Genomic DNA, 144179 nt, shown 5'->3' with positions numbered 1-144179 from the left:
TTAGTTGCATTATGAGAAGGGCGCTCTGAGCAGCTCCGGATTTCGACTAGATCAGTCCCTCACCTTGCAATTTTAAATTATCTAATTACTGTTAACAGCCACAATGTCAACAGAATGGTAATGTTGCATCACTTTCACTATTGCTGCGATGTTTAAAGTAAATATAATCTGGTGAACATTGCCATAGCAGTTCCCAATTTCGTACGATCTAAACAGTAAAAGAAACATTCTTGAACAAACTTAAGGAGTCCCCTCTTATTTTCTGTAATATTTATCACCCTTCCTTCGTTGGCTAACAGGCTGCCAAATGACTACAGATGGCTGACATCTCCATACGTGCTGTATAAAAGCGACATCTAATCTGAAGTGTCGCCTCAGTAGTTTCTTTCTTTCCCGTGTCTCACTAACCTGAAATGATGTGTACAACGAAACATCGGCCAAAGTTGTATATTACCCTTTTTTATTCACTTGATGACTAGTTTCAGGCCGAAATTAGTTATTGAATGAATAAAACAATGAAATTTGCAACTGCTGAGTAACAGAATTTGCTGCCCCACGGTTATTCCAGCATGCTGGAAGTTCCTGGGATGATCTGATGATGTGCTAATTCTCTTCCGCTACCGTACGATTCTATGTGTTATTTACCCTATTATGAACTTTTTATTCTTAAATTGATTTTGGAATGTGATAGTACTTAAAAATTAAGGCCGCCGATAGCCAACCGGTGCTGGGGAGGCACAGGATTGACAACCAACAGAAAGTGGATAGGAAAAAAGGAAGGTTAAGATTTAGTGTTATGTACGGGAATTAAGGCCATTAGAAATGGAATACCTGAAATGTATGCGAATATGGACTCCCAGCAACTGTAGAATGGAATGATGACGGAGAAACTTTGTATCTTTGTGCTGGGTCAGGACTCGACCCCGGATTTCCCGCTCATCGCGAGTGGTCACCTTACTATTAGGCTATCCGAGTGCGAGCCGCAGCGAGAAGCCAAACTTCCATATGTCGTCAACTATGTGTCTACAACCTGAACTCTTACATCCATTATGTATATTCCCGTATAGCAGAGACATTTTACTTGAAAGTCGCCTGCCCGATGTCGGCGGATAAATACTATACTGCAGTGCCAGTGTTATTCCGAGTTACTATGTTGAGTTCCTTTGGACATGCATGCACGCTACCTATTGCTCCATGGTTCTTTATCGTGGGCACGAAAAACTCGTGCATTGTCATGTGATCAGTACAGTGCAAAAGACATTAATATCTAGTCTCTCTTCTCTTAGCCACAAATCTTTTAACAAGAAACGATTTGCATCGGAAAGATGCGAAACCATAAAATAATATTTCCTTCTGATGAAGGTTGTTAGAGATAAAGAAGTCGTGGACTGTTTGTTAAAAAATTATTGTCTTGCATCGACACTTTAACGAAGACTTCAAAGATCACGAGTGTTTTGAGTGTGTAGCCCGGACCAGCAGCTTACGAATAGCCATGAATAAACGTGTTTTCTATTAATTAAAGCTTAGCTGACATGTACTTGCTCACTAATCTAACTTGCTTACACTATGAACGTACTGAGGCTCGCACTACAAAGAAATTTTGACACTAATTTCATACCTCATTCTTCAATCAGAAGTTAAACATCGCAAAGTAGCTATTCCATATTATACGTGTCGCAGGCACAAATCACCTTCCACCCCCCCCCCCCCCCCAAAAAAAAGACCAAAAGCGCTGTACAAAACACCGATGTAAAATATATAGGATGTTTCAAAATGATCTAGATACTTTAAAGTGTTTGCGAAATATGATTGTGTTGAGGTTAGACGCCATATGATTACATCTATGTAACTTAAGAAGTTCTTTGTGTCATGTTCACAAATGTCAATACGTGAACCGTTAATCACACGGTTCACGTCCAGTCTACAGTCCAATTTGGCCTAAACTCTCCCCAAAGTGTTCACATCGATGTGAGTCACAGCTGCTGTTGTAACCGCGACCGAACGGTCGCAGGGTTGCCGAGAACAAAAGCGCGGCGGGACCAAACGGGAGCGGCATCCGAACAAACAAAACGAACAGAAAAGGACGGACGACCGAGCAAGACCCTACGAACAACAACACGCAAGAAGCAACGGGGCCACAAGCGAAAAACTTCACGAATCCACAACGTCCACTCGTACACGGAAACAAAGTAATGTAAACACGCTGTCTGTAGGCGAGATGTCGATATACTCACGAAAATATCAGACTGACTCGCTGAGCTTTTTTTTTTCCCTTTTTTGTTAATTCATGCCTCAGATGAGGCGGCCCGGCAGCGGCCTACATACGCCGCTCTTCGGCCAATAGACACAATAGATAGTCATAGAAGACAGAGAAACGTAAAAATCATGGTAATACATGATGAACATTTCACAATATATTAGAAGTCGTTCGACAGAAGGCACTGTACACAACGGGTGTCACCAGTTGAACAGACAAAGACATCCAATTCGAGACGCAAACGTAGGAGAACACCGATGAAAACACTGTAGCACACAACGGAGAAACAGTGATGCACAGAAACACTGGTGACAATCATCAGCGAAGCACTCAGAAACACACTGATGAAGTGGGCGGGGGGGGGGGGGGGGGGTGGCCTGCCTCCTGGTGGAAGGGAGAGGTAGGAGGGCGGGAAGGAGGGGGTGGAGACAGTGGGAGAAAGAAGAGAGAGAGGGGGGAGGAGAGAGGGGAGGGGTGGTGGAAGTGGGAGACGTGAGAGAGAGGAGGAGGAAAAGGGAGGTGAGGAGGGAGGGAGTGAGCCCTAGGGGAAAAACGGGGGGAATGAGAGAGGAGAGCCAGAGTTGGTAGGAGATAGACGGAACAACATCATCATCAGGGGGGGGGGGGGGGGGGGGAGTTGGCGGAAGCCACCTTGGGAGGGTGGCAAGGGTATGGAGAGTGTGAAGATGGAGAGCAGGTGGGATGCGAGAATACTGATGTGGCAGCAGCCTGGGATGGGTGAGGCTGGGAGAGACAAGCAGGTGTGGGGGATCGAGCTTGTGGGAGGTGTAAAGGATCCATATCTGTTGCAGGAAAGGGAGAAACTGCAGGAAGGGAATCAAGTCATATAGGATCCGTGTGGGGAATGGGAGATAGAAGCGATAGGTGAGGCGAAGGGCATGGCATTCAAGGATTTGGAGGGGCTTATAGTAGGTGGGGGGGGGGGGGGGGCGGAAATCCAGGTGGGACGGTGTAACGCTGGAAATGCATATCCTCCTATTTCCATCTATTGTACTATTATTTTTTTTCCTTGTTTTGTTACCTCAAGATATGACATTTCTGTCTCTTTATATATTGTAATTGTTTTACTGTTTGTATATATATATTTATGCACTTATGTCGATGTATAATTGGTTTGTTTCGTAAATATTATTTGTATTTTTACGCTGGGTCTTGCCTAGGGAAAACTGCTATCGAACGATTACATCGATGGGTCGTGTGAAGAATTAAAGTGTGTAGGATCTTTGGTAGTGTGAACTCTGCCGCGTGGAGCGCGGGCAGAGGGGGTCGGGCTGGGGTAGCGAGTGGAGCAGGTGCGTTGTGAGAAGCTCCCGCGAGTTGCCGCGCTTTCGGGGTTTGGCAGCTTGTAATTGCGCTCGGCTTGCGATGATAGTTTCTGACATGGTGTCGCGGACGGGAAGCATTAGCTGGCGCACATCAAGAGCCCGTTTCGTCTGGTGACCGTGTCGAGAAGAAGGCGCGCCAACATCCAGCTTCTGCAACAGCGACGGCCGACAATGAGTGACTGTCGCCACATCCTCGATCGACGGCTTCAAACCTTCAATCAACCAACAAGGAAGACGAAGCACGTAAAGTTTTAGAACTGTATGGCAGACCTCAGCTTTTCAAATTGTTCCATTTGCCTCGCAAAACTACAGCAACTTAGCATGAACCTTTGTTGCTCATTGTCCCAATTGCATTACCAAGCAGGGTCCCTTCCTTTTCCGAAATCAACCCGAGTGTCGCTGAAATTCAGATGCCAGCATTAAAGTACAATAATTCCATTTCAGTGCTTTAATTTCAAAGTTCAGTTAAAGTATTCATAGCTGGCCACAATATTTAGATTTACGCAAGCACAAATTAAGAGTGCGAGTTTAGTTACCGTATTTTAGCTTACCTGTGACTGCAGCTCAGCTTGGTACGTACTAAATCTTACTATTGTTAATTGTTCAGAATCATTTAATTCAAGTTCAAAGCTAAATCTCTTATTTCTAAATTGCGTAGATTCAAGTAGCTTTTGAAATGATTGTTGAGGTAGTCCAAGACTAACCGTATTTTACTGAATTTCGATGTGCTTAAGAAAGAAAGCTTCTTATTAATTTCAGTCACTAAATTAACTTTCAGTTTTCCGGTTTTATTAATTCCTTTGCTAAATTAAGTCAGAGTGCAGCGAAAGTTATTACTTCTGACAAACTTTCAGTTTTCACACTACACGTGTCAACCTTCAGTTGCCACGCTTCTAGTGCTAATTACATGTGTAATTACCTTTCTTTTTCAGTTACTATAGTAATTGTCCTTAGGACTGGCGACTGTAATTTCCCCCAAATCTCAAATATCTAATTACCGCTAGTTAATTGTTAACGTAACGGCCGCACATTTACTTTCTTCATTAACTTTACCCCTTTTCAAAATTAATTTCCACCAGTTTCATTTGCATTTTTCCTTTCATTTAGATGTAACGCTTTCCTCCCTCTTTACCGACAGATTAACTTCGGTGACGATTGCTTTTTCCCAAATTTCCATTAGGTACACGCGGTTTAATTTTTCACTGTCATTAAGGTCGATAAGTGAGGGGGAGGTTACACGTGGCGACCTGGTGACAGGACAATCTTCAGTTTTGAGGTTGTTCTGGACACGAATTTTGTATGGTGCAAATCTCGTAACAAAGTACTGGTTACGAACAGGTCTTTACGTCAGCGACATTAAGTAGTGGGAGTAAATCTAATTATATTTGAGATTTGGCATTTATATTGAAAGTTATTAAAATGAGTGAAGGCAACAATTGCCAAAATTTGGTAGACTTTGATACGGAACAATCGGTCGAACAGTGGGAAACGCGCACCGCGGTACCCATTGTTCAGGGGCAGGCGGCGAGCATGAAAGACGCGACCGCCGAAACGCAACAAAGAGCAGAAATGGAATTCCAAACTTTAGAAAATGTTTCGGAATCGGAAGTGAAAATCAAATCTGAATCCCTTTATGACGAATACGGGGGGACAATTAAAGAGGAAGCCGCTACGGAAGTAAAACCGGTAGTTTCCGGGAATTTAACTGATTTATTGAATGTTTTGATTAACGAAATCAAGAGTCAATCGGCCAAGCAAGAAGCTCAGGCTGCCAAGCAAGAAGCTCAGGCTGCCAAGCAAGAAGCTCAGGCTGCCAAACAAGAAGCTCAGGCTGCCAAGCAAGAAGCTCGGGCAGCCAAGCAAGAAGCTCAGTCTGAAAAATTTGAACGGATGCTAGACAATCAGAACAAAGCTATTAACGTTGTTATCAACATTGTTGGAGTTGTTAACACAAAAGTTGATAAAATCAAAGAAGATATTGTTGTAATTAATACCGAAATCGGTAATCTTAAACAGGAAATGATAGGCGTTCAGGCGGAAATTGCGAGCATAAATACTCGTTTTAATTCCGAAATTAGCAGAATCGAGAAAAGTGTAGGAGAATCAGTTGCTCCGATCATCGAGAATAAGGTGACGGAACAAAGTCAATTAGTGAAAAAAGAGGATCAAAAGAAGGTGGAAACATTAAAGGCTTTAGTATCCGAAGTAGATACCAAAGTGACGAAGCAGGCTAATATCTGCGAAGAGAAAAAAAGGGAAGTAGAAACGCTTGCGACAACCACATGCCAAGTAATTACGAGAGTGTCGGAATTAGAAAAGAAACTTGACGAAAGACAGAGCTATGTGCCAATCTATGCACATAGTTCGGAATTATTGACGAAAGAGGAGTGGTTCGACCCCTTGAAAAAAGGCGGTATACACGCGACGGATTTCATTAAGAATTGTGAAAGGGTTTTACCCAGTTCATGGACTAATGAGAGAAAAATTAATGCGATTATTGATGTGTTAGCTGGTGATGCCAAGCGTTGGGGCTTAAACCTCAACATTACGAATCTGACTTTTGACGAATTTAAAAATTTGTTTCTGGCTGAATACTGGTCAGAGCAAAAACAGCAAAGTGTCTGGCGCGAATTTGTCGTATCGAGGCCTTTCGACGCGAATTCGCGCGGTTCGATGAAGGAGTTTTGTGAGGGCTGGATCCGCAAGTTGGAATACTTGCGTGATCGCCGCACGGAATCCGAAATAGTCTGGGAACTCTACATGAAGCTTCCAGATGATACAAAACGCTACGTAGGAAGCAATTACAGGACAATCAATGATTTCCTGGAAAGAGTGGAGGACGAGGACAATTGGCGCAATAATCGCGACAGTGGCAGAGGCCGTGGTAACAACCACGGGTACCACAGCAACCACAACAACGATAACCATGGGAATAATGCATACCGCAACCATGGCAGCAATAACAATAATGGTTCGGACCGTAATAACAATCGGTACAATGCAAATAATAACAGGAATGACGGAAACCAGTATCATACTAACGTGATACGGGCTTCACAGAATAGTAATAACGCCAGAGGGTGTGATCAGCCGCCTCAGCAGCATCCGGGGAGCGTATCTGCTGGGACGAGACAGGGAAACCATTAGCCGCGCCGGTGAGGGGCCGACCGGGCGTGGAGAAATTTTGGCGGCCCAATAACAGAAGAAAACCCAGGTGTCGTCGTTATGAAAATTCCGTGTGGAATAATCAACGGCGGGAGAGTGTGCCAGTGTTAGGAGAAAGGAGTGCGCCCACAAGTAGTAGATCAGCTGTATACACGGCAGTAGAAAATACATTCACTGTCAGTGAGAACAATTTAAGTAGTGTTCCGGAAATCGATTATAAAGTGGCAGCTGTAATACCCACAGCGGAACTGGAGATTGAGTTTAAGAATGATTCGCAATTGTTGAGAGAAGATCAGATGTCGGATAACACGTCCGTCATTGAGCGAGGGGATGCAGAGAGGGATGAGGTCTGGTTAAGGCAGTTCGGTCGCTTATACGACGAACTAAGAGACTATAGGGGCCTGTACGGGAGAAGTGTTTATAGGAAGCGCGAGCAGGAGTTGCCGCGTCTCGTCCCACAGGAAATTACACTCCTGGAAATTGAAATAAGAACACCGTGAATTCATTGTCCCAGGAAGGGGAAACTTTATTGACACATTCCTGGGGTCAGATACATCACATGATCACACTGACAGAACCACAGGCACATAGACACAGGCAACAGAGCATGCACAATGTCGGCACTAGTACAGTGTATATCCACCTTTCGCAGCAATGCAGGCTGCTATTCTCCCATGGAGACGATCGTAGAGATGCTGGATGTAGTCCTGTGGAACGGCTTGCCATGCCATTTCCACCTGGCGCCTCAGTTGGACCAGCGTTCGTGCTGGACGTGCAGACCGCGTGAGAGGACGCTTCATCCAGTCCCAAACATGCTCAATGGGGGACAGATCCGGAGATCTTGCTGGCCAGGGTAGCTGACTTACACCTTCTAGAGCACGTTGGGTGGCACGGGATACATGCGGACGTGCATTGTCCTGTTGGAACAGCAAGTTCCCTTGCCGGTCTAGGAATGGTAGAACGATGGGTTCGATGACGGTTTGGATGTACCGTGCACTATTCAGTGTCCCCTCGACGATCACCAGTGGTGTACGGCCAGTGTAGGAGATCGCTCCCCACACCATGATGCCGGGTGTTGGCCCTGTGTGCCTCGGTCGTATGCAGTCCTGATTGTGGCGCTCACCTGCACGGCGCCAAACACGCATACGACCATCATTGGCACCAAGGCAGAAGCGACTCTCATCGCTGAAGACGACACGTCTCCATTCGTCCCTCCATTCACACCTGTCGCGACACCACTGGAGGCGGGCTGCACGATGTTGGGGCGTGAGCGGAAGACAGCCTAGCGGTGTGCGGGACCGTAGCCCAGCTTCATGGAGACGGTTGCGAATGGTCGTCGCCGATACCCCAGGAGCAACAGTGTCCCTAATTTGCTGGGAAGTGGCGGTGCGGTCCCCTACGGCACTGCGTAGGATCCTACGGTCTTGGCGTGCATCCGTGCGTCGCTGCGGTCCGGTCCCAGGTCGACGGGCACGTGCACCTTCCGCCGACCACTGGCGACAACATCGATGTACTGTGGAGACCTCACGCCCCACGTGTTGAGCAATTCGGCGGTACGTCCACCCGGCCTCCCGCATGTCCACTATACGCCCTCGCTCAAAGTCCGTCAACTGCACATACGGTTCACGTCCACGCTGTCGCGGCATGCTACCAGTGTTAAAGACTGCGATGGAGCTCCGTATGCCACGGCAAACTGGCTGACACTGACGGCGGCGGTGCACAAATGCTGCGCAGCTAGCGCCATTCGACGGCCAACACCGCGGTTCCTGGTGTGTCCGCTGTGCCGTGCGTGTGATCATTGCTTGTACAGCCCTCTCGCAGTGTCCAGAGCAAGTATGGTGGGTCTGACACACCGGTGTCAATGCGTTCTTTTTTCCATTTCCAGGAGTGTAGTATTTGTGAAGTGATAGAAAGGTCTGGCCCTAACCGGCAGACTTTACTAGAAATAGTTGATGTTAATGGGGAGCACGAGCGAGATTCGTCGTGTTTTGTTCCGCAGGAGTTAGATGTTGAAGTAGTAGCGGAAAGTTCTGGCCCTAACCGGCAGACCTTGCCGAAAGTTGTAGTAGTAGAAGTAGCCGACCCATCCGACGCAAACCTCCAGTTTAAACATTGCGAGAGTATTAAGGAGAAAGATTGCGAAAATTTTAGTGATAGCCGGACACGATTGGTAGAAAAGCACATAGATTACAGCGTATATGAGGTAAGAGCTGACATTATACGGTCAGACGGTAGGAGTGTGGGTTGCGCAGATCCAGAGGAAGTAATTGCAGATACTACTGGGCACATTTCTCCAGGTAGATTGGCAGATGAGATCAGTCTGACTAAAGAGGAATCAACGAAGGAGACAATTAGTGAATTGATAGCAAAGCAACACTCACTAGTTGACAAGTTACAGGAAAAGGTTTCGGTATTGGAGGCGAAGCTACAGACTAAGCCTCAGGACAAACGTGTTGAAATTATAACTGTATGTGAACAGAGGCTGAAAAAGCCGCCAGATAAGCCGAATTTAGGGTCAAAGCCGGATGGTTTTTTCTGGAATGACCTGGATATAGACGAGGATTTACTGTGGGAAAATAAAGAAACAGTCGAGGACAGGTGTAGACAGATAGTAGTGTCTGTTAATATGCACGACCTACAACTAAACGTGTTGATTGACACCGGTGCAGAATTGAGTGCTGTATCTGGGAAAATATTTCAGTTACTGAAAGACAGACCCGGCATCGTAGTTATGCCAGTAACAGGAGTGAAAATTATCGGTGCTACTGGGAAGGCCAGTAAACCGGTCACAAAACAGATTTTTGTCAACTTCGAGATATGTGGGGCACGATTTGAACAAGAGTTCGTCGTCGTGCCAGACTTAACTACGGAAGTAATTATCGGGTTAGATTGGCTATTAAAGTACCGTACAGTGATTAATTGCGAAAGCAAAACTTTGACATGTACGTCACAACTTAAAACAATAGCAGTTAGCTTTGACGAGGCAGGAGACGGCGTGCATAGACAATACCAGCCTGTACACATTGTTAACTGGCCGGATGACATTGACGCAGGAATGAGTTTGAACTGCCGTAACGTGAGGAATTTCGGCATTGACAAAAGTGTAGAAAGTGAATTGGAAGAGATAATCAAATTCCCTCCACGGATTGACGTTAGTATTGGTGTGAAAAAAGATCGTTTGCGAGAAGTAATGAACCTAAAAGTCGATGCTGGCATACGTCGTATTGACGCTAAAGCGCGTTTTGCTAAGTTTGCAGTCGGAGATTTAGTACTTGTAAAAGCTCATGAGAAATCGAGCGAGATAGACCATGAAATCTCTAAATTTAAGTTTGTTTATAATGGACCATATAAAGTCATTGGTATACCTCACACAAATGCTTATTGCTTAGAGTATCCAAGCTCTGGAAAACTATTAGGTATACGGAACATTGTAGACTTGAAATTGTACCGACCTAGGATCGATTAATACCACACATTGGGTAATTTATACAGTATGTAAAATAGAGTGTAAGATTTAACGATTTGCTAGATTGCCATGCTTTTGACTGACCAAGGTCATTAAAGAAGTTGTAATTATTAAGTAATTAATTATGATTAATCAATTTAATTTTAATCAGTTTAATCATGATCTAATCAACTGAAAAAACCAAGCTGCTAGTTTAAGTTTTCAGCTGAGTCACAGTAGATTAAGGAATGTAAATATGATTTTGTAACTTGCTGTAAGATTTAATGAATGTGTGTTTTATTAGTCATTGCCGATGTACTTACACGCTGTTTTAAGTTTCAGGCTAGTACATGCGTGTGATGATGGACAGTGTTGAGTTATCCACTGTGATAGTATTAAGGGACTCCTTGAGATTACTCGGGAGTGAGTTTTTCCTAAAGATACAGTGAAACGGACGTTCTGGAAGTGCCGTTACAAGGGCGAGTGAGATCAAGCGTGCCGCACAGGCGGGCGCAACAATACTGGCAAGGCGGAGCCGCTGTCGGCTCTTGTGCCGCTGTCGGCTCTTGTGCCGCTGTCGGCATTCTTTGTACTTGCGGGTACGGAAGGCGGAATTGTTTTTCTTCCTGGACAGCGGAAAGAATTCTGCTGTTAATATTTATGTTTTTGTCGATCTGCTGTACATTATTTTCTTGTTTAGCGTTAAATAGATTCTCGTGACGAGAATATTAATTATGAAAAGGTTATATAAAATGTGTAGTCTATTTAATTATTTATTTGCGTATTTTGATCTACCTGTTTTTATTACCATGCACTCTAATCAATTTTGCAAATAGTATTCCATTTCTCATAGTGTTACGAATTTTAATGATTTTGGAATAGCTAAACCATTTTCTATATTTTCTATGAATTTTAATATGTTGTCAACCTGTTTTATTTTGTGCAAGATGACAGAGTGGAATAAGATTAGGAGTGTCTCCACTCAATTATTATGGTCTAAAAATTGATTTATGGTTAATTAGACGAATGCTAAATTTTGTTTATGTTTTGAGCATATGCATTTCCGCTGTTTCTTTTTTGGGACATTTTCTGAGTCTGTTTACGTTACACGAACATCCTCAGACAATGTGGGGCATGTGTAACGCCGGAAATGCATATCCTCCTATTTCCATCTATTGTACTATTATTTTTTTTCCTTGTTTTGTTACCTCAAGATATGACATTTCTGTCTCTTTATATATTGTAATTGTTTTACTGTTTGTATATATATATTTATGCACTTATGTCGATGTATAATTGGTTTGTTTCGTAAATATTATTTGTATTTTTACGCTGGGTCTTGCCTAGGGAAAACTGCTATCGAACAATTACATCGATGGGTCGTGTGAAGAATCAAAGTGTGTAGGATCTTTGGTAGTGTGAACTCTGCCGCGTGGAGCGCGGGCAGAGGGGGTCGGGCTGGGGTAGCGAGTGGAGCAGGTGTGTTGTGAGAAGCTCCCGCGAGTTGCCGCGCTTTCGGGGTTTGGCAGCTTGTAATTGCGCTCGGCTTGCGATGATAGTTTCTGACATGGTGTCGCGGACGGGAAGCATTAGCTGGCGCACATCAAGAGCCCGTTTCGTCTGGTGACCGTGTCGAGAAGAAGGCGCGCCAACATCCAGCTTCTGCAACAGCGACGGCCGACAATGAGTGACTGTCGATACATCCTCGATCGACGGCTTCAAACCTTCAATCAACCAACAAGGAAGACGAAGCACGTAAAGTTTTAGAACTGTATGGCAGACCTCAGCTTTTCAAATTGTTCCATTTGCCTCGCAAAATTACAGCAACTTAGCATGAACCTTTGTTGCTCATTGTCCCAATTGCATTACCAAGCAGGGTCCCTTCCTTTTCCGAAATCAACCCGAGTGTCGCTGAAATTCAGATGACAGCATTAAAGTACAATAATTCCATTTCAGTGCTTTAATTTCAAAGTTCAGTTAAAGTATTCATAGCTGGCCACAATATTTAGATTTACGCAAGCACAAATTAAGAGTGCGAGTTTAGTTACCGTATTTTAGCTTACCTGTGACTGCAGCTCAGCTTGGTACTGGAAGCCAGTGGACAAGACCACACTATAGAGTCTGGCCAGGGTGGAGAGGAAGGAGGTGAAGGCTTCACGGAGGTGATGGTAGGTAACACAGTCGTGACCAGGAGCGGTATTGCATTTTGTGCGTAGTGTAGCTATGACATCTTGTGTGGTGATTGAGGTGTTGAGTTCAGTGTGTGGAATGTTGTCCAAGTACTGGAAGTCAGGAACGAGTGGAGGGACAGGGGTGTCAGTTCGATCACAGACATCAGGGAAGAGGGTGTAATCGAACTGGGGATCATCAGGGATGGTAAAGATATTGGGTAGGTAGGAAGCAAAATGGTTGGCCTTACTAAGGTTATCAGCAAAGGGGTGGTCATCAAGAAGGCGAGGATAGTAGGCGGGGTGTGTGTGTTTAGACCCGGTAAGGCGGTGGAACGCTGACCAGTACTTAGATGAGTTAATAGGCAGGGTAGCATAAAGCGGGTGCATGTCTATCGCCAGTCCCGGCATTTCTTGGCCGCGGGCAACTTTCGTATGTGTTGCTGGAGTTGCTGGTGGCGTTGTAGTCAGTTCCGTGAAGGAATGCACGGTATAGACGGCAGGATTCACAAAGGAGGACGATGGCCTGTGGGGGTAAGGAGGGGCCATGCAGGTTGATGGCGACGGTACAGATGTGTGCGTCCACAGCCTCAGACAAGGTCTGCTGGAGAAAGGAGGTAGCACAGGTAACGTCATCAGGGTGGTGGTAGGCGAGGTTGTGTCTGTCGATCTGGTTAGAGAGGGTATCCCGGTAGGCATTCCAGTTGGCACGGGAATAGTCATGAACATATTTTGGGGGAGGGTCGATGCGAGGCTCTGGGCAGGGGCGGCGACCATCTGATATGGTGAGGAGGACAGGGAGATGGTCACTGCCAATAGGGTCGAGGACGTCCACCCTGATGCGGCCAAGGAGGTTAGGGGAGGCCAGGATAACATCAGGAGTGGTATTTGATTCGGGGTAGGTGTGTTGGGGAAGGGGAAGGAAGCACCTTCGAGGGTGGTGAGGAACTGATGCCACTGTCATAGCTGGGCGGCGGAACAACTATGGATGTTGAGGTCAGCTGCAATCATGTATGAGGAGAAGGAATGGTCGATGTGGGAAAGGAAGTCGAAGAGAATAGGGGTCGAGGGGCGAACATAGATGGTGGTGCAGGTAATGGTAAGGCTGGACAAGAAGATACTTAGGATCAGGTGTTCCGTCAGGTTGGGAAGGAGGGGTTGGACCAGAACAGGGATCTGACGGTGGTGGCCGATGGCTATCGCGCCACGCGCTATCAGGAGGGGATTATCAGAGCTGTGAAGGAAGTAGGGCGACATGTGTACGGTATGTTGGGGCTGGAGCAAGGTTTCGTTCAGGAGGAAGGCATCCACATGGTGGGTCATGAGGGTATGCATAAGGAGGTTCTTGTTAACGGGAAGGGAGCAGATGTTGTTGAACAAGATACGGTGCTGTCGCGCCATGGTGGGGTTTAAACGAGGGTGTCAAGATGGGACAAGATAAAGTGGGTTCGGTTGTGGGAGTAGGTGGCGAAGGCGTTGAGGTGAAAGACGGAACGGGCAGCTAGGGAGATCTGTTGGAGGGTATGGGGGCGTTGAAGGGGGTGGATATTTTGAAGGATGGTGGTTACGAATCTGATGATATCCTTGGCAGTGGGGAGGGGGTGAAGGGTGTTACCAGGAGGGCTGGGATCATCATTGGGATGGACATGTACAGTGAGTTCGTGAGAGACGGGAGGGGGCTGGGCCTTCCATTTTTGGGAGTAGGTGGAGTGTGGAAGGCTACAGGCGTTGCAGGTGGGGGGGCGATTCGAGGTTAGAATACTGCCAGAGGAAATGCGCCTGTTTGCAGTGAGAGCAGATGGGGGCTTTGCGACACTCAGATCTGTGGTGCGCATTGTACTGGAGGCACCTCTGGCAGCAAACGGACTGGGGAGGGGAATGGGAAGGGTCGACTTTGTAGTGGCAGTTGTACAACAGAGTGCCCGCTTTAAGGAGACCCAGTCGATAGAGCGGGTGGACTCAGAGAAGACCTACATGAGGAAGGTGGGGCCAGCAGAATTATGGATGCAGCAGGCTGCATGGATGTCAAGGTGGGGATGGGCATTAAGCTCCACTAACACCTCCTCCTCCATGACCACCAGGCCAAGCCAAGTGATCATGGCTGTGAGGGTCAGCAGGCGGTGTAGGGGTTGGGGTTGCTGGGAGGATGAGAAGGCTGGAGCAGGGGTGAGGGAGGCATTGGGGCCAAAGTGGATGCAAGGGATTTTGACCAGAATATCAGTATGGAGGGTGGGGCACGGAGAGGAGATAAGGACAGAGTCCCTACAAGGGGTGAGGAGGGAGATAAGGGCATCAGGGTAGAACTTCCAGAGAAGCATGGTGAGGTAACGGGCTTTCAGGAGGGACGGGTCAGGATTGGAGAGGACGTAGCGGTAGGTAAAGGTAGGGGAGGAGGCTGAGGGGAGGATGGGAGGCAAGGTGGCCGGAGGTGTGACATCCATGGCATCAAGGGGGAGGAGGAAGAGGCTGTGATTTTTTAGGGTTGAAAGAGGCGGGGGCGACACTTGCGCGTTTGACTGCAGCGGAGGGGTGAGAGGAGGTTTGGGGGACAGGAGCAACTGGGAAATCGCGGGAGGAGCCAGGTCTCAGTGGTGGTGTGACGGTGGCGTGAGCTGTGGCCCCTCGAGCGACCACCCTTGCGGGGGCCGCAGAAGCTGATGTAGTGGGGGGGGGGGGGGGGGAGGGGGGAAGAGGAGGAAAGGGATCAGAAGAGGGCGAAAGGGTTTGCTGAGCTGGAGCAGGAGCAGGAGACCGAGCAAAGAAGGGCATAGGGATTGCATGGGTGAGGAGGGGGGGGGGATGTATTGGGGAGGGGGCGACTGTGTGCACCAAGTAATGGTGGTGGCGGCGGCAGATGGGGAGGTGTACACTACTGCAGTTGTAGTGGCGGTGGTGGTGGGGGTAGTCATGGTAAGGGTTACAAGGTAAAACAGAACAGGAGAAACGGAACAAAAATGGACGAATACAGTGACGAATCACACACGATGAGAAAGACGAAGATGAAGATGAGGACACTGGCCGTGGCCAAATCCCCACTCTGCTACCGCCGACGGTAGGGTGGCTGCAGGAGGAATATCCCCTGCCAGGGGCGGCGATGGGCTGGACCGCAGCTGCTGCTACTGCTGCTGGCGCTGCCTGTAGCTGCCGCTGCTGTTGCTGCTGCAGCAGCTGCTTGGCTGTCTGGCTGGCTAGGTCTGGCTGGAGCCTGCGAGGGCGATGCTGGAACCTGCTGGCAGTGCTAGAACCTGCCGGAGTGGCTGGAACTGGCTGACCCTTCTGGAACTGCTGCTGCTGCTGGACAGGCTCCGTCGACTTCTGCTGCGTTAGCTGAAAATCGTAGTGCTTCGGCAATTGTGGCAACAATCCTCGAAGGGCGGCACTCGACACGAGTTCCGCCAAAGATGCTCGTTGAGCGAGAGGCAGGCGCTTAAATACATGATAGGGTATGTCGCTATTGGCCGCTGGGACCACATGCTCCACCGTGGCGCCCCCACATAATACACGGGCTAGGAACACAGGCAGCCGCGGCTGACGGCAGGACAGCTGCAGAGCCCTCTAGTGGTAATCGAGGTCCATGCCAGCTGGCGCGGATTCGAAACCCGCCGCGCTCAGTATGACTGACTGATCTGGCTTTATAATATCAACCAAAATGGTCTTACTGTGCTGCTACTGTGCGAACGACTGAAAGCAAGGAAACTATAGCCGTAATTATTGAAACAGTTAAGGGAAAAGAAAATTTAAATGTGTTGCGGGACTGGAATTCGATAGTAGGAAAAGGAAAACAGAATAAAATCAGGTGAATATGAGCTGGAACAAAGGAATGAAAGACGTAGCCACCTGGCAGAATTTTACACAGAGCATAGTTGAATCATTGCTAACACTTGATTTAACAATCATAAAAGAAGGTTGTATATGTGGAAGAGACCTGGAGACACGGGAAGGTTTAATTTTGATTACATAATGGTAAGAAAAAGATTTCTGATCCAGATTTTAAATTGTAACACATTTCCAGAGGCAGATGTGGACTCTGGCCACAATTTATTGGTTATGAACTATAGGTCAAAACTGAAGAAACTGAAAAGTAGAAAATCATGGATATGGGACCTGAGTAAGTTGAGAAAACCAGAAGTAGTCAAGAGTTTCAGAGAGAGCATTAGGCAACAACTGAATGATTTGGGGGAAATAGATACACTGAAAGACGAATGGCTACCTTTGAGAGACAGTGAAGGTAGCAGAGGATCAAATAGGTATAAAGACAAGGCCTAGTAGAAATCCTTGGATATCACAGGAAATATTAAATTTAGTTGATAGACGGAGAAAATATAAAAATCCAGCAAATGAAGCAGGCAAAATTGGAAATAAATATAAAAAAAAGATAGACAGGAAGTGTAAAATGGCTAAGCAGGAATGGCAAGATGGCAAATGTAAGGATTTAGAAGCATATATCATTAGAGGAAGATTGATACGAACAGAAAAATTATAGGCTTTTGGAGAAAAGAGATGCAGCTATATGATTAGCAAGAGCTCAAATGGAAAACCAGTACTAAGAGAAGAAGTGAAAGCTGAAAGGAGGAAGGAGCATATAGAAGGTCTTTTTTTAAAATGGAGATGAACTTGAGGGCAATATTATAAAGAGGAAGAGGACGTAGATGAAGATGAGGTGGGAGATACGATACTGCGAGAAGAATCTGATAGAGCACTGAAAGCCCTAAATCGAAACAAGGCTCTTGGAGCAGACGACGTGCCATCAGAACTACTGATATTTTTGGACGAGCCAGCCATGACAAAACTAGTGCTGACAGGTGTGAATATTACCGAACTATCTGTTTAATAACTCATGTTTGGTAAATGTTTTTGTTGTGGACTGGTTTAATGCATCTCTCGATGCAAATCTATCTTGTGCAAGCTTCTTCATCTCCCAGTACCTACTGCAACCTACATCCTTCTGAATCTGTTTAGTGTATTCATCTCTTGGTCTCCCTCTACGATTTTTACCCTCCACACTGCCCTCCAATACTAAATTGGTGATCCCCTGATGCCTCAGAATATGCCCTACCAACCGATCCCTTCTTCTACTCAAGTTGTGCCACAAATTTCTATTCTCCGTAATTCTGTTCACTACCTCCTCATTAGTTCTGTGATCTACCCATCTAATCTTCAGCATTCTTCTGTAGCACCACTTTTGAAAGCTTCTATTCTCTTCTTGTCTAAACTATTTATCGCTCACTTTTCACTTCCATACATGGCTACGCTGCATATAAATACTTTCAGAAACGACTTCCTGACACTTAAATCTATACTCGATGTTAACAAATTTCTCTTCTTCAGAAACGCTTTCCTTGCCATTGCCAGTCTACATTTTATATCCTCTCTACTTCGACCATCGTGAGTTATTTTGCTCCTCAAATAGCAAAATTCATTTACTACTCTAAGCGTCTCATTTCCTAATCTAATTCCCGCAGCATCACCCGACTTAATTCGACTACATTCCATGATCCTCGGTTTGCTTTTGTTGATGTTCATCTTATATCCTCCTTTCAAGACACTGTCCATCCCATTCAGCTGATCGTCCAGGCCCTTTGCTGTCTCTGACAGAATTACAATGTCATCGGTGAACCTCAAAGTTTTTATTTCTTCTCCAAGGATTTTAATTCCTGCTCCGAATTTTTCTTTTGTTTCCTTTACTGCTTGCTCCGTATGTAGATTGAATAACATCGGAGATAGGCTACAGCCCTGTCACAATCCCTTCCCAACCACTGCTTCCTTTTCATGCCTTTCGACTCTTATTACTGCCATCTGGTTTCTGTATGAATTGCAAATAGCCTTTCGCTCCCTGTAATTTACCCCTGCCACCTTCAGAATATGAAAGAGAGTATCCCAATCAACATTGTCAAAAGCTTTCTCTAAGTCTACAGATGCTAGAAACTTAGGCTTTCCTTTCCTTAATCTATTCTCTAAGATAAGTCGTAGGGTCAGTATTGCCTCACGCGTTCCAACATTTCTACGGAATCCAAACTGATCTTCCCCGAGGTCGGCTTCTACCAGTTTTTCCATTCGTCTGTAAAGAATTCGTGTTAGTATTTTGCAGCCGTGGCTTATTAAACTGATAGTTCGGTAATTTTCACATCTGTCAACACCTGAATTCTTTGGTATTGGAATTATTATATTCTTCTTGAAGTCTGAGGGTATTTCGCCTGTCTCATACATCTTGCTCACCAGATGGTAGAATTTTGTCAGGGCTGGCTCTCCCAAGGCTATCAGTAGCTCTAATGGAATGTTGTCTATTCCCGGAGCCTTTCAGTGCTCTGTCAAACTCTGCACGCAATATCATATCTCCTATTTCATCTTCATCTACGTCCTCTTCCATTTCCATAATACTGTCCTCAAGTACATCACCCTTGTATAAACCCTCTATATTCTCCTTACACCCTTCTGCTTTCCCTTCTTTGCTTAGAACTGTGTTTCCATCTGAGCTCTTGATATTCATGCAAGTGGTTCTCTTTTCTTCAAAGGTCTCTTTAAGTTTCCTGTAGGCAGTATCTATCTTACTCCTAGTGATACATGCTTCTACATCCTTTCATTTGTCCCCTATCCATCCCTGCTTAGCCATTTTGCACTTCCTGTCGATCTCATTTTTGAGACGTTTGTATTCCTATTTGCCTGTTTTATTTACTGCATTTTTGTATTTTCTCCTTTCATCAATTAAATTCAATATCTCTTCTGTTACCCAAGGATTTCTATTAACCCTCATCTTTTTACCTACTTGATCCTCTGCTGCTTTCCCTAGTTCATCTCTCAAAGCTACCCATTCTTCTTCTACTGTATTTATTTCCTCCATTCTTGTCAATCGTTCCCTAATGCTCTCCTTGAAACTCTCTACAACCTCTGGTTCTTTCAATTGATCCAGGTCCCATCTCATTAAATTGCTACCTTTTTGTAGTTTCTTCAGTTTTAAAATAAAGTAAATACTAACACGAATGCCTCATAGAATAATAGAAAAACTGGTAGAAACCAACCTCAGGGAGATCATTTTGGATTCCGGAGAAATGTATGAACACACGAGGCAATACTGAGCCTACGACTTCTCATAGAAGATACGTTAAGGAAAGGCAAACCTACGTTTATAGCATTTGTATACTTAGAGAAACCTTTTGACAATACTAACTGGAATACACTCTTTGAAACTCTAAGGGTAGTAGGGGTAAAATACAGAGAGCGCAAGGTTGTACATCACTTGTACAAAAACCAGACAGCGGATATAAGAGTCGAGGGTATGAATGTGAAGTAGCTGCTGAGGAGGGAATTAGATGGAATTGTAGCTTGCCCCGATGTTATTCGACCTGTGTATCGAGAAAGCAGTAATGGAAACAAAATAATTGAAGTAGGAATTATAGTTCAGGGAGAAGAAAAGGACTTCGAAGAGCAGTTGAACAGAATGTACAGTCTCGTGAAAGCAGGAAGTAAGATCTCAACAAAAGCAAAAGAAAGATAATGGAATGTAGCAGAATTAAATCGGTTGATGCTGAGGTAATTATATCAGGAAACAGGACTCTAAAAGTAATGGATTAGTTGTGCCATTTGGGCAGCAAAACGACTAATGGTGACCAAAGTAAGGAGGATATAGAATGTAGATTGGCAGTGTCAAGAAAAGCGTTTCTGAAGAGGAGAAATTTGTTAACATAGAATATAGATTTAACCGTTAGGAAGTCCTTTCTGAAGATATTTGTGTGGAGGGTAGCCATGTATGAAAGTGAAACATGGACGATAAACAGTAACGAAGAGAAACCTTTGAAATGTGGTATTACGGAAGAATGCTGAAGATTAGATGGGTAGATCGCATAACTAATAGCAGGTACCGAACAGAACTGAGGAGAAAAGGAATTTGTGGCACAACTTGACAAAAAGAAGGAATTGGTTGACAGGATACATTCTGAGACATGAAGGGAAGTGTGGTGGCTAGAAATTGTAATGGAAGACCAAGAGATCAACACAGAAAGCAGATTCAGAAGGATGTAGGTTGCAGTAGTTATTTGGGGATGAAGATCCTTGCACAGGATAGAGTTACATGGACAGCTGCATCAAACCAGTCTTCGGAGTGAAGACCACAATAGGAACTCTTGTTATGATTGCTAAAATTCAGGCTTCCACATCAAATTAAATATGGGTGTGGCAGACAGTTGTATTGGGAAGACAAGGGTTAGAGACAGAAAAGACTACAAAGGCACCCATTCAAGGGTGGACCAGACAGGCAAACCACATACACGAACCATCCCATCCACGGCTGTGACCTGTTTGGCTGTGAGTGTCAACCGGCGACTGGTGGCTATCTGACGGATTCTACCTGTCTTCGGTAACTGCATGTTTCGTTTATGTCTACCAAACATGGTTTGTATTATACTAGCTGAGAAACCTGGCACTGCCCAGGTGCTTATTTTTTCCAATCTTCTATTAGTGCATCTCCTCCTCTTCCATCTCCCTAACCATCTACTTTTCCCCCCTCTCTCTGTCCATCTCCTCTTGCCCCCTCTTTCCATCCATCTCCTCCTTCCACTCTCCCTATCCACCTCCTCCTCCTCCCCACTCACTCAGCCCAACCCCTCTCTCTTTATCCATCTCTCTTCCTTCCTGACTTTTTATCGAAAATTTTCGTAACTCCCTGTCTATCTGAGTTGTGGCTATTGGCAGTGTTTTCTAATTTTTATTTATCTCCTTCCAAGACATAAATGTTCTGTTTTGATTGTGTTAATGAGTGATCGTTCGTTTGCCAAACCTCTTCCGTATTTTCCATCAATTCTTACGTTTTTCAGGATTGGGTGGCCAAACTTCTACTTCCGGTTTCCGTTTGCTGTGTTGTTCTTGTCTCTGTGGATCATAATTTCCTCTTAATTATTCGCGCCTTGGTCTCGCCAGTTGCTGTTTCTGACATCGTGACCCCTTTCAAAGTACCCCTGAGCGTTGGCATTTTGATTCCTAAACACATATCCACCACTGTATGAGTGTCCATTACCGTTCCTATTTCGGAACCAATTATTCTGGTTCTCGTTTCTATGCCAGTTACCTCCATTATGCCACTGTCCTGGTCTGTTAAATTGCCTGAAATTATTGGTATTATGGTTACGATTATTATTATTGGAATATTCGTTCCTAGTCCTCTCCTTTTGCTGTGCCCTCTCCTTTCTTTTTTCTTTCGCCTTGTCTTCTTTAAACATGAAATCAAGTTCCCTTAAAAGACCTCTTTGAATTCTTCGGTATTTTCATTTTATCCTACTGTTGCCGGTAACTTCATTCTACATAGACGTATCAGCTCTCCGTTACTGTATGGTTTGTCTAGGCATTGATTCTTTTTGTCCATTGTGTCAAAGAAATTTGCCACGCTTTTCTCCCCTGAGTTTTCATGTGGTGTCATGTAAAGTAACTCGTATTTAGTTTTGTTTTGCGTCTCCTTAGACCAATATCTTTCGAGAAATGCTGTTCTGAACTGTAGGTAAGACGTTCAGGTAGCAGCGATCTTTTGCATCACGTCCGCTACTGTTCCTGACATGTGTGCATAAATGAAGTCAAGTTTGTGAGCCACGCTCCAATGGTTTGGAAAGCCTACTTGGAACTGATCGACTAATGTGCGTGCATGCAAGCTACCGCCTTCTTCCTTGAAATGTTAAAATTTTCTAACTGTTAGGAAGTGGTCTGTATCATATCTACTCATAAATCCGGTTTGTGGCTGATTCGTGGACTCAAATAATCTGCCACTGCTTGTGTCATCTTGCCTATTCTCTGGTAATCTGCTGCCTGTCTGCATATGCTCAGTTTCCTGCCCCATAATAGCATCATATCGTAACATGGGTGAACAAAGGTGTTGTTCGCTTGTCTCTACTCTCGTCATTCGCGGTACTGTACCTGTGCTACTGTTATATTGTGTCACTGGATTTACTGGTTCCGTCGCCTGTCTTTCTATTGGTATCGGATGACTGTATGTGTCCTGTTTTTCTAGATACTGTGCCTGGTTCTGTGGTATGTCATGTATTACTTTGATCGGGGCTTTCTGTTTCGATTTCTGCGCGAGTGTTACGTCTGGTCTTGGTTCTACTTGAACTTTCTTAGACGGCCCGTGTTCATGTACTGAATTAATGCTTGACGTATCAGTTGTTTCGCTACAGGTGTAATCGGTATTGATCTTTTCTTCGATATTTTGTATCAACTCTGTTCGAAGCTTTTCAAACTGATCTTTGTTAAGTTCTATCTTATTGATCCGCTGATCATATTTTTTCAGTGCAACTTTTGCGACCTTGCTTTGAACTGCTTGCTCTTCCGAAATTTGTATTGCTGTTCGACTGGCTTTTTCTGTAAAACGTTCCACCTTTTTGCCAACGTTTACAATGTCCAATTGGACCTTGTCCACGTCAGTGTGTAATTGCTGCTGACTTTGTGTTAGTACCTGAATTCTTTCTCTAGATTCTTTCGCGTCTTTGTTTATCTGTGTGATCTGACTATCAATTCTAGCGATCCCTTCTTCCGTCTGGATTTTAACCTGTTGAATCTGTGCCATTATCTCTTGTCTCAAATTCTGATTATCCTGTTTCAATTGGTGATGCTGTTTCGTCATCTGTGTATTAATATCCTGATTCTGTTTCGTCATCTGTATATTCTGTTTCGTTATACTATCGTTCACTTTTTGTAACATCTCCATGATCGCGTCCTGTCCTGTAACACTGCCTTCTGCTGAACTGTGTGTTCTCGTTCTATTGTTTTCTACTCGGACAGTTACGTCGTTTACTGGGCGATGCTGTGGCGTTTCTAAGTTTGATAACTGCAACAATCCGTGCTGTTTTCCCTTCTCCCTGTGTTGTTGTGTTGAGGACTAGTTGCGTATGTCATTGAACCATTACGTGGCGCAAACAACTTCGCCCACTGCCCCTTCTGTTGTGTATGTCTTGCGTTTGCAGGTACAGTTGTGTCTGTTACGCTGCCCCTTCGCGGCGCCCACAACTCCACAAAATTCGATGCCTCTTGCTGAGGCGTGTTTAGAATGTGTACAAGAGGTTCGACGTATTCTAAATGTCCCCCTCTTCCTCCCTGTCTACTTCTATTTGAACTTTGAATAACTGCCGGTTCATTGACTGAATTGACGCGTATTCTGTCTCTGAATATGCGGCAAACGAAAGAGTTTCCTGAGCTCGTTTCGCTGGTAACTTTTGCCATTTCCTGCATGGGCTGTCTATTTCTGGCTCAGAATGTGCCCTACACGGAATTTCGTATTCTGGAAATTCGATGTTCTCGTCTCTTCGATTCCCATCTGATCTAACTGAGCCTGCTGATTCTGCACCTCACCAACTGTCCTATTCTCTGATTCACCGTCTGCCCTATTTTCACTTTCACCGTCTGTCCTATTCTCAACAAACTCATTTAGGCCGGCCGCTGGTGGCCGAGCGGTTCTGGCGCTACAGTCTGGAACCGCGCGACCGCTACGGTCGCAGGTTCGAATCCTGCCTCGGGCATGGATGTGTGTGTTGTCCTTAGGTTAGTTAGGTTTAAGTAGTTCTAAGTTCTAGGGGACTTATGACCTCAGCAGTTGAGTCCCATAGTGCTCAGAGCCATTTGAACCATTTTTGAAACTCATTTATTTGCTGTTTATCTGATCGATTTTCCCCATCTTGTTTACCTGCTTTCTATCACGCATCCTTCCGGCTTTTGCTCTAGTTAACATGGAAGTTCTTTCATCACACCACAACCCTATCTACAAAACTATACGACCACTTACCAGTTGGTTGAACCAACAACAAAAACAACGTCGTGACTTCTCGGCTAATGTTCTGTCTGCTCTGCTACAGTCTCCAATCTCCACCTGTGCGCTTGCAAAGGGTTAAAAATGTTACTTCTTAATTCTAACTTATTTGATACTGTGTCACTCTGCGTCTCTGCATCACTCAGCATCTGTGTCTATCACCTGAAACTCCTATGCCCCAACAGCTACTCAAAAATCGTAAAAATCCAAAATTGTCCAACACAATAACACGAGACCTTGTCCCTACAATTCTACATTCCTCGCTACTTGTATCTATTCTAATCCCTAATCTTTGCAAATAACTCCTTAATACATGAAAGAAATTTTTTTTTCAAAGAGATAATGCTGCGGCCTGCCATACCTAACTATCATATGTCACCTATTCCGACACTTTTCTATCTTGGTAATGTACCTATTTTACCTATCCTGGCAGTTTTACCTATCCTGGCAAGGTCGCCATTTTCTGTGTGTGTGTGGGTTTTATTTTGTCAAGTTGCACAATGGGTTGATCCAACAAGTACCCTTTGGCTCCTGCAAGAAACAATTTCCACCTCACACTACTACAGAAGTCAGACAGACACTCCTAATGTACCAACAAGAACAGCTTGAAAAACATTCAGCAAAAAATATTTTCTGGAGTCGTCCACTGTAAGGAAAAGACACAAAAATATTCTATATTCTTACATAATTAGCGCATTGCTTGGGTACGGGAGTATTGCTAGTTAGTGTAAGAAAAACATTAAACGAACGAAAAATATTATTTATTACAAAAATTCTGAGGAAATCAAGTGAAACTTTTTCTTATAGAATAATAATAAATTTCCAGGTTCTTTTCGGAACAGTAGATTGCCTCTTATTGATAGGAATGCTATTATTTTTCAAAGTATGGAAAGGTTCTTTTCTCCCTTTTCTTTAAGAATATTATTTACTCGGGAGAATGACTGAGAGCCACGCCTACACAACTTGGATAACTTTTCTAGGTACGGTGAAGGCTGTCGTGTGAGAAACGTAGTGGAGTGTACTGTTAGGGAGGAAAGATGGGGCTCACATACACTGTAGCGCACAATATCGTGAGCTGCGATGACTGCTGCCAGTGTCGCTCGCTGCTGACCAATAACACAACTGTCTCTTTCTATCTGGATTGACCTTCGCCAACCAAATTCTCCCTACACTTTGATGAAGTCAAGGACTCCTATCTGCCCCTAGTCTAACTATTGGCGTGGTACACTGGTCAGATAAACAGGCTACCACGATGCCACTCAGTACTCGGTCACAGGCGTTTAACTAGTACTCTGTCCGTGTTGACACTGCACAATAAGTGTGGCGGCCAACACAGTGAACAACGCTTAATCGCGAGTGACTCAATATAGAGTGTCACTCCGATTCGCTAACGACAGGGGTGCTCTCCCAGTGAAGTACTGAGTAGAGACTTCGTTCCTCGCTCTTCACGTACATGTACGAGCATACTCGCTCTCGTTACCTGTTCCCGCTCCAAGAGTGACAACGGAACGGCCCCTCTTCCTGGAAAAGTTACAAGGATATATCATTCGCTGCCTTCCGTTACTCCTCTGACTCTTTGCGTCAGAAATATTCCACCAATCAGCGTTGATCTTTTAAATGGGAGAATGACGTTTCGTTTAAGGCGACCAATGCACAAATCTGTAGCATCTCCATTAGGCGTATACTGTCCTCCTGTGAGAACTCCGTAACTACGCAGTCAGTCCGTGAAAAGATGCGTCTTCTGGGCGCTCCCACACAATGTAGCGGAATTTGCTTTTAAGTCGAACACAGGGATCGTTATCCCTTCGCTCCGGCAAAAGCTGTCTTCTCTCTGGGCGGTCGCTTCAGCCGAAGTAGGTATGTAGTTGACCCATCCCTCTGAAGGGACAGTCTTCCCAGCGGGTTGGTTTTCTCTTTAGAACTAAAATTCCTGTGGTCGTCATGTTGTGTACGCCAGCCTTGACTTTTTTCAACATCGGTGTGCACTTACGATTTACTTATTAGATTTGCATATTGCTTACATGAATTCATACAAAATTGACTCTACCTTAGTGAGTTTGTGTTCGAATGAAGCGTCTTGATGTGCAGAGTACGATTGTGAGGACGGAATATGTAAGAAATGAAGGTCAAGAGACCACGCCACCTTACAACTTAAGGTAATCAATTTATGATTTTGAGTCCAGGAAAGTCATTCCAAGTGGAAATTGCAAGTAATCTCGTCCTCCACGTTGCGATTTATATGACGTAGCTACCACTGGGGAAATAAATGGGAAACTGATGCTATAGCTCTTCCCCTAACTCGGGGGTAAAGTGATCGCCTGCCAGACGAAGGCTGCGTTGGTTCACTTTCCGTCTCACTGAAGGGCATATTTTTAGCCATTCTGTTACAGAGCTACAAGCAGCCACATCGCAAATCAGTAAGGAAATCTTAAGAAATCTTTTTTATCGATTATCGTCTTGCTACTTCCAGTACCTCACGTGTAATAGCGAGAAACTTAAGATAATGCACAATGAATAATGCCTCTTTCCATTTCTGCCGACGTATTTTTTTGTATTTGTGAATACACAGTTTTATTTACGAAATTCCACAGTTCCATACTGCTTGAATATGATACGGGGCAGCTAGTAAACAAAGACCGTTTCTAAACCCAAAGTGAGTAATAACTTACTAATTCATGCTGATGTAGGCATGCTCGTGTTATACACTCCTGGAAATGGAAAAAAGAACACATTGACACCGGTGTATCAGACCCACCATACTTGCTCCGGGCACTGCGGGGAGGGCTGTACAAGCAATGATCACACGCACGGCACAGCGGACACACCAGGAACCGCGGTGTTGGCCGTCGAATGGCGCTAGCTGCGCAGCATTTGTGCACCGCCGCCGTCAGTGTCAGCCAGTTTGCCGTGGCATACGGAGCTCCATCGCAGTCTTTAACACTGGTAGCATGCCGCGACAGCGTGGACGTGAACCGTATGTGCAGTTGACGGACTTTGAGCGAGGGCGTATAGTGGGCATGCGGGAGGCCGGGTGGACGTACCGCCGAATTGCTCAACACGTGGGGCGTGAGGTCTCCACAGTACATCGATGTTGTCGCCAGTGGTCGGCGGAAGGTGCACGTGCCCGTCGACCTGGGACCGGACCGCAGCGACGCACGGATGCACGCCAAGACCGTAGGATCCTACGCAGTGCCGTAGGGGACCGCACCGCCACTTCTCAGCAAATTAGGGACACTGTTGCTCCTAGGGTATCGGCGAGGACCATTCGCAACCGTCTCCATGAAGCTGGGCTACGGTCCCGCACACCGTTAGGCCGTCTTCCGCTCACGCCCCAACATCGTGCAGCCCGCCTCCAGTGGTGTCGCGACAGGCGTGAATGGAGGGACGAATGGAGACGTGTCGTCTTCAGCGATGAGAGTCGCTTCTGCCTTGGTGCCAATGATGGTCGTATGCGTGTTTGGCGCCGTGCAGGTGAGCGCCACAATCAGGACTGCATACGACCGAGGCACACAGGGCCAACACCCAGCATCATGGTGTGGGGAGCGATCTCCTACACTGGCCGTACACCACTGGTGATCGTCGAGGGGACACTGAATAGTGCACGGTACATCCAAACCGTCATCGAACCCATCGTTCTACCATTCCTAGACCGGCAAGGGAACTTGCTGTTCCAACAGGACAATGCACGTCCGCATGTATCCCGTGCCACCCAACGTGCTCTAGAAGGTGTAAGTCAACTACCCTGGCCAGCAAGATCTCCGGATCTGTCCCCCATTGAGCATGTTTGGGACTGGATGAAGCGTCGTCTCACGCGGTCTGCACGTCCAGCACGAACGCTGGTCCAACTGAGGCGCCAGGTGGAAATGGCATGGCAAGCCGTTCCACAGGACTACATCCAGCATCTCTACGATCGTCTCCATGGGAGAATAGCAGCCTGCATTGCTGCGAAAGGTGGATATACACTGTACTAGTGCCGACATTGTGCATGCTCTGTTGCCTGTGTCTATGTGCCTGTGGTTCTGTCAGTGTGATCATGTGATGTATCTGACCCCAGGAATGTGTCAATAAAGTTTCCCCTTCCTGGGACAATGAATTCACGGTGTTCTTATTTCGATTTCCAGGAGTGTAGATACTTCTTGTTTTATTAAAATAGACTTTCGTCATAAGATTATCGTAGTAATTTCCATTTCATTTGTATTAGAACAGTGCATATTTTAATACTGTCTTCCATTAATTTACTGACCATATCAGTAAACATTAATCACTCACCAACAATATATTCTCTCACATTATCTAAAATAGCCTAACAATGCTAAGGTAGTTTACCGATTCCACACCTGTAAAAACCTACTGGTTCTGAGTTAAAGACTTCGTCAAACCAAGTTTGAAATGCATTTTCGTCTGGAAAGGAATATTCTTGGCGGTTGTTCGATAAGGAGCGGGAAAGATAAACATTTGAGGGCATAATATCAGAATAGCTCCCCTCTACCGACATGCCTGCAAAGTTTCTATCATCCGGCAGATAATCATTCGCAATAGCAGCAGATTCTGGCATTCTAGTTTTGTAAGCAGTTTGATCATTATTGCCTGTTCCATGCAATTCCACACCGAACTATAACTCAAGTCGTGTCTACTTTATAATTGGAGGTTATGAAGTATGAAATAACACAGGACTTGAGATAACACCCATTTTTAAACACGCAATCATGATGATAATAATAAAAACAGTCAAGATTCCACGAGAATAGATAAAGCCGACTTGTATTAGTTTCATAAGCAGAATCGGTGTATTCAGAATGAGATTGTCACTCCGCAGCGCAGTGTGCGCTGATCTGAAACTTCCTGGCAGATTAAAACTGTGTGCTGGACCGAGACTCGAACTCGGAACATTTGCCTTTCGCGGGCAGGTGCTCTATCATCTTTTTTTTTAATTATCAGATTGACTTGGTATTTTCATGAAAATCAGATAACCATAGTCAAATCATCATTTAATATCAGCTGCAAAAGAAAATCAACAAATTATTTCAAGCACAATCAATTATTAAATTCTGAATGGGAAGACTAACCCATTATGCCACCCTTCTTGTCAATTCTTTTTTTTTTTTACATTTGGAAGAGAAAAAGTGACAGAAAAGCTACAAGGGAGGGGACTCAAGCTCGGGAAGAAACAGGGATCACAGGAGAGCTTAACCAACACCCTGACGGTTAAACATAAGAAAAAGCATATTCGCAAAAAGCGTTCGGTATCGTGGCTACCGCTGACATTTCCAATGCGCAATTGTCAGATAGTGGTGAAAAACGCGGGGATCTGGGTCATTCCCGCCTTCAACGACATAGTGAACATAGTAACCCAAGAGCCAGACAATCGTGTTCGTTTTCGTCTGAGGAAAAATGGAGATGTCCGGATGTAGGAGAATGTCGTCTGGGAAAGCGGTTCCAGGCCCTCGAGTAAGGAAAGCTAATTGACGGCGGATCCAGAGCCAGGGATCCCGTCCGCAAGCAACAAGCCTGTGAAGTAAGGTGCCAGTTTGATGACATTCCTCACACTGATCAGTCGGACGAATGCCAAAACGAACCAGACGATCACCAGTAGGTGTCAGACGGTGAATGACCTTATACCACGTTGAAGCTATCTCCATCGGCAGTATAGGAAGACTAAGATGAGACCAGACCGTTTTCCAAGACGTTGACGGGGAAGCAAGTTCAACAAAAGAAGGGGGACATGGTGCACTCCAACGGGATGATAGCATGTTGGTATTAATATGCGTCATAGACAGTATAGCAGCACCTAGGATACCGATAATTAGAAAGTATTCACTAATGTGCCGCAGTTTAGGATTAATCCGTCCAACATCGACAGGAGGGGTCAGACAGACAGACCGGAGGCGGGAAAGTAAACGAGAGTTAACTGAATGCGGAGCCCGCGTACAGGTTAAAACATTGCGGCGGGCAAATAAGATGGATGTCTCCATTTTGATATCGGAAAGACCCAATCCTCCACGCTTTCGAGATCTGGCCACTACTTCATACCGGACACGAAAGATATGGCGGCGCCATAGGAATCGACCAGACACCTGTTTCAGTCTGCGGGCCATCATCGCGGGAAGCGGGAAGACCTGCCCAACGTAATATACTTTACTGTAGACATTGGTTTCTAAAACCCGTACCTTGTGAAGGAGGCTAAGGGAACGGCGTTCATGTTGGAGGATCGTCCCGTGAACACGCCTAGTAACCTCACGCCAATTTAGTGTCCCCATTTTGATCGGATTGCGATTCACTAAGATCCCTAAGGTCTTATGGCAATTGACGACCGTCGCCCAAAGAATGACGACATGATCGAAGCCTCTCAACGATAGGAACGTGCATTTACGATCATTAATGCGAGCACCAGCAAGACGACAAAATGAATCCAAGGTATCCTTAAGCCTCGGCATGTCCTCGACATGTCGTACTAAAACCATGACGTCATCGGCGTATGCATGGACCGAAAAAAGTTCCCCCAATATAGTCCAGCCACGCAACTGCATGGCGAGGCGGAAAAGTAAGGGATATAAGAACAAGACAAAAACGGACATGGATAAGGGGATTCCCTGGGATAAAGCCCGTCTGATCGATATCCGGGGAGGGGGGGCGTAGGGCGACTGTTCACAATCACCTAGACACAGATACCGGTAAATAGGCGAAAGGCGAGTTAGCGAGTTAAGACCTGTCGAGCATCATCATTAAAGCCGACAGCGGCGAGCACTCTCGTTAAAAAATCATGGCTGACACGATCAAACGCTTTTTGGAAATCAAGAAAAAGCAAAGCCCCTGGGATATTAGCAGCAGCCGTCACCGAAATTACATCGCGACATTCGAGAACAGAAGTCAGTATCGTGCGTCCAGGCACACAGCTATGGTGGGCGGCAATAATGGTATCGAGCAGCTTAGAGAGAGGGATGTTAATTGCTCGAGCATCAATTTTTTAATCGAAGTTAAGGAAATAGGACGGAGGGAATCAATCGGAGGTCGACCTGTGGATTTCGGGAGTAGAACCAGTTTACCTTCCTGAAAAGGAGCAGGAAGTGAGACTCACCGCATCACTTCATTTACCATTGATGATAAGATGTCACCAATGAGTGGCCAAAATTGAACAAAAAACTCCTTAGGAATACCGTCTAATCCAGGCGACTTGCGGGACTGAGATCCTGTAACACCATCATATATATCATTCTTGTGAAAGGGACGCAGAAAGGCGTCATTTATTTGAGGAGTGACGACAAGATGCAGCAAAGATGTAAAGTCATCGAGAGAGTTTTCAGCAGGGACACGGGTATCGTAAAGATCAGTAAAATAGGTGTAAATAAAGTCGGAAATGTCACGGTGAGAGGTGAACATGCGGTTGTGAGGGAGGCAAGGCACACACGTTTCCTGCGCTCCCGTAAACGGACTAGATGGTATAGTGACGTCAATGCGTCTTCTAAAAGGGACTTGGTTGAGACCTCGTCCGCAGTCCCTCCATTTGCATGCGTTTGAGCTGCAGCAATTTGGCTTCGATGCGCTGTATTTCAGTAACCCGTAGCGAAGCATGCGTAGCACTATCGTACAGTTGACGTAAGACTGAGTAGTAAAATTCTTGCGTTAGTCGATCATCTGCCACCTTCGCAGCTCCAAAACGCATGAGAGCCTTACGGATTTTTGGTTTAACATGCAGTGTCCACCATACCACAGTAGACGAGTACCGGTCCATACTACGAGAACAACGAACCCATACGTCCACCAGGACGACACCAAGTGAGGTATCTTGAAGATACGCTATATTGAACATCCAGGGAGAACGAAACAATTTTACCGGTTGCCGCTCGTAATTAAACGTGACGGCTACGGCGCAGTGATCAGTAAAACAGGCTGGTATCACATCAACGTCCAGAAGTTGGCCTCACAAGGAATCGGAAAGGTAAAAGCGATCGAGGCGACTGCTAGATGTGGGAGTAAAGTACGTATGTCGCACAAGTGTAGGACAGCGAGAAACCCACACGTCACGCAGGCGCAAGGAGCGCACCAGGTCGTCGAGTTCTTTACTGAAATTGAAATTAGGAGACTGATCCACCGGCCGTAGAACACAATTGAAGCCCCCACCTAAGGTAATTTTTGTGGGGATTTCCGAAGCAGGTAAATGATTTCTTCTTTATATAAACTCGAACGTGCGGTATTACGACCTATGCAAGAAAGGGCATAAAGAAGGAGTAAACTAAGATCAGAAAACGTTCACCCGATCCCCCTTCCACTGTCGAGTACTTCGAAATCCATCAACGGAATGCCTTCCCTATAAAACGAGGCAGTGCCCGTAGGAAGTTCGGAAGCTACATTTAAAAAGGTTGAGAACCCAGGAATGGAAAACTGGTCGAATAAGACTTCCTGTAAAAAAAAACATTTGTCCCAGAGTGATATATAAACTGTCGCAAAGCGGCGAGCCGAAGCTCAGAACATATTCTATTGATATTCAGAGTAAGAAATGTGCATGGAACTTCAACCCAGAAAGAAGAACAAAGAACGGTAGAGATCCGTCAGTTGACGGAGCAATATACAAGTAACCAAACCAGAATCAATCGCCGAACCAGAGAGAGAAGAACTACGAAACAGAAGCCTCATCTTCCCACTGCTTTTACTCGTCCGTGACGCGGTTCTCTGTGGCCTTTTACGGATTCTACTGCGGCTCCGCCGGCCGCTGTGACCGAGAGGTTCTAGGCTCTTCAGTTCGGATCCGCGCGACTGCTACGGTCACAGGTTCGAATCCTGCCTCGGGCGTGGATGTGTGTGATGCCCTTAGGTTTAAGTAGTTCTAAGTTCTATGGGACTGATGACCTCATATGTTAAGTCCCATAGTGCTCAGAGCCATTTGAACCATTTGATGCCTAAGGGGGGGGGGGGGGGGGGGGGGGTTGGGCGAGCCCACAGGTATTAAATACGTTTACTGACGAAAAATTACAACTTTCAAAATGGTTTATGTATTTTAACTAAGTCATCGGTTTATAACTGTTCTTCATTGTTATAAATATTGGATTGAGTAAATAAAAAATTGACATATTACAATACAAAATACAGATGTGTTCATATACAATAGACTACTCTGAGTCCTCAACTTCAAGGCAACAGACACACTTCACAATTTTTCTGGATGTGTGTTACACACATGTTTATGGCGCTGTCCACAATACTGTCTTGGTTTACATAGATTGTTGTACTTCTGCTTCTTTGTTTTAGCTTCTCTTACACAAATATGGCACCGACCTTTCCCTGCAGGAGGCTGACGTGCTTCTGTTGTCACTTCTTTGAGTTTCTTTTGTAGAATAGTCTCCATTGATTGAACAATTTGGTTACATAACCCTCTTGCATTGGCACTTCTTTCTTCTACCTGCAATTTCACTAGTTCCATTCCAGCTTGCAGAAGATAAAGTTTCCGTTTGTTGTGTTTCTTTTCATTCCATCTTGGATGATCCTGGATGAATATGGTGGTTGCATTGATAGCACAAATGTCGACGAAAGAGTAAAATACAGATAGGGGCCATCTCTTTGTTGCCCTCTTGCAGGTGTACATATGCGCCATTTGATCAATGGTATCAATTCCACCTTTAGTGGAATTGTAATATGCATTTATCTCGGTTTTATTCTTCTCTCCTGCAAGAGTGCCTTTATCTTGGTGCATTGTTGACAACATCAGTAAGTTTTTACTAGGTTTCGTTTTTGCTATGTAGGGCACTTCAAAGTTACTGGAGACCTACCTGTTGATAGCTCTGTGAACAAGAACATTGATGAATATAGCTCTCGATCTGACGTGTTCTTCACTATGTCTGGAATATGCTTCCTGTTTGACTGGAGAGTTCCTACTGTAGCAACTTTGTAATCTTGGTATAACTCTTCCGCCAAATTCACCGATGTGTAGTATCGGTCTGTAGTAATATTTCGACCAGTATTTTTCACAGGTGCTACCAGACGTTTGATGACAGATGCTGAACCTCGTTCTTCTTTCGACAAATTCTGAACATTACCTGCATACGGTTCCATATTCAAGACGTATCTGTCAACTGCATCGGACATCATGCGTATAAGGATGCCATACTTGCCCGGTTTATCCTTCATAAATACTTTGAAGGGACAGCGCCCTCTAAACAAGCTGAGCATCTCATCAATGGTGAGGTGGACCCCTGGTTTATACAGTAGTGGAAACCTATCATTCACTTTGTTGAAAACATCACGGATTGCTGTGAACTTGTCTGCTTCTGGCGGGTACTTTTGTTATCAAACATTGCAATAAGTTCCTTGAAACGATCTCTTGCCAGTGACCCTTGTAAACTGGCCGACCCATTAGGTCTGACCAAAGATCGTGTACACTGACAGAATTGTCCTTATCTTCCCCCATAAGTATCAGGATTCCTATAAAGGCATACAATTCTTTCTCATTAGTCAAAGTAACATTTCGCTTAACTGCCTCTGCATTTGAATGTTTTACTATAACATCCATGATGTCAGCCGTAAGGAGTAACTTCAAGGCTTCTCCAGGTGAATGGCAAACACCAGCTGGAGTTACTCCTGCCTGCTCTCTTACTATGTTAGCAACAGATCTCTGAGGAATTCTGGGCTGTGTGGTTACGTACCTTCTTCCAGACTTGGTCACTGCCTGATGGTCACTGCCTGAAGCTACGCTACCTTCATCTTCTCTAACATCCACATCACTTTCCCGATCTGAATCATAGTCCATAACACCATCCTCACATTCACCTTCACTCCCCGAGACAGAATCTTCATTTAAAATTTCATTCAGAACTCTTTCTAAAGACGAGTCACGTATTCTTTTAGTCATTTCTAAGTCTGGGTGTGAACAGTAGGGAACTGCACTAACTCATTGCGAGTTTACAAGATAAATAACAGCTGACTGACATCAACAATCACTTCCTGTGAAAGTAAACCGATTGTTGTGAATATCAAGAATACCAACCAACAAGAAACTAACTTGCATTGTTGTAGATATGAGAAATACGAAATCCTACTAAGGGTAATTTTCTACAGCATGGAATCCTAAGGGAGGGGGGGGGGGATGTTGTTGGACCCATAATAAGTTTACTTATGTTTTCTTTCAAAGCAGGAATTTTCTATAAAATATATTGACACTAACGTTTCATAAAATAGCCGACAAACAATAACTCAGAGGGAATATGTAGTATGAAAGTTACTTGGGCAAAAGCAGGGGACATAAAAAAATTGTGGGTTCAACGAACCCCCCCCCCCCTTAGGCGTCATAGGGTTAAGTCCCATAGCGCTCAGAGCCATTTGAACCATACTGCGGCTCCGCGGCGCCATCGCTGCCGCATTCGGTGGCGTGGGAACATCATGCAGGTATTCCGTTTCAGATTGCGAGAGGGAGAGGCCTCTACATCCCACTCGTCCGCAGTCATGGGTTCACGGAGGGACGGTTGGTGAATAACAACGGGATCCACTGGCTCTTGAGAATCAATCAGTTGATTCATGGGAGAAGGCTGTGACCCAGAGGGGCCGACGGAAGTCGCAGAAGGGGGATGGGAAACAGAGTCGACAGGAGAAGTGTCCGAGAGACCCGGAGAAGACACGTGGGAACCGGAAGCAGGTTTCTTCACGGGCGTCTCCGAAGGGGCGGCCTCGACAACAGGAACAACGCCAGATAAGGTGTCAGGGATCTTCTGCACACGCGTGAAAGCACCTGTGGCGTCCTCATCCACGATTTCAGACTGAGAAAGGGGCTCCTTTACTGGAGGCCCATCGGAAGGGCGAGCCAATAGGGAAGGTTCATCTGCGCATCATGCTGTGTTCGGCGAAGCTTGTTGTGAGAAATCATGGCTGGCACATCGGAATTAGCGGCATAAACATCCCTGCGCAAGGACAGCGGGGGAAAATCACGGGCGTTGTCGGTTAACGGATCTCAGCAACAGGGAGCAATTCAGTCTGAGATCCCTGCGGCAGAAGATCAGCTAAAGCCAATTTTTTACGCTGTTAGTGTGTGGGTTTTAATACCACGACACGGCGCGGACAATTAGTACGGAAATGATCGGTTTCATTACAATCATCACATGTTCCTTCTTGGCCACTGTACGTAATGTGGACCCTATAACCACATACCTATAGAAGAGAAGGAATATGTTTTTTGACCACCATTTCCTCCGACCGAATACCACGATACACCTGTAAGCGGTGCTGAGCAGACCAGCGTTCCTTTCGAATATGGCGTATTTCCCCATAAGGAAGCAATGCGGGCCTCAGAAAACAGTCCTCTACCTCGGGCGGAAGGTTAAACACCCGGACATTCTTACACAGTATATCACTTCTGCATTTGCCAAGTGAACCATACTAGTGGAACCATCACGGTGCGCAAGGGTACCTGAGAACCGTGATGAGAAAGTATCCTATCAACCTGGAGCAGGTCAAGAAACTTAACAAAAAACACATATAATTCGATGTCAAAATATGCAGTACGCACCTGATCAGTAGTGACTTTAATTGTATCGACTAACCAGTCAAGTATCTCCAATGAACCGGGCACGACGTGACGCGTGGATTTGTGGAAGGTGAAGCAGACGGTACCTGTACGCGGAATTTTCGTGGGACCCATGATGGACAACACGGCGCGACACGACGCCGCGACAAGAAGGGCCGCACGAACACCAAACACTACCCGACAACCAACGATGCGAGGCGCACGGAGACCAACACGACACTAAACTGACACGAGGAAAACACGCAGCGCTGCGGTAGAGGCGGAACTAATAGCACAACATAGTCACCCGACGCGCGAAGAGGGAATGATCTGAGCTACCCAAGCACGACTCACGACCCGTCCTCACAGCTTCGATTCTGTAAGTACCTCGTCTCCTACCTTCCAGACTTTACAGAAGGTCTTCTGCGAACCTTGCAGAACTAGCACTCCTGGAAGAAAGGATACTGCAGAGATATGGCTTAGCCACAGCCTGGGGGATGTTTCCAGAGTGAGATTATCACTCTGCAGCGAAGTGTGCGGTGATATGAAACTTCCCGGCAGATTAAAACTGTGTGCCGGACCGAGACTCGCACTCGGGACCTTTGCCTTTCGCGGGCAGGTGCTCTACCATCTGAGCTACCCAAGAACGACCCACGACCCATTCTCACAGCTTGCAGAGTCGGTGTAGTTTTGAGAGAATTATCTTCTGTGTGGCTGGTCCCGGCGGAGGTTCGAGTCCTCCCTCGGGCATGGGTGTGTGTGTTTGTCCTTAGGATAATTTAGGTTAAGTAGTGTGTAAGCTTAGGGACTGATGACCTTAGCAGTTAAGTCCCATAAGATTTCACACATATTTGAACTTTGTTTTTCTCTTCCGATACATCGAAAACAAAACAAAGACCGTCTGTGTGTTGACATCGAACATATTATGTGTACATATACTGCTCCATCAGAGCAAGTGGCCAGTGGTTGAAGTCATTGCACAGACCTGCATAAAGTTTCATCGAATGTACTGGAGGAAGACCATATCCAACAAAACATCAATCACAAGAGAAGGTTCTTGTGTTGTTCTTTCTTAAGCAGTTTTATACATTGTTTTTTAAGCTGTAACACATCCAAGTCCTGTCTGACTACAGCTTTATACACCACCATACACTTTGTTTCTGTACCATGACTTTGAGGTGTATGTCACATGCTAAACCAACATTAACACGTTTCTATCTACTAGCTCTCACAGAAAGCTGAACATCGCATGGTGTAAACTATGTAGCTCCCACAACACACAGGATTATAGAAATAAAATACAGATGCGATGTTTCTCATTGACAAAAATGTGGAAGACATCGCAACATATGAAAACTGGCAGAGTTTTCGATATTGTAGAGTGTTTTCAAACAGCTGTCCGAAGGTGATGACTTGATAGGGTAGCAGATGTCTCAGTGTGCCGTTTCAAAGAGCATTGCTTCCTCATTTTGCACTCATGTACGTGATTACTGTTCCTGTGTGGAGGTGTTGTTCACAACACGTGTGAGGTAGTAGAGATAAAAAGAGGTACTGTTATATTATTGGGGAAAAACAAATGTGGAGGGCATCACAGCATATGGAAATAGGACAAGTCTGCAGCATTGAGGGATGCTTCCAAACAAATGTCTGTAGTTAATGACCTCTACATTTGCTCCCATACTCCACAGTGACAAGGAGCAGACATCCAGTGTTCCGCCAAGGCTCTCTCCACCTCAATCAAGTGGTGTGAGTCAATCATTATATGGTAATCAACAGTGCACCAGTGGATGGTTGGTATGGGAAAGACACCATTGATATGGGACAATGTACTGTAATACTCACTGCAGTTAATAGCGTGATCAGTTTTAGCAATTTTACCAGTTGTTCCGTAATTTCAGCGCCAGCCAATGACACAACAGAATGCTTCCCAATTTCTGTATCATCGCTAAATTACCTCTCCACTACTTTGCAAGTATCATATACTAGATTACGAATGCAGACAGATGACTGTGCAGTATGTCCACCCGCTCATATCCACCAAAGTATACCAGACAGCATCCTATACAGATGCAATTAGGTTATTTTCATATTTCCAGCACTTCGATCATAGTGCAGAATTTACGATTATGACTGACCATCTTTCCCTGTGTGGTTCGAATCCTGCCTCGGGCATGGGTGTGTGGCATGTCCTTAGGTTAGTTAGGTTTAAGTAGTTCTAAGGGGACTTATGACCTAAGATGTTGAGTCCCATAGTGCTCAGAGCCATTTGAACCATTTTTTTTTTCCTGTGTGGATGGGCATCACCGAGTATTCTCGCATTTGTAGGATAAAGTCAGTGATTGACAGATACATCATCCTTGACCAGTCCCTCCTATAACACGGTCGCCAATTGAATCTGCAACTTTCCAGAAGTATGAGAGTCCTGTACCTATTACATGCCATGTCTCGTGAAGGAACAGAGCAAGCTGTGTCCATAACTGCTGTTCATTGAAGACTGTTCCGCACCTGTCTTAAAAATGGCTCTGAACATTATGGGACTCAACTTCTGAGGTCATCAGTCCCCCAGAACTTAGAACTACTTAAACCTAACTAACCTAAGGACAACACACACATCCATGCCCGAGGCAGACACATGTCTTACCCACAGCATCTATCCAAATGCACAAGATCTCTCCAGATGCATGCATGTCTAGGAGGGTAGCACCAATTATCAGTGTATAGTAGATATGAAAGTGTTGCAGTGGTATAACAGAAGGTAAAGATGAAACGTGTGATGGAGCTCCAGACGGATGGAGTTCGAACCATTTCACGTAAATCAGCTGTGCTATCAATTCTGAAGTATTATTCCACTGTCTGGCGTCAGTACCAGGAAGATACCGGCATGAGAGAAATGATCATAGAACATAAACACACAGTTCTATGGCTACCTGGTTCTGCACCTAAATGTGCTATATTGTTGAAGCCACATGGTTTCTAAAGTATTAATAGTGCAGAATGCAACGCTCTTTATACTATAATGCAGGGCATATTTGTCCAACATGACACACAAGCACCCTACAAGTTTCCTTCCCCAGTGACTATGGTGAGAAACTATAAAATGATAAAACTACTTCCTTTTACACTATTCTGGTATCCTACGAAAGCATCATCAGTGTATATCCCTGGCTCCAGCTGCTTATAAACCAACTAGAATAAAGCCAGGAGACTGCTGTTCTGTCTCTCAGGAAGTTAATGGAGTTTATACGTTTTTTAAACTCGGAACATATGTTACCTCAATCACACTTCCCGCATCAGTTGTACTTGTTATTTGTAGTAGTAAAGGTTTTGACGGATGCAGCTATGTCTCACTAGGAAATAACAGGAGGAAAAAGCGATATGAATATTTTCGATAGTTGATACGTTGATTTCCCACCCAACCTCCGCTGCAAGAAAATGCATGCAAAGAAATGGCCACTTCTTACGAGGGAGAAAGCACCACGGTAAGTAGCCAAAGGAGATGTAACAGTCTTATTGCTGTTTACAGCAGCATCACCACGGCTCTGGTACCATTCCTCTTGCACAAAGAAGTCCTGGTCTGATATTAGGTAATCTTGCTGATGTATAGGATAATATAGCAGTTTCGTCCTAATACCACCCTCCTCACACTATTCAAGGCGATGCATGTAGCATCGGTCCACTACCCTACAGAAAACTCTCGGGAACGGCTAAAGTCTGATAAACACATCGCTTCTTCTCCTTATTGCGTAAGAAATAACACACTGCCTTGCGAGAACCAACCATAATTCGGTAATGTCTATACTCAACTGCATGTGTGAAACACAGTTATGGATTGGGATACATATGTTTCGCCTGCTTTAATATAGCCCTCTGTGAAATACTTACATCGCCTTCTTTGAAGTGTGTTACGAAAACCAACGTAGTTTACAGGCGAAGGGGGAGAGTTAAGACTGAATGCAGACAGAGCATATTTTTAAGCTTTTCTTGGTCTTGAGTGTCCAGGTGTCACCAAGCCTCCTCAGTTCCCCGCATTTCATGGTACTTTTTCTCTAATGTTATGTATTCTCAGTGAATTTACGTAATTTTGCTAGTTTTTCGCAATTTTACATATTTTGTCGTCGTTCTCTCAATTTTTCGTATTTCCTGTCAATTTGTCATAATTATACCGGGTTTTCCTCGATTTTTACCAATTTTATGTCAGTTTTCATGTTTTTTCCCTAGTTTTCCGTATGTATGTGGTCACATGTATTGTTTGATTTTATATGAGGATATTTGCTTGTCCTATAAACCAGCCTGCTAAAAAATCCTAAGAATTTCCCTGTTCCCAATGATCCACATGCAGACATTTTGGACAGGAAGATTATGAAAAGTATATTAACACTCGTTTCGTACCTAGATGTGGTTCACCGAGTGGTGCAGATTGGAAACTCTAGTCTGGAAACAAATACGTGTACTGTTAAGACATTTTGGAGAACTTGCCTGCAAATTCATGTAGTGATGCACTTGAGGAAACTCAAAGTCTGGCACAGTTCTATACGTTCATTTGACTTCCACTCTACCGTGTAGAGATTTGCAACAGGAAGTTGACATGTGTACAGAGTTGATTTCAGCTACTGGTTCAAATGGCTCTGAGCACTATGGGACTTAACTTCTGAGGTCATCAGTCCCGTAGAACTTAGAACTATTTAAACCTAACTAACCTAAGGACATCACACACATTCATGCCCGAGGCAGGATTCGAACCTGCGACCGTAGCGGTCGCGCGGTCCAGACTGTAGCGCCTAGAACCGCTCGGCCACTCCGGGCGGCGATTTCTGTTGCTACTCTTGTAAGTGGGCCGTTTATGTTTTCTTATTGGCAAAGTTACGTAGCGCTCTATATGAAAATGACTGGCTGTGCTGTGTGCAGCCTGTGGCTAGTTTGCATTGTTGTCTGCCATTGTAGTGTTAGGCAGCTGACTGTGAACAACGCGTAGCGCTGCGCAGTTGGAGGTGAGCCGCCAGCAGTGGTGGATGTGCGGAGAGAGATGGCGGAGTTTTGAAATTTGTCATGAACTGCTATATTTATATATGATGATATCAAGGTAAATACATTGTTTGTTCTCTATTAATATCTTTCATTTGCTAACTATCCCTATCAGTAGTTAGTGCCTTCCATAGTTTGAATCTTTTATTTAGCTGGCAGTAGTGGCGCTCGCTGTATTGCAGTAGCTTGAGTAGCGAAGATTTTTGTGAGGTAAGTGATTTGTGAAAGGTATAGTTTAATGTTAGTCAGGGCCATTCTTTTGTAGGGAATTTTGAAAGTCAGATTGCGTTGCGCTAACAAAATATTGTGTGTCAGTTTAAGCACAGTCCTGTATAATTGTTCAAAGGGGACGTTTCATATGTCGACCCTTAGCCGAGGATACCTCACTGGAATCTTCTGATTTTCTCTTGTAGTTTGTGTAATTAGTGTAGCTATTGTTTATTGATAGCGCGTAATCATAGAGAGAATTTCCTTTGTAGTTGTAGTTTTTTCATTGTTGTACAGTAAAACAGTTGTGGCATGCATGTAGATTTGCACCAAGTATTTCGCAGCTGCGCTGGCAATTAAGTAGACTTTATTTCCATTGCTATGTTATTTTATTTTGCTCTTCAAATTGCGCTTTTCTGTGTTATCGTGTGAAATATTGTGACAATTATGGCGTGTGAAAAACGTAATACTAGGCTCCAAAGTAAACTGAGAAATGACAGTGAAGACGAAAGCAGTGTGTTAGCGCCGCAGAGTAATGAATTAACTAATGTTCAAAGTAGTAATTTGGTAATTGCGCATAGGGAAATGGAGCGGGCGGCAAACAATGGTGTAGACAGTGAAACAGGTAGTGAACAGGGAAGCGTTATCGATCGATTGGTCGGCAACAGCTCGCCTCAGGAATCGGGAATGACAGAACACTATATTGCAAATACTGCAGACTCAGGTTTTGGGTTCTCACCGTTTTCTCAAATGAGTCAAGACACATTTTCCGCTTGTCAAAATGTGAATGTTGCCGGTGCAACTTCACTGCCGAAAAGCACTGAGGAACATGTTTCAGACACCAGTGCATTGTTATTACAATTAATGCAACAGATGGGACAAAAGTTTGAAAAGTTAGACACACTGGAACAAAATCAGAGACAAACACAACAACAGCTTCAAAAGTTAGACTCATTGGAACAAACTCTTGAACAAACGCGTGAAGATTTAACTACTGAGTTACATAACATTGAATCGAAATGTCAAAAAGTCTGTAATGACGTAAAAACACAAATTTGTGAGCATTTTCAACCTATTTTTTCGCGGCATGAAAATGCATTACAGAATCACGAAGCAGCCATAAAAAAACTGCAAATTATTGTTCATGAAAATCATGAGACCTTGCAAGCTAAATTTGACTCAGTTGCATCTACCGATTCGGTTACGCAACTTGCAAAAACTCAGGAAAACTTAAAGGACACAGTAGATACTCTGAAACTTGGTTCAGAAAAACACACTGAAGAAATAAGTACACTATCGGAGAAAGTAGCCGAACTTTCGGATCAGGTCACTAACTTATCTACAAAGGTAGATGATGATCTGAATGGCACAAGACCCGTAGCCTTCACTGACACAGAAGAGTATGAACAAATAAGAAAATTCAAACAAAATCAAATTAATACACAACACCAAAGAGAAATCCGGGAAGTACAAGATCAGCTGACACAGGTAATACAAGAATTACGTATTTCAGAGGACACTCGCGCTCCAACACGGGAAGAGGGACTTAGAAACACGGAAAAGCCGCAAAATAATAACACAGGGCATTTCGGAAGTTATGAAAGAAATTGGCAATGTGCACCAAATTTTGAGATGGAACCGCCGAAGCGACGTAACAATGACCGACATGCGACTCGCCGACATGATGATTTTGACTATAAGCTGTTCATTACTACACGTAAATTCAAAACATTTAAGAATTCTGGCAACGACATTCATCCACAAGCATGGCTCCATCAATTCTCTCATTGTTTTCCTCCCAACTGGTCATTAGAGCACAGATTAGAATTTATGTGTGGCTACTTAGAGAATGAACCAGCTGTAAGAATGCGATCGGTCATTCACGATTGCCACAGTGAAGGAGAATTTTACCATGCCTTCCTCTCAGCATATTGGTCTCAAGCCACACAAGACCGAGTAAAACATGGTATCATAATGATGAAACATTTCGAACAATCTGAATTCTCCAGTCTTGTGAAATATTTTGAAGACATGTTGCACAAGAATCAGTACCTGTCAAACCCATACAGCCCCTCAGAACTCATCCGCATTTGCTTAATCAAATTACCTGAACATTTACGACATATTATTTTGGCAGGACGTTGCAAAGACGACATTGAAGCTTTTCAGGGACTGTTACAAGAACTGGAAATTGATACAGACAGTCGCGGGATGAGAAAACAGGAAAACAATCACTACAGGTCACATCCATCACAATTCCGTGACGACAGAAACAATAACTGGACACGACAAGGCTATTCTCACAACACAAATCGTGACCAAAACAGACACCACCCGTATGACAACCACTGGCAGAGTAATAGTTACAGAGAAAGATCGCACTTCCATAGAAATGAATATGACAGTGACAATCATAGAAACAGACAATTTGGCAACCAGAACTATTATTATCACAGGAGACAGAATAACTTTAGACGCAACGGTCCAGCGCGCAGTTACGATTCAGGGAGAAATTCTCCACCACGTGACCGACAAGAAAGAAACTATGGAATCTACCGACATGACGAAAGACGATATGATCGTAACGACAGACCTGAATTGCATCAGAACTGGCGGGATTCAAACAGAGCAGGGCACTTTCGACAACGTGAATTTGTAGAAGCTAGGTGTGCTAATCCCAATAACGACGCGCGCCAACAAAGAGACAGACAATGACTCGCGCCGCAGGCACCCACGTGCGCCGGCTGGCTCAGAGAAAAATAACATAGAAGCTAACCTTGAGAAAAATTCCAGTATTCTTTACCGACGTATACTGCATGATAATTGCGTTCAAGCTGAAACTCTGAGTACTTTGAAGAGTAAAAGATTGTACCACATTTCACATGTAAAACCGTTTATTGAAAGATAATCTGCTTTTTAACTTTGTCTTTGCCATAAAACTTTTCACTTCACATTTCTAGTATGCTTTGTCAGACTTAAGAAACTGTTAACATGCAACAATGTTTGAAGTTAAATATCCAGTCTAGAACCTAGGGAACATTTTTAAACAGAAATTACGAATGCATTGTTATAGTGAACAGACGACACAGTGTTGTATTTGTACATTCTTGCTTGTTAGTTGCACGATTACGTAACGACTATCAGGCTTACATACTTAGGACACATACTGGTACTGCTAATGAGATTTTAATGCAACATTTTGGTTTACTTGAAAATACATTCTGGGTTTAATGTACTTTCTGTGAGATACCAGACGATACAGTGGTTAGTTTAAGTGACAACTACACGGTTTTATCACGACGCTTCTAATGAGTGACAATTTACAATGTTGCTTTTGTAGTGTTTCTGTTTTATTTCTGCACAGTTTTTCTGTTTTATTCTGCAAAGTAAAACATGTTTTAGTAGTAACTTTTGTGGTATAGCTACAATGAGACAGCCTCTTTCGTAGCACAACAATACGTTACAGCACAGTACGTTCTTCACCACAACAATAAGCGTAATAACTAAGATATCTATACGCAAAGCATTTCACTTTTGTTTATCATGAGGTAAGTACATCGACTTCTGCAGAACTCAGCTTTCGGAGGACGATAAGTACGACACTTCCACAGAATTATCTTACAGCAAGACGCACATTTAGCGCTACAGGACACGCATTTGAGTGATTAATTTTGTACTTAAAACATTTATTTTTAAAGATATTTGAAGTACAATGATACAAAGGTTTTCAGTGATACATTTCATTTCATTGCTGTAATCTGTAACACCTGAGGGTATAATTACATTAATCCTCAGGGGGGTACACGCTTACTTTGTGTACCATGTGTTTGGCAACCACAAGGAACCCTAGCTAATATGGTATTTGCTTATACAACTTTACACATCGGTACCATATTTCTCTAACACACAAATTACCCAGCTATCTGATCATTTAACTGAGAGATAAACATTTTTTTTACTACATCAGTGACAGATGTTTACGTAATTACACAGTTGGATAACTTCACACTTATGAAATTGTAATTTGTCTGTACTTTGTGAAATGCTCATATTTTTCGGAACCATTGTGATACTATAAGAGCTTTGAATGATGTATTTGGTAAGGGAGCATGAATTTTAAAGTACGTTTGAGGTAGATGACACTATTGAAATGAGCAGAGAATTTTTTTTAGGTTTTGAAATTATTGCAGAAAGCTACGACGTTTTTGAGATTTGACTGAGGTGTTATGATGTTATTATTACGACGACGATGTGTACTATGCTGTTGAGATATGTTTATGATCAATAAGATGATGCTACCGTATATGAGGAATAAGAAGTATGTTGGAAACCAAGAATCGTACTTTAAGAGTTATGAAATGTGCGTAAATTCGTGACTGTATCACAATGCTGACGAATATTTTATTTGGACACTTATATTTATAGGATTTTCTTTCTACAGATTTGCAACGCTAATTCTTGACCTGTGATATATTTTTATGTGAGACTGTCACTGTAGCGGAAACTGTTGTCGTAAATATTTCCGTAAGAAAGTTAAGTGACCACCTGCACGTAATGCGACGCCGGCACCCACCTGGGCGACAGCTGCCCGAAAAAAAAAAAAAAAAAAGCCATTAGCCTTTCAGAGGCGCAGGTGGAGAAAAAAAAAAAGGAGAGACCATTAACCTCGCTATTGACATTCCTTTGTGGAAAGCATCACAAATAAGACACGCTCATTACTTGGAAACATGATTATATTGTGGAGCGCCTACTTTCTGCTACTTACTGAAATGCTTATGAATTGATGGGAAATATTCGTACATCTGCACACCTGATTATGACAAGTGTCTTTCTACGAGAGTTGAGAGCTACTGACTTATGAAATGTCACATGACTATTGAATGATATTTGTATGCTTTGGTTTGCGTAATTGTTTATTTCATTCGATACCTGTTTTACAGCTGTGTTACAGCATTAGTTTTATAAAATAAACTTAGATGCATTTGCTAATGTGAACACTTTCTGTCAACAGATCTATTAAATGATAATTTTGTAATCCACATTCTTTAAAAAAAGGAGCACTTGGAAAGGAAAGAACAATAAGAAGGGACTAGTAACAGTAACTGGACACATAATTTTCTTTTCAAGTAGATGGTAATATTTTTTTTACAATCAGTTGTTGTGGTGCACCACTTTAATTACTTAGACATTAAGAAGTGATTATACATTTCCCTTATCTGCATTGTTATCTTTAGTGTACTATTTTTTCTGCTTGAGCTATGTCATGTTTAGATATAAGCTGCTGTTTGCCAGGCATAGTGCTACTGAACTTTAATTTGTGTTACTCTGCTAAGCCAGATTTATTTTTTTGTTTGCTGCACAGTGCCCTATATTAGTTGTAATATTGCAATTGCTTTGGCATTTGTATTTTTGTCATTGATGTTTGTGTTAATTGTTTTGTGCTGCTGCATTGCCTCGTCCCTTAGTTTAGCATCTGAGCTCAGTAGATTTAAGTTAGCTTAAGAGGGGGTAGACTATAGAAGAGAATGAGTTGCGATGAATTGGAAGAAATGCATTGAGAATCTATACGAAAAACGTACAGAAAGCAGGTATAGGTAGGATTTTCTTGGAAATAAATAATGAGGTAAGAAATATGTGAAATAAATACAGAAAGCATGCTTGGATAGGATTTTTTTGGTGGAAGCAAAGGTTGAAATAAGACGAAAGACCTATGGAATGAAGTTTTGGGTTGGACTGCAGTACCAAATGTTACACTGAAAACAAACCTTGTCCTTTCCTTTTGTATTATCCCACTATATGTTTGTGTACCCTTGTGTATTTGTTTTCTTCCTGTCTCTGTGTAGTTTCATAGAATTTTTTCTTCTTTTAATATTAAGCTACATTCACTATGATGAGGAATACTGTTATCCTCAAATATAATTGGCATTAATAATATGTTATTTACTTTGTAAAGATGTTAGACATTATTAATTCCGTTCTGTTTAATGCTCATGTGTGAAGTTGATGTTTCAAAAGTTATTGTGATCTTTTATGTATGTACTCATGTCATAATTCCTGTGACACTGATGTATATGTTTATTTCTATTCTTTTGTAAAGCCCCTATTACTACAAATGTTATCTGTATTATTATGTTTTTAATGATGTATTTTGTACCTTTGTAATTGTATTCTTATGTTATAAAATTGTAATTGACACCAGTTCATCATATTATTAACTTGTAAGTTACATTTCACTGCACACATTTCTGTTGGTCATAGTATATGGACAATATGTGAGAAGTTGGGACTGTTAGTGTTTGAACGTGTGTTACTAATTCAGCAAGGGACTGGATAACAGCATTGCTGGTTCTAAGGACAATTCCAAAAACTTTGTGAGTGCACAAGTGGTGGTTTATGGACTTGCTATATTCTCCGCAAGACTCTTCGATAGTGAATGTGTACCTGCACAATCGCAACAGATGGCTGCTGGCCATCTCTACAAGGACTACAGTGGGTCTGCACCTCTGGTGGCCCACCAATACCATTATTTCTACAAGGACTGCAGTGGGTCTGCACCTCTGGCGGCCCACCAATACCACAATCTCTACCAGGACTCCAGTGGGTCTGCTCTGTGATGACCTACCTACCAATCTTCTTCAAACTGTCGAATGACTCTGCTGTGGGTTTGCTCTGTTGTGGCCCATTACCTGTCTGCATGTCGAGTCAGCACTGTCTTTCCGTTGGAAGGACAACACTACTTCTTCAAGACTGCATGGAAATCCACTACTTCTGTGTGCATTTTCTTTTACTGCTCAGACTTTGAGAAAAACTCTGCATTTTCACTGTGATGAACAATCTGGACTGTCTTTATGGACTGTGAGAAAATTTTAGCTTTTGACCAGCATTGTATAAATAAGTGTGTGCATTTGATATCTTTGTTATTGTAATTATGAAAAAAATTTTCAAATCATTATTGGCCACTGCCCAAAAATATTTTGTAAAATTTTTTGTGGGGAGCATGGGGGCTATGTAAGTGGGCCGTTTATGTTTTCTTATTGGCAAAGTTACGTAGCGCTCTATATGAAAATGACTGGCTGTGCTGTGTGCAGCCTGTGGCTAGTTTGCATTGTTGTCTGCCATTGTAGTGTTAGGCAGCTGGCTGTGAACAACGCGTAGCGTTGCGCAGTTGGAGGTGAGCCGCCAGCAGTGGTGGATGTGCGGAGAGAGATGGCGGAGTTTTGAAATTTGTCATGAACTGCTATATTTATATATGATGATATCAAGGTAAATACATTGTTTGTTCTCTATTAATATCTTTCATTTGCTAACTATCCCTATCAGTAGTTAGTGCCTTCCATAGTTTGAATCTTTTATTTAGCTGGCAGTAGTGGCGCTCGCTGTATTGCAGTAGCTTGAGTAGCGAAGATTTTTGTGAGGTAAGTGATTTGTGAAAGGTATAGTTTAATGTTAGTCAGGGCCATTCTTTTGTAGGGAATTTTGAAAGTCAGATTGCGTTGCGCTAACAAAATATTGTGTGTCAGTTTAAGCACAGTCCTGTATAATTGTTCAAAGGGGACGTTTCATATGTCGACCCTTAGCCGAGGATACCTCACTGGAATCTTCTGATTTTCTCTTGTAGTTTGTGTAATTAGTGTAGCTATTGTTTATTGATAGCGCGTAATCATAGAGAGAATTTCCTTTGTAGTTGTAGTTTTTTCATTGTTGTACAGTAAAACAGTTGTGGCATGCATGTAGATTTGCACCAAGTATTTCGCAGCTGCGCTGGCAATTAAGTAGACTTTATTTCCATTGCTATGTTATTTTATTTTGCTCTTCAAATTGCGCTTTTCTGTGTTATCGTGTGAAATATTGTGACAATTATGGCGTGTGAAAAACGTAATACTAGGCTCCAAAGTAAACTGAGAAATGACAGTGAAGACGAAAGCAGTGTGTTAGCGCCGCAGAGTAATGAATTAACTAATGTTCAAAGTAGTAATTTGGTAATTGCGCATAGGGAAATGGAGCGGGCGGCAAACAATGGTGTAGACAGTGAAACAGGTAGTGAACAGGGAAGCGTTATCGATCGATTGGTCGGCAACAGCTCGCCTCAGGAATCGGGAATGACAGAACACTATATTGCAAATACTGCAGACTCAGGTTTTGGGTTCTCACCGTTTTCTCAAATGAGTCAAGACACATTTTCCGCTTGTCAAAATGTGAATGTTGCCGGTGCAACTTCACTGCCGAAAAGCACTGAGGAACATGTTTCAGACACCAGTGCATTGTTATTACAATTAATGCAACAGATGGGACAAAAGCTTGAAAAGTTAGACACACTGGAACAAAATCAGAAACAAACACAGCAACAGCTTCAAAAGTTAGACTCATTGGAACAAACTCTTGAACAAACGCGTGAAGATTTAACTACTGAGTTACATAACATTGAATCGAAATGTCAAAAAGTCTGTAATGACGTAAAAACACAAATTTGTGAGCATTTTCAACCTATTTTTTCGCGGCATGAAAATGCATTACAGAATCACGAAGCAGCCATAAAAGAACTGCAAATTATTGTTCATGAAAATCATGAGACCTTGCAAGCTAAATTTGACTCAGTTGCATCTACCGATTCGGTTACGCAACTCTGATACGACCCCACAAACCTGTCAGGACGTCTATAGACTTAGCTTTCGGGTACTTTTTATCCTAGTAGTAAGTTGTTTATTAGTTGACAGTGTGTCGACTGCGCTTAGCATCCTGGAACGTGAGAGTTTCCCTTCTCCGTATGTAAAGAGTGCTCATCGAAAGCAAAGTAATTTATTGACGAACAGTTAGCAAGTTCTACTTTCGAACTGCAACCGTCCGCTGCTGACACCTCTACGCACATACATATGGAGACTATGCATGCATACCACCGATCGAGAAGTCTCGATTTCAACTTGTACGTTATTTTCGACAGTGCTACAGCTCCGCAAATAGCGAAAAACTCTTCGCAAAACGATTCTGTAGCGAATGTAAGCACATTTAATGTCGTCCTGCTAAGGAGCATGACATCTTTGCTTCAAGTTATATTATCGATATTTCGTAACAATATTGTCTGGATTCTCCAGTAATAACAACAAACCAAGGCATTCTGCTCTCGCTACCACAACTGCTTTTATACTTTTAAAGGTCCACAGTGCTGGCACATGATCATCCTAGGTCAGCTATTTTATGTGTTGTATTGGCCTCTATTACCTAGGTTGCAGGATGATTGTCGAGCAATGCAGGGGGAGCCATCTGTTGCGAACTCTGACGTCAAGAGGCGATAGATACAGTTCACAGCTGATTGGTTCTAGGTAATACACTTATTAAACTCCTCTCTCTCTCTCCAACAAATGGTTCAAATGGCTCTGAGCACTATGGGACTTAACATCTATGGTCATCAGTCCCCTAGAACTTAGAACTACTTAAACCTAACTAACCTAAGGACAGCACACAACATCCAGTCATCACGAGGCAGAGAAAATCCCTGACCCCGCCGGGAATCGAAACCGGGAACCCGGGCGCGCGGGAAGTGAGAACGCTACCGCACGACCACGAGCTGCGGACGGAAGTCTCTCCAACACCAGCAGCTCTTCAATTGAACACAATTTCTGCCAAAAAATGAAAATAGTGCCTTCCGCTCCAGCCTTTTTCCACCAGCTTGTAGGTGAAGGACAAAGTATGAGTACATCTGCCACTAGTTTCGAGTCGTGCTGTGAATTTTTTTCCCAGCAGGATAACACTAGTTGTATGGCACCGTCAATTTTCGAGCTGTATTGCCATTTTAGGCACTCCTTGTGTAGTGCTGTGCGTATAGTTGTGTAATTAGACGGGATCTTTATGTTTAATTGCGTAATTAGGACTGATCTTTGGTTCTGTTTCAAAACCAAAATAAATAAAGTACACTAACGTAACCCTCCTCTCCTGGATCTGGACAGTTTCCATGGCACTGCCATTTTTAATTTCCCTCCAATTCCTAGGTGAGGGGGGGGGGGGGGGGGCGGGGACGTCAGCACAGCCCTGGGACAAAGAAATTCCCACCAAAATTCTGAATTCCCACGAAAAGTAAATTCCCACCAATGGGGTAGTTGGGGCAGAGAGAGGCAGGGGTGGGGAGGGGGAGGCGGCAGGGACCAGTGCCAGGGGAGGAAAACGTATCACTCATCCGCGTGTGGAGGTGGAGGTGGGGGTTAATTAATTGATCGATTTAATTAATTTTCATATCAATTTGATATCAAAGTTGCGATCGGAACTCCGTTACCCTACTATTCCTGTAAACCTATGTGGCTCCAGCCTGTGGAGTCCGTATAGACCAAGACAGAGAAGATTTTTGAGGAATCGTCGGTTCCAATCCCATCCATGACATGGACGATTTTGTCTTGAGTTCATATTCGTCTATGCGTTGCCGTGTTTGTCCCTGAACAAAAATTTGTGAAATAGTTCTTAAGGAACTGATAACTGTACTACCGCTAAATAGTTGCCACGTAAATGCTGGGTATCTAAAAACTCATAAATATGCCAAATATGTGACATACATGGACGGTAAGTCAATTCCTCTGCATATTGAAGATGTTTGCTGATCCTTTGAAGCTGTAGCAAGGCTTACATTGGAGGACAGGCCCTGTGGTCGAAGGAAATTTCTTCAAACTCATTCGGCATCATCAGGATGATAAAAGAGATGAATCAATATCGGATCAATATGCGTGTCTGATGTAAATATTAACACCTTTGACAACACCTTGGTTACAGCCTTTCATCCATCATATGCACCACAAGTAAAACACAATTAAGCAGACATCAACGGTTCAAGTTGAATACAGGTAATAAGTAATGACATTCAGCGTGGTATTCGTTTGCTTAGCTATGTTTATTTATCATGTTTATTACGAGCAATTAGGGTTCCGCTTTTGTTTAGAGGCCTCCCACGACTTCTTCCACTACTCTGTGTCCCGTACTACTTTTGCCATGATGGTGCATCACAAGATTGCAGCTCATCTCGCCATCGTCTTCCTCTTCTCGTTGTTGCTTTTTGGGGCACTTAGTCTGTTGTTAATATAATCGCGGGGCATCCATACGACGTGCTGTGCCCCACATGTCGCGCTCAAGACATTAACCTTGAATGACGAAAACCTGAATATTATTGTACACCCCTTAAAGATTTGGAGACTTTTTTGCCATAGAAAAGTTTGTGGAATTGCATTTCACGACGTCGACATTGTGCTGGATCGTACACAGCTATGGTAATGAAAAGTGAAATAACAGTTCGGCACAAGTGACGGATGAGATTTGGTGGTATATAATTGAGCATTGTGATGCAATATTTTGCTTAAGTTCAAATGGTTCAAATGGCTCTGAGCACTATGGGACTCAACTGCTGTGGTCATTAGTCCCCTAGAACTTAGAACTACTTAAACCTAACTAACCTAAGGACATTACACACATCCATGCCCGAGGCAGGATTCGAACCTGCGACCGTAGCAGTCGCACGGTTCCTGACTGCGCGCCTAAAACCGCGAGACCACCGCGGCCGGCTATTTTCTTAAGTAGTAATCACGAATATTACTGTTTTCATTCTTTACCACGATGTTTGGTTTATGTTCAAAGATTTATACCGAGCTTAAAACCCAATAATTGTACTTAATATGCTAACGTCTGAATTCAAACGTCTCTGAAAGTTTTTCATTGTGGGTATACTTTTTTTTCTAGTAGTCCGTAAGAGACTTAATAGTTAATATTTTCTGACAGTTAGGTGATCCAGTATCGTTGTGTTACTAATTTGATATTTTCCATTCGTGAGAGTTTTAATGGCTGTATGTAGGCGCACGAGTACTCTTTACATTCTTACTCGTTGGCTCTTAGTCAAAGTATTCTGCCGTTAGTTTTTTGCAAAATGGTAATCACTGCTTTAAACTGATAAGGATACTAAATATTAGGTGTAGCTGTACTAATTTATAGCACTGCTTATGCTGAATTGGTAGTGGGCTCACATTCCATTCCATCTTTTAAGAATAGCTCTCCGAACGCTGCTTTTGTGGTTGGATATTTTCTGTGCTTGAAGAAAGCTATGTGAGTTATAGCGAAGCCGATATGCAGTAAGGGGAGCTATTTCACAGTCTTTTTCTTTCTAGTGAGTTCGCACAAACGATGAAAAAAATGGAAACATGTAACCTTGAACTCTGCATCTTCAGAACACCGTTTCACTTTTCTATCCACCATGTCACGTGACACATGTGAGAGCAGTCTGTTTGAACATATGATTTTATATACTCTTAGATCTAATTTTGTGGCTTTAGTCTTAGTGCCGGCCGGAGTGGCCGTGCGGTTCTAGGCGCTACAGTCTGAAGCCGAGCGACCGCTACGGTCGCAGGTTCGAATCCTGCCTCGGGAATGGATGTGTGTGATGTTCTTCGGTTAGTTAGGTTTAATTATTTCTAAGTTCTAGGCGACTGATGACCTCAGAAGTTGAGTCGCATAGTGCTCAGAGCCATTTGAACCATTTAGTCTTAGTTTCAAAGCGTGCAAAGTTTAATTTCAAGCTGCAGAACACGAATACGAGCGACTTTAGAAAATTAACTTGTTCGTAAAATTGGTCCTCCGTTCTTAGTTGGCATCCGGGTGCTGTCGATATGATTAGAACATTCCGTCCGGTCCATAATCTGTGTCGTAAAGTAAACAATCCTTAGCACATGGGACATAGGTGAATACAGCGTGAGCGTTGGATATTTCGCATTTACTGAATCAGTGACCCGCTTCGTCTCTCTGACTCACACCCTGACCCGGTTTTCACGCTGCTGTTGCCGATTTTTCTGCCGTTTTGTATTCAGTGGACTTTCTTTATATACATAGAACACAAAACCACACACCACAGTACCGCAGCATGCCTAAAGAGGAGCCAAAAAACTTACGCAGCCCACTGGCAAAACTGGAAATGGACTTCACTATTTTGATTTGGCCCTCTAGCGTGTTGCTACGGTGCTATATCGTGGGGCTTGCAGTATACAGGGTGTTACAAAAAGGTGCGGCCAAACTTTCGGGAAACATTACTCACACACAAAGAAAGAAAATATGTTATGTGCACATGTGTCCGGAAACGCTTACTTTCCATGTTAGAGCTCATTTTATTACTTCTCTTCAAATCACATTAATCATGGAATGGAAACACACAGCAACAGAACGTACCTGCGTGACTTCAAACACTTTGTTACAGGAAATATTCAAAATGTCCTTCGTTAGCGAAGATACATGCATCCACCCTCCGTCGCATGGAATCCCTGATGCACTGATGCAGCCCTGGAGAATGGCGTGTTGTATCACACTGTCCACAATACGAGCACGAAGAGTCTCTACATTTAGTACCGGGGTTGAGTAGACAAGAGCTTTCAAATGCCCCCATAAATGAAAGTCAAGAGGGTTGAGGTCAGGAGAGTGTGGAGGCCATGGAATTGGTCCGCCTCTACCAATCCATGGGTCACCGAATCTGTTGTTGAGAAGCGTACGAACACTTCGACTGAAATGTGTAGGAGCTCCATCGTGCATGGACCACATGTTGTGAGGTACTTGTAAAGCCACATGTTCTAGCAGCACAGGTAGAGTATCCCGCATGAAATCATGGTAACGTGCTCCATTGAGCGTAGGTGGAAGAACATGGGGTCCAGTCAAGACATCACAAACAATGCCTGCCCAAACGTTCACAGAAAATCTTTGTTGATGACGTGATTGCACAATTGCGTGCGGATTCTCGTCAGCCCACACATGTTGATTGTGAAAATTTACAATTTGATCACGTTGGAATGAAGCCTCATCCGTAAAGAGAACATTTGCACTAAAATGAGGATTGACACATTGTTGGATGAACCATTCGCAGAAGTGTACCCGTGGAGGCCAATCAGCTGCTGATAGTGCCTGCACACGCTGTACATGGTACGGAAACAACTGGTTCTCCCGTAGCACTCTCCATACAGTGACGTGGTCAACGTTACCTTGTACAGCAGTAACTTCTCTGACGCTGACATTAGGGTTCTCGTCAACTGCACGAAGAATTGCCTCGTCCATTGCAGGTGTCCTCGTCGTTCTAGGTCTTCCCCAGTCGCGAGTCATAGGCTGGAATGTTCCGTGCTCTCTCAGACGCCGATCAATTGCTTCGAACGTCTTCCTGTCGGGACACCTTCGTTCTGGAAATCTATCTCGATACAAACGTACCGCACCACGGCTATTGCCCCGTGCTAATCCATACATTAAATGGGCATCTGCCAACTCCGCATTTGTAAACATTGCACTGACTGCAAAACCACGTTCGTGATGAACACTAACCTGTTGATGCTACGTACTGACGTGCTTGATGCTAGTACTGTAGAGCAAAGAGTCGCATGTCAACACAAGCACCGAAGTCAACATTACCTTCCTTCAATTGGGCCAACTGGCGGTGAATCGAGGAAGTACAGTACATACTGACGAAATTAAAAGGGGCTCTAACATGGAAATTAAGCGTTTCCGGACACATGTCCACATAACATCTTTTCTTTATTTGTGTGTGAGGAATGTGTCCTGAAAGTTTGGCCGTACCTTTTTGTAACACACTGTATACGAGAAGCGCAGATACTTATCTGAAAAGCCGGCCGCGGTGGTCTCGCGGTTCTAGGCGCGCAGTCCGGAACCGCGTGACTGCTATGGTCGCAGGTTCGAATCCTGCCTCGGGCATGGATGTGTGTGATGTCCTTAGGTTAGTTAGGTTTAAGTAGTTCTAAGTTCTAGGGGACTGATGACCACAGCTGTTAAGTCCCATAGTGCTCAGAGCCATTTGAACTTATCTGAAAACAATCAAATTTAATTATTTAATTTTATTTCCCCAATATGTCATTTAAAACTGTATGACTAGCCATTGCCTTTTACATAATGCTAACACGATTTCAGTCGCGAAATTGTAACAGAATGAGCAAACAACTGAAAAATATTTTTTACTCGTTTTTATCGGAGTGTGCAGAAAATAACTTTCTTTCAGTTTCAGTCTATTCAAAAAATTAATTTTATAGTAGTGAAAACTGAAGGATGTCGATGGTCCTCATTACGACATCCTTACAGCGATCGACTGCTATTGCAACCAGCTGTCAACGGTTTGTCGCACGCGAGAGGAGCATTAGCAAATGGTCGAGAAATGCTATTAGTGTATTAGTGTGTGTGGTTTTGGTATCAGTTGTGGCCGTCGCCGCAGGAGGTGGATGCGTTGTAGGCGGCGTGACGCTCAGACCGTCTGGAGGGGGCAGCGCTGATAGCAGCCGGCAGCCGAGCCAGCGCAGTGCAGCGCCGGACGCCGACCAGCGAGGTGAGTACCGCCTGCTCGCTCCGCCGGCACGCTCTCGCTCCCAGCAGTTCGTGTCGGGTGCCGCATTTTTACTATTATGTACAGTCTATCACCATTTAGATCCGCGTTATTTAAGTTCTAAAATCTTTGTCTGTGGTTTTTCCATTTTGTACAATTAGAAACTATACTTCCTCTTTCCATCGTGTAATTGTCTCCATCTCATCAGGTGTTTAGTATTTTTGTTTGTCGTTTAAAATCGTACGAGTTAGTTTATTTTCCATGACTCATTTTCTCTTTGTCACACTTGCTGCGATTCACAGAATGGTTTCCGTCCACTAAGCTGCGTATCAGTTGGCAGTATCCATTGTGTGTTTACTTATTTGTTCATTTAAGTGATAAGTGTCACAATAGCTCAGTTCCCAATCCAAAATTTTGGTCAACTGACGGTGGAGTTACTCGCTCGAGTGCACGGACGGGCGACCATTTCTGAGGACTAACAAAATGCGCTTTCATCCGGAAGGAAGAAAGATCAGAATTTAACGTCTTATTGGCAGCCACGTCGTGAAGTGAAGAGCAATCTGTCGGATGGAGGATTATTGAGGAGGACACTGTCTAATATATGGAATCACCTGGCAATCACCTGAAACGACTTAATGCAGTCACAGACAACTATCGCTGGGCTGCTACTTACGAGTTCAGTTGATCACCACACACCACATCCCTCAGTCACTTATTTAGAATTATGATATGACTTTTTTTAAATTTAAGTCATCAATTTTCTGTATACCTCACTTGGGACGTATCTGTTGCGATACAAACAATATTGGCATTCGTGTTCAACGCACTAGAAAAATAAAGTATGATAAACGGAGTTAAACTCTTACGCACTGATAACCACTGGTGGAAATCTTCCGAATAGAAGCCCAGCAACCCGAGACTTGGAGAAACCGGTCTAAATTATCCAACAGACCGTGTAACAACTTCATGAAGAACATGTGAACTAAAAACCGGTTGCGAACGATATAAAATTTTACATAAAGGCATAGGTCAGAGATTTTATTTCCACTCATCAAATGAAACATCTGTGTGTGAGATACTACATTTTGCTGACAGTGGACAGAATCTACATTGCTTAAGAAATTAGGAGCGCGTATTATTAATAATTAATTAGGAATGTAAGAAATGTTAACTTACTTGCCATTTTTATTCAAAAATTGCTCTGAGCACTATGGGACTTAACATCTGAGGTCATCAGTCCCCTAGAACTTAGAACTACTTAAACCTAACTAACCTAAGGGCATCACACACATCCATTCCCGAGGGAGGATTCGAACCTGCGACCGTAGCGGTCGCGCCGTTCAGGACTGAAGCGCCTAGAACCGCTCGGTCACCGCGGCCGGCGCCATTTTTATTCATCCGTAGGGCACGTAGTATCTTTCCTAGAGAAAAACTGTGCCTCGACCTAGGGTGAATGGTGGAACAACCATTTGTACAGTAGCAGAGCAGTAGCTTCATGACTGTTATGTAACTCTTGTTTCTGATTAAATAATTTGGATTTTTCACATAAGAAAATATAACAAACCTGAAATATAAAATGTCGTTGTATTACGTGCTCATAAACAATCGGATTAGAAACACCGATATTGGAGAGAGACCCCTCGGTAACGGACGCAGAATAGGGAAGACACGTGACAGCAGTGCCTTTGACTGAGACCAAATAATGGGTGCCTGAAGTAGTGCCTTCGAGGTAGTTCAGGTACTGCCTTTCTCACATGCCACCAAAAGGCTGTACTACAGGTACGATTCGGGCGAAACCACCACCACAACACTCAACATATCGTAAGAAACAATGCTGTGACGAGGAGAGTCGTGTATAGACGGGACACAGCGCAACAAATCACTCGCTAATTCAAGGCTGGACGGTACCAAACAGTGAGCAACCGTGACTGTGTTCATAGCGCCTCACGGGATACAGAAATTAGCATGGCCGCTGGAACACGCTCCAAGCACGGAAAAAGGTCACGTGGAGTGACTGGTAGCGATATACGTCGGTACACGCCGATGACAGAGTGAAAGTGCAATCACGCGATGCATCTGTCATCGTCTCACATGGACGAACCTGCTGTCCGACCAAGTGCCTCCGCTTCTTCTTTCAGAAAGACAAAAAGACGCAGGAGCGGGTCCAGCAGCTGGAGGGAAGGGGGCAAGAGGGGCTTCTCGTAGGACATGTCACCGCAAAACCTTTTTTAGTAGGAGTGTTTGTATTGTTACATATATTAATTTCTAAATATCATCACAGTTGACTTTCTGAGTAGTGAGAGACAGAGACAGTGACAGTAACAAACGGTGTACCACATCCTTCGCTGCCGTGCTTTGTCAGAATAGTTTGATGGACTCTCCACGGAAATTAGGGTGTCTTAATGTTGCTCCAATAACCCCCCCCCCCCCCCCCTCCCAGTCACTAACCGCAATCGTACTGGGAATGTCTAGACGTTATATAACGAGTTGTGGATGCCGTAGATCAGGTCAGAATAATCTGCGTCAGTTGCTGGCGGCAGTTGACGGCTCCCCAACGTCTTTGGTGCCTCGAGCAATCAATTACAGTCGCCTCACCGCTGTCATCAGGGGGGAAGTGGGTGCTACAAGCTACTATGTGTGTATCTCCAATGCCACTGTTATTTAGGAACTATGACAAACCATAATAAAACAAGACAGTTGTAGATAATCCACAAAAATAGGTGAATAATGAAAATGATAGAATGATGGTGTTATACAGGGTAGTCAGAAACAGTCTGAAAAGCATGTAAGGGTGTCGCAGGGTAGGTTATGCTGACAAATAATTATTAAGAAAAAATTCGATACGTTGTGCCGTTTCCGAGTTAATTAGCATTGAAGTTGCCAAATCAGGCCGTTGTGAGCGCAAATTCAAGTGATCGGCCAGAGACGATGTCGCCAAACGAGAACTTCGTTCGTTTTCCTAAAACCGATCAAGGGAGCGATACAAAAATTGGAAATTAGACCGTAGTGAGCATCGAACCCGAGCCAGAGGCTGAGCAGTCTCATGCGCCATCATCTACGCTGTGGGGACAACTGACACTAATTGTATTGTATCTGACGGGCCGCTTGAATTTGCTCGCAACGACCTGATTGGCTACTTCAATGTTAATTAACTCGGGACCGGTGCAACATATCGATTTTTTTTCATTACGGTTAGTTCTCACAAGGGAACCTCCCCATCGCACCCCCCTCAGAATTAGTTATAAGTTGGTACAGTGGATAGGCCTTGAAAAACTGAACACAGATCAATCGAGAAAACAAGAAGAAGTGGTGTGGAACTATGAAAAAATAAGCAAAATATACAAACTGAGTAGTCCATGTGTAAGACAGGCAACATCCAGGTCAGTGCAAACAAAAGAGTGCCGTGGTCCCGTGGTTAGCGTGTGCGGCTGCGGAATGCTAGGTCCTTGGTTCAAGTCTTCCCTCGGGAGGATATTTTAATTTTTTTATTTTCAGACAATTATCAAAGTTCAGGCACTCACATATAATCAACTTCGCTCTCCAAAATTCCAGGACGTGTTCAGATTTGCTTGGACATATGCAGGATTTGACGGTCTACACACGGAAAAATTTGAAAACGTTAAAAACATATGTTTTGACAGAGCACAGACAAAACTGTGCGACTGTGAAACTGTTGCATTCATTTGTTGCAGTTTATGTGACAACCTCTTATGTTTTCACACTTTTTTGTGGTTAGACACTGGACTCGCATTCGGGAGGACGACGGTTCAACCCCGCGTCCGGCCATCCTGATTTAGGTTTTCCGTGATTTCCCTAAATCGCTCCAGGCAAATGCCGGGATGGTTCCTTTCAAAGGGCACGGCCGACTTCTTTCCCCGTCCTTCCCTAATCCGATGAGACCGATGACCTCGCTGTCTGGTCTCCTTCCCCAAACCAACCAACCAACCAACCAACACTTTTTTGGGAGTGATTATCACATCCACAAGAAAACCTAAATTGGGCAAGGTAGAAAAATCTTTTTACCCATTCACCAAGTGTACAAGTTAGGTGGGTCGACAACATATTCCTGACATGTGACGCACATGCCGTCACCAGTGTCGTATAGAATATATCAGACGTGTTTTCCTGTGGAGGAATCGGTTGACCTATGACCTTGCAATCAAATGTTTTCGGTTCCCATTGGACAGGCACGTCCTTTCGGCTACTAATCGCACGGTTTTGCGGTGCGGTCGCAAAACAAAAACTTGTTACACTGAACAGAGACGTCAATGAACGAACGGACAGATCATAACTTTGCAAAAATAAAGAAAGTAAACTTTTCACTCTAGGGAAGATTTGAACCAAGAACCTCTCGTTCCGCAGTTGCTCACGCTAACCACGGGACCACGGCGCTCCGAAACTCGTACTCTCCTAGATTTTGCCCGTCTTGCACACGGACTACTCAGTTTGTACATTTTGCTTAGTTTTCTCATAGTTCTACATAACTTCTTCCTGTTTTCTCGATTGATCTGTGTTCAGTTTTTCAAGGCCTATCCACTGTGCCAACTTATAACTAAATCTGAGGGGGGTGCGATGGGGAGGTTCCCTTGTCAGCATCGCATTCGGAAGGACGACGGTTCAATCCCGCGTCCGGCCATCCTGATTTAGGTTTTCCGTGATTTCCCTAAATCACTCCAGGCAAATGCCGGGATGGTTCCTCTGAAAGGGCACGGCCGACTTCCTTCCCCATCCTTCCCTAATCCGATGAGACCGATGACCACGCTGTCTGGTCTCCTTCCCCAAAACCAACCAACCAACCTTGTCAGCACTACCTACCTGGCGACACCCTTACAAGCTTCTCAGACTGTTTATGACCACCCTGTATACGTGGAATACCATATGTTCAGCACTTAACCGAAAAACCCTTTTGTTACTAAGTATCCACTTTTTCCGTAGCTCAATTTGAAACAGTTTATCATTATATTGTTGTTAACATGGTATCTCATAATGGTGAAAAGGTTTTCATCATGTTGAAAGTAAAGTCATATAGCACTGTTGGCTGAGAGACCACAAGAGGTAGGTTCAGTCGCCTAGTGGTAAAGAGTTTCCTTCCGCGAGCAGCGCAATGGCTCTTCCCTTGTGAATCTGTGCGAAGTATGTCTTATGTGCATTTCTGGTGTGTAGATGAGTGTAATGTATACGTGTATAGTGTGGCGCTGTTATATTCTTGTTGTATGATCGTGATGAGAGAAGGGAGACGGTGAAACCCGGTGCCACCCATAGCTTATTGCTCTGGAGAAGCACCGAGGGAGTCGTCGAGCTGAAAGTCCATATCCGACGAGCGGACAACCATCAGCCGTGTCACGTGCCCTCATTTCGTGAGAAACTGTCAAGAGGTTTCGAATTTAATTCTGCGTATTGGCGTAAAGTCTGATGATCAGGAACGTTTTGTCACTACTTCTCTTGCAGGCCAAATACTAGCAGTGAAAATTTCATCCACCACCACCATGGTTCGAAACGGCTTACATCCGAGTCGAGTGCCACCGCACAGGCGTTCAATAGTGACCTTTCCTGGGGAGGCGGTTATTCATCAGCCATACTGCACTATGAATATCCCGTAATTTGTGATCCCTTACTATCTCCCGGCGTAGTTGCTGGCAGAACGTGCACAGGTGTACTGCCGGCACTCGGTGTTCAACGGACACACCATTTTGGCGACCAACCCCATCGCTGTCATCAGGTGCGCTGACGAACGAATAATTAGAAATTTTGTACCCGTTGAACACCGAGAAACGTAAGTACACCCGCGAATTGTTCTGTCTGCTGGTAATTTATCAAGATTAAGTCACGCAAATAGCTACCGTAGTAAAAAAGTATTCTCCAAATAGTAAACAAATTTTTGTAGGTAGTTTTTTAATCGAGGGACACTTTTATTCTGCTTAATTATTTAGAACGCCCACATCACTCAGATCTGAAGACGATTCGGTTTCATTTCAACTAAAGTATGAGACCGTTAATTTACAAATGAAACAAGTTCTGTGTAAAGAATACTGAATGTTTTGTAGCTAAAGTAGCGTCCGCAATATTCTCAGTATATGCGATATAAGTCGTTCAGTGTCCTGATTAAAAGGGTCTCTACTTGCCATAAAAATGTCGTCGCCAGTTTACACTACATCTATATAATCTGAAAACGTCGATGAATCCTAACCCTTCATTTAAGTGGATAGTTCACATACATGTAAAAAGGAAAGAAACAGCTATATAGCGTCAGAACATACGAACGTGAGAAGTAAATAATATAAGTCCTTCACGTATTTGCAAATATAGTCTACATATGCATTGCAATGACACTTTATTAAGTGACAAAGACCGTCTGTACAAACGTTTTAGATGCTCTGGAAACGTTTGTGGCCGAAGGACATCTCGCGACAGTTGAACTGAAACTCGCCTTCGAAAACGCTGATCTTCGCATAAAGGTACAAATGTGACAAGGATCCATTTTTTCGATACTTACCAAACAATCTGCAAGTTCAGTGCGATCTGTCACTCGTTGTGTATCAAAATTTCACTGCTTGTAGTAAGGTCAATTGAGTTGTAAAGATATATAATAAGTTCAAACCTCAAATATTCAAAACCTATCGCGATATACATTCATAGTCATAAAAATGGGTGCACCCAGAAGAACAAGGCGAATTGCTATCATTGTTGGCAGGCCGACAGATGGTACTACACATGTGATATGGTTCTACTTTCAACTGTGAAGGACGAACATGTGTTGCACGACACGCCCACAAAATGTACATGTTACTATGGTGTCGAGCCCCTACGGTTGTGAATACAAGCGGCTGGACGTCACGGCATAGAGTTTTACAAGTCTCAGATGATGTCCTGTGATACTCCATCCGTGCCACTGGCACCTGAGCGTGCAGATCCCACAAATTGGTGGGTGGAGCTAGAATCCTCATGACACACTGCCCGCAGCTCGTGGTATAGTGGCTAGCGTTGCTGCCCCTGAATCACGGGGTCCAAGTTCGATTCCCGACCGGGTTGGGGATTTTCTCTGCCTGGGGACTGAGTGTTTGTGTTGTCATCATCATTATCATTCGTATTGGTTTGCGTAAAAAATTGATGTGAAAAAAATTGGGACTTGTACGGGCGCTGATGACCGCGCAGTTGAGCGCTCCACAAACTAAACATCGTCACATCATCGCACATTCATCGGCACGCCACACATTCTCGATCGGGGAGAAATCGGGCGATGCCGCTGGCCACGGCAGAGTATCCACAACTGCAGCGAATTCTAGGGAGGTGGCAGCGGTATGAGGAAGAGAGCTGACCTGAGGGTATGGGCGTGGGTCCTCCTGAACAGCAGAGCTACCGTTTGCAGGATCATCCATGTAACGTGCAGCTGTCTCAGAGGCCGTTGGAAACACTAACGGTGAACGGGCAACTTAATATAGCGCTCCCAACACCATCACACCAGTTGGCGGTATGGAGACCCCGAACCACTCTTTATGCAGGCACGACCCATGTGGCTGTCACCTCCGAGACAGAAGCAACACGTGTTCGAAAGATGACCTACTGCCAGTCTGCAGGGTCCCATGTCAGTCGTTGCCGACACCAGGAGAGTCGTGTGTGACGTTGCGGGGGTGCAAGTGGCGTGTGCCGCAACATTCGGCGTGTGGCGAGCCTTGCGTCATGCAGTCGCCTGCCGACGGTACAAACACTTACGGGGGGTTGCAGAGAAAGCAGGATTGCACGCTGAACGGTCCTATCGCTGCCGTTGGACCAGCTCGTGCGTGGTGAACAATCCGCCGATGCTCCCTCTTTGCGATGCTTGACGGATGCTCAGATCCCACGTGTCATGCTTACATGCCTTCCTCTATCCAGACAACGGTGGTGTCTGTACGGCCGGTGTGGCGCCCAATACGTCGATGTGACCACCCAACTTCCTGCAGCCCCACCATACGTCCCCTCTCGGACTCATCTAGCTGGGGAAAATGCTGTGGAACGTGTCACCTGGTCGTTCAGGTGATGCTCTAGTTATGCTAACCGCTGTCGTGGTCGCTGGCACGGCTGCTTGGGGCGCTCTTAGAGCAACCGAGGGGCCCGACATCACGGCCCCACACACGCTCCCCGAGTGCCCAGCCGGAATTGGAAAGTAATCATTGGTATAGCTGATGGTATGCAACATGCCCACCCATACTCCAGTGGTTCGTTCAGGTCCTTTTGAGTGAAGCTCTTTTTATGACGCTGAGTGTGTGGTGTCACCGCCAGACACCACACTTGCTAGGTGGTAGCCTTTAAATCGGCCGCGGTCCGGTAGTATACGTCGGACCCGCGTGTCGCCACTGTCAGTGATTGCAGACCGAGCGCCGCCACACGGCAGGTCTAGAGAGACTTACTAGCACTCGCCCCAGTTGTACAGCCGACTTTGCTAGGAAAGGTTCACTGACAAATACGCTCTCATTTGCCGAGACGATAGTGAGCATAGCCTTCAGCTACGTCATTTGCTACGATCTAGCAAGGCGCCATTACCAGTTTATATTGAGATTGTTATTAATGTATCAACAAGAGCGATGTTCTCCAATTATGGATTAAAGTTAAGTATTCCAAGATCTTCGTACTTTATTTGCAATTCTCAAGACATTGTCCTGTTCCAGACCTCACGCCAGTCTGCGTGAGCTTAAACGCGTGCCTTTCGGCTACCTCCGAGTGGCTTGGCTGTCTTGCCAAGTCACTACAGAGTGTAAAATTCCTTTCCAATTTTCTTCTCACAGACCGTTGAGGAAAGTGTCGATGTTCATAAAGCAATTCCAGTAAATCTGATTGGTAATTTCTCTTTTCGGGGAAGATTTTCGGCTGAAGTGTATCTCACGAAGAAACGACATGTCCCATGAAAACTATAGGACACGAATTTGTCATTCTTTTATATAACACCTGATTTTGTTTATGAGAACTCCTTCATCAAATTTTCTCCAGTTAGACAGAAGGCTAACACTGTTCAAACGTAATTGTAATATATACAGGACGTCCATCGAAACGTGGGCGACCCTGACCCATCATGAACGTTGCGAGATATTAAAACGAAATGCACGGTAAGGGACGGCACCAAGAGCAGAGAATATTTTACTGCACGGTTACTAACTTCATTTCCTTATCTACCTATATGGAGGGACAACTATGGTTTTAGAGAGAAGTCGCAAACTATTTTGTGATATTATTAAGTCCTCGAAAATAGGAGTATTGTGACGCATCACTTGCTAATTTTTGCAAAGAAATATTTTGTAAACATATGTGGAATGGGAGGGGGTGCAGACTAACTGCACTGCGAGGTTTCTCTTACACTGCCAAGAAAACTTGCATAACGGAGAGGAAACAACTATGTGGTTAAGACACTGGTATATTTCGGAAGGGAATGATTAAACCCTTTTATTGCCTTCGCAGATATTTTTCTAAAATACACTAATGATTCCTTCAACAACACCACGGACGTTTCAAACGACCCAAGTCAGTACTCTGTCTCTAACGTATTCGATGGTGACAGGACCGATGCGGAAGCACTCTCGCAAGTAAGCCTGCCACGAGCGGCTACAAATTCCAGCAACAGTGGGCGGCCTTCGGTTGACGAGTATGCAGCTACGGCCCAAGCCTGCGTGTGTCCAGTGAAGTAAAAAACTGAGCACACATCTCACCTAAATAGAATCCAATTAACAACATCTTTACCTCTCTCCGGGATAACGTGGGTTCTTTCTGTCATATGTTTAAACGCTATTTGGCCAACTTCGTGCTAAGTTACTTTTTTCAGTCCAGACGTAATGACAAGTTTTCACCGGTATTTGTAGGAAATATTAAGATGTTAACGTAAGATACTACTTTCGACAGAGTTTTTTTAATCGAGAGCATTTGTGTGGTGCTAACGATTGCGTCGAGTGCTTGTGCTGTGTTGCTGTGGACGTTTATGGAAATTAAAAGGAGGGGAGGGGAGAGCAACCACATATAGCCTGCTGCTCCCAGTTATCACCAAGGGAGCAGAAGCGGCGCACTTCTCCATTCCATCGTCGGATCATCACAAACATTATATATTAGTTTACTCATCTTGAGTGGCAAGGGGCGATCTGTGTTAATTACTTGAGAGAAGCTGAACTTTTTCTACCTTTATTACCGATTACCGGTATCGGTATGCATAGTTACCATCTCCTGGTAGGTTATGGCATTCCTCCTATACCAGATGTACAAGTACTCTTTCTAAACCATTGTCAGGTATGTGATGGGTGAAATGAACGATGCATCGGTAAGTCAAAGTTAAAACCACAATATAAAGAGTAATTCATCGAATTCTCGTGCCCCTTACCACACACTACTGTGAACATCATTTCAGCCGGTCCAGCGGTGCCCTGGCTGCACACAGTAGTGTGTGGTATGAGACACGAGCATATGGTGAATTACTCCGTATATTGTGGTTTTAACCTTGATTTACTGATGCATCGTTCACTTCGACCCTCACGTACCTCTCATGTTCGAGAAGGTGTACTTTTGCAGCTGCTATAGGAGACATGTAGTAACCTTTTATCGAGATCTGAAGATGGTAACCAAGCTTACCGAAGCCGGTAGTCGACAATATAAGCTGTATAGAAGCGACCTTGGCTAAGAATTTCACCTCGTCTCAAGAACATTGTGTATTCTATGAGGAACTGCGAGAGAGCTTGTAATTTAAACCAGGTCTTGACGCACAGACTGATGATCAGCTACAGTAATAACTTCATTTCCTTATCTACCAAGATGATGGAACAACCCTGGTTTTTAGAGTGAAATAGTAAAATTTTTAGTGGCATTGGTACGCCCTCGAAAAGAGGAGTATTATTACATATTGCTTGCTAACGTTTGCTGTGTAACATTTGGTAAAAATAGTGAATCTGCCAGAAATGTTACATCTACCAGCTCTTATCTTTTTGCTGCCAAAAACTGGTGATGAAAGTTTCCACAATTTCCCACAGGGTACTTGCGTGCGAGCAACCACACCTAGAGCGCATTAACTTCGTCACTTCTGCATATGCTGGTGTCGACTGATTGTAAAAAAAAAAAAAAAAATGTTCAAATGGCTCTGAGGACTATGGGACTTAACATCTCAGGTCATCAGACCCCTAGAACTTAGAACTACTTAAACCTAACTAACCTAAGGACATCACACACATCCACGCCCGAGGCAGGATTCGAACCTGCGACCGTAGCGGTCGCGCGGTTCCAGACTGTACCGCCTAGAGCCGCTCGGCCACCAGCGGCCGGCGGCTGATTGTAACTTGGTAGCTCGGTGGGTCAATGTCAGACTATGTTTGATGAAAAGTATCCAGAAAACTATTAGCGGACATTAATACAGGACACGTCCACCCATCACCTATGCTGGGGACACTTGAATGGGGCAGCACATCCTTCTTCGAGAGCGACGTTGGACGCTGGGGTCTGCAGGGAAGTCGACGCTCTAACCAATCCTAGAAATGTTTCATTGGGTTGAGGTCGGGACTCCTGGCAAGCCAGTCCATCTCAAGAATCTTGATTATGACAATCGTCGTCTCCGAACCGTTCCTCTTCTTAAGCAGCACACAATACAGTATAATATGTTCGTATCTTTCCGCATGTAGCGTTTTCTTAAGCGCAATAGTCTGGACCGGAGACCTTACCTTTATTAAGTGATTTTAGCTGCTTCTCTATCGATCTACTTCCAAGTTACTCATGTTGGCAATCGTTCTAGATCCGAATTCTGTAACATTCACTTCGTCTTCTTTGGTGAAGGGGTTTCGAAAAACTGTGATTGACCTCTCTGCTTTAGTAGCACTGTCATCAGTGACATCCACATTGCCATCGCCCAGTGAAGGCATTGATTGCATTTTGTCGCTGATGTACTTTACATATGACCAAAATCTCTTTGGGACTTCTGCGAGATTTCGAGGCAGAGTTTCGTTGTGGATTCAACGAAGTTCGCGATAATTTCGAGATCCTGTAAAACTTCGTCAATCTTGGGGATTTTGCGTTCTTTCTCTAAAATAAAGATAATTGAAGTGTAGTGAATTTGTCAAAGCATAGCCTGTGGCGAAAGCTATGCAAAGAGATTACCTAAGCGCTTCATAAAAGCTCGACAGAATTGAGAGAAGGGGGTGTCAGGTAGCTACAGCCAATATGAGACTTTCGAGACGTTGACTCCGGAAGTCCCCCATGCTTGGGCACTGTTGGATGGGCTGACATAAGGTGTGGGCGCTGATTTGGTGCTCTGGCTGGTAACGTGGATAAAGGTATAAAAATGAGTTACATCATCTTTGATAATGTCCGCAATGTGTCGTTTAGAGTTAGTGAAGTCAGGGAAGTGTTAGAAGACGGTTTAATAATTTTGATGGTATAGAGTAAATGGCAAATTGTGATTCTGACCGTTGAGAATGAGTGTTAGTCATCAGTTCTGCACTCCATTTTGTGCATAATTACTGGTGAAATTTCTTCATTTGAGAGCACGTTCAGGCTGTTGCATTATTATTATAGTTTTGTTGGAATAAAGTTGCATTTTATGCAACGTTTCTATGTAACGTAGGCAAGAGCACATGTTTGCACCAATTCTGTGAATGGAGATTAACAAGTAGAAATTCAAAGTTTTGCGAGTGGTTAATGACGTTAAAAGTTTTTCAGGGAAAACAGAAGCCAGGCCAGAGTATTTTTTCAGTTATTTTATTAATTTTGGTTTGTTTCTCTGTGACTTAAATTGGAGCTATCATGCTCACCACATGCTTGAGTGAAATCTAAGTCCACGTAAGGTATAAAAGTGTGTTAAATTGTCATAATGTTTTTTAAAAGTGATTCAGAGAAATTTGGTACCCTTCTTGTGAGAATTTTCTTTTAAGTTTTTTTTTTTTTTTTTTTTTTTTTTTTTTTTTTTTTTTTTTTTTTTTAATGAGGTCAAATCAAGTGTATAGCAGTAATTCATGTGATTTAGGTGTTGTTTAATTTCTTGCAGTACCATTTAATGATTATGATTTTAATGGCCCTCAGCCACATCTTACGTAAAAATTGGGTAATTTTCGGTGAATTGCTTTTGTGAATGCTAACGGACTTCATGAGTTCCCGCCAATGTTTGTTACTTACCCTACGCTCGTTCGAGTGGTTTGCTTCAATCCCTTCCTATGGAATAACAGCCCATCAAAACCAAATTTATTAATGTATGTTAGATTTTAAACTTCGCGTTAGATTTTATTTGTTTATCCGATCCACCACAGCTTGCTGTACAAAAACGATATCAGATACGGTGATAGTCTAAAATATAATTTGTATTCGCCAATGTGCAGTTGGATAAAATCCCTCAATAATCTCCGTTTTGCTCTGCTTTCCGATAATGTAAGCTGACGCAATTATTTGGAATAACAACCACACACACCCCACCACCCTTTTTCCTGTATTTTTATGCGTCCATGTGTGAATGCTGCTATGCTGAAAAACACTGAAGTTAATCCGTGTCCCTACCCCATAGCATAACTGAAGTTTCTTTTGTGCGTAGGAGTTCAAATAAGGTAAAATTCTTAACTATTGCCATAGTTCCCATACCGAGAATCAGTATTATCTAACCTCCTATTGAAAGCTGTGTTTTATAATAATAAAATTACATGAACTTAAAGAATCACGTTTTGATATGGATATAAACAAATCGCCACTCCGTTTTCTGATTAAATGCAGTTTGTGCTCAATCTCATTGAAAAAAATGGTTTGAATGATGAAATAAAAGGTTGTAGGAGAAATAATTAAAGCTTTAATGGAGCAGAAGTCAATAGCAGCTGAAATGACATGTCGCGTGGTTAGGGCCTCGCGGTGGGTAGACCCAATCGCTTGGTGAAAGTCTTTTGAGGTGACGCCACTTCGACGACTTGCACGTCGATGAGGATGAAATGATGATGTGAAGACGACACAAACACCCAGCCCCTGAGCGGAGAAAATCCCCAACCCAGCCGGGAATCGTACCCGAGCTTCCCGGCATGACAGAGTGGCGCGCTGAGCACTTTTTTTTATCCTTATTGTTCTTTGTGTTTGGTCGTAGCGGACGCCACACGACATCCGTTGATGTTCGCTGTTGATCCCTTCACTCAGGTTTTTTTATTACCGACACCAGCCTGGTCTCTGACCGAACATGCTGAGCTACAGTGTCAGCAGACTCGGCTGCGGTGGCGGACTAATAGCAGCTTAACTATGGTCATGAAATGCCCAGACGGTTATCGCCCTCTCCGCTGAATGTATTGGCTTGAGGTACAGTTAGAGTCATCCACTGCATTGTTAAACTGATTACAGTTCCAAGCGCCATGTACAACTAGTAAATACGTAGCTTAAGTCGGATCGTTATTATCAATCAAAATCAGTGTACCAAGAACCCCAACATACAGTAAGAAGTTGAAATTTGCATAGAGATTACCAGAGAGTAGTTGGAGGTGTAAACCCAACTTACAGAGGCACGAATACAGAGCGAAATGACAGAATAGGAGAGTGATTGGCGTTCATGTGTCATAGTTTAATTGTACCTCATAGACGGTAATCGTGCTATCTGTGACTTCCCCTGTCAGTTCAAAGGTCGGAGGAAGGTAAAAGTATATACCATATCCAACAGGACTCTGCCTAGTAAAGCACTCCTATGATCAAATCCACCTTCGAACTACGTCTGTGATCTGTCGTTAGTAAAAAGTCATCAATCTACGTGCTGTTTCGCAATTCGTATCACAGCATTGCAGGGGTAGCAGAGGGTGGTTTAGTAGGTAATGTTATGCCAAGGAAGGAATGTCTGGAAATGTAGCGTTTGGATATAAAATAAGTTATAAGATCGGCTCGTTTTCAGATTTCCCACTTCACCGTAAGCACACAAACAGCCACATTTTGTATGATGGAAATCCTCATGCCATACATTTACATGGATTCAGAGACGGTTCGGTATCAGTATACGGGCTGCTATCATTGACGTTCATCTTATTGGGCCGCACGTTTCACGGTACCGACTAACGGGTACAGTTACTTGACATTCCCGAGTGAGGTGCTGGTGAAAGTATTGGAAGATTTGCCACTGTTACTCAGTCAAGCACTTCGCCCCCGTCCGTGTCTAAATTAATAAGACATTTGGTGAAAGATGGATAGGTCGAGGGGGACAAGTCCTTGGCCGCCATGCTCACCGGATTTACACTACCAGATGTTTTTCTTGTGGGGCCATATGACGAGTCTTGTGTAAATGACGCATGTATAGTCGGAAGAAAACCTTCTAGCACGAGTTCTGGTGGCAGCAGGGATAGTGGACCGTGTGTATGAAAACATGCGTCGCGGATACACCTCGTGCATCGATCAGCATGGTCACCTTTTGGAGCTGCTCCTGTATAGCACACAGATCAGAGGCTGGAGATTTGGAATTAATCCGATCTTCAAACTTATTTGACCTTCTGACGGTATATTTCTGGACATGGGTTCCTCACCGAAACTTTATCTACTAATATCCCTCTGCAACACTAAGAATCCTGTAACAGGAATTGTGAAACACGGCAAGTAATCATCTCAATCCATCGTCAGCATTTTCCTCAAACAGGAAAAAAGTCGCAATGTGGACACTTGATTTCGTGCCGGAGTCTCTCCCTTGAAGGGTTTTGTAACATGTTGTTGCTGTTGTTGTGGTCTTCAGTCCAGTATTGCCTCATGTGTTCCAACATTTCTACCGAATCCAAACTGATCTTCCCCGAGGTCGGCTTCTACCAGTGTTTCCATTCGTCTGTAAGGAATTCGTGTTAGTATTTCGCAGCCATGACTTATTAAACTGATAGTTCGGTAATTTTCACATATGTCAACACCTGCTTTCTTTGGGATTGGAAATATTATATTCTTCTTGAAGTCTGAGGGTATTTCGCCTGTCTCATACACCTTGCTCACCAGGTGGTAGAGTTTTGTCAGGGTTGGCTCTCCCAAGGCTATCAGTAATTCTAATGGAATGTTGTCTACTCTCGCGGCCTTGTTTCGATTCAGGTCTTTCAGTGCTCTGTCAAACTCTTCACGCAGTATCATATCTCCCATTTCACCTTCATCTACATCATCTTCCATTTCCATAATATTGTCCTCAAGAACATCGCCCTTGTATAGACCTTCTATATACCCCTTCCACCTTTCTGCTTTCCCTTCTTTGCTTAGAACTGTTTTTCCATCTGAGCTCTTGATATTCATGCAAGTGGTTATCTTTTCTCCAAAGGTCTCTTTGATTTTCCTGTAGGCATTATCTATCTTACCACTAGTGATATACGCCTCTACATCCTTATATTTGTACTGTAGCCATCCCTGCTTAGCCGTTTTGCACTTCCTGTCGATCTCATTTTTGAGACGTTTGTATTCCTTTTTACCTGCTTCATTTACTGCATTTTTGTATTTTCTCCTTTCATCAATTAAATTCAGTATCTCTTCTGTTACCGAAGGATTTCTATTAGCCCTCGTCTTTTTACCTACTTGATCCTCTGCTGCCTTCACTTTTCATCTCTCAAAGCTACCCATTCTTATTCTACTGTATTTATTTCCCCTGTTCTTGTCAATCATTCCCTAAAGATCTCTCTGAAACTCTCTACAACCTCTGGTTCTTTCAGTTTATCCAGGTCCCATCTCCTTAAATTCCCACCTTTTTGTAGTTTCTTCAGTTTTAATCTACTGTTCATAACCAATATATTGTGGTCAGAGTTCACATCCGCCCCTTGAGCCGGCCGTTGTGACCGAGCGATTCTAGGCGCTTCAGTCTGGAACCGCGCGAGCACTACTGTCGCAGGTTCGAATCCTGCCTCGGGCGTGGATGTGTGTGATGTCCTTAGGTTAGCTGGGTTTAAGCAGTTCTAAGTTCTAGGGGACTGATGACCTCAGATGTTAAGTCCCATAGTGCTCAGAGCCATTTGGACCATTTTTGACCCGCCCCTGGAAATATCTTACAATTTAAAACCTGCTTCCTAAATCTCTGTCTTACCATTATATAATCTGTCCGAAAGCTTCCAGTGTCTCCAGGCCTCTTCCATGTATACAACCTTCTTTCATGATTCTTCAACCAAGTGTTAGCTATGATTAAGTTATGCTCCGTGCAAAATTCTACCAGGCGGCTTCCTGTTTCATTCCTTACTCCCATTCCATATTCACCTACTACTTTTCCCTTCTCTTCCTTTTCCTTTTGTAATATATCTGACCGATTAGTTAAGCCACTGGGTTACTAGTCGGAAGAATGACTACAGTACCCTAGGTCACAAATACACGCTATTTACGATGGCGTTCGACGCTGAAATAACTAGCTCCATTCTTGCCAGTGGTAGAAAATTTAATCGCCTGTATTCGCCTTGAGAAGAGAACGTTAAACTAAACACGAAACCATTGGGCATTGCCTCACGGACTAAAAGCATCAGACACGACTATCACTAAGTCTGATGGTGACGCTGGGTTCGGTGCCACCCTCTTCATTTGACGCGATATTCAAGACGATTAGGTTACGTGCAAATGCAAGCTTTCAGCATCTCCCTTATCTCCCTCGGCGTTACCAACATTACAAACACTACGTTCATTTCTATTCGTACTCCTCACAGTAGTTCGTACCAAACAATAAAACTTAAAAAAAGAAATAGACAATTCGCGACGATAAGGTTTAGACGTGTGCAAGGAATGGAAACGTTTCCGATTTAGATAGCTGCAGCGGCACCTCGCAGCCGATAATCCTGTAAGACATAGTCGCAGTCTATAGAAGGTGGTTCACGTCCTTATTTGGTCATCCTGATGAAGGCCTCCCGTTGATTCTGTAAATCACTTCAAGTGACAACCTGGAAGTTACAGTAATAAGGCCGCGGTTATTTCTATGCCACATTCTTGACCAGATTCACCTCTAACAATTTCGATATCGACATGACCTCGACCTCTGTCCTTCACTGCTTTTCTCTTCAGTGTATACTGTATGCGGTATGTCTGTTATACTCGCCAATGTGATTGATAGTCGGGTAGCGACGATCACAGTGACCTATGCTGTCCACAAGCAAATAAGGCGACTGACATTCCACTGCAGACTCTTAGCGTCATGATTACATTCATCCCGTAAGACATGTTTAAGAAACTGTAACGCAGGTCAGTTCCATTTTTCATTAACGAGTTACATCGTAAAGAGGTGTTAAATTTACGAGGACATAAAGTAACGTACTTAAAGTTGTTCGCAGTGGCTGTGCGAAATTCTTATACATCAATGCCCTATCCGCAATGGAGTTCGTGGAAATACTTTGTGTTGCTTTTTTCTGAATTCTCTGTTGTTGTTAACATATAGAAGAATGCTGCGAGGGCCAGGCCTATTCCCATTGGTAGCACAGAGCGATGTGGAGCACTGATCAGACGTACGACCCGTGTTTAAGGAGGCTGTGGTTCAAATCCTTAACCGGAAATCCAGATACAGGTTTTCCATGATTTCCCTAAATCACTTAGGGCAAATTCCGGGATGGTTCTTTTAAATGGGGGCATCCAGTTTCCTTACCTATCCCTTCCCAATTCGAGCTTGTGCTCCGGCTGTAATGACCTCGCCGTCGATTGTGTGGGGCGGCTGGTGGAATAATTTGTTTATATAATATGTTGTTTAAATGCAGAGTGTAATGTAGAAATTATGCATTTCCCGGCCGATGCACCAATTGTGGGGCTACAGTCTAGAGCCGAGTGACCGCTACGGCCGCAGGTTCGAATCCTGCCTCGGGCATGGATGTGTGTGATTTCCTTTGGTTAGTTAGGTTTAATTAGTTCTAAGTTCTAGGCGACTGATAACCTCAGAAGTTAAGTCGCATAGTGCTCAGAGCCATTTGAACCAATTGTGGGGCGGCTGGTAGAATAATTTGTTTATATAATATGTTGTTTAAGTGCAGAGTGTAATGTAGAAATTATGCATTTCCCGGCAGATTAACCATATGTGGGGCGGCGGGTAGAATTATTGATATTTAAATGTTCCTATTATTTATTTATTTAATGCTGTCTTTTGCCGTTCTCAACACTGGCTCTCTAACTACAATATTGGCAACCAGAAAGTGATTAGTAAAACGTGAAGCCTGTAATTAGAATTCCTAGTGCCCACTTCATCTGAGAAATACATTTATAGCTACAGCTTATAGCTCTGAGGAATTAGGACATTGTCTGGGATTCATAATCAAAAGCGATTTTCTAAAATTGTTCAGTATATTCTGAAAGTCACAGACCAAAAGAATCCACACAATCCAACTAACAGAGCAGTTCAGAGTCTAATGCGCTGATACAACTATAACAGTTCAAATTAAATGTTTAAGTGAATGTTCGCCATAATTTGATGATAATGTTCATCAAACGCCACGCTAAATAATGGCAGAATGTTTGTCCCGCAGCGGCACGTGAAAATACGACATACGCAAACTGAAGATAAATCATTAAAGTCATCCCAGAATTAACACTTCACTCGAAAATGATTTCATGGTTATGCGTATCCCGAGTGACTTATTATGGCCTCCGAGGCTGTTTTTAGCAATGATACCGACGCGACGCGACTCCCGGCACAGGTGGTGTGCTATTCAGCGTCTAGAGAGAACTGGGGCCTTGCTTCCTCTTATATATAAAGCCGCGGTGCGGACGGCTAAGGGAACGCCTGCTCAAAATTGCTCTCCCGACTAGCCGCTGGGCTAGTAATGCACCACTTTAAGTTATTGAATAAATCATTGCTTCCTTTGCTGATGGCCGAAGAAGCTCTCAATTTAAATGTGCAATCAGCACACAGGTAAAGTAATCATAATAAAAGTCTGACGTGGCGAAGTCAAATATTTTGGGCGAGAGAATTAATTTAATTACTCTACACGCAGTAGATGAGCTCTGAACTTGCCCTTTGGAGATACGCTATCGCTATAGTTTTATAGTTATTTAATTGAAACTTCTCACATCTTTATGATTAAAGCGGATCTCCCTTCTACTTAAATTGAAACATCCTAGCCTTATGTATTCGCCTACTTAATCTATCTTGCTTCCTTAATTTCTAAGACAAAACTCAGAAAATTATGAATTTCAACTAAAATTTTAATTTGCGAGATCCAGAATACTGTTCCTACTAAATTATTATGAAAAGGGAATCTAAATATAAATTTTTAAGTTTCTAGCTCTTTTATGTTGCGCCAATGATTTTTACAGAAAAACGTCCAAATTTCGAAAATGGTTAAAGTTGTTGAACTGACATTCAATACATGTTGATTTAGTATTACTCCTGACATGCTAGAAACGTTTCAGGTTATTTACTTGATTTTTAAAGTATTGCGCAACATTTATGACGTCAGAGCTAGTTACTGCGGACTAGGCTGGCACACAATGGAAAGACTGATGTGAATTTTATACAGCGTGAGTAGGCTGCTTCCCTACAATGGGACGTCAAACCGTAATGTTACGCCTTCCACCGCAGCGCTGGCTTTCAACTTGAAGTGAAGGGAGTTTGTACATAAAATCTTGGACGCAGATTCAATTTGACTGTTAGGGTGAAATGACGGGATCAGGCACGATCAACATAGGAATTCTAAATGGTTCAAATGGCTCTGACCACTATGGGACTTAACATCTGAGGTCATCAGTCCCCTAGAACTTAGAACTAGTTAAACCTAACTAACCTAAGGACTTCACAAACATCCATGCCCGAGGCAGGATTCGAACCTGCGACCGTAGCGGTCGCGCGGTTCCAGACTGAAGCGCCTTTAACCGCGTGGCCACACTGGCCGGCTAGGAATTCTGTGAATGAAAACTGGCTTCCACAGACAGTTGTGTGTTATACCTCAGTTTCGGGCTGTGTTCTGCACCAGAGCTTAATAGCATAGTGATCTAGTTCCGAATACAGGAATTTGAGCCGGTATGTATTATTGACTGTTGGCATCGTATGAGTACACTGATCGATTTAAATATGTGTTTTAGCAGTTCTCCATAGTCGAATATGGAAACAGTGGAATACTGATACCTTATTTCAGTGTCAAAACGTAACGTACTCGTACAAAGAGCTGAAACACGAAACAACATTTACGCTGTAATGTGACTTCGAGCATTGAGTAAACCACCTATGTCCTCGCAATTACTCCCACCTCGTTACTCTCGTCCTAATTTATAATGGCCAGCAACGCTTGAGATACGTGTATCTCGTTGTTTATTTATTGTTAGCACTAGTGTATACGCACTGAAGTTCTCCGCTTGACTATCCAGTATGCACAAGCTATGCTACAACAAAATTCATACTTTACATTTAAAATATTTGGATAAATATTAGCAATATTCTCCGCCTCTAATGCATGAAATTTCATTTAAACAGAAAACAGATCAGCCTTACTAAAGTCGACTTTGGACCTAAGCGTCCAATATTGGCACATCATTTGATGTCCAATTGGAAAGGTATAGATAACGCCTTATGTTGTTCACTCTATAGTGTGTGCGTTATGAATAAGGAAAAGTATTTCTTAAATACTTTCATATTTTACAACATAAATTCTTATATTTTCATTTCCGTATATCAAGAAATAGCAATGAAACTGAATTTGATAAAATCGAGAAATTTGAAGGGTACTTCTGAATGTTCTCTGCCCCTACAGAGACCAATTGGGCGAAGCAGCAAGACTGCTCAACTGGCGTACCTTATAGCAAGCTGTGCTGCAGATTTTAATATTAGCAATATTGCATCCTGGGATACTGCGTCCTGAAACGATCTTAACTATATTAATGCCTAGCATTCTCTGTTTTATTTGCTTTTATTGGAGTCCGTTTTAAAGAAAAGGTATGAAGGATCAAAATACAAAACATAAGAAGCGATCAAAAAGTTTCCCTTCGAACGTTGTACAGTCCAGTGTCGGTATGCCAACAAGGCGAAATCGGCGTGAGCGTTGAGGGAATCATCTCAACGACACGACAGGTTGAATATACCCGTTTGGTGAAACATCGTGTCCTGTTCCGTGAAGAAGTCTATAACTGCATGCTGCACATTCTCGTCCGACAGGAATATTTGACACTTCAAGGCCTTTTTTAAGGGAGTGAAGGTGTGGTAATGGCACGGGGAGAGATCAAGAAATAGAGCTGGTTCTCGAGTGTCTCGCACCTGAATGGCGTAATTTCTGCGCTACAACATTTGCGATATGGGGACGTGCGTTATCACGAAGCAGCATTCTACAATGGTGGCACATGTCAGTCGTCCTCTGCGTCGGTTCTTGAATCGATAGTTTCCAGAAAAGTGGATTGGCAGTGGTGGTCCTATATATTGTCTTTGACCGTGTTAGACTGAAAATGACCCACCTGTGTAACCTCTGTGCTGTGTACAAATCAATGAAGGCATTTTTGAACCTCTTCTGTAATTGAAGTAATTGTGTCGTGTTAATGTCGTTTTCTCTTGGTAATAAATAATTAAAACGTGTTTGTGTTATTTTTTATCCTCACAGGACAACACACTAGAAAAAGCGTTTTCATTGTCTCCCAGAGTTTGATAGTTTAATTAATTTTCATCCAGACAGAACTCCCTCTACCCGTTTAAAAAATCCTCACAGCAAAGTATGACATTAGAGAAAAATATTAGTGTTGGCGTGCCGTGCGACCTCCCAGAGTCTGTCGGTTTAAATAATTTTCACCCTGTATACCCGCAGTGCATATACGCTGCAGGAACGCGCTTAATTAGAAAACTTTTTGATGGCCCCTTGTATTGACACTGATTTGTGTCACAGTGAAACCAAACTACTGCATTAAAAGCACGATAACCGAAAATAACGCGGAACAGAAAGTCTTAAGCTGAACAGGTGTGATATAACGGGAACGTGGTGAGTATGGCAAGCTTCGACTCTTCTGAACAGTGTGATGCATCATGTTGTGTTCCGTCGCCTGGTGCTACCCGCTTACACTTCTGCGTTAAATTCCATTCCTCTCAGGGAATGAGGTAATGTGACGTGTCCATCGACCACTCTGGGTGCTGTTTGAGAGTATTAGACCACGTGTCAGCACGGTGTTTAGCCTTCTCCTCTCTCTCTCTCTTCATCAACAACACAAACACGACGCTACACTATACAAGCGCTCATTACAGGCCACTTACACAAGTCAATTACACTTAAGACACATGACAAGCAGGCCACCCAAGTGGTTTCAATTACAAAAGGCTCACACCAGGTCGTAAGCCCCACGAGTTCGCCATTTGTACTCGGCTGTGCTCTTTTCTCCGACGCAAGCTGATGATATCACAAATTTCTTCTTAATAAATTAGTATTTTCAGACGGCCCCATCAAGGGAAGTCAAGTGAAGGAAGTTCTGGTGCTGGAGTCAGCCATGTCACAGACCAACCGTGCCCAAATCACATTAAAGGCAAGAAGTTATCCACTTGAAGTGACACTATGGCGCCAACGTGACAACAGCTCCATTCTGCAGATGACGCAGATTAGATGGGCCAGGCAAGCTTCTTTCAGAGATTCTCCTAAAGAAGCGTTGAGGCAATACAAATGGTGTTCTTTTGTCTACATTCATATCTGCATCCATACTCTGCAAACCGGTGTAAGTGCATGCCAGATGTTATGTTAGACCTCATGTTATGGTTTCTTCCCGTTTCATTCCCATACGGAGCGCAGGAAGAATGACTGCTTACTTGCGTCTGTGCGCGCTATAATTTGTCTGATCCTATCTTTGCGAACCCCACGGGATCGACACGTAGGAAGCTGTTGTATACCAGTAAACTTCCGATTCCTTAAAGATTCGAACTCTCGTGCATAAAACATCGTCAAACATCTGATTACTTTGCAAATGAGTTGATGTGTTATATATTTGACATTAAGCATGTAAGCAACAAAAAGTGTAGGAAAAGTTTGAAATTATATTACAAATTTGTTGGAAGTCGCTAAGTGCTCTAAATATCAAATACTGGATAAATGTAGATTGAGTAATTTAGGCTCAATTTTAAGCAAAAGTCAGTTTTCCATGCATCTCAATCTTTGCGACGCCATATCTCCTAAACTATGTGTCGTACAGTAATATAACGTTGCACGTACGTTCAGTGCTATATGTGGATACTGTCTGCAAACTATGTTGCAAATACACTTAGTAGTAAAGACGTAATAAATTAAAACGACATCGGCATGCCTGCTGTTGCCGTTTTCTGCATCAATAGCCAAAATGCAATAATCCGATAAACTTTTTTTCCCTTCATCATTACGTGGGGGTTGTCAGCGAGAAAGAGTTTAGAAAAATTTTGAAATTATGTGTAAAGTGCAAAGTGTTCTCATTGTTCTCATTCTCAAATAGTGAATGAATAAAATTGTGGTGTTTGCGTTTCACCAGTTACGCTGCCTCAAGACAAACACACAGTACTGCTTGCCTTACAATGTTCAACTTAATGAGTTGATTCTGACAGCGTTATAAATTTTTAAATTCAGACAATAATTACGCTAAACATTGAAAATCAAATTTTTGTTGCCTCTGGAAGGCGTTAGGTAGGCAACCTGAAACTAGAATAGGGATTCCGGTTCCGGGGTAGCCGCTTAGTAACATAGATTTCACAATTACTAATGCTACTTGAAACTTTGCAAGTAAATGTGGTTGACGTCTGCGTTCAAGGACCTACGAGTTCTGGTTGTTCAGTGTATCCGTGACACTCTCCCATGGACCAAACAAATCTTCGACCATTCTTGCTGTCCTGCTTTGTATACACTGAATATCCGTGTTAGTTCTATTTGGTATGGGTCCCACACAAGTGATCAGTACTCTAGGATGGGTCGGACAAGTGTTTTGCAAGCAATCTCTTCTGTAGCTGGTAGCATTATTCCACCAACCTACCACTGAACTGAAGTCTGCCACCTACTTTACTTACCACTGAGCCTATGTGGTAGTTCCATTTCATATCCTTAGAAATTGTTGCACCCGGGGTATTTGTATGGGTTGACCGATTCCAACTGTGACTCGTGATATTCAGTTATGTGATACTACGTCTTTTCGATTTGTTAAGTGTACAATTTTACATTTCTGAGGATTTAAAGCAATTTGGCAATATTCGCATCACTCTGATATCTGACAGAGGTCTGACTGGATATTTGTGCAGCTTTTTCCGATAGCAGTTCACTCTAGACAACGGCGTCATCTTCAAAACGCCTGAGGCTACGGTTAATACTGTCTGCCAGGTCATTAACATGCAACATGAACAGCGAGTGTCCGAACACACACTCCTGGAACACGCTTGAAGATACTTGTATATCTATCGATCATTCTCTATTGAATATAACATGTTGCGTCTTGCCTCCCAATAAATCAAGTCACAGATTTTGTTTAATGTACCAGATAATCGTTCTTTCGTTAATAATCGTTGGTTTGGCACAGAGTCAAATTCTTTTAGGAAGTCAGTATATAGTGCATTCACCTGACTGCCTTGATCAATAACATTCAGCGTGTCATATGACGAAAGCGCGATCTGGGTTTCGAATGCTGAAGTCTACGAATTCCATGCTGGTCGCCTCGGATAGGTCATTCTGTTCGAGATACCTCGTTACTTTTCAGCTCAAAATATGTTTAACGATTCAATAACAGATGACTGTCAATGACACTGGACGATTGTTCTGTGGATTACTCTTGCTGTGACCTGTGCTTTCTTCCAACCACTGCTTACAGTTTTTTTTTTGTTTTTTGTTTTTCTTTTTTTTTGTTCTAGGACTCTGCAGAACATTATGGTTAAAAGAGGGCTAATTCAGCTGCAAATTCTATGCAGATTGTACCGTGGGGCTTTGTTCAGTTTGTGACTACAGCTGTTTCTGAATAACGCTGACTCCAGTATCAGTATCATTCGTTTTAACAGTAGTGGGAGGATTGTGCTGGAGCAACACTCCCTGATTTTTCCTTGTAAAGAAACTTTTGAAACCGGAGTTAATCATTTCTGATTTTGCTTTGTTCCCGTGAGTTTCGGTTCCTGTGTCATCCATGAGTGTACGGACACTAAAAGTTTTTCCTCTGACAGCTTTAACGGGATACTATAATTTCTTTGGTTTTTATGAGGGGTCTTTCTGTGAGATTCTGCTATGGTAGTTGCTAAATGCTTAACGCATTGCCCTTTTTACAGGCAAACGCGTTTCATTTAGCATCTCTCTATCGATAGCTTGAAGCTTTCTTTTGTAACTATTTTGTAGAATATGAGAAAAAGTACCACCACAGCTGTATCTTAAGACTGTCTTTATTGTCTCACATGACTAGTTTCGGCACTACATTACAGCCATCCTCAGGCCCAACCAGTGCCAAAAGAGTATTAAAATTCCTTGTCGCATTTATTGTGGAGCCCTTGTTACCAATACACGTGGGTTAACTCTCCTCAGAAGTCTCTCCTCGATTGGAGACTCAACGGTGTCGAGGGGAAAGCTAGCCCACGTGTACTAGTAACAAGGGCTCCACAATAAATGCGCCTAAAAATTCTTGTACTTTTTTGGCAGTGGTGGGGCCTGATGATGGCGATAATGTGCCGCAGAAACTAGTTGTATGAGACAATAAGAATATTTTCAAGATAGGGCTGTGGTGATACTTTTTATCATATATATCATCAGATGAAGCCCCTCGTCCATGCAGTAGGATGGACATCCATATATTTTGTTGTAGTCGCTCCTTGTTTAGAAGTTTTCCTACAGAGGCTGTATACCATTGAGGCTCCTTCCCTTTCATGAACTGCTCTATTAGGCACATATATATACAGTGCTTTGATTTGATTTGATGAACGTGGGGAGACCAAAACAACAGTGGTCTTAGGCCATGTTGCCCGCGCCGAAACTGAGTTTATTGTGCGGTCTCGCTCCCTGCTATTCTAGTGAAGCCAACCGGTACCCTTAAGAGACCTTTAAGAGACCCTTTACTAGTTCCTTACTAGACACGATTTTTTCAGGCTATAATCACCCGAATATTCTGTGTCTTTCACTCCCAGAGCTTCACACTGGAAGATTAGATGTGGTACGGTTTCATTCTCCTCACCTCATAGTACACACATCGTGAATGGGTGTTTCTTAAAGTTCCCGTCGCCAGTCATGAGTCATACAATGTAAATCTACACTATGTGATCAAAAATATCCGAACATCCCCAAAAACATACGTTTTTCTTATTAGGTGCGTTTTGCTGCCACCTACTGCCAGGTACTCCACATCAGCGACCTCAGTAGTCAATAGACATCGTGAGACAGAGAATTGGGCGCTCCTCGGAACTCACGGACTTCGAATGTGGTCAGATGATTGGGTGTCACTTGCGTCATTCGTCTGTAAGCGAGATTTCCACACTCCTAAACTTCCCTAGGTCCACTGTTTCCGATGTGATAGTGAAGTGGAAACGTATAGGGACACGTACAGCACAAAAGCGTACAGGCCGACCTTGTCTGTTGACTGACAGAGACCGCCGACAGTTGAAGAGGATCATAATGTGTAATAGGCAGACATCTATCCAGACCATCACACAGGAATTCCAGACTGCATCAGGAATCACTGTAAGTACTATGACAGTAAGGCGGGAGGCGACAAAACTTGGATTTCATGGTCGAGCGCCTGCTCATAAGCCATACGTCACGCCGGTAAATGCAACCGACGCCTCGCTTGGTGTAAGGAGCGTAAACTTTGGACAATTGAACAGGGGAAAAATGTTGTATGGAGTGACGAATCACGGTGCACAATGTGTCCATCCGATGGCAGGGTGTGGGTGTGGCGAATGCCCGGTGAACGTCATCTGCCAGCGTGTGTAGTTCCAAAAGTAAAATTCGGAGGCGGTGGTGTTATGGTGTGGTCGTATTTTTCATGGAGGGCGCTTGCACTCCTGTTGTTTTGCGTGGCACTATCACAGCACAGGCCTACATTGATATTTTAAGCACCTTCTTGCTTCCCACTGTCGAAGAGCAATACGGGGATGGCGATTGCATCTTTCAACACGATCGAGCACCTGTTCATAATGCACGGCCTGTGGCGGAGTGGTTACACGACAACAACATCCCTGTAATGGACTGGCCTGCACAGAGTCCTGACCTGAATCCTGTAGAACATCTTTGTGATGTTTTGGAAAATCGACTTCGTTCCAGGCCTCACCGACCGACATCGATACCTCTCCTCAGTGCTGCACTCCGTGAATAATGGGCTGCCGTTCCCCAAAAAACGTTCCAGCACCTGATTGAACGTATGCCTGCGAAAGTGGAAGCTTTCATCAGAGCTAAGGGTGGGCCAACAACATATTGAATTGTTCAAATGTGTGTGAAATCTTATGGGACTTAACTGCTAAGGTCATCAGTCCCTGAGCTTACATACTACTTAACCTAAATTAACCTAAGAACAAACACATACATTCATGCCCGAGGGAGGACTCGAACCTCCCCCGGGACCAGCCGCTCAGTCATGACTGCAGGGCCCCTAGACCGCTCGGCTAATCCCGCGCGGCATATTGAATTCCAGCATAACTGATGGAGGGCGCCACGAACTTATGAGGCATTTTCGGCCAGGTGTCCGGATACTTTTGATCACATAGTGTACATACGTACTGCGGAAGCCACTGTACGGTGCGTGGAAGGGGGGGGGGGCTATACCACCTACTGATCGTTTCCTTTCGTTTCACTCGCAGATTGTACGAGGGAAAAATGATTGTCTACGTGCCTTCGTATGACCCCTAATTTCTCGTATCATATCTTCGTAGTCCTTACGATAAACGTACGCTGCCGGTAGTAGAAGTGTTCTGCAGCAACCTTCAAATGTAGGTTCTCTAAATTTTCTCAGTAGCATTCCTCGAGAAGAACATCGCCTTCCCTTTGATGCTTCTCATCTGAGTTCCCAAAGCATCTCAGTAACACTTGCATGTTGTTGTTCGATCCTACCAGTAAGAAATCTAGCAAACCTCTGAATTGCTTCTTTGTCTTCCTTTAATCCGACCTGTTGCGGATTCTAAACACTCGAGGAGTACTCAAGAATACGTAGCGCTGACGTCCTATATGCTGTCTCTTTTGCAAATGACCACACGTTCCTAAAATTCTCTCAAAAAACGCAGTCGACGTCGACCATTCGCCTCCCCTGCCAGAATCCTCGCCTGCTCGTTCCATTGCATATCACCCTGCAACGTTGCGCACAAACATTTAAACGACGGGACTGTGTCAAGCGGGACACTACTAATGATGTAACCGAATATTACGGCTTTGTTTTTCCTACTCATTCGCATTAATTTGCATTTTTCTACATGTAGAGCCAGCTGCCATTCATCACAACGACTAGAAATTTTGTCAAAATCATCTTGTATTTTTCTACAGCCACTCATCATCGACACCTTCCCGTACACCACAGCGTCATCAACAAACAACCGCAGACTGCTGCCCATCCCGTCCGCCAGGTAATTTATGTATACAGAAAACACAGCGATCCTATCGAACTTCCCTGTGACACTACCGTCGATACCCTTATCTGTGATGAACGCTCGCCGTCGAGGGCAACATACTAAATTCTATTCCTTAAGAACTCTTCGAGCCACATTTCTGGGAACCTATTCCGTATCCTCGTAACTTTGTTAATAGTCTGCAGTGGGGTACCGTGCCAAATGCTTTCCGGAAATCTAAAAATATGGAATCTGCCTGTTGCCCTTCATCCATAGGTCGCAGAATATCGTGTGAAAAAAAGGTGAGCTGAATTTCACACGAACGATCCTTTATAAACTCGTTATCATTCGTGTACATAAGCTTTCCAGTGTCTAGGACATTTGTTATATTCCAACTAATAATATGTTCCAGAATTCTGCAGCAAACCGATGTTAAGGGTCCTGGTCTGTAATTTTGCAGGAGCGTTGTTGTGACGTTCTTATATATAGGAGTCATCTGCGCTTTATCCAGTCGCTTGGGTCGCGGAGCTGCGCGAGGGCTCGCGACAGATGATGATAAGTAAGGTGCCAATGGCCTAATGTCGAACTGGGGCTCTATCCGTACCTAGCGACTTATTTCTTTTCAACTATTTCAGTTCATCCTCTGCATCAGTGATGTTTATTACTATGGTATCTATATGGGACATTGGGTGATGGTCAAACGACGGTATGTTTGCACTATTCTCCTGCGTGAAAGATTTCTTAAACACGGAATTTAAAACTTGGGCTTTCGTTTTGGAACCTTCAACTGCCACACAAGACTGTTCAGCGAGTGACTGGATAGAAGCCTTAGACCCGCTTATTATTTTACGTAAGAGCAGAATTTTCTCGCGTTCTTGGCCAGATCTTTTGCCAAGGAATGACGGTGGTAGCTGTTATATGATCCGCACATAGATCTTTCCACAGACGCACGAATCTGTACTAACTTTTGCCTGCAGTTATGAGTTCTCTTTTGAACCGCGAGTGCAACAGCCTTTCCTTCCTCAGCATTTTCCAAATTTCGTTGCTAAGCCACAGTGAGTCTTTTCCGTTTTTAATCCTCTTACTAGGCACATACTTGCCCAGAGCACTATTTGCAATATGTTTGAACTTTGGTCATAATTCCTCTATGTCCATAACAATGGAACTAAATCAATGCAATTCATTGTCCAAATAAGATGGTAACAACCGCTCATCTGTTCTTTCTAGCAGAAACATTCTCCTACTCTCATTGACCGGTTTATTATCTTTCGTAAGCATAGTCCCTATAATCACATCACGATCACCAATCCCCGTCTCTATACTAACGCCGTTGATAGGGGCCGGTCTGTTTGTAACTACAAAGTGTAAGGTATTTCCATTGCGTGTAAGATGCCGCATTAGCTGCTCAATACAGTTTTCGGAGAATGTGTTCCAAGGTACTTCGAAAACTGTTTGTCTGTACCCCTGCAGTGAATCCATAGACGCCACAATCTATACTCTGTAGGTTAAATGAGTTTAATCTGTTTTCCCTTCAAGTTCAGAATCACAGAACTTTTCTTGAAACACGGCTTCGACATCGTTAATTAGCTACGTAGTTTTGATGTGAATGTTGCCTTAGTGATGGTTAGGACAGGTTCTGGTCCAATAAACAGAGTCATCACGCCTGTCCTAGCCAGTTTATCAGCTTATTCATTGCCAGTAATTGCTGAGTGCCCAGGGACCCACAGCAGGTATACCCTGTTGCTTTCCCGTAGTCTGCCAAGGGCTTCATGGCTTTCTGCAAGGATTTTTCATCTCATTACGGGGACTGGTAGATATTTAGGAGCTGCCTGACTGGCTAAATAAATGTAGAGGCTACGATCCTTGTGGCACTTACACAAATTATCCTCCTCGCACCCTCTGGTAGCGGATATTTCCGCCTGTAATACTCTGGCCAGCTTCCCTACAGAGATTGCTATACTCCTGCCCCAGAGCCCTTCAAGTGTTTTCGATTCGACGTCCAACCTAACTGTTTACTGAACGGTGTCGTGGTTCGTCTTTCACTGCTCTCTTCTTCCAATTGTTACACTGAAAGGTTTATTGAAACAGCTATAAGCTATTACATGCTGGGCCGGCATTTCCTCGACCTTTCCTATATTTACTACACCCACTATATTGGTGTGAGATTCTGTATATCCTAAGTGAACCCAGTTACTTCCAGTGTTTAACCTGTACGCCCCTGCTGCTGCCTCCATTGTAACCCAAAGGTGTAATGGGGGCATGCCCAGAATGGTCTCGTTCCTAGCAGTGGGTGTGCTGCTAATTCCGCCTGTTGTGGCCTAAGCTAGCCAGTCTCTGCACATTGCCACGAGGGACTGAAAAATTTTGCCAAATACGTTTCAGACTTATTCGATGTGATGCAGTGATTAGGACACTGGACTGATATTCGTGAGAAGTGATTTTCAAATTCTTGAATGATAATGCTGAGTGTTCATGATTTACCTAAATCATTACAGGTGAATCCAGGATGATTCCTTCCAAATGTCTGAGACACATTTTCCTTCCCATTCTTGTTTGATCCTACTTTATGTTTCATCTCTAATACTCTCCATGACGATATGTTAAACCCAAATTTTCTTTTTCCAGAATTCAAGATCGAACTGCCATCTGTCACCGTTTCATGCATATAATGCTCGATTTCTTTCAACACACCCGTCCTTGAATGTCCAAATATTTATGTCTCCATTACATAAAGCCATCGATACCTCCCTAGAAGAGATCTGCCTGAAGTCCCTGCTGACAAGGGAATAATATGATCTCAACACTTTTAAAATGGGTTTCTCCTGGTGAAGGACTTTTTATACATAAAAACTTTAATATACTACAAATTTATCACTACTGTTCTTCAGAATATGTAACCGAATTGTCAATATATAAAATTCTGCGACTTTCGGCCACTGTTGCAAACGGCCATCCACAGGATTCTTTTTGCAAAACACCCACACCACGTTTGAGACCAGTCTGTAATGACCTCATCCCCTGAGGGACGTTAAACCCTAATCTTCCTTCCCGCATATATTTAAAGCAGTCAAAGGAGCGACATGTGAAGCTGACAAAAAACTGAACTTAATACCTTTGCAGCTGTAGACTGACCCACTCACAAAGCCAGCGATGCAGTAGTTCATGCGAAAAGTGCTGAGAAATAAACTGATGTGTCGGATGGGGATACGGCTGCAAAAAACCCTGAGGATGGTCATTTGCAACAGTGACTGAAACAGCGGAGGATTCTATATTGACAATACGGTCACATACTCCAAAGAATTTTATTGATACGGCCAACGGCCGCGGCAGCTTACGCTTACGTAGTACGCATTTGCACCTCTGAATATACTTATGTGAGTAAAGCCATATTACAATCGTTAATGCGAATATATGACATATTGCCATCTATTGGTTTTATGCTATGTTTTCGTTTGCTGTGATGTTAATGGGAAATCTGAGCATACGAATCAATTTGACATCTGTGAGAATTCTTGCTTTCTGAATAAGCGTCGAATAATATCCGTATGAGTGGCAGTGAACACCTTAATTGAGAGATTGTTGAAGTCTTCCACTAAGATTGCGAGCAACGAGAGTTACATAAGCAGAGCCCGTCAGTAACTGAGTGACATCTAGTCAACAGACATTATTTTCGGAATAGCGTTGCTGTTCTGACACCATACCGCCCATTTATATACCTACTTTCTGTTGAAACCATTAAGGCGGAGTGCATATGTAACATAATCACCTCAGGTCCTCGTGGTGGGGGAGACGGTACTTACAGGGCGCCCAACATCTAGATCATCAGCGCTCTTACTAAACTAGCTGAAGAGGAATGTGTGTGTGTGTTTTTTTTTTTAATTATGCATAAAAAACTGTGAAATGTAATTATCAGCTATATTGCTACGCCCTCTCTCATTTTTACTCACACTTTAAGATAGAAAATCAAAAGCATTCCGTCTGCAGGCCACAAGGGCCCATCGGGACCAACCGACCGCCGTGTCATCCTCAGGTGAGGATGCGGATAGGAGGGGCGTGTGGTCAGCACACCACTCTCCCGGTCGTTACGATGGTATTCTTGGCCGAAGCCGCTACTATTCGGTCGAGTAGCTCCTCAATTGGCATCACGAGGCTGAGTGCACCCCTAAAAATGGCAGCAGCGCATGGCGGCCTCGATGGTCACCCATCCAAGTGCCGACCACGCCCGACAGCGAGTAACTTCGGTGATCTCACGGGAACCGGTGTGTCCACTGCGGCAAGGCCCTTGCAGAAAATCAAAAGGCGTACGGTTAATGTACACAGACTATAATAACACAACAGTTAAAACAATGTAACAGGGAACCATCCCTGGTTGACCAATGGGAAAATAAAAGATGAAGCAGTCACCCTAGAAACACTTTAAAATCTTCTACCTAAGAAAATATGTAGAGGGTCGGACACGAGACAGACTCTTAAAACGTGAACCACTTTTGGTTCAACGTCTCCTAAACTTACTTGAGGGAAGGTCAAATGGTAAACCGGTATCTTGAAATAAAACGTATTCAATTACTGGTGGATCATCCAGTATAGATCTGTTTGTATAAAGCGTTTTTTTACTTATTTGCTGCGCTTAGCTTTTAAATAGTTTTTCTGGGAAAACCTAGCGTAGTTTTCGCGTCTCGTATTTCAGTGAGTGTTTCTTGATTATCAGAGTAGCTCATCAGAAGATTGTCTTGGGAATTTGTCACCGTATAGAGTAGGGTAAACATAGTCATGTGTAGGGACTGTGGTTGTTGTGAGCGGACGCAAGGAGAATTGGCCACTCTTCGGGGGCAGGTGGAGGCTTTGTCTGTTAGGCTCATCGAGCTCGAGGCGCAGGCGTCGGCTCGTAGTGGCGTTGGGGCAACTGTGGTGAGACCTATGCCTACTTCGGTGGCCTTGGAATCACATGGAACCCCTGATGTCGCTGCGTCTTCCGGCAGTGAGCATCTTACCGGTCAGCCATCACTCCAGGGTGAATGGCGGACAGTGGTGGGCTCGCGCGTGCCTGGCCGAAAGGCGAAGGTGGGATCTGGCCGCGTGGCAGCTGCCTTACCCCTTTCCAACAGGTACGGGGTGCTTCCTAGTGGTGATGACATCGTTTCCGAGCCACCACAGGATGCCTCGCCTGTAGGGCCAGTGGCCGATTCTCCGGCAAGGTCCCGACAGTCACAGAGGGCGGGCCTATTAGTTATAGGGAGCTCCAACGTTAGGCGGGTTATGGAGCCCCTTAGGAAAATAGCGGGTAGGTCGGGGAAGAATGCCAGTGTGCACTCGGTGTGCTTGCCGGGGGGTCTCGTCCGTAATGTGGAGGAGGCCCTTCCGGCAGCTATTGAACGCACTGGGTGTGACCGGCTGCAGATAGTAGCACATGTCGGAACGAATGACGCCTGCCGCTTGGGTTCTGAGGCCATCCTTGGTTCCTTCCGGCGGCTGGCTGATTTGGTGAAGACAACCAGCATCGCACGCGGAGTGCAAGCTGAGCTTAATATCTGCAGCATAGTGCCCAGAGTCGATCGCGGTCCTCTGGTTTGGAGCCGTGTGGAGGGTCTAAACCAGAGGCTCAGACGACTCTGCGACTATAATGGTTGCAAATTCATCGACCTCCGTTATTGGGTGGAGAACTGTAGGGCCCCCCCCTAGACAGGTGAGGCGTGCACTACACACCGGAAGCAGCTACTAGGGTAGCAGAGTACGTGTGGCGTGCACACGGGGGTTTTTTAGGTTAGAGGGACCCCCCCTTGGGCGAAACGATAAAATACCTGACGGCTTACCAGAGAGGACATTATCATCGTTGATCAAGAACGTCCGTCCTCAGAGACCAAAAACAGGAAAAGTTAACGTAATATTGGTAAACTGCAGGAGTATCCAGGGCAAGGTTCCTGAATTAGTATCTCTTATTGAAGGAAATAGTGCGCATATAGTATTAGGAACGGAAAGTTGGTTAAAACCGGAAGTGAACAGTAACGAAATCCTAGACACAGAATGGAATATATACCGCAAGGATAGGATAAACGCCAATGGTGGGGGAGTATTTATAGCAGTAAAGAATTCAATAATATCCAGTGAAGTTATTACCGAATGCGAATGTGAAATAATCTGGGTTGAATGCGAATGTGAAATAATCTGGGTTAAGTTAAGTATCAAAGGTGGGTCAGATATGATAGTCGGATGCTTCTATAGACCACCTGCATCAGCAACCGTAGTAGTTGAGCGCCTCAGAGAGAACCTGCAGAACGTCGTGAAGAAGTTTCGTGATCATACTATTGTAATAGGGGGAGACTTCAATCTACCAGGTATAGAATGGGATAGTCACACAATCAGAACTGGAGCCAGGGACAGAGACTCTTGTGACATTATCCTGACTGCCTTGTCCGAGAATTACTTCGAGCAGATAGTTAGAGAACCAACTCGTGAAGCTAACGTTTTAGACCTCATAGCAACAAAGAGACCGGAACTTTTCGACTCCGTGAATGTAGAAGAGGGTGTCAGTGATCATAAGTCAGTGGTTGCATCAATGACTGCAAGTGTAATAAGAATGCCAAGAAAGGAAGGAAAATATATTTGCTTAACAAGAGTGATAGGGCACAAATCGCAGAATATCTGAGTGACCACCATCAAACGTTCATTTCTGAGGAAGAGGATGTGGAACAAAAATGGAAAAAATTCAGAAACATCGTCCAGTACGCCTTAGATAAGTTCGTACCGACTAAGGTCCAAAGCGAGGGGAAAGATCCACCGTGGTATAACAATCATGTACGAAAGGTACTACGGAAACAAAGAAAGCTTCATCATAGGTTTAAGAGTAGTCGAATCATAGCTGATAAGGAAAAGCTGAACGAAGCGAAAAAGAGCGTAAAGAGAGCAATGAGAGAAGCATTCAACGAATTCGAACATAAAACATTGGCAAACAATCTAAACAAGAACCCTAAAAAGTTTTGGTCATACGTAAAATCGGTAAGCGGATCTAAATCCCCTATTCAGTCACTCGTTGACCACGATGGCACCGAAACAGAGGACGACCGAAGAAAGGCAGAAATACTGAATTCAGTGTTCCGAAACTGTTTCACTGCGGAAAATCGTAACACGGTCCCTGACTTCAGCCGTCGCACGGACGCCAAAATGGAAAATATTGAAATAAACGATATCGGAATTGAAAAACAACTGCTATCACTTAGTAGCGGAAAAGCATCCGGACCAGACGAGATACCCTTAAGATTCTACAGTGATTATGCTAAAGAACTTGCCCCCTTTCTATCAGCAATTTATCGTAGATCGCTGGAAGAACGTAAAGTACCTAGCGACTGGAAGAAAGCGCAGGTCGTTCCCATTTTCAAGAAGGGTCATAAATCAGACGCGAATAATTATAGGCCTATTTCGCTTACGTCAATCTGTTGTAGAATAATGGAACATGTTTTGTGTTCTCGTATTATGACGTTCTTAGATAATACAAATCTCCTTCATCATAACCAACATGGATTCCGCAAACAGAGATCATGTGAAACTCAGCTCGCCCTATTTGCCCAAGAAATTCACAGTGCCGTAGACACTGGCGAGCAGATTGATGCCGTATTCCTGGACTTCAGGAAGGCATTTGATACGGTTCCGCACTTACGTTTAGTGAAAAAAATACGAGCTTACGGAATATCGGACCAGGTTTGTGATTGGATTCAGGATTTCCTAGAAGAAAGAACACAACATGTCATTCTTAACGGTTCAAAATCTGCAGATGTAGAGGTAATTTCGGGAGTACCGCAGGGAAGCGTGATAGGACCTTTATTGTTTACAATATACATAAATGACTTAGTTGACAACATCGGTAGCTCCGTGAGGCTATTTGCAGATGACACGGTTGTCTACAAGAAAGTAGCAACATCAGAAGACTCGTACGTACTCCAAGAGGACCTGCAGAGGATTAATGCATGGTGCGACAGCTGGCAGCTTTCCCTAAACGTAGATAAATGTAATATAATGCGCATACATAGGGGCAGAAATCCATTCCAGTACGACTATGCCATAGGTGGTAAATCATTGGAAGCGGTACGACCGTAAAATACTTAGGAGTTACTATCCGGAGCGATCTGAAGTGGAATGATCACATAAAACAAATAGTGGGAAAAGCAGGCGCCAGGTTGAGATTCATAGGAAGAATTCTAAGAAAATGTGACTCATCGACGAAAGAAGTAGCTTACAAAACGCTTGTTCGTCCGATTCTTGAGTATTGCTCATCAGTATGGGACCCTTACCAGGTTGGATTAATAGAAGAGATAGACATGATCCAGCGAAAAGCAGCGCGATTCGTCATGGGGACATTTAGTCAGCGCGAGAGCGTTACGGAGATGCTGAACAAGCTCCAGTGGCGGACACTTCAAGAAAGGCGTTACGCAATACGGAGAGGTTTATTATCGAAATTACGAGAGAGCACATTCCGGGAAGAGATGGGCAACATATTACTACCGCCCACATATATCTCGCGTAATGATCACAACGAAAAGATCCGAGAAATTAGAGCAAATACGGAGACTTACAAGCAGTCGTTCTTCCCACGCACAATTCGTGAATGGAACAGGGAAGGGGGGATCAGATAGTGGTACAATAAGTACCCTCCGCCACACACCGTAAGGTGGCTCGCGGAGTATAGATGTAGATGTAGATGTAGAATCCGCGTGTCAGAGGACAGTGCGTGAAGAGTGCTTTCTCCCGCCGCAGCGGCCGGATAGAGGAACGCCACGGCCGAGCCACGTGGTACAATGTCGAACCTGGGTTTCTATAGAACTGCACCTTGTAAGTGACAATGTGATTAGTGTGTAATTAAGGTCAGACAAGTTAGCAGTTGATCAACCAGGGATGGTTCCCTGTTACATTGTTTTAACTGTTGTGTTGTTATAGTCTGTGTACATTAACCATACCCCTTTTGATTTTCTGCAACGGCCTTGCCGCAGTGGATACACCGGTTCCCGTGAGACAGGGTTGGAGCCTTTCCCCGATGTTGTTCAATCTGTACATTGAGCAAGTAGTGAAGGAAACAAAAGAAAAATTCGGAGAAGGTATTAAAATTCATGGAGAAGAAATAAAAACTTTGAGGTTCGCCGATGACATTGTAATTCTGTCACAGACAGAAAAGGACTTGGAAGAGCAGTTGAATGGAATGGACAGTGTGATTGAAAGGAGGATATAAGATGAACATCAACAAAAGCAAAACAAGGGTAATGGAATGTAGTCTAATTAAGTCGGGTGATGCTCAGGGAATTAGATTAGGAAATGGGACACTTAAAGTAGAAAAGGAGTTTTGCTATTTGGGGAGCAAAATAACTGATGATGGTCGAAGTAGAGAGGATATAAAATGTAGACTGGCAATGGCAAGGAAAGCGTTTCTGAAGAAGAGAAATTTGTTAACATCGAGTATAGATTTAAGTGTCAGGAAGTCATTTCTGAAAGTATTTGTATGGAGTGTAGCCATGTATGGAAGTGAAACATGGACGATAAATAGTTTGGACAAGAAGAGAATAGAAGCTTTCGAAATGTGGTGCTACAGAAGAATGCTGAAGATTAGATGGGTAGATCACATAACTAATGAGGAAGTATTGAATAGGATTGGGGAGAAGAGAAGTTTGTGGCACAACTTGACCAGAAGAAGGGATCGGTTGGTAGGACATGTTCTGAGGCATCAAGGGATCACCAATTTAGTATTGGAGGGCAGCGTGGAGGATAAAATCGTAGAGGGAGACCAAGAGGTGAATACACTAAGCAGATTCAGAAGGATGTAGGTTGCAGTAGGTACTGGGAGATGAAAAAGCTTGCACAGGTTAGAGTAGCATGGAGAGCTGCATCAAACCAGTCTCAGGACTGAAGACCACAACAACAACAAGTTAGCCTGCATTTGGCTTCCTAAAGGCAGTAAGTGCTTCCTCGTATTATCCATTCCAGCACTCGTCTTCTGAATATCTTACTGTACGACCGTCACAAGGCTCAGCCACAAAAGTGGATAATGTTTTATTGGACGCTGACAACTGTCGATACTAATTTGGGTTAGCAACTGCTTCAAAATAAGTTCTGAGTGAACTAGAGTGAACGTGACCCGGTGACCAAGCTGACTGTGATCCCAGTCCTCTGACACTAGTCTGCAATCTTCCAGCCCCTAAAACTAGTTTATAATAAATTGTTCTCTCTCTCCTTTATATCTAACGTGAGGTCGGCCGTTACACTCATTTAATATGTAGTGACTTCCACTGACTAGAGGGAAATCCGAAGTGAAAATTCGTGATATACTTTGAGCGATATGAGGCAATCGATCCGTGTTCTTTGAGGAGTATGGTTCAAGTCACCTTGTGCCAATCCTGCTTTAGATTGTCCTTGGTGTTACTACATCACTTCCAGCGAATGCGGCGATGATTTCTTTGACAAAGCCGCGGCTACTTTCCTCTCTCGTCCTCGTCGTCACTGAGAAAGTGCTCCGGAGTCTCTGATGAACTGAATCTCGACGAAAAGTTACAGTTTAATTTCCCTTTTACGTGAGAAATTACGGGAGAAAACGATAATCACGCCACGAATATTCAGCTCACAAATAACGCAACGCCTTTAGTTACATAACAAAACTGGTCCAAGCCACGTGTCTCACGTGTGGCAGCAGGAGTCTGCAAAGGGCTCGCGTGCGCAACGGAAAGTAACGGTGTTAGTCGTAAGCACTGTACACTGTTATCCTTCAATTCCATTTTCAAGCCGTTACAGCTCTTAAGATTTCAATATTGGAGCCAATACACCCAAGAAATAAGACACAAGCAATTGCTTGATTTACAGAAAGGTAAAGCAAAAGTTATTTATAGAAAAGTCACGGAGAATCTGTTCCGCAAATATAGAGAAAGATGGAACTGATAAAAAATAGTGATATTAGTAAAACTACTAACAAAATCTTCACTAGTAGATCAACATGTTATATATTTATAAAAGTATTAGTTCACGTAGAATATCCCTGTGCCACAAACAAATGTTAGATTGAGCCTGTTCGTGAATAGCCTCACTACGTACCAAAGCATATGCTTACTTAATCTTCTGTGGTCCTTCTGTTTAACACTTGCATTTATTAAAAATGACGCTCGTTTTCTGAGGATTGTGTCATTTCAGAGAGCATTTTCAGTTTATTGTTTCATATTAATGATCTCAGGTCAATTGTTTGTGAAGTTACTACCAAGAGCTCTTGCATCCTTGCTTCCTCCGACACTTCAGTTTATTTCGCAGCACTTTTCGCATGTACTACAATGTCGCCGGTTATGTGGGTGGTTTAGACTATGGTTGCAAAGGATTGGGGTTCAGCTTCGTGTCAGCGACGACGCATTTGCTTCACATGTTGCTTCTTTCACTAATTTAAATACTTTATGTATGGGAAGGAAGGGAGTCTAGATTTTAAGGTCCCTGAGATGATGAGGTCATTAGTGATGGGTCACAAGATTGGTTTTTGGTATAACAGGGAAGGAATTCGGTCGTGTACTTTTCAATGGAACCCTTTCGATGTTTATCTTAATCGATTTTAGGGAAACCACATAAACTAGATTTAGTTGGCCACTAGGTGGACTGAACCCTGATTCTCAAGATTTTCAGTTCATGCCCTTAACGTCCAAGCCACCTCGCTCTGTTGTACGTATGTGTAAAATATCAAATAACGCCGTCGCCGTTATTCCACGTGAAAAAATAGGTTATGGGTTGCCAGCCCACCGGCTGGACGAAAACAATGGTTTATCATCTTCTGCAGGACGATGCTCACTAAAGCACTGCAGCATGAAAACATTCTTTGGTATTAAAACAGCCTTACTTTACTTACTAAGAAACTAGTGATCTGTTCCTGTGTCAGTACCTGATGCGGAGTATCCGAATTTTCTTGTGGAAGTCTTACACTGAAGAGGAGGCGAGACATGGCGTTTTCTTCCTTCATCACCCACATCCCCTGATATTGCCTTCTGTATCATTGTGGGTAATAAAGGGGTACCATAAAATGGACTGCCTGTGATTTGTCCCAAGATATCTCTACTCTTGATGCCTTTGTAGCGTTGTAGTTCCAAGTGACCTTCTGCTAGAACATTAGCAGTTTCATGTAAAATTTCTTTTCGATTATTATGCCTACCTCCAGACGTAGTTTACTTTTTTCGGTCTATATATAATCCGACATGTCTAGACACTATCAGTCGTTAACAAACCCTCAGACTTATAACGTATTTCCGTTCCTTGAAATTTCTCCTTGTTAGATGTAAGTCATTTCCTTAGTCGCAGACGTTGCACTGCCACCTCTCTTACATCAGGCCTGTTGATGGAAACTTTCCGACTGGTTATGGAGGTCATTCATTGACTACGAGGGCAGCGTTGCAGCACCGCATGACCCAGCTTGTCTATCCGAGACGTACCAAGCAAGTCCACTCACTGCACAAACAGTCTGCAAGTGCCAGTCTCTACCTTCACGTAACAAAAATGTATTATAAAAAAAGTATAGGTATTTCAGTTGTTAAGAGGTGACTGAGCATTTTCGGCAACAACGTACCTACATTTTAATTGAAGACTTTTGATCTACCTTTCCGTTTAGGTATTCGACGTACTGGACGGCTAGAGATGCTAACTTCCTTGCAAACGGAGATGCACCGTAATTTCCTTGCAAACGGAGATGCACCTTAAGCAAAATCGCACTTGTGGCACTTTTTCCTGCAGTCACATCTTCAACTCGATACCAACGGCTATGAAGAATGTGCTGTGGACCGTTTACTGTGGAAGAATCGACCGTTGTCAACCTCTTTAAAGGAGAACGCCGCAGATGCTAAAAATGGCAAGCGATATGAAAGGAAGCTCCCTTAATTATAAGCCCGTCCTCCTCCAAACATTCAGTGTGATTAGTGTGGACGCATGTCTTATATGCCAGGATTGGTCTGTTCAGTCATCGGAAACACATCCTTAAGTTGAGCTGAAATGCTCACTCCATTCGGGAAGAAGCTCTGCTTTCTCATAATCGAGCTGCAGCCGACGACGGCGACCACGGACGGCTAGACAATCACTAGCGATAATGTCTTAGCTGGGACTCCGAGGCAGTGTCTTAGCTTCCTCATGCGAAGCTAGGTGTCCCATATACGTTAAGCATTACACATGTTTCTACAACGAAAGTTGGGAACCCTATGACTCCATCTGATCAAATGAAGGGAACTGTATGAAAAAAAATGCAATTGTTTGGTACACCACTCGTCGACCTAACGTACCATTTCATCTCCATAAAACGGAGAAATCGCCCTGTAAATGTTTGGCGCCTATTACATTTACTTTCTGTCACATCACATTACAGAGCAAAAAAAGAAAAAGAAAAAAAAAGAAAAGCTGAATCCCGGATTCTACCGAATTCCTAAAACACAAGACGTCAGTAGGAAAGCAACACAGTTTAACGTACCGTCGACGACCAGGTCATGAGAGACGGTGCACAAACTCGTTTTCAAGAAGGATGAGGAACGAAATCAGCAGTTTTCTTTTCAAGGAACGATTTTATTTTCCTTAACCGTTTCAGCAGAACCGCGGAACACCTGAGTTTGTATGACCGAAAGGGAATTGGAACCGTTGTCTTCATGTATCTCAGTTCAGCTTATTCTCATTCCGTCACCTCTCTCGACCCGTTAGGAAAGAGCGTCACTTCTTGCTATAGGTTAATAAATGGCACGCGCGGTAAGAAAACGAAGAGAGAACATTGTTCCGGCTACGACGAAGTTATCAGAGCCGGAACAAAATCTTGGATTGGAGACAGATGAGAAAAGAAATAGAGAGTATTGTTTTCAGCGTAACACTTTTGGAATTTGCCTTGAGCGATGTACGCAAACCATGAAACACATAAATCTGGATGTCCAGGCACGGATTTGAACCCTCTTGTCCCTAACGTGATTCCAGTGCGTTAACACGACCTCACTCGGTTGGATTAATAGAAGAGATAGACATGATCCAGCGAAAAGCAGCGCGATTCGTCATGGGGACATTTAGTCAGCGCGAGAGCGTTACGGAGATGCTGAACAAGCTCCAGTGGTGGACACTTCAAGAAAGGCGTTACGCAATACGGAGAGGTTTATTATCGAAATTACGAGAGAGCACATTCCGGGAAGAGATGGGCAACATATTACTACCGCCCACATATATCTCGCGTAATGATCACAACGAAAAGATCCGAGAAATTAGAGCAAATACGGAGACTTACAAGCAGTCGTTCTTCCCACGCACAATTCGTGAATGGAACAGGGAAGGGGGGATCAGATAGTGGTACAATAAGTACCCTCCGCCACACACCGTAAGGTGGCTCGCGGAGTATAGATGTAGATGTAGATGTAGGTTGTGTCTTACCTTCATGGATACCCTGCGATCCTGTACCGACAGGACAAAGTGCGGCTACATTGGGCACACATCGTCAGAAAAATTTTGGCAGAATGCCGTGTCATACTGATTATTTGGCTGTAGCCAAACCGTCGATCCGCCGTATACGTGACCAGTGTCTTAACGGATGCGCCACTTACCTTGATGGCACGCACGAAGCCGACCAAGTGTATGAATCATTTTGTCACTTGTAGCATTCCGTTGCTACTTAGATAAACAAAAAATTATCTGCGCTCTTTCACGGTAAACAAACATCTGCACCAGTAAAGTTAAGTGACAAACTTTCTGCCGGCCGGAGTGGCCGAGCGGTTCTAGGCGCTACAGTCTGGAGCCGCGCGACCGCTACGATCGCAGGTTCGAATCCTGCCTCGGGTATGGATGTGTGTGATGTCCTTAGGTTAGTTAGGTTTAAGTAGTTCTAAGTTATAGGGGACTGATGATCTCAGAAGTTAAGTCCCATAGTGCTCAGAGCCATTTGAACCATTTGAACAAACTTTCTTACAGGCTTCTTGCATGTTCTAGATACAGTGTATATCTGAACCTATACTCTCTGATTTCTGTCGTGTACTGAGATTACCGTTGTACATGCACATTCTATTTAGGCCGATGAAAGATAACAACTATAACCTTTAGTACCGGAAATTGTATCGTTAAGGAGATCTCCTTGTTCTCTGCGGTCGAACTGAAGTAGGGGACGAGAAATGTAGAACTAGCTGCTCGCTGAATCGGGAACAAACTTATAAGTGGTACCAAAACCACTCACGCCTTGAACGAGATGGAAGTGAAACTCTGACACAAGACATTATGGTGCAACTAACTGTGGATATGTGGCAAAAAGTGCGGTGAACAGATTTAGCTTGAATCTTCATCTCACTATCCGCTCAACTAAGAAATGAACCAGTCATACGTAGCGGCAGCATAGGCAAGTAACTGACTGGACTAACCACCGTTATAACGACTGAAGTCTAATAAATTTCCTTTAGTTCTCGTCTATGGTCACAGCTTTTTAAGTCCTTAGGCTTCCGGTTTCTATCAGCAATGACCATCTTCAGATCTTTTATAAAAACAGGTCCTGATACACTGGAGCCATAATGGCATCGTCAAATGCTAAACACGAAATCGGCACCAGAATCGACAAACATACACTATATAATCAAAAGTATCCCGACACCTGGCTGAAAATGACTATCAAGTTCGTGGTGCCCTCCATCGGTAATGCTGGAATTCAATATGTTGTTGGCCCACCCTTAGCCTTGATTACAGCTTCCACTCTCACAGGCATACGTTCAATCAGGTGCTGGAAGGATTCTTGGGGAATGGCAGCCCATTCCTCACGGAGTGCTGTACTGAGGAGAGGTATCGATGTCTGTTGGTGAGGCCTGGCACGAAGTCGACGTACCAAAACATCACAAAGGTGTTCTACACGATTCAGGTCAGGACTCTGTGAAGGCTAGCCCATTACAGGGATGTTGTTGTCGTGTAACCATTCCGCCACAGACCGTGCATTATGAACAGGTGCTGTGATAGTGCCACGCAAAACAACATGGGGTACAAGCCCCCTCCATGAAAAACACGACCACACCATAATACCACCGCCTCCGAATTTTACTGTTGGCACTACACACGCTGGCAGATGACGTTCACCGGGCATTCGCCATACCCACACCATGCTATCGGATGGCCACATCGTGCACCGTGATTAGTCACTCCACACAACATTTTTCCACTGTTCAATTGTCCAAAGTTTACGCTCCTTACACCAAGCGAGGTATCGTTTGGCTTTTGCTGGCACGATGTGTGGGTTATGAGCAGGCGCTCGACCATGAAATCCAAGTTTATTCACCTCCCGCCTAACAGTCATAGTACTTGCAGTGGATGCCGATGGAGTTTGGAATTCCTGTTTGATGGTCTGGATAGATGTCTGCCTATTACACATTACGACTCTCTTCAACTGTCGGCTGTCTCTGTCAGTCAACAGACTATGTCTGCCTGTGCGCTTTTGTGCTGTTCGTGTCCCTTCACGTTTCCACTTCACCATCACATCGGAAACAGTGGACCTAGGGATGTTTAGGAGTGTGTAAATCTCGCGTACAGACGTATGACACGAGTGACAACCAATCACCTGACCACGTTCGAAGTCCGTGAGTTCCGCGGAGCGCCTCATTCTGCTCTCTCACAATATCTAATGACTACTGACGTCGCTGATATGGAGTACTGGCAGTAGGTGGCAGCACAATGCACCTAATATGAAAAACGTATGTTTTTGGCGGTGTCCGGATGCTTTCGATCATATAGTGTGTATAAATAATAGTACACACAAGAGTCGTCTATGTTTGACGATGCCGGCGCTGATTTTGTTTTTAGCATTTCACTATGCCACTATGGCTCCAGTATAGCAGGACATGTTTTTTATAAAACAGATCTGAAGATGGTCATTGCAGACCGAAACCGGTAGCCTGAGGACTTAAAAAGTTGTGGCCATAGACCTGAAGTAGAGAAAATTTATTCTATTTTCGGGTCGGTGTTCAATTCGCGACCATTTCGTAGCTTGTGATAATGAAGTCCAATGCTTACAGAAGACTGCTGAGCCTTTTTAGATTACAGATATCGCTGAAAGGTGGAAGTGATACTCATAAACCAATTTAAAACTAATAATTCCACAAAGGAGATACAAATATTGATAGAAATGGAATGCTCCACAAAATTGGAACTATCCGGGTTTAAACATTTTTGTTGATTAAAACATTGTTCTGTTATGCTTTTACAGTTTCTATCAGCAGTAAATCCTGGTACCTTTTTAAAAATAAATAACTCAATACACCCAGCACTGAATTACTCTTATTTCTCGACATAAAACACTACTTTTATAATATATGTTCCAGCGTACACATTTAAATGTGTTTTGGATGCAAAAACATGTGAATCGATTTTTAAAGTAGAAGAAACGCTGCTTAGAGCTTACCGTCGAGGTAGAAGGCACTAGACACGAAGGACTTCCATACAGCCATCGCTACAGAATAAAATCTGCCGTGACCTTTCTGAAAGCACCATCTTCAGCATTCGTCTAATGTCATTTAGAGAAACTTCAGCAAACGTAAATCAAGTGCATCAAACGGAAATTTTATACCACGAACAATCTGGCTGTGTGCCTGTTCTTTCTGAAAGCGAGCACAGTGCCTCTTGCATTGTAGCATTTGTATGTATGTATGTATGTACGTATGTACGTACGTACGTAGGTATTGAACTGGGGACCTAGAAATGACGGAGAGGCTTCGTCTCCGCCGTAGTCCTCAGTGGTACACAACCCCACAACAGGCCACAGCAGTCCACCCACCCCACCGCCGCCCCACACCGAACACAGGGTTATTGTGCGGTTCGGCCCCCAGTGGACCCCCTCGGGAACGTCTCATTCCAGACGAGTGTAACCCCAATGTTTGCGTGGTAGAGTAATTATGGTGTACGCGTACGTGGAGACAGTGTTTGCGCAGCAATCTCCGACGTACTATAACTGAGGCGGAATAAGGGGAACCAGCCCGCATTCGCCGAGGCAGATGGAAAACCGCCTTAAAAACCATCCACAGGCTGGCCGGCACACCGGACCTCGGAACTTAATCCGCCGGGCAGATACGTGCTGGGACCGGCACGCCTTCCCGATCGGGAAGCAGTGCGTTAGATCACACGGCAATCCGGGCGGGCATTGTAACGTTTCGTTCAATATTTATTGGGCTACGAGTGAGACATCTGCATATACAGCACATTCTGGTTGAATTAGTGGTGAAATATGTCACATTGTTACTGGATTTTCCGTTGCAAGTAATTCTTGATTTCTGCACTAGAAAAGATTATGCGACTGTTCACTGCTTGTACAAGATTCTTTAAAGTTTCATGTACCAAATAGCACCTTCTGCTTGTGAGTAAATAGGCTTCTCAGCACCACACATTGCTCCTGGCCGCCATAGCTCTTTTGAAGACTGTAGCTTTACTGTTTCATAATATGTCTTGTATTAACCGTTATTTTGCTCAGCTAATTATTTGCTACTCTTTGTCCCAAAAGGATTATCATGTTGCAGTGATTCGTTGTTCTAATAAATTAGCTATCGTCAAATTGTCGCATTTTTTTAGCATACCATGTTTTAAGTATTTTCAAAATACGCATACAAATTATTAATTGAGAAATTATTTATTGATATGGGTTCGATATTACTCCTTTTAACACACCTGGATTTGTCCAAACGAAAAGTCTTAAATGCCGTTTGGACATAATAATATACGTGCTCCTAAGCTGTTGTATTTGTTTCTCACGTACTTAACAGAATTATTTCAGTACAAAAAGACTTACCTTAGAGTAATGTCTGAACCGAAAGAATATTGTACAGATACTAAGTATACCTCAGAACAGACTAATATGAAACTAATGTTAAGGAATGTAACTAGTTTTTGTATGTACTTGTCATCCCTTCATTGATCTAATTTTCGTCAGTATCTGCTACTTGACATTAGGTTCTACTGCACCAGATATGCCATGCTTTATTATTAAAACATTAAAAGTTCTGTTTGAAAGTGCGTTTCATTCTGGAGTGTCAACAGATGAGGTTTCCATCCTATTTTCAGGCAAAGTAACTGTGAAATCAGATACGTACTGAATAAATTCAATCCAAAGTTGCTACATGCAAAGGATTTTATTCGTAGGTGAGGCGGGAATCAAAGTCACGAATGATAGAAAATAAATTGATACAAAGTCTCTTGCAGGTCAGTTTGTCCCTCTATATTACGTCACTTTGAGTGAAAGTGCACATATTTTGAAAACCTTCGTCTTCGTGCCTAATGGTTCAAGAGATATTTTCCAACAGAATGGGCGTGTTTTCTGCAACTGAAAACAAATTTGAGCCAGTGCCACACGCTTGTCCTGTTCGGTTGTCCCTTCTTTTAAGTTCAAAACACAAATAATGAAACGTTTGTTTAATTATTTAAGAATTAAACATTGAGTTTGTACATTCGCAGAGTTGATAATGCAGCCTACAGCGAAAATAGTCTTAATAGTTGATGATTTAACATCCCGTCAGAAACAGGTTAGTGAGGAATATGGCAAAAGCTCACACTGGACAAGGACGGGACAGGATCTAGGTCGCGACTTTTTTGAAGCCTGAAGTGATTTAGAAAAACCTAAAAATCTTAAGCAGGATAAGTCGACTGGATTTTGAAACTCCTCGCTCTCGAATACAATTCCAGTGCCTTAATCGCTGCGCTACCTGGCTCAGTAGAGAGTGTGAATACACATCGACTCAATCGTCAGGTGTAAGCAGTCATTTCAGTAGCAGCAGGAACTCGTCAGCTCTATCCCGAGTACATTCTCAACTCTTCAGTGAACGCCAGGCCTGAAATTACTCCTCAGCAAACCACGCACTGGTCTTTTCTGTTGCAAGACGTTCGTGAACTACACGCTTCATTTCTTTTTTCGTGGTTTTCTTTCTCAATTTCTCGAGTTAAAGTCTAACTTCTAGTTCCATAGAGGCATTAGGACAAAAGCAAAGGTAGAACATTTGTCAAAGGATATATTCAATGCGGTGTAGGTACCTGATAGCTTGTGAACAGATATATAGTCTCATCCACCGAAATACACTGTCTGATCAAAGTATCCGGACACCCTTATGTAACTGGGAAATGGCCTCTAAATGTCACAGGAGACGGACCCGTCCTAATAAAAGGAGGCGGAGAGAACCGTGTTGTCAGTAGAGAAGCTTGGCGAAGTGTAGTACTAGTTGGGATGATGGAGGAGGAGGAAAAAGTTAAAAGCAGAATCTCTTACGTCCAGAGTCAACAGCTGTACAAAAACCAGCATAAAATATACTAAACTTACCTGATCTGTCAAAGAGCTGGGAGGGTGCTCTCGAAACTTTGTGCCGCTACGGTCGCAGGTTCGAATCCTGCCTCGGGCATGGATGTTTGTGATGTCCTTGGGTTAGTTAGGTTTAACTAGTTCTAAGTTCTAGGGGACTAATGACCTCAGCAGTTGAGTCCCATAGTGCTCAGAGCCATTTGAACCATTTCGAAACTTTGTGCAGGAAATCGAGATATTTGTGTTCACGAGGAAGTACATGCTCACTATAGTGCTCCATACAGTATTATTAGAGAGTATACACTATCTGATCAAAAGTCTCCGGACACTCCTGTGTAATGCAGAATGGATCGCTAAATGTCATTAGAGGCGGAGTCACCAATATAAAAGGGGACGAAGAGTATTGTTTTGTTAATAACGAAGCAGTAACATTATATACAGCTGAGTGGGTCGGTCAGAAGAGTTCAGTGACTTCGAATGTGGGACAGTCACCTAACTAACAAATCCATCAGCGACGTATTAACGCTTCTGAAACTGCCCAACTCGATTGTTGGTGTTGTGACTGTGAAGTGGACGAACCACACCTAAACCGAGACGAGGCAGACCTTATGTACTGACGGACGTGGACGTACGGCCGTTGCGAAGGGTGGCTGGGAAAATCGCGGAATGATTCACTCGAGAGTTCCAAAGTGCTTTCAGCAGTCCAGCTAAAACTATGACAGTACGGAGGAAGTTAAATGAACCTGGTGCAAAGGTCGAGCTTCTGCTCATAAGCAAGCCTTTCTGTAGACAGTAGGTACCGATTTGATTAGATTCAGTTTTCGTTCCATAGACCCACAAATGAGATCATTCTCGTGCTTGTGGAACAAGTCGGGAAGTATAACATAAAAAACAAAGCACTTGAATATAATACTCAGTACGCTGATCATTTTTCAGGAGAAGCAGGGTAAAGAGCGGCGTCACTTGACAGTGGATAACTGGAAACGAGTAATTTAGAGTGATGAATTACGCTATACCCTATGGCAATGCGATGGATGGGTTTAGGTTTGTGATATGCCTGGAGAATGTTGATCGAAAGTTAATAGTGAAGTACGGCGGGGATGGTTTTGCGCTGTGGTGGTTAGTGTGTTGGCTTCTTATTATGCTTAAGAAAACGCTGGACATAAACACATTCTACAAAAAAATGGCTCTGAGCACTATGGGACTTAACTACTGTGGTCATCAGTCCCCTAGAACTTAGAACTACTTAAACCTAACTAACCTAAGGACATCACACACATCCATGCCCGAGGCAGGATTCGAACCTGCGACCGTAGCAGTCGCGCGGTTCCGGACTGCGCGCCTAGAACCGCTAGACCACATTCTACAGCTCTGTGTACTGCGTACAGTGGAGGAACCGTTCGGAGACGATGACTGTTCGTATGAGTATGACAATGCATCTTGTCATAAAGCAGCATCTGTGAGGGAATGGTTTGTGTACAATAACATTCCTGAAATGGACTGGGCTACCAAGAGTCCCGACCAGAACCCTACAGAACACAATTAGGATGAATTAAAACGTCGACTTCGCTTCAGACCCCAGAGTCAAACGTGACTGCTTTCGACTCTTATGCAAGAATGGGCTGCCATTCGTCCAAAGTCCTTCAAGCACTGCAGAGTCCAAGCCGTTATAAAGACGAAGGGTGGACGCACCCCATGTCAATGTCGAATAATAGGTGTCCGGGTAATTTTGATCGGACAGTGCGTACAGCCTTTTCCACTCCATATATATCCACATACATATTCTCCAAGCCACTGTACGTTGCATGACTGAGGGTACTGTGTACCACTGCTATCTTTCTTTTTCGTGTTCCACTTGCAAGATGGAAAAATGATAGCCGGTATGCCTCTCTGCGAGGCCTAATCTCCCTTATTTTGGCTTTACCGTCCTTACGTGAAAACGACGTCACAATCATTCTGCAGACTCGTAGGGATTTAAATAACGTCCATTGCGTGTCGTGCGGTTCACTTAGAATTAAGAAATCATATGTGGTTAGAATGTTCTCAAAAATGTTGCATTCAGAGCTAAAGAAAATAGTTCTGTATACGTAACATTGACATTGATGAACAGAAGTTGACAGAAATATAGATATATTTCGCCGCAGAATATGACGATAATCTGAAAGTGAAGCTTTACTGGTTCTATAAACTTCAACATCGTTACGCGAAGGTATCATCTTCTTTCCTCCAAGGATTCCCATTTAAGCTTATAGAGCGTTTAGTACTGATCTTACTGACCGGTAACCACCTCTGAATTTATTCGAAATGTTCCATTAATCCGACGTCATAGGTCCATAACTCTCCAGCAGCACTCAAGAATGGGCCACACAAACGTTCCTTACGTTGTCTCCTTTGTACAGAAGCGGCAAAATAAAACTAGTCTGGAAAATATTTCACGACTCTTAAGATAGGCGACACGAATTACGTCATCTGCCTCGGGGAGCGTCAACCAGCGTTAGTACTGTGCGAGACGGTCACTTTTAATTCCAAGTAACAAAGGACCGAACGCCACAGAGTACGCTATAAAACCGAACAGGAATTTTATCATTATGCGGGATCTTATTTGTTGTCAATTGGTTCAGTTGCTTTTCAACGCCAGGAATGCTTATTTTTATGTCGTCCGTTCGAGAGTTTCTTCACCGGTCGAAAGATGGTAACTCTTTAAAATCATTGGGTGTTAACAATTTTTTTTAATTACGAGTTTTAGGGCTTCTGCCTACCTTTTGCCCTCTTGGATTTCCACACCAGACTTGTCTACAAGTGACTCAATAGCAGCTTTCGACCCGCTTACCGATATTACGTTGGATCAGAATTTTCTAGGATTCTCGGAAAGATCTTTAACCATTTCCGGAACGAGGTTGTGGCAGGAATCCGTAGGTTTCTTTTCTTTCTATTCTTTTTTCTTTTCTTGTCTTAAAACGGAAATTTCTTTTACGTTTACCATCCCATTAATAATATATGTTTTGGTTTGTAGCTTCGGTTAAGCTTTAACACATTAAGTATTTTAAAGCGGATTGTTTAATGTAATGAATCACTTTAAATAATGTAACGCTTGTAATAATGTTTGTATAATACGGAACGTTTTACAATACAGTGAAACGATTTAAAAACGCGTAGAACTAACGTGCTAGAAAATACAAATCTTAATCAATTACATCATCCGGCACGGGGTGCAGATGATGTAAGTTAGGTTTCCTAATTTAAGGTGTGTAAAATGTTCCCGATGTGGTCACTAACTAGAATCAATTTTTTTGCAAAATGAAGATGATTTCACTTTATCTGCAGTCAATGATGGTTTCTTTGCCGGATATTAATGAGACAGTTATATGTACACTCATGTTCAGAAAAAAAACAGAACACCTTTAACGACTAGAGATATGACGTTCATATTCACAGGACATGTACGTTGGTATGTTCTGCAGAAATTATTAACAATTGAACCATGTCGCATGTCGGCCGCGAGTTGAAGGCCAATATCGATATCGCGGCGCAACACCACCTACCGGTAGAATGTGCCTACGGCTCTCGTTGCCGTTATAAACCTAAGGTAATGGATCAGTGTGACCTGAGCTGACGTGCGGGATGCCTCACAGGCATATGCGGGAACAATACAGTCAAATCGGTGAGTTTGAAAGAGGGTGCGTTACTGGCATGAGAGAATGTGGTGCATCCATCAGGGAAACTGCTGCTCGTGTGGGACGAAGTGTTTCGCCCCCCACCCACCGGGGAAGATCGATACCCCATCCGAGTGGCATTGAAGGACAGACCTGCGTCCTCCTAGGCCGTGGCGCAACAGTCGAAAAGTCTACACATTGTACATTATCAGGGCTGAGAGTCCATCGTCGTTTATGACGACATGACTTACGTGCGCTTCGTCCACTTCCACGCCTAACTTTGACCAATGTGCAGAAACATGATAGACGGCAATAATGTATGGAACGACGTCACTGGGGTTCGCACAATACATACAGCACCAACTCAAGGCCTTATGGTGTGGGCTGCTATTGGGTACAACCATAAATCACAGTTGGTGCGTGTTCAGGGCACTGTGACCAGTGTGATCTACGTGAACGACATTCTGCGACTCGTAGACCATGTCCTTTCCGCACAACACGTCAGACGCCATTTTTCAACAAGACCATGCACGACCACTTGTTGTTGCATGAACACGTGCCTTCTTTGTGCCACATGACGTCACCTTTTGCCCTGGTCCACCAAATCACCAGACTTCTCGCCGATCGAAAATGTATGGGATGTGGTGAAACGACGGATGCAATGCTGTGACCCATTGTCAATCACTACAGATGAACTTTGGAACCAGATGAATGCAGTATGGATGGCTAATCCAAGGGACGCCATTAGCGCCTTATGTGCGTCGATCCAATCACGCCTGGAACAAGCGTGGAAGAAGCCCACCGCTGACCCCGTGTCTACTAGGCAACAGGGCACATACTGAACCGAGGTGAGTGAAATGCTAATCATTTTATGTAGAACACAATAATGTACAAGCCCTGTCAATATGAACGTTCTACCCCTAGTCGTTCGAGGTGTTTTTTTTCTGAACATGAGTGTAATAAGGGATGACGCGATTTATGAGAAAATCAGTGATAAGAAACACAAAGTATCCTACTGTTTTAAACTGTCAGGAACATCTCTTCAGTTAAGAATATTTTTGGGTTGAGATAAAGACTGTCGTACTAAGATGTCGAACAATATATTAAGAAGACTAACAGAATTATGACACCACATACAGTGCAACTTAAAATCCTAATGATAGGAATGTTTGACATTTTCAAGTTATGCAAAGATTTTCGAGCGGAGAAAATCGCATAGCCTGTCTGAGTAAGATGCAAAGGCTGAACTGAGATTATCAGACATCCGACAGTTACCGAGAAACCAGATAATGACTGTATATTTGTCTTTCCCGGAAAGTGGCGCGGACCATTTAACGTTTCTCGTCTGAAACTATCTGAAATTTTAAACAAGATTGAAGGCTTTTGTGCAAAAGCGAACATTTTGCAAAAACAAAGAGGTAAATTAGGTTTTAACGCTGCACCAACAACTAGTTCCTTGGAGAAGCGACACAAGGTCATATTGAACAAGGGTTGGGAGAGAAATACGGCGTTTCCTTCTTAACAGAACTTACCTTAAGTGACTTAGGGAATCCATGTAAACATAAATCTCGTTGGCTAGTAGGAGAGTTTAACCTAATTTCTCCAAAAGGTGAGTCCAATACCTAAAACTCTGAGGTATTTTATTTGTTGCATATCTAAAAGATAAGTCACCAACATTCATCTGTCACCATCTAAACTGACCAAAAAAATTGTTGAACAAGAAAATTATTACATAGGATTGGTTCGCCATTTTACAATATGGCGACAACCAGAATCAATTTTTGGATATTTAAGAAGATTTCACTTTACTTAGTGTCAGTGATTGTTTTTGTTCGGGATACTAAAGACACAATTTTACGTACTACGGATGATGCGATTTTCGACAATATCAGTGTTAAGAAACGCAAAGTACTGTCTGAAGCAATCAAGAACATCTCTTCAGTTAAGTTCATTTATGGACCAAGATCAACACTATCGTATTAAAGTATCGAACGTGTCTCATTTATTTCAACAATATATTAAGAAGAGTAATAGAAGTATGATATATAGTGGATGTAATAAGTAGGTTCTTTATGTACTGTACATTTGTCAGGCAGAAAATACACTCCTGGAAATGGAAAAAAGAACACATTGACACCGGTGTGTCAGACCCACCATACTTGCTCCGGACACTGCGAGAGGGCTGTACAAGCAATGATCACACGCACAGCACAGCGGACACACCAGGAACCGCGGTGTTGGCCGTCGAATGGCGCTAGCTGCGCAGCATTTGTGCACCGCCGCCGTCAGTGTCAGCCAGTTTGCCGTGGCATACGAAGCTCCATCGCAGTCTTTAACACTGGTAGCATGCCGCGACAGCGTGGACGTGAACCGTATGTGCAGTTGACGGACTTTGAGCGAGGGCGTATAGTGGGCATGCGGGAGGCTGGGTGGACGTACCGCCGAATTGCTCAACACGTGGGGCGTGAGGTCTCCACAGTACATCGATGTTGTCGCCAGTGGTCGGCGGAAGGTGCACGTGCCCGTCGACCTGGGACCGGACCGCAGCGACGCACGGATGCACGCCAAGACCGTAGGATCCTACGCAGTGCCGTAGGGGACCGCACCGCCACTTCCCAGCAAATTAGGGACACTGTTGCTCCTGGGGTATCGGCGAGGACCATTCGCAACCGTCTCCATGAAGCTGGGCTACGGTCCCGCACACCGTTAGGCCGTCTTCCGCTCACGCCCCAACATCGTGCAGCCCGCCTCCAGTGGTGTCGCGACAGGCGTGAATGGAGGGACGAATGGAGACGTGTCGTCTTCAGCGATGAGAGTCGCTTCTGCCTTGGTGCCAATGATGGTCGTATGCGTGTTTGGCGCCGTGCAGGTGAGCGCCACAATCAGGACTGCATACGACCGAGGCACACAGGGCCAACACCCGGCATCATGGTGTGGGGAGCGATCTCCTACACTGGCCGTACACCACTGGTGATCGTCGAGGGGACACTGAATAGTGCACGGTACATCCAAACCGTCATCGAACCCATCGTTCTACCATTCCTAGACCGGCAAGGGAACTTGCTGTTCCAACAGGACAATGCACGTCCGCATGTATCCCGTGCCACCCAACGTGCTCTAGAAGGTGTAAGTCAACTACCCTGGCCAGCAAGATCTCCGGATCTTTCCCCCATTGAGCATGTTTGGGACTGGATGAAGCGTCGTCTCACGCGGTCTGCACGTCCAGCACGAACGCTGGTCCAACTGAGGCGCCAGGTGGAAATGGCATGGCAAGCCGTTCCACAGGACTACATCCAGCATCTCTACGATCGTCTCCATGGGAGAATAGCAGCCTGCATTGCTGCGAAAGGTGGATATACACTGTACTAGTGCCGACATTGTGCATGCTCTGTTGCCTGTGTCTATGTGCCTGTGGTTCTGTCAGTGTGATCATGTGATGTATCTGACCCCAGGAATGTGTCAATAAAGTTTCCCCTTCCTGGGACAATGAATTCACGGTGTTCTTATTTCAATTTCCAGGAGTGTACAAATGACTGTAATTCTAATGTAACGTATAATGTACCGTTATAGGGTACTGGGAGGCAGTAAAGGTGAAACATCTAACAAGAGTAGTTTAGAAAAATGATGAGAACTGTCAGATTCCGTGCGAGTGGTTCAAAATAAAGCATAATCTGATGGTACTGCCAAAGATAATTGGAAAACTTTGGTAATTGCTAGGGCGGTGTATGCTTCGGTAATTGTCTCAACAGTAGTGAATCACAATATTCGTCTAAGATCGAAAGTCTTTGCTCTTTAGATAAACTGACCACTAAAACGATTGCTCGACCAGTTCTTAGCACGTCTAGAAGTGAGTGCGACTACAGTAAAACGAAAACCGAGGTTCCAAATGCTACCTTCAGTTAATATTTTCAAGCTGATAGTTGTGTCTTATCACGTTCCCTTAACCAGTAGCTAACCACCACATACACCTTCCGGCGCCAGAACAGCAGCGCTGAAGAAAGCACCGCAGTGACGTCACGCCGAGCCCTGAGAGCACAAGTACACAGTCTCATCCAAACAGAAAGTGCCAGGACGAAGACGAAAAACAGCACACTGGGCGCTAGCATCACTTGCTACTAATTCACTATCAAATTCAGAAACCTATAAATGTCTAGCCTGTGGAATTCGTCAAAACAGTGCGTCATTGTCAACAGCTGTTCAGATTCAGCCTCGTTGCGAGTTTATCAGGTGACCCCTGCTCCTGATAACCCAGTCGCTTGCGAACGTGTAAACGACCGTTTACTTTTTGGCTGAATTACATTATCACCAACATGTTGTCTTCTCACTTTTGACGCAGGACGACCACACCAGAGAAAAAAATATGCGGTGTTCAAAATGGTTCAAATGGCTCTGAGCACTATGGGACTTAACTTCTCAGGTCATCAGTCCCCTAGAACTTAGAACTACTTAAACCTAACTAACCTAAGGACATCACACACATCCATGCCCGAGGCAGGATTCGAACCTGCGACCGTAGCGGTCACGCGGTTCCAAACTGAAGCGCTTAGAACCGCACGGCCACACCGGCCGGCAAATATGCGGTGTTTAAAATGTCTGTTACCGATTACATAACATCGTCATATGTCATTTGCGAACTTTGTGTTAGTTCCTTGTACATAATAGGAAGAATTTTAGTTTTGTTTTTTTCAATCCTGAAGGATGATGCAGTGCATTTACTAAGTAATAACGTCATCGCTGCTGTGATGTTTAACATTCATCTGTAGTTTACTTTGTGAACCTCTGTTTCTTTGTGGACACTGAACTTTCAAATTTTATTCAGTTCACTTGTCAGAACACCTATACACACGGCCCTTTTATCCTGGACGACAGTCTTTCTTAGAACATAATATATGTCTCTCTGTCTCTGGATCCGTGTGTGTGTGTGTGTGTGTGTGTGTGTGTGTGTGTGTGCGTGTGTGTGTGTGTGTGTGTGTGTGTGTGTGTGTGCGTGTGTGTGTATCCTAATAAATATTTATTTCCCATAATGGATACCAAATGTCGTTCCTTAACATTTAGTGTTTCGTCACCAACACAATCGTATATACGAGAGTTTCAAGTCACATTTCACATCGATTGGTGAAGGAACTGTCCATTAGAGTAGGTAGTGTTGGAAAGCGCACCTTACTAGTACTTACTTGAAGTAAGTTAGTAATTACAAGTAAGTTAGTAATTACAGGAAAATACGAATGAGGGTATCTCAGTTGTGAATGGGCAGAACGAGACGCATAACTAGAAGCCCAAGTCTATCGTCTATCCGCTGATTACCGTGCGGTAGATACGTGACAGATACATACAGGGTTATTACAAATGACTGAAGCGATTTCACAGCTCTACAATAACTTTATTATTTGAGATATTTTCACAATGCTTTGCACACACATACAAAAACTCAAAAAGTTTTTTTAGGCATTCACAAATGTTCGATATGTGCCCCTTTAGTGATTCGGGAGACATCAAGCCGATAATCAAGTTCCTCCCACACTCGGCACAGCATGTCCCCATCAATGAGTTCGAAAGCATCGTTCATGCGAGCTCGCAGTTCTGGCACGTTTCTTGGTAGAGGAGGTTTAAACACTGAATCTTTCACATAACCCCACAGAAAGAAACCACATGGGGTTAAGTCGGGAGAACGTGGAGGCCATGACATGAATTGCTGATCATGATCTCCACCACGACCGATCCATCGGTTTGCCAATCTCCTGTTTAAGAAATGCCGAACATCATGATGGAAGTGCGGTGGAGCACCATCCTGTTGAAAGATGAAGTCGGCGCTGTCGGTCTCCAGTTGTGGCATGAGCCAATTTTCCAGCATGTCCAGATACACGTGTCCTGTAACGTTTCTTTCGCAGAAGAAAAAGGGGCCGTAAACTTTAAACCGTGTGATAGCACAAAACATGTTAACTTTTGGTGAATTGCGAATTTGCTGCACGAATGCGTGAGGATTCTCTACCGCCCAGATTCGCACATTGTGTCTGTTCACTTCACCATTAAGAAAAAATGTTGCTTCATCACTGAAAACAAGTTTCGCACTGAACGCATCCTCTTCCATGAGCTGTTGCAACTGCGCCGAAAATTCAAAGCGTTTGACATTCATCGGGTGTCAGGGCTTGTAGCAATTGTAAACGGTAAAGCTTCTGCTTTAGCCTTTTCCGTAAGATTTTCCAAACCGTCGGCTGTGGTACGTTTAGCTCCCTGCTTGCTTTATTCGTCGACTTCCGCGGGCTACGCGTGAAACTTGCCCGCACGCGTTCTACCGTTTCTTCGCTCACTGCAGGCCGACCCGTTGATTTCCCCTTACAGAGGCATCCAGAAGCTTTAAACTGCGCATACCATCGCCGAATGGGGTTAGCAGTTGGTGGATGTTTGTTGAACTTCGTCGTGAAGTGTCGTTGCACTGTTATGACTGACTGATGTGAGTGCATTTCAAGCACGACATACGCTTTCTCGGCTCCTGTCGCCATTTTGTCTCACTGCGCTCTCGAGCGCTCTGGCGGTAGAAACCTGAAGTGCGGCTTCAGCCGAACAAAACTTTATGAGTTTTTCTACGTATCTGTAGTGTGTCGTGACCATATGTCAATGAATGGAGCTACAGTGAATTTATGAAATCGCTTCAATCATTTGTAATAGCCCTGTATATCATATCAGTGACTAGCGTAAGCTTTTATTGCGTTCGATTGAGAACTCAGCTCATCTTGAATCAAATTAGTACCTAAAGGCAGCCGTCGCTGATAAAAAGATGTAAAGCATAAATTTCGCCATCAACTGAAGAGGATTGTACTATAAATATACTGTAGAAACGCTAGAGTGCAGAAAATCAGTCACCAAGTCAATACTGGCCAACAGCAACCGATAAGCATCCAGAACCACCTCCTCGCTATGGGGCACAAACTCCACCACCTCACACTAGTACCAGAGCTCACCGAGCGACACAGATATGAGATTCGGAATATCGCCAGAGCAGGAGAAAAAGACCGCCTGGACAGATGATTCACAGCACAAATACATGTGAGTGTACATGACGCTGAAAGTGTCCAAGTACGTAGAAAGCCACTGAAGGCGATCCATACTGTTTCCCAATAACTACCGATTCATTTAGGTGACAAAGGTATCATCGTTTGGACGATGTTTTCATTTTACCTTTCCTTGTTTCTCTGCGGGATCGGCATCGCTATACAGAGTGATACCGTGACGAGGTTACAAACTTTCAGGGATGATGGAGAATGGTAACCGTATCAGTTTGAAGTAAGGGGCCCTGGTCCGGAATCGACCGAGTCGAAAGTTATAAGCGAAAATCGTTCTGACATCTCAGTGGAACACATGTACCGATCGGTACTGTTGTTACTAAGATTATAGAGTAGGAAACTTTCAGAGGTGGGAGTACGGACCAAAACAAGAAAAAATGTCTAGCAAACATGTGCTCTAAAATGCATACCTTAGGAGCTATGAGTACTTGTTCATCTTAGATACTGTGAAACACGTCTCTTCTACTGGAAGCTCTTTGGGTCCCACACGTCTGGAGGAGGTCTTATGGACCAAAACAAGCAAAAATGTTCAGCAAATAGGGGCTCTAAAATACATACGTTAGAGCTATGGGCACTTGTTCAGTAAGAGAGACGTGTTTCACAGTATCGAAGAGGTGCTCATAGCTCTTGAAGTATGAATTTTACAGGCCATGTTTCCTACGCGCTATTTTCCTGGTTTTGGTCGATATTACTTACTCGGAAAGCTGTCTACCCCAAAATCCCAGCAACAACAGTACCGGTACATGGTTTCCACTGTCACAGGTATCAGAACGATTTCCGCTTATAACTTTCGATTCGGTTGTTTCTGTACGAGGGTCCCTTTCCTCAAATTGATACATTTACCCCTGCCCATCATCCCTGAGTGTGTAACATCATTACCGATTCACCCTGTGTATCGGTTGTGGCAGTGTTAGAGCCAGTTGGTAGGCGGATGCACCTCTTTACGCCATCATTCTCCCAGGGAAGGAATCAGAGTATTCCATCTCTCTACGTCTAGTGTAGATTTCATGTTCAGGAGTCATAACGTTTTCTATGTGTTTGTGGAGTGTTCAAAATGGCTCTGAGCACTATGGGACTTAACATCTGAGGTCATCAGTCCCCTGGAACTTAGAACTACTTAAACCTAACTAAGCTAAAGACATCACACACATCCATGCCCTAGGCAGGATTCGAACCTGTGACCGTAGCGATCGCGCTGTTCCAGACTGTAGCGCCTAGAACCTCTCGGCCACTCCGGTCAGCGTTTGTGGAGTGTGTGTTGAGGGCTAGAGGTGTTGAACCAGCCCGGTATTTAAGTAGTTTTATGTGGAAAACCGCCTAAAAACCACATCCAGGTTCGCTGGCTCTTCAACCCCCGTCGTTAATTCGCGCAGCGGATTCGATCCGAGGCCGGTAGGCTCAACCCGCGGAGTCCTGGAAGTGTGCGCTCTAGCACTCGTTTCTTATAATCATTTTTAGCGCTGTCGCCTTACCATTTTTTATCATCCCTCGCGATGTTTTGCTTAAAAAAGGAAAGAAAGATATTCTCATTATCAGCATATTATCACATACACCGAAGGAAAGGCACGATCAATAATCGATCATGGACAAGCGGTTTGGTAATCTAATAACTTGACCGCGAGTTTTTTTTTCTTATTTTATCAACGCAAAAATGAAAAAAAAATGTTTTTTCATGTAGCGGGATGCAAAGCTACATTTTTTTAGTAAAAAAGAGGAGGAGATATGTAGCTTTGAACTTCGCGCCTTTTTGACAACAGAACTTCAATTTTTATTTTTAGAGTAGGGCAAAATATACAATAGGTTCCTACATTATGTGTGATTATAATCAAAATAACAAATATTTAAGATAAAATTGGACACCCTTCAGGCGACAAATAATTATGTGTAATGTGCATCAATAACAAACAAAACATAAATGGAAGTAAGAACGCCATCCTGGCAAAACAAACAAAATGACATCTCTGCGCCGCCAACTTGTGGGTAGACGCACTCAGAAGAATAATCCATTTTACCTGTACACTGGTCCGAGTCTCGGTATTACACACTCACACTGAAATCACCTTCTCGTACCCGGGACACCCCAGCTGCAGCAGGAGGGGGAGGGGGTGTCCAAGGAGGCACTAATCAAAAAGTTAGCATTTTACTGTACGTGACAAAGATAAAGGGAACCTACGGGAATGTTCAGAAATCAAGAACACTCTTATCTCCATAATGAAGCAAGTAAGAGATCAATAGGCCTTTTACCCAGTTCACTGCATTGGTCTTTGTATAGGGGAAATAGGTCTCATCCGGGATCAGAAGTGACTTAATTGCAATGGTATGGGAATCTGCACGTAGAAGAAAGGTAAGGATTTACTGGATCAGCTGGCACACCTCATCATCAGTCGATGTTCACCCTGTAAAGTGTGTGACAGTGTGGGCAAAGCGGCGAATCTGTCATGCTAATGGCATGTAGACGAAGTGTGTCATTTATTTCCCATTAACAATACCATGTCGCACGAGCGTTCATGTTGAGGAGGGCATGGGCACAGAACGCTAAACCACGGGCCATGCAATCGTAGGCTGCTGACTTTCCACCAAATTTCCGGCATGACATATCATCATTAAGCTATAAATGTCACGTACCTTAGGATTCCTGGTACAAGGAATGTCCGTACGGACATAACTATATTCGATGAAAAAGGTCGTGACATGTGAGAGGGAGGCAGAAATATGTACTACTGCAACAGGCGACACTCGGGAGAGAGGGGCCAGTTGCTCAGTCAGGCTTCCCGGTAATCCTGTTCGGTGGCGGGTCCATGATTTAACCATCGTACTTACATAAAGAACAGCCGCTCATGCATGCATGTATTGACAGGCAGCAGTAGCCGACCGAGACAGACGCAGCAACAGGGAAGTAACCGATATCGAGTCATTTACGAGTTCCTAACCAGGAGCGAATTTTATTGTATCATCTGTGTGCTTTGATAGTGTAGTTTCTTGAGTTTCTGCGTGTAAATGTAATATCTAATACTCACAGTTGTCACGTTTTAGTTTGCGTCGGAAAGTAAACCGATTTTGTGACATATTACAAGTTCCTAATCAGGGGCAAATTATTTAGTTTCACCTGAGTGCTTCAGTAGTTAGGTTTTAAAGTATCTGCGTATTGCTAGATACAGTTCGTGCGTTACCATCAGGGTGTAGAGTAGAGTTCCGCAGCACTTGCCGATAGTCCGTTTATCTGCATAGTTTAGTTTTCCACGGTCTTTGGTATGGGCAGGGACTGCGATTGTTGTGTGCGGATGCGAGCCGAGTTGGTGACACTTCGCTCTCAGCTTCAGGCTGTGATGGCCTCGGTTACACAGCTTGAGGCTGCAGTGGATGGGCACCACTGTTATGGGCCGGCAGTGAGGATCCAACGGACGTCCAGCACGTCAGAGTCCTCCGATCGGTCCACAACGGTGGCCAACCCAGACCGCTCGTACTGAGGCTGACCCCTCACCTGTGGTAGAGTGGGAGGTCGCCCCGGGGCGAAGCAGGCGGCGAAAGGCTTCCGAGGCGGCCGCACGTAAGACCTCCCAGGTTTGTCTCACAAACAGGTTCCAGGTGCTGTCTGTGGCTGACACTGCCGCTGAGCCAGATGCTGTCGCCTGTCCTCTTTCAGAGGAAACCACTCAGCCTTCAAGATCCGGGCAATCGCAGAGGGTGGGATTATTGGTAGTTGGGAGCTCCAATGTTAGGCGCGTTATGGGGCCCCTTAGGGACTTGGCTGACAAGAAGGGTAAGAAAACCAATGTGCACTCCGTGTGCATACTGGGTAGAGTCATTCCAGATGTGGTAAGGGTCCTCCCGGATGCCACGAAGAGCACAGGGTGCAGCCAACTGCAGGTGGTTGGTCACGTCGGTACCAACGATGTGTGTCACTTTGGATCAGAAGAGATTCTCTCTGGTTTCGAGCGGCTAACAGAAGTGATAAAGGCTGCCAGTCTTGCTTAGAAGATGAAAGCAGAGCTGACCATTTGCAGCATTGTCGACAGGACCGATTGCGGACCTCTGGTACAGAGCCGAGTGGAGGGTCTGAATCAGAAGCTCAGACGGTTCTACGACTGTGTAGGCTGCAGATTCCTCGACTTGAGCCAGAAGGTGGTTGGGTTTCGGGTTCCGCTGAATAGGTCAGGTGTCCACTATACGCAGGAGGCGGCTACACGGGTAGTAGGGGCTGTGTGGCGTGGACTGGGCGGTTTTTTTACGTTAGAGGGTCTCGGGAAATCACAAGAAGGGCTTCAGCCACAAAGGGTGCAGGCTGAACACAGGAAGAACGTAGATACAGAAACCATTGGTATAACAGTTGTAAATTGTCGTAGCTGTGTTGGTAAAGTACCAGAGCTCCAAGCGCTAATAAAATGGTTCAAATGGCTCTGAGCACTATGGGACTCAACTGCTGAGGTCATTAGTCCCCTAGAACTTAGAACTAGTTAAACCTAACTAACCTAAGGACATCACAAACATCCATGCCCGAGGCAGGATTCGAACCTGCGACCGTAGCGGTCTTGCGGTTCCAGACTGCAGCGCCTTTAACCGCACGGCCACTTCGGCCGGCTCAAGCGCTAATAGAAAGCACTGATGCTCAAATCGTTATAGGCACTGAAAGCTGACTAAAGCCGGATATAAGCTCAGCCGAAATTTTTGCGAAGAACCTAACGGTGTTCCGAAAGGATAGGCTAAACACGGTTGGCGGCGGCGTGTTTGTTGCTATCAGAAGTAGTTTATCTTGTCGCCAAATTGAAGTAGAAACTTCCTGTGAGTTCGTATGGGCAGAGGTCATTGTTGGCAACCGGAACAAAATAATAATTGGAACCTCCCAATTCAGATGATACAGCTGCACGTTCAACCACCCGTAGATAGCGCTGCCATTGTACATAAAGGAATAGCTCATTTGGGTACGAATATGGAAGAAAATCGGCCGTTTACTGTGTAAGGGAAAACAGTGACATTCACCTGAACTGTTTTGGGAAAGGCGCAAAAAACATAAAACATCGTGACTGGGCTGGTATTTTAACCTCACTCCTTTTGAAAATGAGTTCATTTCGTTGGGCAAAGTATAGTGGAAAGAGTAACAATAAAAAAACTCGACAGTCAATAACCATTTAAATTATCATAAGAATTATAACAACTAAAAAAGTCAAGAATGATGTGTTTCCAAAATCCACATAGCTGCCTGAAGATGCTTATTCGCAACTACCAGTTTCACGTCAGTATAGTCGCATCTTCAGTATTATCTGCCAAGAATACAAATCGCTGTGTGAAATTTTATAAAATGGTTAAAATACAGAATCATAGATAGTGTTAAAATTCAACAAAAAAAACTACGATAAGTCCTCACAATGTTTATAATTTTATAATGTAGATGGACAGTTAGGAGCCCCAGCATTCGGGAAGTTATCCAAGTTGAGAATCACACCACATTGATGGGTTGTCCTAAAATTGAGCACACCTAAAAGATGTTCGTCAAAAGTGTACAAAACATTTCTGCTGAATGAGCCAGGCCTAAGGAAAATTGGGAATGAACAAATAATGATTAGGACACTAATGTGAACGGGTATAAACAACCTAAAAACTAACAAACGTGTAGGAAAAGTACTGTATGTACACGGGAAGATATCACCCAAAAATTAATACCGTACTATAGAGTGGAACCATTTCACAAAATTTCACACAGTGATTTGTTTTCTTGGCAGATAAATTGAAGATGCGTCTATACCGACGTGAAACCAGTATATCTAAATCTGCGTGATTCCTCTGCAATCCACAATTAAGTGCCTGGCAAAGGGGTCACGAAACCGCCTTCAAGTTAGTTCTCTACCGTTCCACTCCTCTCTAACAGCGCGCGGGATAAACGAACACTTAAATCTCTCCGTGCAAGCTCTGATTTCTCTTATTTTCTCGTGATGTCTCTCCCTATGTAGCTGGGTGATTGAAATTTCATGAGAAGACCTCGCGCGGCGAAAACGCCTGTTTTAATGACTGCCACACCAATACGTATTTCATATCCGTGGCACTCTCTTCTCCATTTCGTGATAACACAAATCGAGCTTCCTTTTGCGAACTTTTCCGATGTCATCCGTCAATCCCATCTGGTAATGATCCCACACCGCACAGTAATAGCCCAGAAGAGGGCAGACATGCGTAATGTAAGCAGGCTCTTTAGAATGTAAGCAGGTTCTTTAGTAAACCTGTCACACTTTCTAAGTGTTTTGACAATAAATCGCAGTCTTTGGTTTGCTTTCCCCATAATATTATATATGTGATCGTTAAAATTTAAGTTATTCGTAATTGTAAGCCCTAAGTATTTAGTTGAGTTTACAGCCTTTAGATCAGCGTGATTTATCGTATAAAAAATTTATCGGATTCTTTTTAGTGCTCATGTGGATGACTTCCCACTTTTGATGATTTAGAGTCAATTGCCACATTTTGAACCAAACAGATCTATTGACTAAATCATTTTGCAATTCGTTTTGATCATTTGATGTCATTAAATGACGGTAGATGACGGCATCATCTGCAAACAATCTAAGAGGACTGCTCAGATTGTCTCCTAAATCATTTATGTAAATCAGGAACAACAGACGGCCTATAACACATCCTTGGGGAACGCCAGATATTACTTCTGTTTTACTCGACGACTTTCCGTCGCTTACTAATAACTGTAACCTTTCTGACAGGAAACCACTAATTCAGCCATATAATTGAGACGGTACTCCATAGGCACACAATTTAATTAGAAGTCGATTGTGAGGAACTGTATCAAAAGCCTTCTGGAAATCTAAAAATATAGAATCAATTTGACGTCCCCTGTCGATAGCACTCATTATTTCGGACAATAAAGAGCTATTTGTGTTTCACAGGAACGATATTTTCTGAATTCGTGTTGGGTATCTGTCAATAAATCGTTTTCTTCGAGGTGATTCATAATGTCTGAGCACAGTATATGTTGCAAAATCCTACTTAAAGTCGACGTTAGTGGTATGGGTCTGTACTTCAGCGGATTACTCCTATTTCCTTTCTTGGGTATTGGTGTACTTTGTGTAACTTTGCAGTCTCTGGGCACAAGCGAGGGGCTGTATATGATTGCTAAGTATGGAGCTATTGTATCAGGGTAGTCTGAAAGCAACATGACTGCTATAAACTTTGATCGGAAGCCTTGCCTTTCTTATGTGTTTTAAACAGCTTCACTACACCAAGGATATGTACTTCCAAATTACTCGTGTTGGCAGTTGTTACTGACTCGAATTCGGAAATACACTACTGGCCATTAAAATTGCTACACCAAGAAGAAATGCAGATGATAAACGGGTATTCATTGGACAAATATATTATACTAGAACTGACATGTGATTACATTTTCACGCAATTTGGGTGCATAGATCCTGAGAAATCAGTACCCAGGACAACCACCTCTGGCCGTAATAACGACCTTGATACGCCTCGGCATTGAGTCAAACAGAGCTTGGATGGCGTGAACAGGTACAGCTGCCCATGCACCTTCAACACGATACCACAGTTCATCAGGAGTAGTGACTGGCGTATTGTGACGAGCTAGTTGCTCGGCCACCATTAACCAGACGTTTTCAATTGGTGAGAGATCTGGAGAATGTGCTGGCCAGGGCAGCAGTCGAACATTTCCTGTATCCAGAAAGGCCCGTACAGGACCTGCAACATGCGGTTGTGCATTATCCTGCTGAATTGTAGGTTTTCGCAGGGATCGAATGAAGGGTAGAGCCACGGGTCGTAACACATCTGATATGTAACGTCCACTGTTCAAAGTGCCGTCCATGCGAACAAGAGGTGACCGAGACGTGTAACCAATGGCACCCCATACCATCACGCCGGGTGATACGCCAGTATGGCGATGACGAATACACGCTTCCAATGTGCGTTCACCGTGATGTCGCCAAACACGGATGCGACCATCATGATGCTGTAAACAGAACCTGGATTCATCCGAAAAATGAAGTTTTGCCATTCGTGCACCCAGGTTCGTTGATGAGTACACCATCGCAGGCGCTCCTGTCTGTGATGCAGCGTCAAAGGTAACCGCAGCCATGGTCTCAGAGCTGACAGTCCATGCTGCTGCAAACGTCGTCGAATTGTTCGTGTAGATGGTGGTTGTCTTGCAAACGTACCCATCTGTTGACTCAGGGATCGAGACGTGGCTGCACGATCCGTTACAGCCATGCAGATAAGATGCCTGTCATCTCGACTGCTAGTGATACGAGGCCGTTAGGATCCAGCACGGCGTTCCGCATTACCCTCCTGAACCCACCGATTCCATATTCTGCTAACAGTCATTGGATCTCAACCAACGCGAGCAGCAATGTCGCGTTACGATAAACCGCAATCGCGATAGGATCCAATCTGACCTTTATCAAAGTCGGAAACGTGACGGAACGCATTTCTCCTCCTTACACGAGGCATCATAATAACGTTTCACCAGGCAATGTATGAGAAATCGGTTGGAAACATTCCTCATGTGAGCACGTTGTAGGTGTCGCCACCGGCGCCAACCTTGTGTGAATGCTCTGAAAAGCTAATCATTTGCATATCACAGCATCTTCTTCCTGTCGGTTAAATTTCGCGTCCGTAGCAAGTCATCTTCGTGGTGTAGCAATTTTAATGGCCAGTAGTGTAATTACTTAGTCTTCTTTTGTGAAGGAATTTCGGAAAACTGTGTTTAGTAACTCTGCTTTCATCAATAACATCACCTTTGTTATCGTGCAGTGAAGGTATTGAATTAGCCTTGCCACTGGTGTACTTTACATACGACCAGAATCTCTTTGGATTTTCTGCCAGATTTCGAGACATAGTTTCGTTGCGGGTACTATTAAAAGCATCTCGCATTAAAGTTCACGCTAAATTTCGAGAGTCTGTAAAACGTCGCCAATCTTGGGGATTTTGCGTTCTTTTAAAATTGACATGCTTTTTTTGTTGCTTCTGCAATAGTGTTCTGACCTCTTTTATATGCCATGGGGGATCAGTAATACCTCATATTAATTTATTTAGTATGTATCTCTCTATTGCCATCGATACTACTGCTTTGAATTTAAACCACATCTGATCTATGCTTACATTGACGGATTGGAAGGAGTGCGGACTGTCTCTTAGCAAGGCGTCAAGCGAATTTTTATGTGTTTTTTTTTAAGTAGATGTAGTTTGCGTTTATTTTTGGTGGTTTTGGATGTTATGGATTTCAGTCTAACTACAACAACTTTGTGGTCGATAATCCCTGTATCTGTCATGATGCTCCTTATTTGGTCAGGATTATTTATTGCTAAGAGTTTGAGTATGTTTTCGCAACCGTTTACATTTCGAGTGGGCCCCTCAACTAATTGTTCAAAATAATTTTCTGAGAAGGCATTCAGTACGATTTCGGACGACATTTTATGCCTACCTCTGACTTTAACATGTATTTTCGCCAACGTGTCGAAGGTAGATTTAGGTCACCACCAACTATAATTTTGTGAGTGGGGTACTTATTTGAAATGATACTCAAATCTTCTTTGAACTGTTCAGCAACTGTATCATCTGAGTCGGGGGATCGATAAAAGAAATCAATTATTAATTTATTTAGGTTGTCAAGTGTAATCTCTACCCATACTAACTCGCAATAGTTGCGGAAAAAAAATAAAGCCCCTTCAGACATATATGCGGTTTTTGGAAACACTTATTATTCTTGCCTTTTTAATTGTTATAATTTTTATGACAATTTAAATGGTTATTAGGTGTTGAGTGTGTTGTTATTCACAATTTCTCTGAACTGTGGTTGTCCTTCCCAAAAAGTTGTTGGTACGAAGAGGACTGAGATTTTTTTCTGTCATCTCTGTACTTCTAACATCACTGAGTGAATTGTGATTTTATTTACACACATGTAGGGCTCACGTTGCAATAATTTTCTACTTAGAAACTTATTTACTTTATCAGTGTACGTACGATGTTCTGAGGATTTTTTTTGCCTAACATGGGTTTCCAGCCATGTTCTGCAGTCATGAGGTAAACCTGTGAGTCAGTCGTCCATTCGAGTCGGTGTTTCATTAATTCGTCCTGCAATATTATCTTTGCATGAAATAAACGGATTTAAGAGAATTTTCTGTGTATCTAATTATCGCGTCGAAATTGAGGTAAGTTTCAGAAAACGCTATAAAATGTGATAATAAACTTTATAATGCATTTCCTCGATCCGTGTTGAAAAAATTCTACATTGGAAGTTCGATTATGGCTTCCAAAGAACGCTATGTCTGATAAATGAGAACCATTTCTTATGTTAGTCAGCTGACTAGCGTTTATAGTGTGAGGTACGTGGACGTTAGAAGGTGATCAGTTTGTTATGGGTCTTACTTCATAAAATAGTTTCGTCACACCATGTAGTGCTGGGAATCTATGTTACTCGCTGAATAAAAAACATCTCGCACACTTCGGCAAATTAGCGAAGCATCATGAAATAGCAAAGTACAGGGTGATTCAAAAAGAATACCACAACTTTAGGAATTTAAAACTCTGCAACGACAAAAGGCAGAGCTAAGCACTATCTGTCGGCGAATTAAGGGAGCTATAAAGTTTCATTTAGTTGTACATTTGTTCGCCATTTCAACCAATAAAGTTTTTGGTCCCTTTTTCTTCGAAGGTGCTACTGTAACTGGACTACAGTATCTGGAGATGTTAGAGAATTGGCTGTTCCCTCAGCTCGAACAAGAAGCACAACAATTCATATTTCAGCAGGATGGAGCGCTACCACATTGGCACTTATCTGTTCGTAACTACCTGAACGTCAACTACCCGAGGCGATGGATCGGCCGCCAGGCAGCCCGTGACAGAGCACTTCATCACTGGCCTCCAAGAAGCCCTGATCTTACCCCCTGCGATTTTTTCTTATGGGGGTATGTTAAGGATATGGTGTTTCGGCCACCTCTCCCAGCCACCATTGATGATTTGAAACGAGAAATAACAGCAGCTATCCAAACTGTTACGCCTGATATGCTACAGAGAGTGTGGAACGAGTTGGAGTAACGGGTTGATATTGCTCGTGTGTCTGGAGGGGGCCATATTGAACATCTCTGAACTTGTTTTTGAGTGAAAAAAAAAACTTTTAAATACTCTTTGTAATGATGTATAATAGATGGTTATATTATGTTTCTTTCATTGAATACACATTTTTAAAGTTGTGGTATTCTTTCTGAATCACCCTGTACTATTATATATGAGAGCATATTAACAAGTCGTTTCGAATAGTCTCAAAGCTAGTTCTAGCCAATATGAGGGATCTCTGTGAATGAAGGCTGAACATGACTTTAAACTAAAAAAAAGCATGCTCCTACGTATACAAAAAGTTCTGAAAGGTACATTAATGTCGTTTTCATTGCTACAATCTGTCGGCAATCTTGAATAAAAATTAATTATGAGCAAACCTTAAAAGCAACACATGCTTTGGTCTTCCAGCTATCCACTGTGTTTTCCTCTTTCTCCAAAGAAAGAAATAGATTAACATTTTGAAGACAATACTTATGGAATGTTAGGGTTAGTGAAGATATGAAGATTACACTAAATCTTCTGCGTGGAATTGAAGCATCTGTATGCATTGCTAGGATAACACCTTCTCTGAGGATGTTTCACGTACTTGGTTGATTGAAGATCTCAGTAGTATTTTATCAGTTTACAATCAACCATGATGTTCTAATTAGATAACAAAAAAAGGAAGCTTAATGCTGCAGTGTCCAGCCACGTGTCAGCTCCCGGGAGCAGAAGTCCAGGGAGTTGTAATACTAGGTTAGTACAATCACATGTCTGCACCAGCAACAGTTTGCTTATATATCTTGACTGTGTCTCCATAACAACGACCTAGTGTTATGTAAATAACCGGTGCTCTGCACGTTTGTAGTCTTAGCTGGAGGTGAACACCAGTCTCAATGACGCTCTGGCAGCTCACTGCAACACTCCACTCGTAAATGTCACGGTCCCTTCTCTCGATATAACGTCATGCGCATCCGAACTAGTATACCGACTATTGCTCTTGTTAGTACTACTAGTATAATACTATGTTGAAGACCCATCGATCGCTAAAATTTTAGATACGGAGAACTTATGTCATTGGAAGACGAAAAGATCAACAATGGCACTGCTGAAGGAATTATCTAAGGCATAAGCATTCGGTAGAAGGGAGTAAAGGCAATCATTAACATACCATTTCCATCGTAATAAGAGTCCAAGGTCAATACTACTGCACAATTCTGCTCGATAATTCGCAGTTGCCCATTCATAGTTCGCAGATTTCATAACTGAACATCAGAAGCTTGCCCTAAGTTTTATCACTTGTCTTAAATGAATTAATCTAGTTATTAAAGAATGCTCGCATATTTCTTTTGTGAGTTTTTTGAGATGTGTTCAGGGCTTTACATACATCCAGGATGCTACCACCCACTCTTGCCCGCCAAACTCTGAAAATGTAACGTTCGTCCGTTATTAAGATTGCTTCTTAACTGATCACCATCTGACTGACATGCGTTAGCGACCTCAATTACTGAGGGGAACGGAAATGCAGCGAAATAGCCAGAAGAAGACAATGCGTCTAGCATGCACGTCTCACCAAAGAATGTGGAACTGTACACCTGCCCACTATGTGAAATGGAATAGGCCGCAACTGTCAGCGGAGTACCGTGAAATGGAAGACACATCGTTAGTGTAACTACAACCCTGATGCTCAGTTTCCCTACTCTCTTCAGCGGGCGTCATTTCCCCTACTAACAAAAGCAAGACACAAACATCTGGACTATATTTTGATGGACGCTACATGTTTATTTTTGTTTTGATATGGGAATCATGTAATTCCTACAAAATGCTGTCTCCTCTCCCTAGTACATGCGTCACGTATGAGAGACTGCAGGCGGGTCTAAAGTGTTCATATTATTCGGCAATTTGTTTCTAAATCGTCTTTTTTTACCACGTTCCTGCAGTGGTTGAAGTACTACCTTAGGAAGACTAAGCCTGGGTATATGTCCATAAAGAATTCTTATTTTTCATGTTCATTCGACAAACAGGCCGAAAGACAAACAAGATCAGACGTGTATCTTCCAATTTCGTTTGTCCACCTCTCCTGAATAGTGACTCCAATCTGCCTTCCTTTCCAAATCGTTGTATAATTGATGTATTTTTAACAATGGCTTCTTTGACATATCCCTACCATGCTTTTCATACTTCTCTTCATACGGTTTTATTCAGTTAGCTGATGTTACAAAATAGTGTTCTTTCTATCAAGCCGCAGGCTGTTGGGAAGTCCTCACAACCACGATATACAGCTTACAATGTGTCCGTGAGGCCTCAGACACTTCTAGTGATTCCAAACGGCATGGTGACAAATTAAAATGGCCCACACTCTCTGTTTTCTTACACAAGGTATCGCTTTAATGTCGCTGATGTGATTTGCAAATTAGTGTTCTTTTACATACAGAACGCTCCAAGTATACTCCACAGCATACGGTGAGTGGCGGAGGGTACATGTTTACTTCCTACCTACTTTGTCCGTGGATAGTGCGTGGGAAGAAAGATTGTCAGTTCCTCCCATACATACACGAATTTCAACAATTTTACCCGCGTGATTATTACATGAATTACAGGCTGGAGGTCCACCCCGATAGCTGAATGTCTGTCACGTCAGGGGGCCCGGGTTCGATTCCCGGCTGGGTCGGAGGTTTTCTCCGCTCAAGGATTGCGTGTTGTGTTCTCCTCATTATCATTTCATCATTATCAGTGGAAGGTAACGGGAAACCACCACTGGAATCACTTCCCTAGACGCTCATGCGGTGGGCCTCTCTGACGAGATGTGCTGTAAGGCAGTGCACAAAGTATAGGTTGGAGGAAATGATATGATTCGTAGACTATGAATGCATGGTCTCTCGGCGATATGATCGAATAAACACTTCTCGGACTTCTAGCTACGTCAATTGATTTTATATCCATAAGCTTTCTGCAAAGGGCTCCTAGGCGATTGTCAAGTGGTAACCGATTGTTGTTGGATGCTATTCTCGTCCTTATAATATACCCGCGATACTGACTGTTACGTTACCAGTGTTCGGCCAATAGCCATATATGGCCACTTTTCCGTCTCACATCTGCTTGGTCCCCGTGATAGCTAGGTTACACGTCGCTTTCAGCTGCAAAGTCTCGTCTTTATTGACAACGTTATAATAAACATTGATCTCTATAGCTTCTGTAACTACGCTATCGAAGAAATCACGCCCCACCTCATAAACATATCTGGAATTGTAAGCTTCTAAATCATTTCCATTGATACTCCACTCCTCCGGTCACGAGAAAGGTGACAACCACCGGGAGAGAGGTATGCTGACCACGTGCCCGACCATATCCGTCTTGTAGATTCGCCACTCCGTCTCTCCTTCCCCTCCTACCTGAATGAATGTTGTCAATGTCAATGAAATTCACCAACAGCCGTGTATCTTAAGATGTTATTTTATTTTACTTTATTTTGAAGGCTACCAGTTTCAGCATTTCATTATGCCGCCTTCAGGCCCCATAGTATCTCTCCAAATAAATTAAAGTGTCACATAAAGCCATAAATCTCTGGATGTCGTGAATTCAATCGTTATACTAGTGCTTCATTCGAAGACTTGATATCAACTCATCAAGTCTTCGAATGAAGCACTAGTGTAACGATTGAATTCACGACATCCAGAGATTTATGGGTCTATATGACATTTTCGTATATTTGGTGAGATGCGTATAGAGCCTGAAGATGGCATAGTGAACTGCTGAAACTGGCAAACTTCAAAACAAAATAAAATAGCATCTTAAGATACACGGCTGTTCGTGAATCTGATTGACATTGACAGTTACTTAACCAGCCTATGTTCCGTGTCCATTAAGGACCAACAGAGACTGAATGAATGTTTGTTATTAGCGGCTCACGCAGTTTTTGATAAGTTATTTGTCGCTTTTCTTATGCTAATACATCTGTCCTGTTTTCGTTCACTAGTGGTCAGTACTGCTATGAGAGCTTCGTGGTCCCTGACTAATACCTCTAAACGTACCGAATAGAAGAATTCTGGCCTGTTTGTTGCCACCAAACCTAGTGAGTTTTCGTAACGAGTGGGTCGTGTTGCTAACTGTGCAAGTTAATTTTCAGAAAATATTTTATGTTCTTTGGCCTTGCCTTCTTCTCTAAAGGCACACGTCTTGCGTTCCACCAGAACTCTACCGACAAAATTTTTGAGGTTGTTCAGGGATATGTTCTGAGTAATCGCTATCAGGTATCTGTGATCTCCGATGACTCGTTACGGAATAATAATATAGTTATGATTTATTCGGCTTTGTTACCAGATTTACCTTTGTTTCTGTGAAAATATCTTCAGTAACTCTCAGTAATAAGTACTAGTAACACGAAAGGATCCAGTCGTTCGTGGGCGCCTACTTACAGATGCCAAACAACCGTGATGTGGTTGGCGTCTCTCCGGGAACAGCTGAGCATATCGTCGTCGTGTCTCTTTTCCATTGCATTCAGTGACCCCATGCACGAAATGCATATCAGGCGATTTGTCATCAGTAAACCTGTCCACACTGCTGTTAACTTACAACTAACACTGCCAGAAAACCAAACCTGAGACAGAACCGAACAGTGCTGAGGACCAAGAGTAAAATAGCTCTTACTTTTAACAACAGCAAGTGACGCGAGTGAATGGACCAAGTTTGTTGCCCACCAAGACACTGCGCGTGCCTTTGGCATTGGCACTATTGTGCAAACATTTTCAATGTAATATCGATACATGGGTAAGAATACAAATGAAATTTAATAACTTTGTCAGTAGCTACCGGAGACAGTGGGTTCCTTATACCAAAATTTTCGGAAAATATCCCTGAACAATCTCAGAAATTTTGTCGATGGAGATCTGGTTCGTCCTGTATATCTGGCAGATTGAAAAGTCTCCTTATCATGGATTTTATGAGGGATAATTTTCAGACTTTCTGTGGAATAACAAGTTTGTTTTCGTGACCATCATCCGAAGCAAGCACACAAACATTTGTTTTATAAATTTAAATTTCTTTTTCTCGTTGCAGTGTATTTTATTTATTCTAGACGCGTTCCGCCTTTTACAAAGACATCTTGAGCGGATTTAATCTGGAATAATCCAGTTTCGTTTTTGCATGTGATATTTGTAGATTATAAAACAGTTGTGATTCTTGAGTTTCTCCCGGCGTATTTGATAATCAAAATATCCACGGGTGTGCTGCCGGTCTATAGTGTCCAACGGGCACTCTGAGCAGCCATAGCGTACGGATCTCCGTGCCGGCACGTTCACCGGAGCTCATTCCGTCAGTTCACCTGATGATGGCGACATGTATGATCGCCGAAATATTATGCCCGTTGGACACTATAGACCGGCAGCACACCCGTGGATATTTTGATTATAAAACAGTTCGTTACGAAACAAAAATATCGTGGCGGGAAAATGTATCTATGTTTCATAAGTGTAGTGACGCAACCTCTAACCTATGACCAGATGAAGAGTCAACGCAGATTAGGCCTGAAAAACGAATAAGTGTAAGCAGTAATTTACTTACGCAAAAATTAGGCTGTGAACTGTTTTACAAATGTACAAATATCCCATATAAGAACACATCTGTATTATTCCAGATTATATCCATTGGAGATGCATCTATGTAAAAGACGAAACACGTCTGGAGTAAATAAAATACACTGCAGTAAGGAAAAGGCGTTTAAATTTATCAGGCGAATATTTCTATGGAATGTTCCACCACTTCGTTACTTGACATAGGTGGGCGATAGAAATATCCGATTACCATTAATAAAACTCATTCGCTCTGCAGCGGAGTGTACGCTGTTTTGAAACTTCCTGGCAGATTAAAACCATGTGTCGGAATCTGACCTGAAGCTATGAGAGCTGTCTTGAGTCCTTTATAGGTTGCCCAGTTGATAAGACGACTGCCTACGAAAGGCACCGTGCCGGGTTCGACTTCCCACAGTCTTAATCTGGCCTGAAGTTTCACATCCGAATTTAAATTTTGATCTTCCTTTGGTACGTAGTTTCACCCATATTGCTGTTCGTTTTCATACTATAATTGTCTGCTTAGACATTACTGGCTATGAAACTTCCTGGCAGATTAAAACGGTGTGCCCGACCGGACTCGAACTCGGGACCTTTGCCTTTCGCGGGCAAGTGCTTCATATCAGCGCACACTCCGCTGCAGAGTGAAAATCTCATTTTGGAAACATCCCCCAGGCTGTGGCTAAGCCATGTCTCCGCAATATCCTTTCTTTCAGGAGTGCTAGTTCTGCATGGTTCGCAGGAGAGCTTCTGTAAAGTTTGGAAGGTAGGAGACGAGGTAATGGCAGAAGTAAAGCTGTGGGTACCGGGCGTGAGTCGTGCTTCGGTAGCTCAGCTGGTAGAGCACTTGCCCGCGAAAGGCAAAGGTCCCGAGTTCGAGTCTCGGTCCGGCACACAGTTTTAATCTGCCAGGAAGTTTCATATCAGCGCACACTCCGCTGCAGAGTGAAAATCTCATTCTGATTACTGGCTATGTTTACGGCATGCCGACAACAATGGCGTCCAGCTATCTCTCCATTGTGCAGGCTGATTCGAAAGTTATATCCCACAGAGGAAGTCTCCACAGGTAATTCAATAGCCTTGGCCCTTAGGACAATGTCATAATTAGGAGAAGTAGCGAAAATACAAAGAGACGAATGTGTTCTACAGATCTGCTTTAACTGTACAAACAAAATGTTACATCATCGATCAATGACGACTTGAAACTTAACAGTGTCAATTGTTCGCCAGTACCTCTAACGGAGAAGGTGTTCAAACTGCCTGCCAATCTGCAAACGATACATTTGAAACGGCGACTGACACTGCTGGACACTGAGAGTAACGTCGTCGTTGGTATTTCTGTACAGCCTCTGGTGATAGTCTCCTGCAGCTTAATTAATGTCCTTGGTGTGTTGGTGAGGACTGTAGACTGGAGGTGGTAACAGAGGAAAAGTCCAGCGGTGTCAGTTCTGGCGACCTAGGTGGTCATTCCAACGGACCACATCTAACATTTCAATGCCCAGGAATAACCACATCCAGGAGCTGGTGGACGTTTCGTCCCAAGGGTGGAGGTGCGCATTCTGCTGTAAAATCTACATCATCGTTCGAAAGGCAAATCGACAAAATAGGGTAGTATGTCTCCTCAAGATGATGTCTGTAGTGTGCAGCATTGAGACTGTCGTTAAAAGATATGCCACACCACATATTTAACCTAGTGACAGTCTGAGTGTGTGCCGCGACGGGGAGATGGGAGTTATCTTTTGTCCAGTAGATGGTGTTATGTCTATTCACCCTCCCATTGAAAGGAAACTAGGTTCATCTCTGAAGAAATGTCAGCCTCAAATTTCCGCTGGTGTGTGCGTCTGTCTTCAAATCATTCTCTGAACCGCCTGTCAGTATCATCACCGTGGAGTTCTTGCACAGGGCGGATTCGATAGGGGTGGAAATGATTGCAGGGCGCTATCCTGGACGGAGAGACATGGCTGACGCCACATTCCTGTGTCACCTTCCTCGTTGACCGAGATGGAATCACTATCGCCTTAGCTAAGTACGGCTACTGACTGTGTATACCCTACAGCTATCTGCAGTCGTCCGGAACGTCTTTTATCGTGAACACTGCCTGTAGGGAGGAAATGTTCCATTAAACGGCCAGTCACTCTGGATTAGGCTTATATTGGTTTGGATGTCGCCTATGGTATTCTGCTGCCGCTTCCCGTTGCCTCATGCCTGCCGCGTGGATGAGAAAGATTTCCGCCTTCTCGTGATGTGTGTACAATGCTGTATGAGTCACTATACTGCAGAACAGCACGGCACTTCCCAGTTGTCGTAACTGGCACCCCTGTAACCCTTCCTTTGGACTACATTAGTCAGCTGCGTCACAGGCAACCGGCCTGTGGTACGTCGCACCGCACGCGACTGAGAACAATTTCCGCCTTCTCGTGATGTGTGTACATTGCTGTATGAGTCACTATACTGCAGAACAGCACGGCACTTCCCAGTTGTCGTAACTCTTACCCCTGTAGCCCTTCCTTTGGACTGCATTAATCAGCTGCGTCACAGGCAACCGGCCATGTGGTACGTCGCACCGCACCACACGCGACTCATCATTTCGGCGGTGTGGGGGTGGTGTGTCGTTCCTCTCGTTATAGTTTTCGCTATCTCCACTATTGCCGGTTTGTCCTATGGGACATAAATTTTGAATCACCCTGTATATTTCACTCGAAGTTTAAGATATAGTTGCTCTTTATTTTGTATTTCAGTCAGCTTTTCATTCGACGTGTTATTACCATAAATAAATTAGAGTTAAAAATGGTTCAAATGGCTCTGAGCACTATGGGACTTAACATCTGAGGTCATCAGTCCCCTAGAACTTAGAACTACTTGAACCTAACTAACCTAAGGACATCAGACACATCCACGCCCGAGGCAGGATTCGAACCTGCGACCGTAGCAGTCGCAAGGTTCCGGACTGAAGCGTCTAGAACCGCTAGACCACCGCGGCCGGCCAATTAGAGTTATTCTGGGACCTTAGCCTGTAAACTTATTCAGTTAACTGACGTTAAATTTACAATCCCTTGTGCTGAACAGCAAGGACGTTAATTCTCCGTTGTAATAAATGAAGGTGACTAGATCTTTGCTCTGCTATGTAGTACATCAAACTTCTTATCGGCTCTATAGAGGTGGCTGTCTACCCTAATATACCTTCATGTGCACTCTATCCTAGGCAGCACGTAGAGTACACATGACACATACCGGGGTAGCCAACGAACATCCACCTGAGAGCGCGGATCAAGAAAGCTGCATGCGACATTCTCACAAAATCAATAGAGGCTATAGTTTCAGCCTTTTCACCTAGCTCCAGATCAGTCCAACACATTGGGTTCTGAGGGCAATGATATAAATCCCAAGATGTATTTGAGCCTTGAGAGCGAGGGCTTCTGTCTTTACCAGTTCAGATTTATGCAGAAAGAAGGTGAAAACGACTTCCGAACACAGTTACAGAGTTCTCATACCTGTGAACCACAAATTACTGCTGGTCGCAACCACATGTCGGCTGAGACCACATGACAATCATCAAATGTCAGTACTGGCATTTCTTCCACACATAAAATCGATTTACTAGGAGCTTCATCTCCCACCTAACACTGTAGCTCGCAATAACAAGAAATTCTTCCTTTGGTATCAGTCTGCGCCTTGCAGGAAGATGAGCCCCAGGTGACTCATACTGGCTTAGCCGTCTTATCAGCAATAGTCAACACCTCATACCTGATGTTAAGGAGCCGGAGCACAGCCATACGGCGGTACCCATACCTATCTCGCAACGCAAAAATCCGTGACACCGCCACTGTTCGCCATTCACATCCGAGTGAAGACGAACTGCAAGGTCAAGAGCATCGGAAGATGCACAGGAGGTACGGATTACGTACCATACCAGAGGCACCTAAAGCGCCACAGTCGTCGTCGGAGTCTAAACAGCTGCCTATTCCAAGACAGTAGCGAGAAGCCTTTCGACCTTTTCACACATATTTTCTAGCTGTTTGTGGAAAACAGGTAATTCCCCCTGCATCCACACAGCATTTAGGCATCTTACACAATGCGATAGAACTAAGATGGCACTTGCAGAACTCTAAAGGACTATCAGTGGGTAATTAAGTACGTAAACCAAACGTGCTGTACAAACCATATACTACAGCAGCTGACACTTTCGGTGCACTTACAACAGAAATAGCTAACATTGTCTCCACAAATATACCCGTAACATGAAGATGTTATCCGCCAAGAGGAATTCATATCTGCATCACATCAAGACAGTTTCATCAACGAATTTGATCGTATAATAAAGTTATATATAGACTACGCTCTGTTGCTTTGTCAATACAATTTTCAATGTCTTGAAAGCGGGGACCAAAGAAAGATAGACAACAGTTGGTAGATTCATGAACAGTTTCACTTTTGCGTACAAAGTTGTACTGCTTACTGCCGAGGAGATCCACTAACTTGGGTTATGTTTAAGTTGCCGACGGAAGCCAGCATCTTCACTTCCGAGGTCCTTGAAATTAAGGAAGCCCTTCAAATATGCGGCAAATCAGTTCTACAACATCTTTACTGTCACGTGTTCGAGTAGGGCATTAAAAAACCTGGAAAAGCACCAATGGGGCACCAACACTAATCGTCATGTAGTGGATATAATTAAATTACTCTATCAGAGTGAAAGTCAACATAAACGTATCCAGCTATTACATAAAAAGATTTTGTTGCTGCTATGAAGAAAAAGGTTTATCAAGAATGGTCACATACGTGGGAGACCTCACAACGGTCCAAAGGAAAGCATTATGTCACAATAAAGCCGAGTATTCCGCGAAAAACCTGGTTCTCCCAAATCAAGCTATCTAGACGTCATACCACTAGAATAACGCGCATCCGGCTGGGTCACGGCTGTTACCCTTCACATCTTTATAGGATGAAAGTTCAGCCATCTCCAAACTGCGAAGACCACCCAATTGAAATCGTAAACCTCAACCATGTGATAATAAGATGTTCACGATATGACAGACAACGCCGCAAGTTTCTAAAGCCTTGACCAGAGCAGGAGTTCCCCAACCTACATCTGTGACAGACCTGTTTTGACAGCTGACGACAATGGACTATGTCAGTGTTGCCCAGTTTCTGCATGAAAGTTATAAGTGAGACTCAAGGGTTCCAGCGCAAGAAGTTGTCATATGTGCATTGTGTTGAGTGCGTGAATGTGCAGGCTGTACCATGAAGTTTACCTGGAATTAACGTAACTTGTAACGTGTATGTGCAGCGTATGCGATATTGCGTACCAAATCTGCAATTACTCACTTCTCTGGTTAAATGGTTAATACCAAAGGCCAATGAATTATATATACAGAAAGCTATACTGAAGAAACAATATCTTTTTTTGTGGTTGTTGTGGCCTTCAGTCCAGAGACTGGTTTGATGGAGCTCTACATGCTACCCTATCCTGTGCAAGCTTCTTCATATCGAAGTACCTACTGCAACCTACATCCTTCTGAATCTGCTTAGTGTATTCATCTTTTGGTCTCCCTCTACGATTTTTACCCTCCACCCTTCCCTCCAGTACTAAATTTGTGATCCTTTCATGCCTCAGAACGTGTCGTACCAACCGATCCCTTCTTCTAGTCAAATTGTGGCATAAATTCCTCTTCTCTCCAATCCTATTCAGTACCTCCTCGCCGGCCGGTGTGGCCGAGCGGTTCTAGGCGCTTCAGTCTGGAACCGCGCGACCGCTACGGTCACAGGTTCGAATCCTGCCTCAGGCATGGATGTGTCTGATGTCCTTAGGTTAGTTAGGTTTAAGTAGTTCTAAGTTCTAGGGGACTGGTGACCTCAGATGTTAAGTCCCATAGTGCTGAGAGCCATTTGACCCATTTTTAGTACCTCCTCATTAGTTACATGATTTATCCATCTAATCTTCAGCATGCTTCTGTAGCACCATATTTAAAAAGCCTCTATTCTCTTCTTGTCTAAACTATTTATCATCCATGTTTCACTTCCATACATGGCTACACTCAATACAAATACTTTCAGAAAAGACTTCCTGACACTTAAATCTATACTCGATATTCACAATTTTCTCTTCTTCAGAAACGCTTTCCTTGCCATTGTCAGTCTACATTTTATATCCTCTCTACTTCGACCATCATCAGTTATTTTGCTCCCCAAATAGCAAAACTAATCTACTGTTTTAAGTGTCTCGTTCCCTAATCTAATTCCCTCAGCATCACTCGATTTAATTCGACTACATTCCATTATCCTCGTTTTGCTTTTGTTGATGTTCATATTATATCTTCCTTTCAAGACACTGTCAATTTCGTTCAACTTCTCTTCCAAGTCCTTTGCTGCCTCTGACAGAATTACGATGTAATCGGCAAAACTCAAAGTTTTAATTTCTTCTCCGTGAATTTTAATTCCTACTCCAAATTTGTCTTTTGTTTCCTTAACTGCTTGCTCAAAATACAGATTGAATAACATTTGAGATAGGCTACAACCCTGTCTGACTCCTTTCGCAACCACTGCTTCTGTTTCATGCCCCTCGACATTTATAACTGCCATCTGGTTTCTGTACAAATTGTAAATAGCCTTTCGCTCCATGTATTTGTCCCCTGTCACCTCCAGAATTTGAAAGAGAATATTCCAATCAACATTGTTAAAAGCTTTCTCTAAGTTTACAAATGCTAGAAAGATAGGTTTCCCTTTCCTTAATCTATGTTCTAAGATAAGTCGTAGGGTCAGTATTACCCCGCGTGTTGCAACATTTCTGCGGAATCAAAACTGATTTTTCCCAATGTCGGCTTCTACCAGTTTTTCAATTCTTCTGTGAAGAATTCGTGTTAATATTTTGCAGCAGTGTCTTATTAAACTGATAGTTCAGTAATTTTACGCCTGTCAACACCTGTCTCATACACCTTGCTCGCCAGATGGTAGATGGTTGGTTGGTTGGTTTGGGGAAGGAGACTAGGCAGCGAGGTCATCGGTCTCATCGGATTAGGGAAGGACGGGGAAGGAAGTCGGCCGTGCCCTTTGAAAGGAACCATCCCGGCATTTGCCTGGAGCGATTTAGGGAAATCACGGAAAACCTAAATCAGGATGGCCGGATGCGGGATTGAACCGTCGTCCTCCCGAATGCGAGTCCAGTGTCTAACCACTGCGCCACCTCCCTCGGTCCAGATGGTAGAGTTTTGTCAGGGCTGGCTCTGGTTTTTCACCCAATATATCTTTGAATACCTAAAGAACGAACTGGCGGGGACCACCGAAGTGTACCTCATACTTTATGAAGGAGTCATCGAACAGCCTTGTCAGCTACTTCGGACGACATAAAAAATCGTCGGATCGTGATAGGACAATATTTCCATGATTGTGCTGCGACGCAAAAGACACTACCTCGGGCATGGGTGCATGTGTTGTGAGTTTAAGTTAGTTTCGGTTGTGTAATCCTGGGGACAGCAGTTTGGTCCCATAGGAACTTACCACAAATTTCCAATCTGCAAAAGCCACAGACCACAAGTGTGAATGCGTCATGCCGTTTATAATCTGCAAATAGCGCCGTCATTGTTACGTAAGGCAATGGATAAATATTGTTTCATAGAGTGGTGAGTCACGTTATAAGATGCGCCACTCAGACAGTCCGATGTGGACTCGACGAACGCTCGACGACTGTTTTGTACCTGAGAGCATTGTTACGTTTGTGTAATTTGGTGATAGTTGTGAAATGATCATATCTGTTTTTCCTGGTTTGAGTTCAAACCATTAAGTTTGGATGATGTCGAAATAAATACAGTTCCTACACAATAGCATGCTTCCCACAATGTGGGAAATAGTTTCGAATCGGTCATTTTTTGTAACAGCGTGGTAATGCTTCTATCTGCGTAGCAACAGCCATTGCATCCTTGATCAAAGGGAAATAAGTAGTATTTCTGGACTTGGACCCTCTATGTACTCCCTCCGCCTTTCTGCTTTCCCTTCTTTGCTTAGAATTGGTTTTCCATCTGAGCTCTTGATATTCATACAAGTGGTTCTCTTTTCGCCGTCTATTTAATTTTCCTGTAGGCAGTATCTATCTTACCACTAGTGATACATGCCTCTACATCCTTACATTTGTCCTCTAGCCATCCCTGCTTAGCTATTTTGCACATCCTGTCGATCTCACTTTTGAGACGTTTGTATTCCTTTTTGCCTGCTTCATTTACTGCATTTTTATATTTTCTTCTTCCATCAATTAAATTCAGTATCTCTTCTGTTACCCAAGGATTTCTACTAGCCCCCGTCTTTTTACCTACTTGATCCTCTGCTGCTTTCACTATTTCATCTCTCAAAGTTACCCATTCTTCTTCTACTGTATTTCTTTCCCCTGTTCTTGTCAATCTTTCAATAATTGTCTCTCTGAAACCCTCTACAACCTCTGCTTCTTTCAGTTTATACAGGTCCCATCTCCTTAAATTACTACCTTTTGCAGTTTCCTCAGTTTTAGTCTACAGTTCATAACGAATAAATTGTGGTCAGACTCCACTTCTGCCCCTGGAAATGTCTTCCATTTTAAAACCTGGTTCCTAAATCTGTCTTACCATTATATAATCTATCTGATACCCTCCAGTGTCTCCAGGCTTCTTCCATGTATACAGTCTTCTTTCATGATTCTTAAATCAAGTGTTAGCTATGATTAACTTACGCTCTGTGCAGAATTCTACCAGATGGTTTCCTCTTTCATTACTTGTCCCCTCTCCATATTCACCTAATACTTTTCTTTTCTTCTCTTCCTTTTTCTACTATCGAATCCCAGTCCCCAATGACTATGAAATTTTCGTCTCCCCTCACTATCTGAATGATTTCTTTTATCTCATCATACATTTCTGCAAGCTCTTCGTCATCTGCAGAGCTAGTTGGCGTATAAACTTGTACTACTGTGGTAGGGCTTTGTATCTGTCTTGGCTACAATAATACATTTACTACGCTGTTAGTAGTAGCTTACCCACGCTCCTATTTTTTTTATTCATTATTAAACCTACTCCTGCATTACTCCTATTTGATTTTGTATTTATAATCCTGTATTTACCTGACCAAAAGTCTTGTTCCTCCTGCCACCGAACTTCACTAATTCTCACTATATCTAACTTTAACCTATCAATTTCCCTTTTTAAATTTTCTAACCTACATGCCCGATTAAGGGATCTGACTTCCCAAGCTCCGATCCGCAGAACGCCAGTTTTGTTTCTCCCGATAACGACGTCCTCCTGAGTAGTCCCCACTCGGAGATCCGAATGGGGGACTATTTCACCTTCGGAATATTTTACGCAAGAGGACGATACCATGATTTAACCATACAGTGAAGCTGCATGCCCTCGGGAAAAAGTACGGCTGTAGTTTTCCCTTGCTTTCAGCCATTCGCAGTACCTGCACAGCAAGGCCGTTTTGGTTAATATTACTGATCTGGCAGTTTATCATCCAGACTGTTGTCCCTGCAACTACTGAAAAGGCTGCTGCCCCTCTTCAGGAACCACACGTTTGTCTGTCCTCTCAACAGATACCCCTCCGTTATGGTTGGACCTGCGGTACGGCTATCTGTATCGCTGAGGCACGCAAGCCCCTCCACCAACGGCAAAGTCCATGGTTGTGTGTGTGTGTGTGTGTGTGTGTGTGTGGGTGTGTGTGTGTGGGTGGGTGGGTGGGAGGGGAGGTGAGGGTGGGGGAGAGTGGTGGTGGTGGTGGGGGGGGGGGGGGGGGGGGGAATATCAGTTTATCAACCTGAATATTTAGGTTGGAGCTCCATTCGTGAACTGGCACATTATGCTACTATTATTTGTGTGTAAAACACGTTGCATCACATAGTGACTGGGATTCTTTATTTAACTGTGGGACCTCTCTCGCGCCACTCCATAGTTAATAAGTGGCTAGTAAAGCCTATTATCACGCCTGAGGAAAGAGTAAGTACATAACTTTCCATATGGCTGAGAACAGCTTGGAGATCCGTGATCACATCTGTGGTTTCCTTTTGGGAATTTATGTCTTCTCAACCTTTGCGATTAAACACAATATTACTGAGCTTTTTTTTTATCGGTACACAACTTGTAGACAATTCTTACATTATTAATA

Source organism: Schistocerca americana, chromosome X, assembly GCF_021461395.2.
Source record: "Schistocerca americana isolate TAMUIC-IGC-003095 chromosome X, iqSchAmer2.1, whole genome shotgun sequence".
Lineage (NCBI taxonomy): Eukaryota > Metazoa > Arthropoda > Insecta > Orthoptera > Acrididae > Schistocerca > Schistocerca americana.
Note: the sequence above shows the minus strand (reverse complement) of the source record.